At 39.6% G+C, this 144,179-nt stretch overlaps 4 protein-coding genes and 4 long non-coding RNA genes across 13 annotated transcripts; 5 read left to right on the forward strand and 3 right to left on the reverse strand.

The window, feature by feature from the left end:
- Nucleotides 1-6,357: 6,357 nt before the first annotated feature.
- On the reverse strand, nucleotides 6,358-11,534 carry nudc (nudC nuclear distribution protein). Its single transcript, XM_003443751.5, has 9 exons — nucleotides 11,317-11,534; nucleotides 10,557-10,634; nucleotides 10,238-10,447; nucleotides 10,052-10,123; nucleotides 9,818-9,931; nucleotides 8,696-8,890; nucleotides 8,522-8,605; nucleotides 8,294-8,412; nucleotides 6,358-6,589 (listed from the first exon to the last, which is right to left on the reverse strand). The coding sequence occupies exons 1-9, from the start codon at nucleotides 11,389-11,391 to the stop codon at nucleotides 6,538-6,540; spliced, it is 999 nt and encodes a 332-aa protein (XP_003443799.1). The 5' UTR covers nucleotides 11,392-11,534; the 3' UTR covers nucleotides 6,358-6,537.
- Nucleotides 8,330-8,878, forward strand: LOC112843484 (uncharacterized). Its single transcript, XR_003215845.1, has 2 exons — nucleotides 8,330-8,464; nucleotides 8,648-8,878. It is a non-coding gene; the product is annotated as an uncharacterized LOC112843484 (long non-coding RNA).
- Nucleotides 11,535-15,255: 3,721 nt separating the features above from the next.
- Nucleotides 15,256-26,856, reverse strand: kdf1b (keratinocyte differentiation factor 1b). Of its 4 annotated transcripts, none has more exons than XM_025902216.1 (4): nucleotides 26,612-26,842; nucleotides 24,571-25,522; nucleotides 24,383-24,469; nucleotides 15,256-16,622 (listed from the first exon to the last, which is right to left on the reverse strand). In XM_025902216.1, the coding sequence occupies exons 2-4, from the start codon at nucleotides 25,514-25,516 to the stop codon at nucleotides 16,528-16,530; spliced, it is 1,128 nt and encodes a 375-aa protein (XP_025758001.1). In that variant the 5' UTR covers nucleotides 25,517-25,522; nucleotides 26,612-26,842; the 3' UTR covers nucleotides 15,256-16,527. The 4 variants fall into 4 exon arrangements, with proteins under 4 accessions (XP_025758001.1, XP_025758000.1, XP_025757999.1 ...); XM_025902215.1 differs by having other exon boundaries at nucleotides 26,440-26,842; XM_025902214.1 differs by having other exon boundaries at nucleotides 26,454-26,832.
- A 279-nt stretch (nucleotides 26,857-27,135) lies between these two features.
- Nucleotides 27,136-43,310, forward strand: zdhhc18b (zinc finger DHHC-type palmitoyltransferase 18b). Of its 3 annotated transcripts, none has more exons than XR_003215846.1 (10): nucleotides 27,136-27,981; nucleotides 28,595-28,755; nucleotides 29,891-29,920; nucleotides 32,378-32,527; nucleotides 32,686-32,823; nucleotides 33,048-33,099; nucleotides 33,535-33,637; nucleotides 33,999-34,108; nucleotides 34,638-34,890; nucleotides 36,833-37,278. XR_003215846.1 is itself a non-coding variant. In XM_025902213.1 (10 exons), exons 1-10 carry the CDS (start codon nucleotides 27,731-27,733, stop codon nucleotides 41,073-41,075), a joined length of 1,455 nt encoding a protein of 484 aa, XP_025757998.1. In that variant the 5' UTR covers nucleotides 27,138-27,730; the 3' UTR covers nucleotides 41,076-43,310. The 3 variants fall into 3 exon arrangements, 2 of the variants coding, with proteins under 2 accessions (XP_025757998.1, XP_003443837.1); XM_025902213.1 differs by lacking the exon at nucleotides 36,833-37,278 and adding an exon at nucleotides 40,719-43,310 and having other exon boundaries at nucleotides 27,138-27,981; nucleotides 34,638-34,740; XM_003443789.5 differs by lacking the exons at nucleotides 29,891-29,920; nucleotides 36,833-37,278 and adding an exon at nucleotides 40,719-43,310 and having other exon boundaries at nucleotides 27,138-27,981; nucleotides 34,638-34,740.
- Nucleotides 43,311-62,717: 19,407 nt separating this feature from the next.
- Nucleotides 62,718-63,895, reverse strand: LOC109196459 (uncharacterized). The gene is made up of 2 exons (XR_002057908.2): nucleotides 63,237-63,895; nucleotides 62,718-62,968 (listed from the first exon to the last, which is right to left on the reverse strand). It is a non-coding gene; the product is annotated as an uncharacterized LOC109196459 (long non-coding RNA).
- On the forward strand, nucleotides 62,849-69,266 carry LOC112843611 (uncharacterized). The gene is made up of 2 exons (XR_003216076.1): nucleotides 62,849-62,974; nucleotides 66,960-69,266. It is a non-coding gene; the product is annotated as an uncharacterized LOC112843611 (long non-coding RNA).
- Nucleotides 69,267-77,174: 7,908 nt separating this feature from the next.
- Nucleotides 77,175-88,795, forward strand: tent5bb (terminal nucleotidyltransferase 5Bb). Its single transcript, XM_025902504.1, has 2 exons — nucleotides 77,175-77,894; nucleotides 85,790-88,795. The coding sequence occupies exons 1-2, from the start codon at nucleotides 77,739-77,741 to the stop codon at nucleotides 86,813-86,815; spliced, it is 1,182 nt and encodes a 393-aa protein (XP_025758289.1). The 5' UTR covers nucleotides 77,175-77,738; the 3' UTR covers nucleotides 86,816-88,795.
- A 34,130-nt stretch (nucleotides 88,796-122,925) lies between these two features.
- On the forward strand, nucleotides 122,926-129,663 carry LOC102081527 (uncharacterized). Its single transcript, XR_266014.4, has 5 exons — nucleotides 122,926-123,674; nucleotides 124,934-125,084; nucleotides 125,209-125,357; nucleotides 129,397-129,499; nucleotides 129,585-129,663. It is a non-coding gene; the product is annotated as an uncharacterized LOC102081527 (long non-coding RNA).
- The last annotated feature ends 14,516 nt before the right edge of the window (nucleotides 129,664-144,179 follow it).

The raw sequence follows: 144,179 nt of genomic DNA on the forward strand, positions 1-144,179 counted from the left end.
GAGTAAATACTCATAAATGAGTAAATACTCATTTAACAGTATTAATTTATGTATTAATTTATGTATTAAATTATATACAGAGAAATCTCAAGATTTACAATAGCTGGAAAAGTGGGTCTGAATAACAGCTGGGACCACAGCTAATATCAAAGTGTAAATTAAAAAAAAAAAGAAGAAACAATTACAGCTCCAGTGAACTCACACAAAAAAGCCAAATTAGCTTTATGATTCAGGTTTCTGGTTGAATCAACCCAATTCCAGGTTTGAGGGGCTTGCACACACATGATGTCAGTGGTGTAGTGTGTGTGTGCGTGCGTGTGTGTGTCAGGCCCATGGAGGTTTTGGCCACAGTACAGTGATGGAGTGGTCCTCACCGAGGTGCAAATGAAGGCTGGCGGGTCACGGGGCCACAGGCAAACAGCAATGAAGCAGCAATGTGACCCACAGCTGGTGGGGCAGATCGCGGCAGCAAAGGTCCCATCATAAAATGTTGATGTCTCCCAACCCTCCACTTTACTGCTGTTCCAAATCCAGGACCATACGGGCTTACTGCATGCAACAAATGGACACAGATGGACTTTTTCCAATTTTATTATTTATACTTGAGAGTATTGAGAATAATCAGGTTAATGATATTTCCATTTTCTTGATTTCATTGTGCACCCTGGCCCTTACAGTGTATCACTGGGTTAGATGAGCTGTCGGGTAAATGGTTTTATGAAGAACTAAGCACACAGTAGCACAGGTGTTCCACAGAGGTCCTTTCTTGGACTTCTGTTATTCACCTCATACATAAATAAGACCCAATAATGTATAGCTGGTTTTTGGTACATACCACAAATATCACCTTTGTTTTTTTTAAAGACAAGATAGATAATTTTTTTGTTTGTAGATAAAGTCAATATCATTTAGATGTAACGGCATGAATGCTATTTAGAAATGATCCAGCTTTCTGTCCATATTCAAATGCTTCAAGGTCACAGAACTAAAGTTGTGTATCTGAAATACCTGATGCCAGACTCACTTGTCAGAATCAGAATCAGAGACTTTATTCATCCCAGAGGGAAACTGAGTTGTCATAGCAGCAGCTCTCATATATGAAGTGTGGAAATAAATCCAGATAAAATTTGACTTGTGTGTACACACGTGTAAAAGTGTTACAAAGTTTACTGTCTGCAGTAGATTATTTACATTCATGCATCTTCATCTCTAGGCTATATTTCATAAATGCCCACTTAATCCTGCTCTCACACACTCTCACATTAGCTGTTCCTCTCATTCACACTTAACTTAAAGGGAACTGAGTTCAGTGATTCTGCTGCCTACAAATTTAACAAGCTACAAACATATAAAGCTGCTTTCTCTTATTTCATTATAGCATTTAAAGGGTTATGTTTACTGAAAATCTATTGTGTATTTATTGTATTATCTATTTTAAAGTTGTATTCGTTGTACACAGAGCTCTCTTGAAAAAAATCCAGATTTCATTTCATTGACTGCTTTTTAAATGAAGGATTTAATACTACTACTAATACTAATTTTACTACTACTACAACTACTACTAATAAAATTAATAATAATAATAACAGTGCACAAAACCTTTGCATATCCTCCTACTCTGTGTCCATGAACACACAATATCTGTGTTTCTGTGTGTTTGTTTGTTTGTTTGTTTCTTTGACCGCTAACTTTTGTACACGATCAGGAACTGAGCAACCAAACTTAGCACATCTTAGGTCTCTGAAGGTTCTCATCTGTATCAAATCTCATTATGTTGCCTAGCAATTACCTAGCAACATGCTAAAATTAGATGTTTCATACCTTTATGCACCTATAACATCTAAGAAATTATACTGTTCAGTATAATTTTTATTTGACAGTTTATAGTCATGCACAATATATTATGACATCATCAAGTTGCCTATCAACCACCTTGGAATGGGCTAAAAGTGTAAAGTGAGCTCCTAGAATGGTAAATGGACTGATTCTTATATAGCGCTTTTCTACTCTCCCGGAGTACTCAAAGCACTCTATACAACATGCCTCATTCACCCATTCACACCCACTTCTAAACTCAAGTGCAACCTAAACTACATTCATACTCCAATGAACGCATCAGAGGGCAACTCGGGGTTAGTATCTTGCCCAAGGATATTTGGCATGCAGACTGGGGAAGCCAAGGATCGAACCACCAACCTTCTGATCAGTAGCTGATCTGCTCTACCACCTGAGCCACAGCCAGAGACAAGAACATTACTGTTCTTATAAATATGTTATATTCCAGCAGCAGGTGATCAGACATCTGACACATCAGCAGTGTCTGAGGAGAAGCTGAGCTGGTAGGATCGGAAAACTAAAGAAAGAAGGTAAAAGACATTAAAAGACTGCAGAGCTATAGGATCAGGATCAGGTGATAATTCTCTTCAGGTGAGACACAATGAGCCACTTCTTGGACTGAATGCATACATGTTTGAGCCAACTTTGGTATATGCAACAGATCATATTGATTTATAAAGCTGTAAATTAGCTTTGTCAAAATGTCATTTGACACATCATGTTTTTAGACATTTTTCTCACTGGACCAGTGAAAAACAGACATTTTGCGAGGATTTATGGTTATATTTGGCAACACTAGCATGAAACACACTCTGACTCTAATCTGTGTACAGTATTTATATATTTTCAAACAAAACAAATTAAACAAACAAATTTAAAAAATAGCAAAAATTCACTGGACCCTTATTTTCATCTTCAGTGTGAGTGTGTGTGTGTTTATGAGCAGTTGTCCAGACCTGATGGGGAGGATGTTTGCTGTTGGGCTTTGCTCAGTCTGGAGTGGTAAACATGTCCTGCTGGGCTGAGTGGCCCTCTCTGCCCTCTCAGTTAAGGTGTGTGTGTTTGTGTGTGTGTGTTGGCCAGAGGACCCTCTGCTGACTGAAGCCTTTGTCCTCCACGATGGCTGATCTGCTCTGTACGCCCGAGCCTGCAGCCTGTGTTGGCCTTTGCTAATTGACAATTGGAGTTTGACTTTGCACATCAGCCTCCTCTCCGCCCCTGGAAGTGTGTGCTCCAAATACGCTTTACAGAGTGTGCTCAGCACCCAGGTGTGGAGGATGGAGGACTCTAAGTAACACATCCACATGCTGGATTGGCTCTGAGAGGTCTAATTATAAAGTTTTATACGTGTAGAGTCTGAATCAACTAAAATTTATCAGAAGGAACCTGGATGCAGACAAGAGGCAATGTCAAACTTGTTTTTATCGTCTATGAATGCACCATGAACATCAAAATCTGACAGCCTCTCCTAATCCCATCCCATCTTTGTCCTGGTGTACCCTCACGTATCCATCCTCCACTTCCAGGAATAATTCCACCAATTAGCCTTACGGAAGAAGGCGAAACAGTGCTCACAAACACCATGACTGCAACGGTGAGTCACATTGTGCTACGGGCCTCGTGGCTGATTTACGAGAGGCTGCTGCCAAAAAAACAAGTCGCCAAGTCTGGAACAGCGAGTCAGTGCAGCGGTGAGGAGGTGTGTTTGCAGAACGCCCGCCTCGCCCACCCCAGAACCCCAACCCCGTCCCTCTGATGTCTGTGTGTCTTTGTTAATGAAGAAATTCTGGTACCTTGGTGAGACATTGCTGTCAGCTGAGCAGATTCTGGCTCCTCCGTGCCCTCAGCCCCTGCACAGTCATACCACCGCTCCACCCAACCACAGTCCCATCAGTCTTCAGGGTGACTTTCTTTGACCAGGATGGAGCAACTTCAAAAACTAAACTGCTGATATTTAATATATATTTACAAAAATATTGAACATGAAAAGACAACCAGAGGCAATAAGATGTAAATGAATTAGGATAATAGTAATTTTCATAGAATTATGAGCTCTGGCAGCTGATTAATAGACCACACTGTATTATATAGGCTCCATTTTTTAAAATTTGATTGGTGAATGCAATGCAAATATGTGTAATACAAATTTCCAGTGGCATAAAAACTGGGACATGGCCAGCGACCAAAGTGACCTGAAGCTTTGTGTATCCCACACTTCACTGGTCACTGACAGAGAGCTTTCCAGATTAATTATGTTTCTTCTTCTTCGTCTATAGTTTGACTGAGCTCAGACGTCACATGGCTTAGATAGAAAGAGGAAGAGAGACATTTCTCACTAAAATATATGGCACCAATTGAATTCAACCTGCTACTATGTCAGGGTGTAAACTCACAATGGAGAGAGTGGAGACATAAAGCTGGGAACAGAATAAAAATGGCATTTAAAGCACTAATGAATATTTGACTGTTAATAATGAGGAGGGTCTAGTTACCAAAAACTATTTCGCTTGTCTAAAGTTCTCTTCAATCAGCCTCAAAGCTGAAAAGGTTATCACAGTTGGTATAAGTGTTAAACAAGCTCGGTGCTTTCTAATTCAAGCTGGCCACTTTGTGATTTTGTGATTGCTACTTTAACACCATCCAGTCAACCACTGGACAGCCATGACAGTATAAATGAAAGCCCAGTGCCCCGTAGTTTTCCTACAGGGCACTGAGCTTGCAGGAAAACTACTGAGAAAAATGTAAGCTCCGACATAGTTACCTGTGGTCCGCAGACAGCAGGCCTGATAGCCTGATGAGGCTGCTGACTGCACAGTGTTTTTGAACTACATGAGCTATTTCACACATTAGGAGGAGCTGGTAACCAGCATAAGCTAATGTATGTTCCCTCTGGTAGCTGTAGTGATATTGACAGCCTCTCACCATCCTGACAGCCCAGTCCAGTTAGCTGTGGACAGTCACACAAGCTGAAAAGACTTGTAAGCAAACTGGTCCTGAGGGAAGGAACATTTAGCAGAGGTGCATGATATCCAGCGTGGTCTCAGTAAGACAGCCTGCCTTTGACTTGTTGGTTATAGCCTGGCTGATAGTCCTCAGAGAGCAATGTGGTTTAATGGATGCATTTAATATGTTTAATTATTTCTCACTGCTATCAGCAGCACCGTTTGCATCCCAGCACCAACAACTTCAAGAGTAGAACTTGGCAGATTGGTTAGATGATGGATGGCTGCAGTCCAGAGACAGTACAGAGTGGAAACACCTTTGGCTGCTCTGTAACATCTGTACAATATATAACTGGTCAGAACTTGCAAACACAACCACTCGGAATATAATTAGGGTGGCTGTAGCTCAGGAGATAGAGCAGGTCATCTAATAGTCAGGGAGTTTAGTTAGAATAATTATATGTATATATGGCTGCTCCAGTCTGCATGCCGAATACCCGTGGGTGAGATACTGAGCCCAAGTTGCTCTCCGATCCATCCATCCAAGTGTGAACGTGAGAATGTTAGACAGCACGTCAGCACAGAAAAAAGTTCCTTGTGTGAGTGAGGCATCGTGAATAAAATGCGATATAAGAGCCAGTCCAGTTACTTTATCTTACAAGATGAAAGAGTTGATTTTTAAACATTTTATTTTAGCTCAAGAACACACAGATGCTTATTTTTGCTCTGGCTGCAAACAACAAACAAATCTGAGCATTGACTGAATAACAATTTATTTAAAGGATTTTCTTTTTCATCACAGTGCGATTTCCCGTTTCATTAATCCATATGTGGTCACAGATATAGTCGATATTTATGTGTCATTTACTACAAAGTATAATGAGGTAAAATAAAGCTAACTTCAAAAAATGTTCTTTTATTATTAAAAAAAACAAAAACCTATGTAATTGGCTACACCCTTATTCACTGTTACCTCAGAATTAAGATTTTAACTATTTAGTGACTCTTTCGTAATAGTTAAAGTTAAAATATAAAATGCCATCTTCTACTGTTTCCTATCAGATTGATAGGATGTGTCCTCCTTTATTCAAAAACTACCTAACACTCAGCCTTTGATACGCTCTCCTGATCTTTCACGAGGACACTGCCCTCTTGTGGCTGAAAATGAAACATCTTATTCAACCTTTCTATGTTATCGTTGCATTTCACTAGCTGGGACCACATCCTCATTTAGGTCCATTTTAGAGAAGTGAATGAATTGAAAGAGGGGGTGAGGGTGGGGCACGAAGCAAAACGAACGGCTTGTAACGCTTGGGGTTCCAAGATGTGGTCCAGCCCCTGAAATTCAGATAAATTAGCTCCAATTATTCATGCACTGGAACTGCAGTGTTGTGAGCATCCAAATTCTACACAGCAGGAGCAGGAAAAGGCTTCTTGGTTTTATGATCGCACTCCTTCAGGCTGATGGTTCAGAAACAGAACTCAATTACATTTTAAATCCATTTATTAAAAAAAAAAAAAAAAAAAAAAAAAAAATCCAGACACATCTTTAAATATGGAAACAACATGCAAAGGAAGAACACTGTTGTTACAGTTATCAAACTCTTAGATTTAAACATGAATCTATGCACTTCAGACATGCACGTCAACACAAGCATGTCCAAGTAGAGAGATGAAGGGGGAGTTGGTTGGTGCCTGATGTCAGCTCCGGTGTCATTTACATGAACCGTGAATCTAAAGCCTCTGACAACAGAAAGCCTCAGCTGAATTTGGCTTTAGAGAAATCCATCTCTGGGTGCTGAGCCATGAACCTGCAGAGACAGAAGGTGTCAGAGTCAGAAACAAAAGGAAGGTGAGAAGGCGAGGTGCAGTCAGCCTGTGAAGTCAGTGAATGGGAGATTCGTTCATTTATGGATCATGACAGTTGGTTCAAGTTTTTTGGAAGGAACAGAGCACGTTACATCTGTTTTCTCACATTTCTACGAAGTGAAATTATTCTAAAAACTTTCTGTATTCCAGGCTGGTCAGAGGAAAAGCCCTTGTTTTTTGCTGTTTGCAGCTGCAAAGCGAATGTTTATTTTAATTCTACTAAGAATATAAAGCTGTACGCTTCGTCTGAAATGACACCTTCACACAACATGTTTGATTGGACAGACACAATTTGACCTTTGTGTCACTAAAGAAACTCTGAGACCAATTACCTCCACAGCGCTCCCTATGGTAGTATTGTTTAACCTTTATAAAATTAAACAAGATCCTCAGAGGCAGTTTTAACAAGCTAGAAGAGGAAGTGGGCTTCAGCAGACAGCAGAGGAGGGAAAGGGGTCATTCCCAACAAACAGTAATAAGCTGCATAGGAACCATTGACTCATACATTCATTGAAACATCAGTCTGAGGTTTGTTTGTTTTATTTTCCCCCCACTCAGGAAAATTCCTACATGGACGAATTTTTATAAGAGGAAAATTAGCAGTACACAATCTATTTCGTTTAAGTTAATTTTTAAACAAAGAAACAGGAAATTGTGTCATGTTAATTGTTACCATCTATTGTTTGCCTAAAACAAAGTTTCCATTTATTAAACCGATTGCTGTGAAATTGAAAGCTTCATATATCATTATTATTTGTGTACAAAAACAAAACTGGGTTCATGTGCTCATAAATCAATGAGCTCTTCGTGGTTAATCATCATGACACACTGACAAAAATCAACACAACTGAATTCATTTTATATTCAAAATGACCCAGAACGTGTGACTGAGCACACAAAAATCAAGCCTGAGGCTGATGTTTCCATAGACAAGTATCGCCCCCTGGTGGTCATTAAAAAGATTGCAGCTTTAAGGCTTAATTTTTAAGATCCAGAAGCTAAGTCTATCTTTTAGATAGAAGTAAGGCTGTGCCATTAAATTCTTGGATAAAGCTCCAAGTGCATGTTAACTTTCCTTTGAAGAACCCTAATGTACGGATTCAAACATGATAGACTCGTCATCTTTACCGTACCGCACACACAGACCCAGTTTGACATGGATACTGGGATACATACTGTTTAAATATTACTGCCTCAACAAACACACCATGTTACTGCAGCTCTATTTGTAACATTGTTTCTTGGCAATTTCACTGACTGGGATATACTTACTTATATTTTATTACTAATTTCCAAAGTATACTACAAACTTTTTTCCTCAGTGGTATCAGTTCATTTCACTACACTATCAAAACATGCCTGCAGGAGAAACATCTTTGCAATTTCACGTGAAGGCAACTGATTCTTTTCCCATCTTTTTTCCCCATTTTTTTTGCCGTCTTTAAAATGTGATAAACTTAGTTTCATGACATTTCATTTTTTATCATCTCTCCTGCAGCTTTGTTTGGATCCTTCTTTAATTTTTAAAAACTGGTGCCTACTTTACCCACAGTGTGGGTCAAAAGTAGACGGCTCCATTATTCAGATGTTTATTAGCGTCTACTGTAGCCTTCAGACACAAAATTTGCACCAACACTGGAACCTACTTTTTAAGGATATCTTGTTTCTTCTGCTCTTCAGATGTAGGGAGGCCCATTGATTTTTGCCTTTGGTCGTACATCATCTTCTCCACCATACCACGCGTCTCTCCATCCAGATCTGACAGCTGTTGAACAGGAAGCACGCACAGTGAGGAAGGAGCAGAAAGATCCACACCTGTCAGTAATCTTTTAGTTTCTTTTACAACAAACAGTTCGTGTGAATGTTGCATTTACCTTTGAGTTCTCGGGACAGACTTTCTTGGTGTTAATTTCAGGATCTGTAGTGACGATCTTGCTCCACCACTCCATTTTGTTAATCTGAAATCAAAATACGATTTGACACACTCTCTCTCTCTCCAGTTGACTGAATAATTCCACAGTGTGCCACACATCTACACGTCTTCTTACCTTTTCCAAGTGGACAGTAACCACCTTGCCATCATCGATGAGCCAGGAGCTCTCCTCTACCTTCACCTCGTTGTAGAGTTGGCCATCAATAACTGGAGGATGTCCTTTCAGGCCCACTTTGATGGAGCGCCGCTGGATGTCCACAACTACATCTTTGCCCTTAATGCGAAAGTTCACACTAAAGGGCACTGCCACCTGTGGGAGGAGTTTAATCATTAATATTTTAATTACACATGTGCACTAAATCGCAAGTAGAGGCGCACATGTGTTCTTATAAGCTTATAAAACTCTCGTCTGCACAGAAAAAAAAGAAAAGAAATTCCACTGCTCTCGGTGATCTCGGTAGATCTGATAATGTGATTCCAACAGACTGCATGCCACTGATTGTGTGGTACCACTGACTAGCCAATCACTTACGACAGTGTCGCCTTACGAAAATTAAAACTGCCCTTGAAACCTGGCAACGAGGAATATGGCCACACAAGAAACAACACTGTGGTCTCTGAGTCATGCACCGAGCAGGAGGTATAAGATTAGGTCGACACCCTCCATTTTTGCGCTTGTGTCGCGTACAAATGATGTCACGGAACTTTCTTGCATGTTGCTATAACAACCCCAAACACATTAGGTGGTACTCAAATGTAATGGCAGATGTTAAAAGACATTTAAGACAACTTCCAGCACCTTTTATTTATCCAGTATTCTGTATGCATTCTGACTCTTTCCACAACAGTCTTGGCATATCTGAATAAAACTGGAAGGAATAATAATGTAGAATTCACATAAAAAGAGCAGTGTCATTTTTCCCTTCTGCAGAGTCCAATGGAAAACAAATACAAATGTGTTCTGGCACATGCTGTTTAAGGAAACACATCACTTGAAAGAAAGAGGCACAGGGCAATGCACAGGAAACATTAAGATGGTTTTAATATTGTGCTATCCATCTGGCAAACTCAGGCAAAGGTGACATTACTGAGCTGTAATAACAACATTATGATGGAGCTGTACGTATGGTGAGAAGCTGAGGGGTAAGAGATGCTCAAAGAACCATTCAGATGTTCAGTAAACACAAGCTGAGAAGAGGTAAAGTCCAGCATGATGCTGAAACCAGAAAAAACTCACATCAACTTCAGACAGGGTCTGTGTCCACTTGTAGTTGGGCAGGTCAGCTCCATTTCCCGAATTAGGCTTCAGTTTATCTTTGTCTTTCTCATCCTCCTCTCCTTCAGAGTCCGACTGAAGGAAAAGAAAATGAACATGAATAAGCGTTAATTAAAAAAAAAAACATTAAGTGCACTTCATTTTACTGCTTAGTCAACACTAAGTAATAAGGTACATGTCAAACTCCTCACTCACGCCTTTCTCTTTCTCAGCTTTGTCAGATGACATCTCTGCTGCCGCCGCTGTATTCTCCTCTTCCTTCTTTTTCTAGCATAAAAAAAGCCAGACATAAAGTTAAGTAACAGACATAACAGTTCAGAGTTTAATTTAACCATTTCAGAGACACACTGGTGACAGAAAATGAGAAAATCCGTATTTCACCTTATCAAGTTCAGTCTGAAGCTTCTCTGCTTCCTCGTCTGTCAGCTCCTGGATTCTTGGACCGTCGTCATTCTTCTTTTTCTTCTCCTCCTCTGCAAGCTTGGCCGCTCTTTCAGCTTTTTCTCTTTTTTCTTTCTCTTGTTTCATCTGCTTCTCTTTCTGGGCCTTCAGCGCCAACTTGCTGTGGTGAGCAAAGGCATCCTTGACGAGCTGAAGAACATAGGGGATTTCAATTAAAACTGAGGGATGGGTGGAGTTCTGTGTTTATCACTGAAATCTTGAATGTGACACGAGGTATAAATGGAACAGCAATGCTCACCTTCTCTGCTGCACCTGAATCACCACCAGTGAAGAAATCAGTTTTGCGGCGGAGGAAGCTGAAAAATGTGTTTACTAACTGTTGATAGAAAATAGGTCAAGAATAAGTTACAAAATCCATATAACAGATTACAGCTTTATTATGGACTTATGACTGTGTTGACGAGACTGGACTGAAATAAATTACTGCTTGGATTGGAGAGCCTTCCTTTTCTGTGCTGGGTGTCTCTGTGATCACCACTCGTAAAAAACATCATTGTAACCAAACATTCATTTCGCTTCATCAGTTTCCAGATCACATCTTTCACCTTTTCCTCATAACAGCAGGTCTCTTTTTAGCAAATATATTTTCTTCCAGAACCTTCACCCGTCCAGGGCACAGCGTCACATTACTACAGTACAAAACTTACTTGTAGAACTAACATTACTTTTAACAGTTTCTATCAGGAACATGGACCATCTAATAGACATGCTCAAACAGAACTAAGTTCATTTTTTGCTAAGTTGTGCTGCCTTCTTAGTCACATGTATGCCAAATTCACCAGAACACTCCGCAGCTTGCAGCTAAGCTAGTCCACGAAAGCCATGGTTATTAATAACAAAATCATTTTCTAAACTTTGCAAAACAGTTAAAAACATTCATTTTTTTGTGCGTGTTTGTGACTGCTCATAGGCACGGTGTACATACTAGCTTACAGGCTAACCACGTTAGCGTTAGTACAGTAGCTTTAGCATGTTAGCACGGCGATGCACTGCTTTACCTCTTGTACCCCTCCTTCGTGTTGCTGCGCCATAACAAGCAACATGCCGTCATATTTTTCTTCATCTTCACCCATGCTGACTGACTGAGAAACGGAATCGGAACACCGGCGCAAAAATCAAGCAAAGCAGGTTCTGTTAGAAAGAAAGCAAAGCTGTTCTGTGAGAGTCACGCTGAACACTTCCTGGAAACAACCCCCTTCTTGCTCTAGTTTCGACCAATTGGAGCAACACACTATTATTGATAGCTAAGGCACCCAATAAATGGAAGGCGCTGTTTTAGGGCGGGACTCGGGCTTATTTGAAGAGTAAGAATATTCTAGAGAAGAGAACGGATCTATGATTGAAACTTTAAATTTATTCAGTTGAATGCTAATCGTTTAACATATTGGAATAAAATAATAATAAAATCTAGCCTGCTGCCATGTTATCGCGGATAGGTAGAAATAATAGGTGCAATTTGCTGGAAAATGGAGGTTTAAGCAGCTACTTGTTCTTCTTTTTTTTAAACACAATCACAGACATAAACAAGTATAAAATATGCCATAAAAAGTAAGATGAAAATATAAAAAGTCAAATTTCCAACCTTAGTTAAACTCCACCTTATCCAGGGGCATTTCCAGGCGAGCTGAAAAAAATAATCTCTCTAGTGCGTCTTGGGTCTACCTGGGGCCTGCTCCTGGTAGGATATGCATGCCTGTAACACCTCGGAGGCACTCTAGGCACATTGGAGTAGCAGCTCTACTGTGAAACCTGCTTGAATAACCAAACTCCTTATCCTATCTCTAAGGAAGAGGTCAGACAACTTTTTGAGAAAGCTTACTGGTGTCACTTGTATCTGCGATCTCATTGTTTCAGTCACTACCCAAAGCTTGTAATCTTAGGTAAGAGTAGGGATGTAGATCCCCTGTTAATCAACAGCTTTGCCTTTACACTTAGCTCTCGCTTCATCACAACAGACAGTTTACATCACTGCACCTGCACTACCCATCTTACTCATGAACAAGATCCTGATATACTTAAATTCCTCCACTTGGGGCAGAATCTTTTCCCTGACCTGGAGTGGGCACTCCACCCTTTTCCAGCTGAGGACAATGGCCTCAAACTGTTGTCCATCCTGAATCCGAGGTTCGACTAGTAGATGAACTCTCCTTTCCAGTAGCCTGGCATAGTTCTTCTCACTGAGGCTGAGGAGTATGATCCTCATGTAGTTGGAGCACACCCTCTGGTCCTTCTTCCTAAAGATAGGAATCACCACCCTAGTCTGCCAGTTCAGACGCACCACCCCAGATCTCCACACAACATTCCAGAGGCGTGTCAACCAAGACAGCCCTACAACAGCCAAGGTTTTAAAGAACTCATCCACCCCACAGACCCTGCTACCAAGGAGCTGTTGAACTACCTCAGTGAACTTGCCCCCAGTGATGGATCAATCATCCCACTCGACTTTACTTCCTCTACAGAAAATGTGTAAATGGGATTAAGGAGGTCCTTAAAGTATTTCTTCCACTGCTTGCCTATATCAGTTGAAGTCAGCACCACTCCACTTGCATTATTCACATGTGAGCAGAGCACTAATTTCCCCTCCTGAATCACCAGATGGTTTGTCAGAATCACTTCTCTACAGACTGAAAGTCTTTTTCCATGGCCTCACTCAACTCCTTCCACACGACGTCAACGTGTTAGCGCGGTTAGCTCACTAACGTGTTGACGCCATGCAGCCCCACGCATGGGCCGATCCGCGTTAACTCACAAACGGAGATTTGCCACATTAATGCGGTTATGGCGTTAACATCATTTTAACGAGATTAACGCTGACAGCACTAGTGTAGACACAACAGTGGTTCCCAATAGTGGTTCATCTCTTAAATGCTTTTTTCTATGCTTAAATGATTCATAGGTTAGCCTTAAGTAACTTAACAAAAACAAAACAAACAAACAACAAAACAAAAAAACCCACTGAATGAAACAATGAAAAACTAGAACTATTGCTCAAGACCACTTTAAAAGTTTACAGCAAAGGCTGGCATAGCAAAAACAGCATCAGCAGTGCTAAGATAGGACAATATAATATAATATAATATAATATAATATAAGACTGTGTTGTCTCAAAGGCTCATGTGATTATTGGTTGAATAATTTTATTAATTTCCCTCTTGTATATTCAGTAGCTTTTCAATACATATAGGAGAACATAGCACATAGCAGACAGTGCATACTGTAATTTTGTCTTGTTTCAGTGTTTTCCATAGGTTTTCTTTTTTCTGTAGGTAAGCACCATACAGCACACCTCATCTTCAAAGTATAGTAGGTAACTAAAATGCGGTGCATAGACTACATAACGGTGTCTCGGCAGCGATAATTTCGCCTTAATGGAGACATAAGTCCAGACATACTTGACAGCTAATGAGGTTGATCCCCAGTTGTTTGCTTCATATTGCTAGGTGACTGTGGTCTCAAGAGCAATCCATTATTTGACGACAACAGAGGGGGAAATGTGATAGAGCTGGAAAGGATGGGGAGTACGACCACAACACATTAGATGCGAAACATAGCAGAGTGCTCATTCCCGTTAATCATAGCTTTTAGCATAGTCAGATGTCAAATTCAACGTTAAATGTTAAATGCACAAACATATCCTATTAGACACTATTTGTTTTGTTTTCTGTCTTTTCAGTACCTGAGCAATTACCTGTGTACTCACCTTCCCCTAGCTGTGCTTACATCATTCCTTTCGTAAGTTAGCTGTTTTCCTGTCAATTTCTTGTATGAAATTTCATTATTTTTAGTTTGTCTCTACTTTGATTTTCTTGTGTCTGATATCTGTCGGATCTGTTTTATGTCGCTCCCTTTTGGATTTGTTTGATATGATTAGTGAACATCTGTGCATGAGCTTAGGGCTTAAAGATACAGTGTGTAAAATACCACTGCTAGATATCAGTAGGTTGCAGATTGCAGTGAACTGAATTATAACTTCTTATCCTTCGCAATTTAAGTGCAAGAGAGCAGTGGTGGAGAGGGAGAAAGACCTAAAGAGAAAGAGATGATGAAAATATCTCTTTGTTAAAGGGTAATACAGAGTTTTAAAGGGTTATTTGTGATCTTTAAATGAAAAGTAACTTATGGCATAGTACTTATGTGGCCGGTGTCTAGTTACATAAAACGCAATTAAATGGAAATGCAAAGTCCATCTCCTCCACTGTTTTTAAGATGGCTGTGAACAATTTGTTTGAAGACATAATTATACACTAATCATTGTATATTTGTGAGTACAACATTTTTTTAATAAGCTAACCTTGTAAGCAATACAAAAATGTTACATTTATTAAGAGAGATGCTTTTTGTCCACAAAGACTTAATGTAGTGTTCATACAAGTGTCAGGAAAATCACAACCCCCCCCCAATGGCTGCTTATGTCAATATTATACTTAAATAAATAAACAACAAATCTGAAAACACATGATCTTATTCTTAGCTAGGATTATGCAGGAACTCCAGCAGAGAAAGAAAGAGAGAAAAGACTGTCAAAAATAATGCACGCTCTGACTCCCTCATGTGGCCATCATACTCTATGTGACAAACAAAACATCCTGTTTTTGTTCCACTTCATAATCTTTATTGGTTTATTAAAAAAGACACATCTGATATCAGAAATTAGTTCCTGATACAACATATTTCTGCTGAAAAACAAAAAAACAAAACAAAGAGAAACACCCAAACATTCGATCTGCTACAGCTATAATGTGTCATTAGCAACAAAATGCAAAAGGCTTCACCAGACAATTCAACCCTTTCAGTAAAGTAAGAAGTATAGTTCGATAGATATAGTCAGCAATTCATTACTTCTTCTAAATTTTGGCCTTCATGGTCCAAACCAGAACAAGTTTCCCGTCATTCCATTCTAACCATGCTGGGGTTGGGCTCTACAAAAACCTCAAGTATTCTGGTAGATTTTACAGAAAGACTACAAAAAATTGTTATTCTTTACACATGCAAGTAAAACAGATCGTGGGTGACACATTGTGTGGAATACGTGAACTAGTTTACCATTTGTATTAAATTACTACAGTTATGTTCCTTAACAACTGTAACCATAAACTGATAATGCTAAAGGGAAAAAAAAAAAAATGGACTCAGTGACTCAGCTGGGAAAATCCCCGTCAGGACCCGGGGGTAAATACAGCCATTACATTTGTTGTCATGAAAACACACCTTCACTTCATGAGTCAGCTTGGGATAAACATCGCTAATAAGTTACGGCACACGATACAACCTAAAGTGTAGCTGCAGATCACGCTGGCTCATATAATATTTGATAATTGAAAGCAAACGGTAAAACAGTCACAATCAAAATGTATCCAACACACAGTTAAGATATGAGCTTCTGAGTTATCAGCTTGGTATAAACTTCATGTTTTGAAACAAATAATAAACTGATCTGAAAAAAACAAAACAAAAAACACATTCCATGTTGTCTGAATATTAACTAATGATATGAAATATTAAAAAAAAGACAGGTGAAGGCTTTTTTTTTTTGCAGCCTTCAACTTGTATTTCCAATTGGACTTAACGAAACACAATACAGTTACAATGAAAACTCTACTTTTCCTCTACACAGAAAGTATGCAGTGACACCATCCAGGTGCTTCCCTTAGCCAATCTGAAATTATTCAAATTCTGGAAACTATCAGAACATTATGTAGACTCATTAACTATATATTTGCGACATAACCACAAAACTGAAAGCAAAAATATACTCATCAAATCAAATCAATGATAATGAAGGCATGTGAAATGTGCAAAACAACAGAAACACCAACGACAAACTTTAAATCTAAGAGTAAAATGAGAGCGAGCTCTTAGGATCCTAACTCCTTCAAGGACGAGGGGACGGTTATACAACATGTATGATACAACACCTAAGAGCTGCTGATGACGTCTGCCTGCAGGGCAAGCTCCCCATTAAGCAATCCTTCAAACACAAACATAACATTTATGAATCAGAAATATCTACACACAGAGCCCTGAGTTCACTGAAGTCCTTCCGACAATGTGAAACTTCACATTTTCCTTTTTTGCCACAGCAAAGCCACGGTCTCTGCAAACAGCTTGGCTCAGCCAGGCACTTGTGTGCAAGTAGGGTCTCCTTTCGACGTCCCGTATGTCACCTTTTGGACACAGTTTGACAAATAAAGAAAAATGTGGTGAGTGAATCATGTTCTCACATAGGTGCGGATCAGCGGGACACCTGAAGAATTTGTCTCTGTGTGTGAAGTGGAGTATGATGTCGGGGAACTAGAAGTGTGACCTGCAAGAACACAGAACAGAAAGAAAGGTCATCATGAGCATGAACATGAAAACATGGCAGACTGATTTTGCTTCCTTGCATATCATAAATCAGACAATACACATAATGTTTGTGTGGCAGTAAGAGTAAAGTCACCAAAACTGATACTTTCAGTACCATTGCAAGCAAAAATGGCAACAACACAACAGTACTTGTTTTTTAGGTACCTTTGGCACACAAGAGTAAAGTTTGCTGTGTGGTTTCCTGTTGTGTTTGTTTCTCTGCACATACAAATGGAAGAGGATGCACTTAAACCAGCATACGGGTTATGCAAAACACAATCCTGACTATGGTTTCACACTGTTCCACTCATCGACAGGCAGCACTCACACTGCAGGGAAGGACACAATCAAATAACAATACTGGCAACCACCAGTGCTACCCTTCAGCCTCCTAGTAGACATACCAATTTCAAAATCCTACGTCACCTTGTTTGTGAGTTATTGCATTCGCAAGGTTTTCAGAAAATTGGACCTCCGACCTTGAGCTCAAGGTCGCTGAGATTCAAACTCGTCCTAGATTTTTAGTATATGGTATCAATTTTAAAAGCCTAGGTAACTTGCTTTGTGAGGTATTGCATTCACAAGTTTTTCAGAATATTTTATCTTTGTCCTTGAGGTTGAGGTCACCAAGATTTTTAGTAGATGCACCTATCGTATAAATTTGAAGATCCTACATTGCTTGTTCTCAGGTTATTGCATTCACAAAATTAGGTGTCCACGCCACCTGCTCACCCAGAGCGGTGCCTTTCACACCTAAACACCACTTGCTGTTAAAGGTCCTAATAATTGCTTAGTTTTGTTGATTATTGTTAGTTCCTTTTCTCATTTCTCAGCTCATGTGTGAATCACCATCTACTTAGAAACATGAGTACTTGGTGTCAAAAGGCCTGTATTCATTTTATGGCTATAGAAATGTCTAAAACTTGACAGAAGTCATATTTTCAATAAACCACTGTGCTACTCTTGGTGTAGTGGTGTAAGCTTTCTACACAGGAGTGGAAATATATGTTTGTAAATGTTTCCAGATCTCAGCAAGTGCTACTACTGCTTAGTTCCACATGTGACGGTGTCGTACCTTTCCATGGTTCTGTCACCTGTACATTGTAATGCAAAATTTTGTTGAAATTTTTAGATGGATGGTCCATTAAATGTGGACAATTTTAAAAATGTTCTTGAATTGTATTTCTTACCTACTTAATACTTGTATGTATATTTCTTTATATAAAAGATGAAAATTGCTTGCTAATGTTATACAGATAAGCACATAACTGCATGATATGTTTTGTAGTTTTGCTTCTGGCTCAAACAACCAAGATATGATTGAAGTGCAAACTTTCAGTTTTAATTCAAAAGGTTCAACATAAGTGCTGAATTAACAGTTAAGAAATTACAGCTATTTTTTTAGGACCTCATTTTTAGAAGCTTGAAAATAACAATTGACTGATAATCAGTTTCATCATCATGTGAAGTTTGTTTTCTTGTTGTTTCACTGGATCTGTCAATATGAGATCCAAAGAGATCCGGAAGACCACAGAATATAAGAAAATGTGATTTCAGAACAAGTAACCAAGTCAAAAACCCTCAAGGTCTTACAAATGAGAGAGGTCTTCATGAATGGAAATGCAGATAATTTACAATAAGGTGCAAACCACTGGTTACATTCAAGAACAGAAGTGCTAATTAGACATCTAAAAACCTAATAAAAATAAAATTGGACAGATGAAACCAAGATTAACTTGCACCAGAATGATGAGGAAAGTATTAAAAAGGAGAGAAATGACTCATGATCTAGTGATCCAAGGCATACCACATTATCTAACATTGTGGAGGCAACATTATGCCATTGGGATGAATGGCTGCCAGTGGAACCAGTGTTTATTGATGATGTGAATACTGATAGAAATAACAGGACAAATTCTTAATTGTACAGAGCTATACTCTCTGCTCAGATTCAAATTCTGCAAAACATACACACACACTCTGTGTTGCTTAATAAAATTTATTTAAACATTTCAGATGAAGCTGGCTAAAAGATCTAAAAAACCAAAAACAAAACAACAGATCATGCCACGATCTGAAGTTACTTAAGAACTGATAAGAAACAGTCATGGACATCTATCAGGTATCAGTCTGGAAAGGGCGACAAAGGCATTCCTAAGACTTTGATACTCCAATGATTTCCACAAATGGAGAAAACTTGCAAAAGCGGTGATCCTTCCCAGGAGTGGCCAGCCAATCAAAAATACTCCAAGACTGCACCGATGACTCACAAAAGAACACAAAAGAACCCAGAACAACTTTTCAAAAACTGAAAGTCAGTGTTCATGATTCCACAATATGACAAAGAGAAAGAACATCCATTGTTGGTCTGCAGACTGAAAAGAACACAAAGGCTTGTTTCACATTTACTAAAAAAAAAAACATCTTGACGATCCCTAAGACTTTTGAGAAAATATTCTGTGGACTGACAAGACAAAAGTTGGAATACCAACTACCAAAGGGCAAGAGGCAGGTCGCCAGTCTGTCGCAGGGCTAACGCATAGAGACAGACAACCATCCACACTCACATTCACACCTACGGGCAATTTAGTATGACCAATTAACCTAACCCCTGTGGGAGGGAGCCGGAGAGAACCCACATAAACACAGGGAGAACATGCATCTCCACACAGAAAGGCCCTGGCCAGGTGGTGGAATCGAACTCAGGCCCTTCTTGCTGTGAGGCAACAGTGCTAACCACCATGTTAAATCTTTTAAACCAAAAATCAAAATCTGCTGAAACCAGTGCCACTCAACAAAAAGTAGACCATGACTACAGAAGAGCTGTACAACATATCATGATCATACCCTTATTTAAAGTCAAAATATATTTTTGTGCAATTTTTCCAACATTACTATATGGGAGTGCATTTAAGCCTGTGGTGTTAAGAATTTTAATTATGAATTATGAACACTGAAAAGTATCTAAGATACTGCAATGTAAAACCATCTGAAAATCATCTAACAGGCAATGACTTCATTTTTTTTTTTTTTTTTTAAGCACACTAACGACCACAAACCCACTGCTAATGCAGTAAAAGCATTAATGGAGTCACTGTCAGGCATGGATTGGCCTCCCCAGAATTCAACATTATTAAAGCAGTGTGAGATCAAGTTGATTAAAAAAAAAAAAAAAGGAATAAAAGGCAGCAAACATCCAAACATGAGCTTTGGAATGTTTTTCAAGAATCCTGTAGATTAAAAAATGACAAGAAAGCTTCCCTAACATGGTTTAGGCTTTTTTAAAGAATAAAGGTAGTCATTCCAAACTTGTTAGACGTGTACACTCTGCTTTTGCTTTGCACATGGTATTTCCATATATGTTTACCCATGTTTCAATAAATCGCTGCACCTATTTTCCTCAAAAATATAAAGAAATATGAGAAAAGCTAAAACAGTGCTACACAGTACTGCAGTTCAGTTCATATTTTAATAACTTTTAATGGTGTTTTATTTGTTTTAAAATAGTCTTTTGTAAGTATCAGTGACATGACACACCATAAACCACTTTTCTGGGCATTCATACGGTAATTTAAATCCCATACATCAAACAGGAACTTTTGGCTGCAACGAACCAAGTTGTTTGAAATGTTTGTTGTGACTTTACCATGATTATAAGTTAGTTATTTGTTATTAGTTATTAACTAGTTATTTGAATTAAGGGAAATTAAGTGAAATGCTTCTATCACAATATGCTGCAAATCTCATTCCACCCAATCTATGTACAGCACAATGCTACAGTATTATGTGCAATTTTATCTTCCTTGTTAGAAAAAAACAAGACTGTTAAAATACTGAAATAAGTTCAGTCCAGAACCACTTTTGCAATTTATCTCCATTCACTCCATTCTTCAGTTCATAGTGGATAGTCTGAGCCAATAGTATCAGCCCCTTGTTGGCAAACTGTGGTCATTTTGGGCAAAAGATTAATTTAACTCTGTGGGATCCATATTAATATCCATTTTATGTTCTCATCACTGTGTCATTGCTGATGCCAACAAATTTGCCACTCTGGCTAGAGCTACAAAAAACAAACAAGCATAGGTGGAGTAATGTTTATAAATGGCAGCCATCTGAAAATGTTTCCAACAGCCCAGCACCAAACACAAACAGTTCCACAATATGTAGTACAGCGGCCATTATTTCTAAGGACAAAAATATGCAAGAAGTTCACTCTCAAAGATGGAAAGAATGGTAAGAACGAGAGGACAGGAGAGGAATATAAGGGAATATTTTCAAAGTGCTCAGTTGCATCTAATAAATCTGAAATTTAATGTTTAGGTACGGTTCTGAAGTATGCTGGAGTTTTAAAATTAGATATTGGATCAAACATCATGTATAGCTATAATGTATATTTTTATTATAAGGCTGGACGAAAATATAGAGGGTTCAGTACAGTTCAGTGCAGGCTAAAGTGGCTAGTTTGCAGTGTTGTGGTAAAGTTCACAGCAATGCATGTTGTACTGGTGCAGGGCAAGCTATGGTTTTGATGGTCAAAGTTACACCAAGCCAAGTGAAACTGTGCTTATCTCTTTAAGCTTATCTGTGCGATTACTGTTACTGAATTCAGTTAACACTACGAAGAGCAATAAAGCTTAGAGCTTACAGCACAGCTCAGGTGATCACAGCCTGTATGCAAAAAAACAAATCTACTGCAGCTTACAAAACAAATTTTTACAGGTCTTCTTTCTAGTGAATTCCCCCCATGCTTCATTGTTACACTGTACCCCACATGTAGAATCTCACATTAGCCCATGAATAAAGCAATTAGTACACCTTTGATACAATTTAGCATGTGTTATTTAGCTATTGTAACTCCCAGTGATTCCCTTTTATTTGATTTGTGATAATAAACTTAATTACATATGAATTGGGCCATGAAAAAAGAGAATGAAAGGTGAAACAAAGGTGTGAGGTGTGAGAAAATCTTATTTTTGCCAATTGCTAAATGCTTTTAGAAAAAAAACGTATTCCTTAGTCTTTGTAAATATTTAATTTAGTGCTAACCTATTTGTAAACAAATCTTTTCTATTGCCTGAACTCAGTTACCAGTTAATGACAAAAACACATAATTGGTAAAGCCAGATCATGACAAACATTGATTAGTCAAAAATCACAAATGTTAGCTTTCTTTTTTTTGGTTATCTAAATAATCCAAACACCCTGCCAGTGTAATTTATGTTTGGTAGCAAGATTTTTAACAATTTTGTTCAGTCATAAAGTGCACGGATGAACTATCAGTGTAAAGCAGTGGTTCTCAAACCTGTTCGGGCATGGCCCGCTTCTGAAGGCACAAAACGTTCATGCCCCAATAATATTTTTTTATGAATCACTAACAATAAAAAGGGTTCAAAATAATTTGGAAAATTACTTAAATACTGACCTAATTTCACTTCATACTGTTTACCTAGTTGTCAGTGCCCCACCTGCAAGGGCTCCACGCTCACTGAAATTTAGTGAAGCAACTCAATAGAAATGACGCAACTGCTCCAAAAGCTACTTTTTGACTGGTGTAAAACAGCAGATGTCTGTTCCTGACTGACTGATAGATTAAACTGCACAAATGTGACAAAGTGTGACTGTAACATTCACTGACGCACATTATTTTTTAATCCATAAAGGCTCTAAAACAGAAAAGGTACAGAAAGTATAAATGAAAAGAAAACAAAAGCTTGAATGATTGAATTGAATCCTGTGCTCCTCCTAGAGCTGGGCGATATAAGATTTTTTCATATCACGATATGTTTTTTTCATTTCAGGCGATAACGATATATATCACGATATAAGCCAAATAACTATATTTGTAAGATTTAAATGTGCCGTTGCTCACAAGTAAAATGTGAAATAATTAGCAGCTTGTTTTAATTAAAATATTTATTTCCCATAATAAGTTCAACAGGGTAGATGTACTTAAGGAACATGAGACTTCAGTTTCAGATAAAGGCAAATATTGTAAACTACACAAAAGGCAGCCGCTAAAGCGTTTAAGTTTCAAAATAGAACAAACAAAACAGACCACTAAATTGTCAATTCCACTTAGAAACAAAATTTTAATTCTAAAAATAAATCTTAGGTCGTTTTACAGAAGAACAGACAAAATTGACTAACTTTTGTCAATATCAAATAAACTGAGAACTAAAAGGAAATTCTCAGGCTACGTCCACACGTACACGGGTATTTTTGAAAACGGAGATTTTCCGTTTTCGTTTAAAAAAATAATCCCGTCCACACGTAAATGCAGAAATGAAGGAAAACGCTGCTAGGAACATGCCAAAGCAACAGGTGGCGATATATTCCTAACCGTGTAGAAATGTTGGCCAATCAGAAGTCTAGAAGCCTCGGTAGGAAATAGTAAACAAAGATGGGGCATAGAAACAGAACCGAGTCGTATGTGTGGAGGGACAGTAACTGTGTGTGTATATGTAAGCATTTAAACACTGCAGAGAGTACAATTAACAGTAACAGTATTGTAGAAATTCATTTCACCGAAACAATAACGTGGCGCACAGTGTGACGTCAAAAAAGGCGCACACCTTTGACGCTGCGTTTTCTCCGTTTTTCTTGTCCACACGTAAATGCAAAAACGGAGTTTTCGAAAATATCCACCCTGGCAGGCGTTTTTAGAAATCTCCGTTTTCAGTGACTGAAAACGCCGTTTACGTGTGGACGAAAGGTGCAAACGCATAGAAAAATCTGCGTTTTCAAAAATACCCGGGTACGTGTGGACGTAGCATCAATCTCTCCTTGTTGTATAGCTTAGCTTTTCAAACAGTTTTAACAGTGACTTTAGTCTGACAAAAGCCGAATGACGAATTAGCGCTTTCAGTCAGAGATTGAGCATGCACCGCTTTATTGTATATCCAGACTTGCTTTCGGCACAATTTACAGTGCGCGCTACTCTGTTTTTTGTCAGACTTGAAATAGCCGAAATACCTTCACACTACGGAACTTCTGTGGCCCTTCCGTTTGACAATCTCTCCAGCATTGGAACCATCATCTGTTTTTTCTTCGGTAACCTTCGCTCACGCTCTCGGTTGATTTTTCTCTAGTCGGCAAACTCATTTCCTTCATTACCTGGGCGGCCCGGCTGCAAAAACAAATACACATGTGCGCCTTGGCGCTTGTGCTGTACGTAACAAGTCATGTGACGTGACGCTGCGGCTGTGATTGGTTCGGCTCTGCGCTACTTAATTTGGATTGGCTGTTCTTTTTTTTTTTTTTTTAGAGGACAAGAGAGATGAGGTCTATCGCAATAGTTTAATTTTTCTATCGAGAAAAAGTTATTTCGCAATACATATCGTTATCGTTTTATCGCCCAGCTCTAGCTCCTCCCACATCCTACTTCTAGTATATAGTAAGTAGTACATAGAAGAGCCTTAGCAGGCCTCATCTATGTCACCACATGGTGACTGAAGCATCTATAATCAGTCTTGATAATGAATAAACCACTCAGAATGTTATGTAACCCCATGACTGCAATATCTCTCAGCAGTGTTGCGGATTTTACTTGCAGTTTCTATTTACTAGCACTCTTATTTAAGTAAAGCCTCTGACTACTTTGTAACACTGAATGGCTTATATCGTCTATTGTATAGTGGAGCTAGTCTAATAAATTGACTTTATCAGAATAGCTCGTTTAGAAGAAACTTTCAACAAAGCTGAATAGTGCAGATTTCTTACCTCCATTGTTCCGCCAAATCTCCCTGGCACACTGATCAGAGGAGGTCAAATCTGATATTTGGATATTGGGATTTGATTTGTAGTCATCTTAGGTAGACAGAGAAAAATGAGATTGTTACTTGAAGCATTTCCTAGATGCCGGCAGGAACACTGATATTTCTGTAGTAAAGGAGTCGGTCAGGACTTACTGTTGTTGCTCACTGAAAAGGACTCGCTCTCCCTCATCGTCTCGTTTCCGCTGTCCGACAGTGTCCTCTCATTCCTGGAGATGTGTGGCCTCTTCTTCGTACTCTTCCGAGTGCTAATGCGGATGATTCCACGCACCAGCCGACACTCGGCCTCCTGCTCATCCATTTTATGCTCCTCAGCCAGTGAGTTGATGAGCTGGTTGATGGTCTTGCTCTTTTTAAGGAACACCGAGTCAGAGGTGCACCGGGCCAGTTCTTCAATTTGATATTCAGAGTAGAGCTCCAGCAGCTTCTTAGTAATCAGGGAGTCCACATCCTCCTCCCCATCCTCCCAGTCATCAATCCTTATAGACTCATGCAGGGACTGGTGGCTCGGTAGTGTCTGAACACCAGGAGGTGGCACGTATGGCAAAGTGGAAAGATTGCTTTTAGCACCTAAATACTCTATCGCGCTGTCCACTTTGACTCCAGCAATGTGGAGATCCTCCAGCCAGGGTTCTTCTGCAGTGTACTCTTCTTTGTTGTCTCTTGAGTTCATAGCTTGGAGACTCAACCTCTCTGGTTCATCTGGTGAACTCTCCTTCGGTGCCAGGCATGGAGCGAGGATGGAGTTCTGGCAGACCCTGTACAGGCCGCAAGTAAGTATGCTACATATAAAAGTCCTACAGCTTCTTGGAGAAGCGCATGGATTGCAGGTTTGGGTTGCAGTGGATGGCTCAGCTGAGCCAGGAATGAAGCCAATGGTCTCATACTGTCTGCCATTAGCATCCTTCAGGTCAGCTTTGTGGACTCCTTTTGTCTCTGGGTTTCGTGCTCTGTCTTCAACTGGGTCCACACAACGCTCTCCATAGGACGACCCCTGGCTGTTGCTCCGGCTGGGTCCAAGCCTGTGGCCTGCGCCACGTCCTGAACCATGCGTAAGGCTGCTGGAGGTGCCAGCAGACATGATTGACTGCATCAGAAAATCCAAGAACAAAAATGAGAAAAACTGGTCATCTGAGGTTCAATTAAATGATGAGACAAGGTTGAAATAGCACTCCTAAACAAAATGCTTCTTATAAATCCACGTTGTCAAGCAGGAAATAAGTGTGCTCCTAAGCACCTGAGGGCATTTCTCTTCAAAACAAACGTGAAACTAATATCCGCAGGTGGCAGGTAATGCAGCCCAACAGGTTTTACGGAGTATGTGTACACACAGTCAGACACAATTACCCGTTCTTATATCAAATATACTGCATGATGTCATGGAGATCACAAAATACTAATTGAAACTCCAGTGAGTACACTTTCCCGGTGATTCACACCTATATTCATTTCAGAATTATAGAGTTATTTCCTTTTACTCATTACGAACACATAATGATGAAGGCTACTCGACGGATATGTTATAAATTTGAATCCCACATCTACTAAAATAGAAGCCTTCATTAAAATTAATTTAACAACAAGTGTGACTATTTCGCCAGTCATTAAAACAACCTGAGTAAAGACGAATGAATGCCGAATTTAAAAAAAGGTATAATTATAAATTCTAAATATTTACATTTGTATTTATTTATTTATTTAGTACATTAATCTTATTAGAAAACGACAATGAACTCCCAATGAAGCAATTCTTCAGTAGTGTTTGGCAACCTGTGTTGTGACGATATACGCCTGGACATTTATCAACAGTATGACTTAGCTTTTAGAAAAACAAGTCAAACGGAACTATAGTTTTGCGGTTTTGTCTTTATCCAACCACAAACTCGATTTCACGGTAACTTTAGGAACATATGGGGTCGAATTTCCTCTCAAATACAAACATTATTTTCACTTTCATGGCGACTTGTCATTGCGGCTGTTTCCTCCATTAGAGGACTTTCTCACCTAACATTACTCACAGTTTACACGGTGCGTCCACCAGCCGTCTCCCGAATTACTGCTAGATTCTCCACTTTATGGTACACATTTATTTATTGTAATCCATTTCGAACGTTTCGTGTATGAATTTCGCCCAAAAACGCCAGTTTCAACAAAGTTTTCGACCAAATCTGTGTACCTGAGCGTCAAGGTAGAAGACGCGCACCAGGTAGCTACAGCTAGAGGTTGGTCTTCCGGTTGCAAGTGACTTACAAAATAAAATGTGCGTCAAATTGTCAATGTAATTTAGTATCTTTTGTACGATAATAGCGCATCACGGGCGTCTTAAATTTTCTCAGGAAGGCAATGATAAAAAAAAAAAATCAACAGTTAAAGCACAGTTATACCCAACCTACCATTATAAAATGTAATTCTTACACTTTTATTTTTTGACACATTTCCGGTGCTTATTGTCTTTAACTGTATATATATTATGAATTAGCGTCAAGTCACCTACACTGGTCATTTAATTACCGGATGTTCCAGTTGAAAGTATACTGATATATTTTTTTTTTTACATATATTTGACAGAACAATTTAGTAACAACAGTGCGAGTAAACAAAGTACATCTTTAACCAATAATTTCGTATGACTTTTATTATTATGGTACATAAAATATGATATTTATTGTTCTGGTTTATTTAGAAAGAAAACCAACCGGAAATACTACATTTCTTTGCGTTGACTTTGACAACAAGGCTCGTTTTATGGCAACGTAGCTAAACAGCAGGTAGTCACGAATGTGTCAGGACAGCGATATGCATTAAAAATAACAAAGTTTTTGTTTTACATGTAATTTACTCATAAAGGACCGCCGGAGCTTAGCATAAAGGCCGGCAATAATCTATAAGTCGAGGAAGCTAACAAGCTAGCAGTGGTAACAGCACTTTGGATTTACTGTTGTTAAATAACTCCGCAGCTGGATGAGCTTGCTAGGATGAATGGGAAAGCTAAGAAGCTAACGATGGTCACTGGGTTATAGGTTGGATTTGTGCTGTCTTTTTGGTGATAAACTTTTAGAAATAATAAATTAGGAGTTATGAGAATAAACATATATGTAATTTCGAACACGGGGTATCGTGGTTATTTACAGCTCGATATCCTCGGTGTGGGATTAGCTTATTTTCTCCTTGGAAAGACGACATTCGCTCCTTTCGGCTACCTCAAAATACACGGGAGTCGGTGATGCTGTCGGTCGCTGGACAAATGCACCGGGTGTCGGAACTAAGACAGCGCGGTCAGACTCCGTTATAAACAATGAAAAACTGCGAGTATCAACAAATAGATCCGCAAGCACTTCCGACGCCCACCCCGACCCCTCCGCCTCATCATGGGAAGGACACGGAGAAGAAGAAGGAGCCGAGAAGACCCAGGAGAAAGTGGGAAGTTTTCCCCGGAAAAAATCGCTTCTACTGCGATGGACGGATCATAGTGGCCCGACAGAGTGGGGTCCTTCCCCTTACCCTGGGTCTCATCCTCGTCACAAGTGGTTTATTTTTTATATTTGAGTGAGTTCATCTTATATGATTCTGTAATACTAATATTGCGAGTTCCGTCCAAACGTTGTCCACAGATGATACAAAGCTGTTTTTTAAGCTGATATTTTAATGAACTGAGCCCTGTCTGGCGCATTAAATCTACTTTATTTATTTATATTGTTTGTCTATTTGTTTGTTTGTTTTTTCCACAAGCAAGAGACTCGCTAACATACAACAGGATGCTATTTAATGATGCAGATTGCTCAAAACCCCCCAATACAAAACAAAACAAAAAAGTACTGACATTTTTGACCCTGCACTGTATGGATATTTGTTTTAACCTGTGTGTTGCAATTATGTTTATTCTTAATGTTTTTTTCTTAATATTTGAAGCTAAGTGCACATTATTAAGAAGTAGTGCTTGATAATAGAAACAGTATTCTTTCTGCCACAGTAGAGTGAAAATGTGTTCAGTCTCCTGGGATTTTTATGGCAATTAAAAGAGTTGAATGTTAATTAAAATTAGATCCATCAGTGAGTTAAAGTAAAGAAGAAGGTAGGCTCAGTTATATGTAACAGAACATTGTCTGCATCTTTTCCCAGTGTGCCTTGGTAATTCCCCCTGCCTGTGTTTGTTTCTCAGTTGTCCGTTCCTGGTCAAACACTTGACCAGCTGCATACCTGTTATTGGAGGAGTCCTCTTTGTGTTTGTGCTCATCACCCTGCTCCAGACCAGCTTCACTGACCCCGGCATCCTGCCCAGAGCAACACCAGATGAGGCTGCAGACATTGAGAAACAGATTGGTAATCTCTAATAGCTGCACTAGTAACTATGAGGTTGTCTGCAAGGCCTTTGAATTTGATGTCCAGAATTGTTTCCTACAGACTGAGATTCTGTTGGAAACACTGCTGGATAATAGGAGGAGTGGGGCTATATGCACTTGAGTGTACTGTGTGCTAAACATCATTCTCTGGGACTGAAAAGGCTTAAATGCCCAATATCTGCAGTTCCTCAAATAGCCACTGGAGGCAGACTCCAAAAACAAGCCAACCCAATGGTGGCACTGGGAAGTCAAATGCACTGCAACTCAAGAAAATGCTTGCAAATAGAAAAATGCTGTAAAGGCACTCAAAACAAAACACAAGTGTTTTTGAGGAGGTGATAATGTGACAGCTGTGGATGTAACGAAAACCAAAACATGCGATTTATATACATGAATCATGTGATTAAGATGGCAGGATACATGTTTGCTATTAGCCATTTACTGTTAGCTTGTCACTTCCACAGATGGTCCGTCACATCGTCCCCCCCCCCCCCCCCCCCCCAAAACCCCCAAATCCCCATTTAAAATTGCCTCTATAGCTTCCCCCCTCATAATAACTCCATGGTGGATGGATTTTTGTATACAGTGCTTAACAAATGTATTAGACCACCTGTCATAAAAACAGAAAACACTAATATTTTAGAAATGTGTCAAAAACTTGTTAAAAAAAGTAAAAACATAATATTATTTATTATCCATATTTTTATATCCAAATCAGAGAAGAAGTCAGAAGTGAATCAAACATTAGATTCAACGACTAAAACAATTTATTTATTTTTTGTTCAGGAATTCAACTAAATAACTAATTTGGCATCTTAATAAAAAAATAAAGGTGGATTAACATGACAGAAATACAAAAAGTGATTTTGGTAAGCAGCTGTGAGGCATCTGTAGCATAAACCTTACACTGGGTGGTGTAAGGTTTTCTAATAAAGTTTTTCAGCACTGTACGTTATTATCAGCATACTGGTGGTAGGGGAATAACCCTCTTGATTGATATGTCTTCTGATACAGAGAACTGTAGTTGATACATCTCGCCTTCACTACCTTTGGTGTGTTTTCTAGTTGTTTCATATGATTGTTTGACAAATAATGTGCCTTCTTGTAAAGTACAGCCCGTCTAAGAAGTTTGTGCTTCGGATCTGGTGAGTGAAATTTTAGTAATTTTTTAGCCTGTGCTGTACTAGCAGATATAAGTGTGTGTTTGTTGTACGAGTACAGTTTATGTAAGTAGCCCACTAATCAAGCATGCTAGCATTAGTTGGTAACCTAGCACCCTGTTATACAGATTTTGTCAAACAAGAATGATAAGAATTGTTCTTAATAAATCAGCCATCTTGGTAATGATGGTGCTCACTGAGACACATATGGAAAAGGAAAAATTGGTCACCAAATATACTTGGTTGGCCTAAAATCTGTGTGCAGGAAATGCTGTCCGGTGTTGTCACATTTTTTCTCTTTTGGGATATTTCTGCACTGTGTTTTGGCTCTAAAGCTTCGTATAGGGCAGGGAATCTTACCTATAAACCAGTACTGCTTAAACACAGGTTATTTTATTCTAAGTTACTGAAGAGTCAGTGGCCTTGACTTTGTTTTGATTAAAACACCATTCATAGTTTCAAGAGAATGAAAGCGCTGTTCTGGTGTCGCTAATTATTTATTCTGGAATCACACATGCGCGTAAATTTTAATGGCTCAGTCACAATTAAAATTCTTCAGGTCATTTTAATGATGCGGAAGTCATCAAGACATAAAAGAACTTAAGTGGAATTTGCTGTGACTCAGTGTAATAAATGTCACGTTGGCACGTTGAAAAGTGTTTGCTGCCTTCTAATTTTGGACTAAAGTTTTCACTCGATTTTATACAGATTTATTTTCCCCAATCTGTCCTTTTCACACCTCAGACCTGTTCAAAGCCTCCATCAGTTATGCTCACTGTCAGTTTTATGCCATGCCAATATCATTTTTACTTTCCATATGACTTGCATCATTATAATGACCTGCATGTCTAAAGCTGGCTTTCTGTGCACTTTGGAAACTCCTACTCATGACCAGAGTTTAGGCAGTGGTGATGTAAGATCCACATGTTATCCAACTGAACTGTACAACAGCTATTTTTGAAATGAAGATTCTGGCATAAGTGTTGAGCATTTATTTGGGCTCCAATCTTTCAGGAAAGATTCTGGAAAGCTCTGTCATGTAGCTTCTTAGTTTGAATTAGCGCACAGTTTAGTATGGTATGGAATGGATGACACTGACTATCGTAAAAGAATAAAGAAAAAACCCTATAAGGAACCATCTGTAGGCTGCACAAAAAGAATAGTGGGTATTTCTTTTCTTTTTTTGTATTATTTTTCTCATGTTGGTCAACTTCTCAGGCACATTGTCCAAGTTACTGGGAAAGAGAACTTTAAAAAACAGTTTTTGCAGGTTAGTCATTTTGTGAAGGATGACACATCATTTTCCATCTGCTGTTACGAGCTGTACACCTGACACCAGATGTCTTTCCGCTCAGGCTATTATTGGACTATAATCCACCCCTCGCCCTGAGTAAGAGTGGATAAAGGCGCAAGTCGTTACAACCCAGTGAAGTGGTCAGACCTGATTTTACAAGGATGTGAAGTGTGACAGAAAATTATTATAGGCTGGAGTTGTGTACATTAAAACAGGATTCATATCTACACTATGCTTCATTGATTGACAGTGGGAGTGCCTGACATCTGGGGTGTCTTTGCTGGTGGGATAGTCAAAGCAATAACAGCCAGCCATTAACAAGGCAAGCTAACTGAGCTTTAATGATCACTTAGCATGAGTCACACGAACTGCCTGTTGCTAATGTTCTCCATTTTGATGCTGAATTTCACAAGCAACAACTTCCTTGATATTTTCATAACATGACGTGATGGATGGATTTGATTGGCTGCCATAGCACTGGGAATGGAGAAGTTTCTCACCTTTTAAGTGCAAGCACTGAAAGCAAAACAAAGGTACAGATTCACAGTTTAGTTGTGCACTGCATTTAAAGTCAATGAGAGGTGTGAGGATTGAAGTTTGAAATGCAAATGTGTAAATCCTTCCTTGTTTTGTGTGCATGGAGACTCTCCAGGCACTCCAGGTTCTTCAAACTGTCCGTAGACACAGGCAGGGGTAAGGTTTATTTGTGATTCAAAATTGGCCGTAGGTTTGAATATGAGTGTGAATGTTTGGCTGTGTTCTAGCCCTGCGACACACTGGCCACCCGTCCAGGGTGCACTCCCCCCTCCCCCTGTGGGTTTGGCTCCAAGTCTGTAGCACTGATTGAGGGAAAACTTTTTGAAATGATCTTTTAGAGCAATCTTCAAAAGGTTTTTAATGAGAAGCTCAAAGTACTCACCAGAGATGTGTGCAGCCCTAATGATGTGCACGCATTGCTGATAATGTGATGGTATCCATTCAGACTTTCATCGTTCTTCAAAGTGGTTTGTGATTGTGACACTTGTAAGTTTGCTGCCAGGACTTTGATGGAAGTGGGAACCCGGATGCTTACTGCAGCAATAACTGCACACCTACCTTAGATTTAAAGCACAACACTGTGTCCCTATTTTCAATGTTCTTCTTTGTAGACAACACTGGAAACACCAGCTATCGACCTCCGCCGCGCACCAAGGAAGTGCTAATCAATCAGCAGGTGGTGAAGCTCAAGTACTGCTTCACCTGCAAGATGTTCCGCCCTCCGCGCACCTCCCACTGCAGCCTGTGTGACAACTGTGTGGGTGAGCTGTGAACACACAGCGACACTGACATTTACAACCCATAAATAATAAAAAGAGGCTTCACAGAGCTGCAGAGAGCGCACTTTTATACAGCTCAGTGCTCTAGAGTTTGTTTGTTTTTTAACATTCTTAAATGTGAGTCGGTCACTGTCTTTCAGAGAGATTCGACCATCACTGCCCCTGGGTTGGGAACTGCGTAGGGAAACGTAACTACCGTTTTTTCTACACCTTCATCGTGTCGCTCTCCTTCCTGACTGCGTTCATCTTCGGCTGTGTGACCACACACCTAGCACTGAGTATGTGGTTTTGCTCTGATCTGCAGGTGTTTCATGCTTGGGAAGTAGCCAGCTTCAAATAGCACCTGCTTGTTTGTTTTGTTTCATTTGGACTGCCAGGCGTGGTTCACAAAGGCAGAGCATTTTAATGTCTGATAAGAGCCATATACTTGGATCAGCTCGGTCATTTGCCACACATTAAATTTTATGTCATTCTGAAATCCTGCTCATTTCCTCTCTTTCAGGAGCTCAGGGCGGAAAGGGCCTGGTGTTTGCGCTTCAGGAGAGTCCAGGGAGATATCCTGTACCGAATAAGATTTTTTTACTCAAAAAATACAGTCAGTGACAGAAGTTGGATGAAAATCAGTCAGCTTGCATATGTATATATAACATATACATAGACACCATCGCCATCTGTGATCATTTTTCTTATTTGTACATGTTTTTCTTCACTTTATATTAGGAGACAAAAATTACTGTAATCCGTAGGGAAGTACAGACTGAGGCTTTCTGGGCTTATATCAGGTTCTAAATAACAATTTGGCAAATATCCAGTGCCCAAATGGGGATATGTTTTAGTTGATTAGCTGTTGTTGTGTTTTTTCTTGAGATATATGTCTTGTATTGTGCAAGTGACACAAAAAACACTAGCTGGACAATTTTCAAGTGTTTTGTTTGTGTCTTTGTAGCCAGTGTTTTGATAACTTTGCTTTCCTTGACTCAGTCTTTCACTGCAGTGGAGCTGGTGATATGTTTCTTTTCAGTTTGGTCCATTTTGGGCCTCTCAGGCTTCCATACATACTTGGTTGCTTCCAATCTTACCACTAACGAAGATGTGAGTACCCAAAGCTGCTTTTGTGACTCAGTTTGTTAGAAGACATCCTGTTATTTTTTTATGTTAAAGAAAATATACTCTGTATGTAATTTGAGAGTTCAAAGAAATGTGTGTAAATATAATTAATATTTTGTGTTTTGTGTTAGTGTGGAAGCATATTTAACATTAGAATACTTTTAATTAACAATAACAAAAGTAACAACAACACAAATATTAATACTAATATTTTGTTAATAGTAAGGGAAATCTTGCAGATATTTTTGTATTCACAAAGTGAACAAACTCTACCTCCAAAATAATGTTTGGGGAAAAACATGTCATATGTTTTATATGTGATTTGTTTTTATTTTTTATATTTTAGATTAAAGGCTCCTGGTCAGGGAAGAGTGGAGAAGATGTTACAAACCCATACAGTCAAAAAAACATCTTTATCAACTGTTGTTCGGTGCTTTGTGTGCCCATGCCTCCGAGGTTGGTCCTCTTTATGAATTACTCCTTCCATCATTAAATCTTTAATACTGAGTCCAAGTAACAAAGAGAAATGCCTGTGAGGATCTTTGTATATTAGTTTTAGCTATTTTATTACTAATGGGCTGTTTAAGATGGTGCATATTTCATTTGCAAGCATGCATACTTTATGAAAGAAGCAATCACTGATAATTTTAAATAAGCTTGTATGAGTTGATAAAGAGAGCGCAGTACTAATAAACCTGTAGCAATACATCAGCTGGATTGTGGCTCTGTTTGAATTACAGAGCTTCAGTTCATTGTTTAATTGCAATTTAGTTTTATGTGTGTAAGTAACACCAGTTTAGTTGTCTCAACCACTTACTATTACAAGATAAAGACTCTCAGATGGAAAACCAGACAGCCGAGAGAGTAAGGAGATGGTGGGGATGTGCGTTCTGCATTCATGACAAAGCTGAGAAGGTATCGGTATTAATGGAGGAACATCCTCACCTCGTAACCTGAACATTGGTATCTTTCTGTGCCATTTCAGCTTGATTGACAGACGGGGTTTCCTGCCGACAGATGAGTCTGCCCAGACTGGCAGTGCGGACATCGAGCTGCCCACCCTGGCCGCTAAAAGCGAGATAAATGTGGTAGGATCCCCTTTTGCATTGCAGAAATCCCCCTCTCCCGTGCCTGCACCCTCTGACTCCCACCAAAACTCTTTCTTTGCCTGAGAGAAACCTCGTTGCCTGCTGTAGTCCCAACCCAGCATCTGTCTGCTGCCTGTTGTTGACTGTCATGTAAGTTTGCTGTTTTAACAAACTAGTCAGAGGTTTATAATTGCTATTATAACGCACAGTATCATGCCTCTTTTTGGAAGTTAAAGGGATAGTTGAACATTTTGGCGCATTTGTTTGGTTTGGTTGGTGGAGTTTTAAAAAAAATCGTTTTTCAAAAGCTACATTCTTATTCTAGTAAAGAACCCCAAGTTTTTTTGGCTCAGTTTAACTTATTAATTTATTATAATTATGAAAGCCAGATAGGGTACTAGTTAGGAGTACTTGCTTGCCACTCAACACCTGTTTTGGTTTTAAACTGAAAGCAGAAGGACCTAGAACAGGGGTGTCGAACTCCAGGCCTCAAGGGCCGGTGTCCTGCAGGTTTTAGATATCAGCAGTAAAATCACAGTTTGAAGAATGCTTAAACTGGGTTACTTTTTACATTTTTAATATTTTATGACAACATTATTTTGAAACTGAGTTATCCTATCTTTAAGAACTCCTAAATAACTACATATAAAAAAAATATAGTTTATAGTTTGTGTGTTTGAAAGATGAGAGCAGTAGTGGTAGATAAGTATTTTGGATTTTTAAATTGCCAAGTGTCAGTGTTGGTGTCAAAACCCTGTACTGGTTAGACTCTACAAAGGACAAATCTGGGCATTAACAGTAACTTTATTTTATCAAATACAATTATCTCATGGTTTACCTGCAGTTCCTTCAGCGTCCACCGAGGCATTTAGTAATCACTACTCTAACTCTTTACCCCCTGAAAGCCTACTAGCAGTAACCCTTGAACTTAGCACCTTCTGTTATATTTCAGGCCTGCTTATAGAACAAAACGACTGGGTTTGCAACAGTAGCTTGTGAGGGTGGGCTCTGCCTATGGAAAAACTATGCTATTTATTATATTCTACTAATTGTAATGGTTGCCAAACCATGTTTTTATTGTTATATACTGAGGTGTCAAAACTCATCATCATCAAACACATAGACAACCATTCACACCTATGGGAAATTTAGAGTTTCCAGTTAACCTATCCCCACTAACTGCATGTCTTTTACTGTGGGAGAAAGCCGGAGTACCCAGACAGAACCCGCGCAAACACAGGGAGAAAATGCAAACTCTGATGGTGGAATTAAACTCAGGACCTTCTTGCTGTGAGGCATCAGTGCTAACCACTCTTCCATTGTGCTGCCCACACACAAAGTGTTGGGCTAATTACCATATGTGATTTATGACTTCATAGAGTGACCACTAGAGGTATGTTAATTGTTACGAAGTCCCTGCCCTGATGTTATTGAGGTCTGCTGCTAGCAGCACTCTTTGAATCGCACATTACTGAATAATTATTAAGTTGAATTGTCAAAGATGCAGAGACTTAAATCAGAAAAAAGAAAAACTAAAAAAGAAGCCAGTCACCCAGTAACACCTCTTAATCTTGTTTCTGTTTCTTAAAAAAACCAAATGTTAACGTATTGATTTATAATTTTGTTGGGGGCGTATCTAGAAATATAGATGACAAACATGAAAAAGTAGCTCTAATGCCCAGGTTTAAATAAGAGAACTAATGATGCTTTGGTAGGTGCATATTTTAATTCATTTAATTCAGTCAACTGAGGTCCTGTTTCATGACTTCTTACTGCATTAAGCTAAGGTGAGAAAGTGGCATTAATCTTCTCATCTGACTCTGGGTGATAAAATGAACTGCTGTTAAAGTGTCATTTAATATGGTGTCTTTAGCTGTTGTTCAGCCATGTCTACCTCATGGAAATGCACACATAAAATTCTTCTTATGCTATTTTTAATAGAGAGTACTACTCTCTGTATGCACATTTTTTCCTCAGTGTTTAATTCTATGCAGTATCGTTTGCCAGCTCCGGGTGTTTAGAGAGCAGAAGCTGTACGAAGTGTTTCCAGCTCCTCCTCACAGAGCGTCTCTGTTGTTGTTCTTTCTGACAGGGATATAAAAAGATACCTGGAGTGTTTTACAGCCAGTTTTGTTTACAAGACTTGCCCAGAGTTCAGATAGAGTTGCAATCTGAGCCACAATATATTCTCGTATCACATAGTACAGTGAAAGTCAGTTGAAGCTGGAGTCTTGTGTTTTTGAGTGTGTATAAGCCTTTTGAAGTCAGTTGATAAGCTGGTGATGCTGTAAAGAAAGCTATTTCTGTAACAGCGGTTTGTAAATTTGAGTGTGTGCTGTTTGTTGTCTCCTGTCATGTCTGTCTGCATATAAAAAGTTAAAATGCCAAAAGATTTGTGAAGAGGGAAGCTCCTCATGTCCTTCATCTCCTGCTTCCCGTCATGCCTTTGTTTCATTTTTACTTGTTTGTTTTGTTTTTTTACGTTTCTGTTTTTAGTATCTGTAATGTATAACATTAAATTTTTGTCCGTGCAGTTCATCACGTGTGTTGTCATTTTTCATTTTGTTTCCATCCATCATCACCGTTTTCATATCACAGTACATGGAGATATACTTTTCTATATTTTTCCTACGAGACAAAACCAGAATCAGTCCCTCCCTGTGTGTCTGATCACCCAGTGCTGACTCACTGTTCTCTGTGTGGTGTGTCTCTGTGCCTGCGTCCCTCCACCAACACTAGGAGGAGAAGTGTCTGGACTTTGCTCTGTCCTGCACTGGCTGATTAGCCGCTGTTAGAGCAAAGAAAAGCGAGCCTTGAGCTTGGTAAGCCTGTTTAGAGAAAGGGAGAGTGAGTGCAGACAGTCTGTGGCCCCCGCTGTCATTGCATGCCCCTTTACTTGGCTGCTTTACTCCCGCATGGCTTTAACCATGGCCAATGTTAAATGCATTGCAGTGTATAATTGATCACAGTAAAGGGATCAAACAACTCTCCTGTGCTAACCATCAGACCATTCAAAGACTGACAAAAACAACTGTAAGAAAATGTTCATTCAGAGGTCAGTGAAACATAATGACAACCATTAAACCACCTTCTTAAGGAATGAATTGCAGGGTTTTAACAGTGCTTCGAGACTTCCCATGTATGTATAATTTTTAGGTTTAGGGCTGGAAATGGTGTTGAAATATACCCACATGGTGACAGCACATTTTCTTGACCCTCAATTATACGCAGTGTATAAACTTTGAATACAAACTAGCATGTGGAGAAAAAACGGTTTAGCATTTAAATGAAAAATTTTCCAGAGCTTATGCTGTTAAAATTCATTCATTTGTCAGACTAATTTAGATTCAAGGCTAAAGACATTTTGAAGTGAATTTGGGTGAATAGTTGCATTTCAAAGGTGCCCAAAGCAGCATTTTATACTAAGAAATGATCACTTCATGTAAAACAGGTTGCTCATAGTATCAAATATTATCACTGAACTGAACATCCAGTCAGTTCTGTGCAGTTTAACGGCTCTTTTCAGCTCACTGTTTTGGTTTTACTGGTCTTAGTTTGGCCGAGCTAACTGCTACTTTCTATTTTCATTGTGTGTTAAATTGCTTTAGCAATAAAATGTACTTTTTAAAAGTACATTTGCTTGCTTATAAAGATCCCAGCCAATCTCTGTTTAATTCAGTGTTTTTTATTTGGCGTCAGTTTAAAGCAAAGCATCTCAAGGCAGGTATGTTTATAAGGTAAAGACTGTAATGTTACAGAGTGGAATAAAAACATCTGCCAACAAGCAGAAAGAAGTCAGGTTCAGGGTCTGCTGCTGTACTTGTAAACATTTACTGTTTTGAGCTACTGAACCTTTAATCTCAGTTCAGATCAACTTGGATTTGTCAGCTTGAAAATGTAAACTGTTAAATTGCAAAGAACCCACCACACAAATGCAAGCTTGATAATGGATGCATTAACAGAGCTAATGCATCCAATCACTTCCTTTTAGCCAGCTTGTCCCAGTGGTCACTCATTGTATTACAGACAAGAATTTTTCACATAAACCACAATTATAAAAGTTTATAAAGCATTTACTGAAGACCACTGACTGTAAACAATGCTAGGTTTTATTGTTTTGGTCGGGACTTCTTCGTCTGCAGACGGTTTAACAAGCATGGAAGATGTTTGTTAAACTTCAACATCTCCCAGAAGAATCTTACAGTTTGTGATCTCAGTGTGAAGCCTGACCTGAGACTGATCCTTTGGGCAAGTCTGCAGGGATAGTGATATGGAGTTCTCTTTAATGGATCCAGCATGACATGTAAGAAGCATCCACACTGGAAGAACTAGCAGTGATACTGTAAAAGATGGACTTATCTTCCCGATCTGAGAAATGAAGCCTTTAAGAGGACATGAAACACTACACGCAAAAAGGCTAATTTACATCACGGAGCCCTGCTCTCGAAAACTGATAGATTTAACACTGTCTGTGAAGCTAGTCACGTTCGTGAAATGCTTTACAAACCTGAACATTAAAGCTAACAGCTGGATTTTCCCATTTCAGTGCAGGTAGCCAAATAATGAAGAGCCAATTACTGCGAAAGAGACAGACAGTGAAAGTGGACCGTATATCCTCGGTTTCCTAACGTAAAACTCGTTGCAGCCAGGGACAGCACAAAAGTGAACCCCTTAAACCACAGCTGTCAAACACCAGTCCTCAAGGGCCGGTGTCCTGAAACCTTTCTGTGTACCTGCTGCAACACACCTGAATAACATTAGGTCATTAGCAAGACTATAGAACTTGACTGCATGCTGAGGTGGCAATTCAGCCATTTGATTCATGTTACAGCAGATCATGAGTGAATGAAAATGGTGCAATAACAGTACTTTTAAAAGTACAATCTTTCAAACACTTACACTTATTTAAAATTACTTGAGTAGGGTTAGGGGGTTGCCACCTCAGCATGCACTCAAGTTCTATAGAGTCTTGCTAATGACCTAATGTTATTCAGTTGTGTTGCAGCAGGGACACATTCAAAAGTTTCAGGACACCGGCCGTCGAGGACTGGAGTTTGACACACCTGCCGCAAACTCATTTTTAGTTTTAGTGTTGTTATTTTTCTCGGAGTTATCGATTCTATGGGCTCAGTCACTCATTTTGGGAATTTGTCAATTCTGGTCATAAGGGTCAAAAAGCAGGATTATCCAGAGTGTGCTCATTGGCTAAGGACGTGTGTGTTGTTTGAACATGTTCTCCTCAAGGCTTCATAAAGGAATCTCACAAAACAGTCAGTGATGTCACAGTCACTATGTCCATCTTTTATAATATTTATGACAATAATGTGGGAACCAGAGGTAACAGAATATCAATTACATTCAGCAACTTTAACAGCGACAGGCAAAATAACTGCTGATGACATAAAGTGGGCAGGTTCTGAGTTAGAGTTCTCACATTCTACTTGAATGATGGAAACGACTACCAATGAGAGTGAAGGATACAGTTGACTGACACATGATGGAACGCTTTTAATGTTCACTAGTGACCAGCTCGTCAGTGATAAAGCCACAGGCACCAAGCAAACTGCTTCCTGTGTGGACGCCCAGTTAAAGTCTGAATATTCTGGCACCTGTTACTTAAACTTCATCGATGATTTTTTTAAAACCAGCTCTTTGAAGCTACCAAACTTTTTTTAGTGCCATTCTAAAAGTTTGGTGTAATAAATAAACAGGCTTCTTGGGCTAAATCAGATATGAAATGCGACTGACCAGGTTTAATGTGCATGCCTATGCATGTCTGTGGCATGAAATATTTTGGATATCCTGCTTCAGATCACATGTGGATCCTGCTTGCACACCTAGTTGGCCTTTGACTCATGTTACATTTCCTAAAGTAATTTTAGAGCCTGAGGTGTTCCCTGTCAACATCACTAGCTTGTTTTATCACTTCTTTTATCACTTTCTTTTAATACTTCCTCTTTCTTGCACTGCCCTTGCAGTGCACACAGGGAACTAAAGGTCTGCTAGAATCGGCTGCGCTCTCTCCGCTCCTGTCCACCTCGTGTCCTCAGGGGAAACCTCAGAATGCTCATTCCTGCCCAGAAACCAGCCCAGCGTTGAACTCTGACCCCACATCAGAGTTCTCTAAAGGCTGCAGGGGAAACCATACGTCCAGCTCCCATGGCGATACTTCTCATCCACGTCACACCAAAGCTCGCTCAAAGAAATGCAAACGAGAGGCTCTGCATATTCCCAACCCTGCATTTGATGTCCCTGTTTCCCCTACCTCTCCGGACGCTGCCCCTGACTCCAAAGCCGGGAGCCACAAAGGAGGCAGCCTCACCCCGTTGCACTGACTGTCTTGAATGATGTTTTTCACAAGTCAAACACTGTTTGAGGCTTGCATGCTGTAACACAGTCAGATCCAAGTTATATGATTTGTTTTGTTTGGTCATTCCTGTTGGTTCTCTAAAACTCCAGGAGCATTGAAGATGTTTGGTCATTGAGTAAGACAATCACAGTGGAAACAGGACAGATTGGATGAAGATTATTCTAGATGCAACATAGCACTGGTGTAGGGAAAAGTTCTAAGAAGGGCTGTGAGCCGTAGGTTTTCTGATGATTCTTGTGTGAAAAAACAAATTTACCAGCATGTCAGATTTCACCAAATTTGTGAAACAGCGGCTTTAATGTATCAGCTCGAAAGACTTTGTTTGGAGGATGAAAGCTCTGAATTGTGTATATCTATAAAGAGAAGAGCCTTGAAGGGAAAATCCACCCAAAAATGTTCACATCGATAGCATCATCTCAAGCTGCACAGGCAGTGATTAATGGAACAAGTTGCAGGACTCGTAGACAAAAGCACTTTCTTGTGGAATCACCTGTTTAGCTCACTGGGTTAAGCAGGCAACCCATATGCCGTAAGACATGTCTTCCCCCTGGTCTTCCCCCAGGCTTCCTGTCTTCTCTTTGCTCTCCTATTGCAATATAATCCATATAATTTGGTACAGAATTTATATTGAGTAAATATTTAGTCACCACAGGGTAAGGTTCGGCCACCCCTTCTGCCCAGTAAGTGTCAAATGGCAATGTCTGAGCCTGTACTGTACAGTGGATGAAATATCTTGTAATTTATTCATTTGGATTGTTGTAGGGCTTTAGGGGTATGTCTGCTCTGGTTAACAGGTGTACCACCACCTGTCATTTTCTGTTCTGCTCATTTAAATCTCTGAACTGGATCTCTGGGCTGTGTTTGAGGAGGTGGTTCTTTTTGGAACATTTTTAATTAAATATTAATACTCTTAATAAGCTTTTGTTTCAGTTTTACTGTAGGGAATTTATTCTTCTGTTACTTGACACTTTTAAAAACTATTTTTTTTTAAAGTTTTACATAAAATGCTTGTTATGCATGAGTCCTCATGTCGTACCTTTATATGGCAGTCATGCCTAAATGAGCAAATGATTAGGAATGATTTGGTACATCTGGTAAGCAATCATTTGGTACTACAACAATCTGTAAAGTGGGGAAACAAGAACTAAAAATAAGTTCTGAGCTCAACCTGGCCACCTCTTTAAAAACTATCTGGCTCTGTGGCTGCTTCCACTGGGTTTCAGTCTAACAGAACCTGAGGGTACCAAATGTAGAGATAGGGATATGACTGAACTATGCACTTGTTTTTTTCCCCCACATCTATAATAATGCAGACAAAGATTTGGTCCACTGACTTTAGTGACATTAAATATTGGATTAATGATTCAAATCTATATGTAAAACACCTCATTTTTCACTGAAGGTGCTGACTTTGTGTTCTAAAATAAGCAAAATGTGAATTTTTGTTGTGTGGATTTTTCCATTGACCTTGCACGAACAGCACAGTGGATAAGATGTAAATCAGTTTAGTGGTGTGTACTGTTGTTCAGATCTACGTGCTATAAAATGGAATTGAGTGCAACTGCATGGTCATGACTAAAAGGTGTATTTTATGATATGTTTCTTTAAATACATTCAGACATTACACCATCTCAACACACCTTTTTGTAGGAAACCAGTGTTGTGTTTCAAAACTGAAACAGTATTACTGATTCCCGCTTGTATTCTTATCACCATCACACAATGATTTAAAGCTCCTTTCCACATGTCCACCTCCTGCTCACACACCTTGTGTCAGTAATAGCAATACCTTCTCTCTTCTCCTTTCCCTAAAATTGTTTTTCTTTGTGCACTTTGACAAATCTGAGACTTGTGTGAATGGAGGATGTACTGGTTTGTTCTCAGGTGAAAGCTTTAGGTTAGGTATTCAATATGCAAGTTCAATGTGACATGTGTTCACACACATTGTGACCCGATGGCAATAGCTGCACAAAAGTGCAAAGACCCCAACTATCATGTACACACTGTCCGTCTATAGTTCACCTAAAGAGTGTCTGTGCAGCATCTGCTGTGTCAAAAGTCACCCCAACACCCTCAGTGACATCACTAAGTGAATGCGAGTGATGCATTTATTAGGAGAAACATATTGTACTGTATTTGTACCAACTGTAAGGTAAATTAAGCCAATGCTCCTGTCAAAATAAAGGAAAGAAAAATACAACTCAGTGAACAATCTGTGTATTTTTTAAGCTGACCACAAGGTGGCACTGGTGGTCCATGAGCATGAACTGGAGTCAGTAAATCAGTCAGTGAGACACTGTTTGGACAACTTGGTGTTTGTCCTCTTCTCAGATGTTTAAACCTGAAAATAATTAAAAGATTTTTCGCTTGTCCTCTTTGCAATGACAGTACCACATCTGTCCAGTTAGTAAAAACATAAATATAGTGTGGAGAATTTGGTGTAGAAAACATTAAGTCTGAGTTTCAGGTTCATGTGGAGCTATGTGCTACATAAAAGTTTATTCAATACAGAGTATGAAACTTTTTTGTATTGAATGATTAAATTCTGTTTTGCAGAATCGTGAAACAAGCATCAGAAGCAAACGAGCTTCTTTTATTTACTGTTAATGATACATCCTGTGCAGTCCTGAGCCTGGTTCTGTCAGGTTAAAAGGGAGTTTTTCCTTCCCACTGTCGCCAAAGTGCTTGCTCATAGGGAGTCATATGATTGTTGGGTTTTTCTCTGTATGTATTATTGTAGACTCTACCTTACCGCTACAAAAGCACTTTGAAGCAACTATTGTTGTAATTTGGCACTATATAAATAAAACATGAAATGAATTGAATATGCTAATGGGTAATTTTCTATACTTATAAATGTACTAATATCCTGTGATGTGATGCTGTGTATTTTAAAATCTGTAAAACAATTAAAGAAAAAACTATGCTGTGTACCAAGTAGAATATTTTTCATTTAGTATAGTAGAAGTAGATAGTAGAATGAGACAAAAATGTGTAAGTAATTCAGTTTCACTTCTATTCAATTTCTGGTTTATTCATATAGCAATAAATCACAAAAACAATCACCTCAAAGTGCTTTTGCATGGTAACCCTACAGTATTCTGAAGTAAATCCCAACCATTAAATCAGCACTTTGCAATGGTGGGAAGAAAAAACTCCCTTTTAACAGGAAGAAACCTTCGGCAGTCCTAGGCTTGGGGAGGGGAAGTCATCTGCCACTAGCAGTTCTAGGGTGAGGAGAAAAGAGCAGAGAAATAGAGAAACAAAAAGTGAGGATAGGGATCCAGAACAAAACACAGACTACTGTAAGAGAGAGTGAAGACAAAAGTTCAATGATGCACCTAATAGCAGAAGGCTCTGCCTCCCGTTCTACTTTTAGAAAATCTAGGAACCATGAGTCAGCCAGTAAGTCAGCCGAAGTGGTCTGTTGGGATAATATAGTACAATGAGGTCTTTCAAGACTACATATGTGAAGAGAAGGATTTTAAATTTCAATTCTGGATTTAATGGGAAGCCAGCATAGATAAAGTAATTACAGGGGAAATTTGATCTCTCTTTCTAGTCCCTGTTAGGACTCTTGTTGCAGCATTTTGGATTGACCAAAGATTGACTGAGAGTAATGAAAACATGAACTAGTTTTTCAGCATCACTCTGTGGCAGGATTAAAGAGATTGGACAGATGCAAGAAAGCAACCTTATATATGTGTAATGTGTGTGTTGGAGAACATATCTTGATCAAAAATGACACCAAGATTCCTCCAGTGTTACTGGAGACCAAGGTAACACCATGTAGAGTAAGAATCTGGAGAGATACCATGTTTCCAAGATCTTTAAGACATGCCTGTTTATCTAACTGATTTGTGTCATTTGGCTTCATAGATAAAGCTGGGGATCATCTGCATAGTGATGACAATGTATGTTGCATTTTCTAAGGTTAGTGAAGTAGAACTGGTCCCAGCATAGAACCCAGTAAAACTGTCATGTGTCTAGAAGACTCTTCGTCTTCATGCGCAAATTAAAAATTATGAGCTGGATGCAATTTAAACTATTGCAGTGCATTTCCTTTAATACCTGGAATGTGTTTTAATCTCTAGGTCTAACAGCATAAGCACAGATACTCCACTGTCAGTTGTTTCTGTGCATTCCTATGCAAATGATCAGTTAATTGTTTTTTGATATACAGTCTGTCTGGAAAGCATTCACAGTGTTTGAATTATACCTGGGAGTCAAAGCTCGCTGATTTGTTGCTTTCTTACATAATAAGTCCTACATAATAAGGATGTAAAACTATTAACAAGATCATCTATCTCTGTTGGAGTAAAGTTGGATAGTCGCTCTGCTTCACTGTGTTAATAGACGTCTCTGCACTGAATCATACTTGTTTTTAATCTCTGGCTCTCTTCCACAGCATGTCTTTTATAATGTCTTCCTTCTCTCTCCCCAACCGGTTGCGGCAGATGCCCGCCCCCCCAGCTGAGCCTGGTTCTGCTGGATTTTTCTTCCTGTTAAAAGTTTTTCCTTCCCACTGTTGCCAAAGTGCTTGCTCATAGGGGTTCATATGATTGTTGGGTTTTTCTCTGTATGTATTTTTGTAGGGTCTACCTTACAATGTAAAGCACCTTGAGGCGACTGTTGTTGTGATTTGGCGCTATATAAATAAAATTGAATTGAACTGAATTGAAATGAAATGAATTGATTGATGAATTTTGGTTTTCCAGTACAGTGTAATCCATTATTATAAAATGTAATTTTTTGTTGATCACTGTTGTTATAGATATTCTTTGTGAATGTGTATAATAATTTTTTTTTGGGGGTAGTAGTTAAGTTTTTAGGCTGACTGGGAGCAGATAGTCTCTAGGAGGCTAGGGTTTTGGGGATGATGGTCATTATTCTGTTTAAATTAATTTGTCTCTATTAAAATGAATTGTTCAGTGTTTAAGTCCATGCTTATTGTAAGCGGTAACTGACTGAGGAAACAAACCAAGATTAACTAACTAATTAAGAAATCAGGTACAAGTAGTAAAGGCATATTAAGATTACATTGCAGTACTCTAATCTGCTCTCATGTGATGGCGTTATGCATTGTAAAATTAACACTGTAACAGACATTAGTGTTGGGACACCAGAGAAGGCTGGACACACCTCTGAGCAAAATACAATGTAACAATGGCTAAAAGCCAGATTATCCACACAGACAGGTGTGTCAGAAAAGGACTGGAGTTGAGTCTAGAGACAGAGAGAGAGATGAATTTGATTGTTGCTGTGTCTTCCTCTTTGTCACCAGCTTCCTCTGATCAGCCCTAGATTTTAATCACTGATCACTAAGACGATCATTAATGATAAAGGAATGTAACACTAATTATAAATGACAGAAAATATTTAATAAAAGAACAGCAGGTTGAAGCTGTGCTATGAAAGGAACCCAATCCAGATTAGTCAAATGTGACATGCCTGGAGCAGATACCAACTGACCACTTTAGCCAGGGCCATGCTTGCAGGTACCTGATTGTCAGCACCTGGAGTACCAGAAGGTCAATAGCAGGATAAGCTGTTCATGGGCAAAACACACAAACTCAGCTTTGCTGTTCAAGCCATAAATCTATTTTCCTTTCAAATGTGGCACCATTTATGGGGAAATAAGTAGGCTTTCTAACAGAATAAGATTTATTGTAAAGAAGCATTAAGTTTGTATTATATTCCAGTCAGTGTCAGGTATTTCTCACTTTCATCTAGCCATTTACCATTGCCTGAAATCACCCACACTGTTGTGCTGATTCATGGTCAAATTATTTTATATATTATGTCTGAATGAACATACAAAATCTTTAAGCATGGAAAAGAGTTTTTGAAACAGAATATTTCTATTTACCATTTATAACCCATTTGTATTCCAAGTTATTTTTCACCGATTACTTTAAAACACAGAGAGTATAAAAAATGTGATGTTGACTAATGGAGCTCTCAAGTCCTTTTGAAACCTTAAGATAAGCATTGCGGCCGTCACCACCTTGGTTACTAAAAGCATGAGAAGGAGCGATTCTAACTATGTAACTGCAGGTTATTAGCTAACAGCTTTTGACTGACAAGCCATTAGTCAAAGACTGTGCAGCTACATACCTCCAAAAACCAGTGACTGAGCCCATAACCTTAGCAGGCAAGTGTTTATAGAGGTCAAAATAAAAAGCTGTTTTTGCAGACTTTTTGGAAACTTGACATGTTTTTGTCAAAAATTTCCAAAGTGCTTGTTTTTAAAACAAAACAAAACAAAGGAAATCTGATCAGAATAGAGAAAAAGAACTTCTGATTCTCACAAAAGCAGAAGATGGATATACAAAGTTCTCACAACGTTTCCAAATGTCAAGAACTGGAGTGAGAAGTATCATCAAGAAACTCAAAGAGAGCCAAACAATACACAACAAGCCTGGCAGAGGTAGGAAGCAAAATATTTGAAAGAATCTGGAAAGAAACTTAGTTATAGATGTGAACAACTGCTGAGACACGAGATAACGACTGAGGCAAGTTTGTCTCAAAGATGACAATCAAAAGAACCCTGCACAAAATGGACTATGAGGTTGCAGAACAAGAAAAACTTAACATCTGCAGATGAACCACCTTCAGGCCCAACTGAAGTATGTTAAAGACAACCTGGAGAAAGATTATGCATACTGGAAGCACGCCTTTGGGTCAGGTGAGACAGAACTATAACTCTTTTGTCACAGAGATGCTGCTTATGTTTGAAAGCAGCATCTCTTTCAAACATAAGCAGTCAGCTGACAGAAAAGTACAAATGGACATGACAGGACTTTCAGAACGATCTAAAAATAAATGAATGAGTAACAGCCACACTGAAAAAGATCCTTGGTGCTTTACGAGATGAACTGCACCGAACTGTAAAATCATTGTCCCTGATCTTTGTAAGAGCTCCCAGTCACTGTGATTTCAGCTTGAACGAAAATGCTAGCAAAAGACTAATTACTGTTTCTGAATTTTCTAAACTGCAGACATGACCAGACAAACAATATCATCTCTTTAAGCCCTAGGGCAGTTTTAAAAATAGACTTTAACCTGATAAAAAGATCCCTGAACTCATTCAGTAACAGATGCAAGAGTTACATCTAAGGATATTGTTGATGAAAACTATAAATTGGAAATTCAAGAGTTTGATGTAGATTGATGTAATGGAAACAGCAACTCCTCAATTTAGGAATGGTAAAAAATCTTTTAAAAAATTCTGGGATCCAAAAGTTCCAGACTCAAATGTTAATGATAAATAGACTGGTACTGGTACCACAGGCTGGTGGAAACATGGTATACATTATAGACCCTTATGGTCTTAGGCAAACAGAGACTGGGTTAACAAGAGGTTTGATTTCGAGTATTTCTAGGTGACAGTTTCTTTGAATAAGTATTCTCAAAGGAATGTTTTTAGAAGAGAGCAAAACAGATTGGCCTGGGTGGAAAACTAAAGTTGGAGTGCATCTTGGATCTGTTAGCCATTTATTCTGTTTGGCTTTTGTTAACGTTATGTTGAACAGAGGGGACTGTTATTTCACTCTCCAAGGCACAAAACAATGGAGGTTGGTAGCCTTGAGATACTTCCAAAGGAGAAAAACTTGTTCCAGAGAATATCCATGGAATGCCCATACTCCATCCAAAACAACTGGGCGCTCCAGGAGGAAGGGTTGGATGAGACAACACGCTGAAGGGCAACTTCCAGGTCCTGATTCAAGTGTTCAGTCTGGCCATTGGTCTAAAGTTGGAAACCAGAAGATACGCATATTTGTGCCCCCAAAGCTGTACAGAACACAATAAGTTAGCTGTCAAGAAGGCTAGTCAAAATACAATCCTAACAGTGATCAAGGTAGTGTGAGCATAGGAAAAAGTGTGAATGAACTAGAGGCTGAGCTAATGATTCAGGGATGCATTTCTCCATAGCTTCCCTTTTAGGATGTCACAGCCTGTAAAGGCAACTAGCGGAGAATGATACAAGATAGGTCGTCTATGGCACAGTCACATGCCTGCCAAGAGGCATGTGACTGTGCCATAGACATGATACAAGATAGGAGGTCTATGGCACAGTCACATGCCTGCCAGGAGGGAAAGCATAGTATTTAAGGAAAACTTCTGCTAAGTCATGATCTTCAGGGACAGTGGTGAAATCTATAGTAGAGCCCTGTGCGGGCCTATTTTTAAATCCTACTTCTGTCAATCCCAATTCTGCCTACACCCACTGATATTCAGAACATTCACATGACATTAAAGCTACTGGGGGTCAACCAACCTTTCACAGGTTCAAGTCCAGCTACCACAGGGTGGTATGACAGGTAAGTGTTCACTGTTCTCAATGCATGCAAGGCAGCAAATAATAACTCCAGTTAAATGTCTTAAAACCAAAGTAATGAGGCTGTTCTTAAATAGAAAGCATCTGTGTACAAATGTAAGGAGTAATAGTAAAAAGTTGGTGAAAACATAAATACTGAAATAAAAGATGAAAATACTGGACATCAGCCGTTTAATATCTACATGATAATGTCTCTGCACTCCAACTCATAGGTAACCTGTTTGTCCTACATGTGTTCAACTTGTGAAGAATGTCAAGACAAATTAGGTTACCCTCGGATAAAAGAAGCTGCCTTGTTTAATGAGTTCCTCGGAAGAACAAATAAATGTTTGTGGAGAATCTCCCCCTCCTGTGTCGTATATGGCAACATCATGAAAACACTGAACTGTTGCCAAGGAGATCCCCTCACTTTTCCTAATGAGTGGGGCCTTTGTCTGTTGCGGGTTAAAACTTTTCATCACCCTTTACTATGAATTCACTTCTTGGCTCTGAAAACATCTAATCACCCTCTTTGGCTAACTCACTTAGGCGTGCAGGCCTCCTGCACCACTTTTCTTCAACTGCCAGAGTCAACATCAAGATCAAGGGCAGGAATGGGAACATTACCAGCTATTTCATCATGTCGTCATTACTGGTTTTACCTAAGGTTTAGCTTATATATATTTAAAGACTGTTGTTTTTTTTAACAATTTATTTTTGCAATAATTAAAAACTGCATTCTTTTTGGGATGTAAAAGTGTAACTTCAAGCTGGTATAACTAATAATAAAAATTTTTAATGTGCCATTTGAAAACAATGTTACAGCGTTCTTCTTAAAGACTTTGATATACAGTGGTCCCTCATTTATGGCAGTAGTTACGTTCTACAAATAACCCGCGATAGGTGAAATCCGCGAAGTAGCCAATTATTATAGATGTTTTAAGGCTGTAAAACCCCTCACTGCAAACTTTATACACTTTTCTCAGACAGGCATGAACATTTTCACACTTCTCTCTCGTTTAAACACTCTCAAAGTTCAAACCTTCGTAGAAAAATAAGTCAAGTACTACAGAATGAAACCAAATGCACCTGCAGATGCCTTTGACGGTGCAAAACGTTAGTTGACATTGACAAAACAAATTTCCCACGTGTGGGACTAATAAAGGTTATCTTATCTTATCTTATCTTATCTTGTGTTTGTTGGGGAGAAAACTTGCAAACACATAGTACAGCACTTCAGAGTAACACTGCTAGCGATCGAAGATTTATGTAAATTTGATAAGATGAACGTGTTCTGTACTGTACAGGACCACGGCACGAGATTGACTGACAATGGTCTACAGCCAATCAGGATGCAGAACACAATGCGCTGTAAAAAACAAAACAAAAAAACCCATAAAAAAGCATGCAAAGCTGCACAAAAGAAACCAGCAAGGCCGCGAAAGGTGAACCGCGTTACAGCAAGGGACCACTGTATCATGTAAATCTGCCACTCCTCTCAGCTAGCTAGGATTAGTTTACTGTTTAGCCTGTTTAGCCTGCTGTTGTACAGCTTTCCTGATTTGCTTCAGTCTCACAACATATTTTGGTCTAAAGTGTACTATACTGGCTCACAGTACAGTACAGTTAGCAGTTAGCTGATAATCATAATGTAGCATGGCATTTATTAGCTAGAAAGCCATATTTCCTCTAGTAGTAGATGATACCAGAGCTACAAGTGGGATGGGAATGGATAAGAATTTAGGGATTCTGATTCCATTATCGATGTAATTTATCGATTTAATTTCTTATCAGTTCTCTTATCAACTCTCATTAGGTTTTCTTTGGCTCTGCTTTGAGGGTCACCAGCATCTCTTAGCAGCATATCAAAGACACATTGGTGTAAATTAATTGCATAGTGTGGTCAAATATTAATGCTTGTTTGAGGTATTTCCTCTCTGTGTTGTGATCAGTGTTGGGATTGTCATAAAAAAAGCCCAAAAGAAACCCCATTTTTCTTAAAAGTAATGCACTACATTGCTTAATTATTCCCAGAAAAAAGTAATACATTACACGACTCGTTACATTACCTTCCCGTTTCTCCGTAAAATGATCTGAAACACACAACAACAACAACAACAACAATATAAACATGTAGGTTGTAGTTACACACAACAACACAAATCCTGAGGATACACGTATGATATTTCTCTATTAATATTTAGGTATGAGTACAAATGTGACAGCAAAAAGTAAAGAAGAAAACCAGCACAAAGACACATCAAAGTGATCGGCACGGTGATTTTACTTTAGAAACATGAACAGTAGAACATCGAGGGTGCAGGCAGACTGCTCATCCGCTTCGCTCACTTTTAACATCACTCTGGGATCTTTGCTAGCTTAGCGTTAGCATGCTATCTGTGCAAAGTTGCGTTAGCAGCATAATGCAGCTTGCACTGTACCATTGCACTCTTGTCCTTTTGTGCAATAAAAATAAAAGTAATGTTTAATCTACACTGTAGACTGCACCACTATCTGGTACATGAACTGAAAACAGCTGAGTGTAATGGAAGTGCAAGTGGAACCAATGAACAGAATCGACAAACAATTCCAAGGAACTGAACTACTGGGAACTGGTTATCTGCAAGAACCAGTTCTTGATTCCCATCCCTAGCCTCAGGAGAGTAAAATAACTGGTAACTCATATTCACCAAGTTCTCAGAAACACACGTTTGAGATTTCAGGTTAAGGTTTATCTGTAGGCCTGTATTTAGTCCCATATAGCTATAACCTGTGTCAGGGAAGTCTTGTTTGCATTCATACTGTTGCACTGATGTGTCTACGTTGCAGTGCCATTACAAGTAAAGTTAGGCTCATCATTTTGGATTTGGAGGTGATAAATATTGACTTTCCTATAATAAATACAGCACAGAAAGATAACTTTAGAAAACATTTAGTTCACTCTTGATGAGTGTTTCTTCTTGATTGGCACACTGACAGGAGGCAAATGGAAACTGTGAACCTTGAGAATACGAGCTAAATAAAAACTAAAAAAAAAACTTGAAGCATTTGTGACCATGTAGAAGAGAACAGAAGCGATGTGTTTTATTTCTCAATTCGAACTCATGGTTTACTTCCCTCTGAATAACCCCCACCCCCAAACATTTCTCTCCCTCTCAAGTTTTCCCCTCGCTGAAACAGAATTACTGTGTCAGGTTTTTTCGTGATGCAATTAGTATAAAGTGTGGGCATTTTTACAGCATCGGTTAGCATTGCCTCACCCACCTCACCACCAACCTTTCAGCCTCTAACACTGTGTGGGGTCCACCAGCATGAAATCCTGGTGAAAGGGTTGGACTGTGTGTGTGTGTATTTTTTCAGGGAAATGTTCTTTCTTATCTGCTGTAAGGCTTCAGCTTATACATACATAGATGCAAGCAAATATATGTATATATACAAATACATACACACTAATTAAATCTGTAGAGAGAAATATTTAAAGTTAAATTAACATTTTATATAAAAAAATAAAATCATTAATCTAGCTAGTAATGCAGCAATTATGACAGTAGAATACCCCTCTATATAAAGTATGCAATCATCATTATGTCATATCAACTGAGAAAAAAATTAAAGATATGTTTTTGCGTGCACAGTCATGAAAGAAATCATTCTGATGAGCCTGTTTTTGAACTCGGAAGGTTGTTGGGACGGTTCCTGCCAATGGAAGCTCTAAATGGACCTGAGCTTGGGTCAGGCCTTTCGTGCAAGCTCAGCCAAGAAGCAGAAAATAAGAGCCTTAAAATAGAGAAAGCACTGCAATTCTGTCAATGGGCCGTGTTGTGCAAGTAAAAATAATTCAGTGGGAAAATATAATCAAAGGGCTCGCCACTCTTTATTCATTTTTGACTCCATGCAAGTCAAAATAAAGCAACAGTGAGAGTGAATTGTTGGATTTCTCACAGTGTTCACATTGCTATTAGGAGACTGAGCCTCTAAACACCCAGCTGACTTGCTGAAAGAAGAGCTTGTTAAAGCCAAGCTGAAAACTGAGAAAAAGTAGGAGGACATAATAATGACCAGTTATAGAAGTTACCAAATTAACACTTACTCTTTATTTAACTTCATTAAAATGACCAAAGTTGCTAACAAACGTACAATCTAATAGAAATCTAATCTTTCTGTTAGACTGACTCCAGTCTAAAAATGTCTCCTTGCTTTTAATAAAGTGAGAAAAATCTAAATTAAGGACGATGTCTATAAGTCACTGTTGGCCATCTGCCATGGAAATTGCAGGTTGGAAAGTACACCATGTGTTGTGGTGAAGGTGGCAAATGAACAAAGGCATTGGGCTTTAAATCATTCATTACACGCTGTGAGTCACATTTTAATTTGAGTAAACGTTTTGTTGTTTCACCATAACCAAAGCCTCTCCCTAACCTTACCCAACATTGTCTTAGTTGTCTAAGCATAACCCTAACCTCGCCCAAGCTGCAAATATAGTTGCTTTAGTTGCTCAACTTGAACCCAAGACTGACTCTGATGTGTTTTACTCAAACTAGCATTATACTTGCTTGCAGTCATCAAACAGCAAATATCATGGAGATAAATCTGTTCACATGAATTAAACCTAAGCTTTGAGGCAGATTACTGACTACTCTCATGGTACACATTGGCAAGCACTATGTAACCACTAAAATGTCACAACTTAATGCAATAGTGTTGGGAAGATTAAAAATCACTCCACTTTTAAATTAAATTTTGATCTACTGTGGAGCAGTGCATTGTTCTCAACTGTAACAAAGACATGTACTGAACTCTCTGCCACTGTGATCTCACCTTACTCTTATGGGACTTTAAGCTATTGCAATATTCTTACCATTAAGCCACACCAGGATCTAAGGATCAGGTTTGTGTACAACTGGAAGTCCTTTTGCAGCCAAAGGAATAATGCTTTGTCTTTACAAAGAATAGAGGTTTAAGACAATACAGACATAGGCTTCACTTTTCAGGCTAGTCTTTCTTTTACACACAACCTAAAATTCATGCAATATTCACTTTATTCAAGAACATTAATTTACCTTCCACATATGACATAATATAAAATAAAGAATTTGCACTTAGAGATCTAACTTTTTTCTAAGCTCCATAAGGAGGTCCTCTGAGTTACTGCTACTTGGGGAGGTCTTTATCTGACATTATTCTCCACGTTACTGTTCACACAGTTGGGTGCCATGTGTTCTGCCCACAAGGTTTGTGAGAGTGTACCTATGGAGCATAACTATGGAGCTCTAACGATAGAGGACCACCCCTGAAAGATGCTGCTGTGCCATTAAGTCATGTTCCATATATAAAACAGCATAATGGTATATTGTCGTAAGGAACATTTATTAAATTCTCTTTCAAATTAAACACTCTTATTGCATTTACTGTGTTTCCTTGGCTTATAAAATCTCCAAGGTTGGTTACATTAATTGCTCGTTAAAGTGCTCACAGGGGCACATTTTAGTGTCGTTGAAGGAAATAACTGTAGTATGCAATTGTAAAGTTTCATCATTTCCTATTTGGAAAGATAATTCAAAAAAGTTTGTTAAAAATGATAAACTTCTGATCTTAACTGACTGGCACAATCTAGGCTTTGTAGCTCTGATTTCATCCAGTAACCCTTCGAAATATCTGGATTACCAGTGCAAGACTTCAAAGATCCACAGTTTGTCAATCCTGTGACGTATATGGCTCGCCTGCAAGCCAAGTCTAACATCAAACGAACGGACTCCAATGAATTTATGTGCCTGTAAAAGAGGTTTTTGGGTTGAGCGTAAACGGCCTGACATCTGTGTTAAATCTTCAGTGTGGCATGTAATGAGTATCACGGTGCCTTTGTTCTCTTCTAGAGGAGAAAGGGAGCCAGGTTGGGGGGCTGAAGCTCAGGTAAGCCTGCGTATGTGCCTCAAAGCTAATGGAAAACATTAGTTAAGGGGTGTGGAGAATTGAGGCTTTGCGCCTGAACCGGGGACCTTACCAGAGGCCTTTAAAGCCATGTGGCTAAATCATCAGGACTTGGTTCTGAAGGAAGGTTTGGACACAGACCACATATAAAAACAATATATACTGAAAGTTTGACCTGTTAGCAGCCGAAACTGTAATGTGCTACAAGTTCAAGGTCAATAGGTCAATCTCAATTAGTACACCTTGTGTACAGGAATGAGCCAAAGTAGGAGCTAAAGAAATGTCAAGAGTGTTTATTTCTCCTCACAAATCTTATTTAAAAGGCCTTCCTTCATGCTCTGTCCAATTTTCTCTCACATGCATGAGCCCGGTCTAAAAACCAAATATGAAATGGTCATGAAAAACCGCTATGTTTGTTTTCATGGACATGAATTATTGCTTTTCTTGTGGTAAGTAATGTATTCAGTAGGTAGTACATTTTACATCTACAGGTTTTCTCCAAACAAAGTGGCGATGCCAATAGTTACCATGGTAACTAAGAAAAAAGAGCTAAAAAAAAGTAAGCATTGTGTTTTAACTCAAACTTTTAACTTTTTCTAAACTCAATGCAGTAGTTTTAATGCCTAAGTAACATTTTCAGTGTGTTTTTTTTTTTTTAAATAATACATACGAGCTGTGAAGTAATTTACTCCATCATTACCCTCTGCAATCTCTAAATTCAGGTTTGTCACCCTTTAAAAATGGAAAATATTATTTTTTTCATAAATAATTATGAATCAGAATGTATGACACACAACAGATACCCAGATACCAATGCGCTGTTTCAGATAGTTTTCTCCCACCTGCTGATGAGAACTTTTGTTTGCAAGCAACTGATCCCAGCTGGCATTGAGGTGCCAGTCTATCACAGACAGGAAAGAAACCATTCGCACTCACATTTACATCTACTGCACGTGTGATTCTGTCAGTTTGAACTGTGCGAGGAAATCAAAACACACGGTGGGATTATATATAATCTATGCCACTCAGCATGTTCAATTCAAAAAGCTTCTTGCTGTGAGCTGACAATACTAACCTCTGCACTGCTGTGCTGCCTCTAAGCCTTAGCTACAGAAAGTTTGCACATGAAAGCTGAGAGAGCGACTTTCATGTGCAAAGTAAAATCAATTCCAAAAAGAGTAAAACTCGTGCATGTAAAATCTAGTGGGAGAAGCCTTTTGACAGATACAACAACTTTCTTTGGGGATATATGAGACACACTAAATGTCGAAATTATTGAGTTTTAGGGGGATGGTTTGGGGATTTTGTTACAGGCTGCTGAAAATACCAGCAAATATAAGAATTTGACATTTGTCAAAGTGTGCTAAGATTCACTGATTCACTGAGGTGTACGCTCAGCTTTTACCACTAACATCCACTGGATCTTAATTTGTCAGATTGCTCTTTTTTTTGTGACTTTAGTAGTTTTAGAATCCTTTTCATGTGGTAGCTCTGCTATTTTGTCCAGACCACATATAATTTCATATGCAAGTGCAGTCTTCAATTGCAGCTGCATAAATAAAACTGAGATGCTCTGGATCACCTTTTCACTAAAGGGAAATCGGCACTTGGGTGGCTGTCGGTCAGCGGTTCTATATGCTGACCAACAGCCAGGACTCTGAATTGGCACTGTGTCCTTATAAAAAGAACCACTTATGGCCTATGGCTCCAAGAAACATTGAAAGGCTGTCTTTTTTCAATTGAGGACAGAAGGCACTTAACATAGCAAGACCTTCATATTCATTTAGAAAAGTGCATATATTAAAAATAAAGCAAGAGGATATCTAAAAGGATGCTTGGCATTTTCTTACAATGAGTTGCTTTTAACTAATACACTGTGAAAGTATATGTATAGTTTTATCTAGAGGCTGACCAAATATTAAAAAAGATACCAATATTCAATGATTCCAAAATCACATCATCTGATACATCAGCCAATATGCTTCATATATTTATTTCTTTATTTGTTTACACTCTGTCCAACTCTGCTCAAATCATTAAAACGTATTTGAAAACATATTTGAAGGTTTCTTCTTCTTCCCGTTTTAGGTTTTGATTTATCAGTCACCATAATTACCAGTACTGTTACTGTACTTGTTAATAATCTCTGTCTCTCTTCCACAGCACGTCTTTTATCCTGTCTTCCTTCTCTCACCCCAACCGGTCGCAGCAGATGGCCCCGCCCCTCCCTGAGCCTGGTTCTGCTGGAGGTTTCTTCCTGTTAAAAGGGAGTTTTTCCTTCCCACTGTCGCCAAAGTGCTTGCTCATTGGGGGTCATATGATTGCTGTATTTTTCTCTGTATGTACTGAGCAAATTTGTACGTGAAATATGAACTGGTTCAGCTAACTCATAACAAACAAAATAGTTACTTACTTATAAACGTAATCTGATTCTCTTTAATATAAGGTCATCAGGTCAGGTCAAGTCAGATATAGAATACAGTGAATGACAAGCTTGTAGTGTTGTGATTTGTTGAATTATGTTCTCTTGCAAGCCAACTGTCTAATAAAGCTTGCTGTCAAGCTCCAGGTAATTTTTGTTTTCAAGCTCCTTGGGTTAAATCTATTCAGTTCAATTCAGTTTTATTTATACAGCGCCAAATCACACACTTTGACGACAGTGGGAAGGAAAAACTCTCTTTTAACAGGAAGAAACCTCCAATAGAACCAGGCTCACCTGGAGGGGCGGGGCCATCTGCTGCGACTGGTTGGGGTGAGAGAAGGAAAACAGGATAAAGACATGCTGTGGAAGAGAGACAGAGATTAATAACAGGTATGATTCATTGCAGAGAGGTCTATTAACACATAGTGAGTGAGAAAGGTGACTGAAGAAGAAACACTCAAAGCCTCATGTGAATCCTGCAGCAACCTATGCCTATTGCTGCATAACTAAGAGAGAATTGACAGTCACCTGATCCAGCCCTAACTATATGCTTTAGCAAAAAGGAAAGTTTTAAGTCTAATCTTAAAAGTAGAGATAGTGTCTGTCTCCTGAATCCAAACTCGAAGCTGGTTCCACAAAAGAGGGGCCTGAAAACTGAAGGCTCTGCCTCCCATTTTACTTTTAAATACTATAGGAACAACAAGTAAGCCTGCAGTGCGAGAGTGAATCGCTCTAATGGGGTGATATGGTACTATAGGGTTATTAAAACTGAGTCTTTTGTCTCTCCCTCTCTCTCTCTCTCTAATGTCACCTTTGCCTAGCTTTTACTTTTTGCTGAAGCATTTTAGCAACGTCCACAAAGTTATTGTGGTCAAGACAGTGGAGTGCTGGCAACTAACTTGTTTAGCAAACCCTGTCCAAAAATGAGTGCATCTTACAGAAACAGATGTGTACTAGTCCTAAATATAATTTCTACAGCTAAACTGGAAAACAAATTTCTTGGAAAGATGATTACAATAAAATTGATCCCAAAAGTACTAATACCAGAAACACAGTTGAGATGTGACGTCCAATTCAGAATTAGAAGAGCTGAAGCCTAGCATAGTTTCCTGTCGAGGCATTGTCCAGATGAAAACTTCTCAGAACTAAGGAATGAGTGAGGAGTGAGTAAACTCCTGTTCAATTGTTATGAAATGACAATTAGACCAGTAACCAAAACTTTTTTGTACTGGGTTTAAATATAGGAACTGGCTCGCTGTGGAGCTAGCACCCAGTGATTCTTTTGTATTGGCTTGTTTTTTCAGTCTCAGAGTTTGCTATTCAGTGAGTACCCACCTTTTTTCCATGAAAAAATAGATATGGTTATCATAAAGAGAATCAATTAAGAATTAGGCGTGTAACCTGAATTGTTAATGTCAATGGTGTCAATAAATCCTTATTAGTAAGTCAATAAGGAATTTGTCCTTATTGACTTACCAACAAATATAATTTTTGTTACAGATCATAACAAAGTTTTCTCAAACTATAGTTAGAGAAATGTGAGCATAATAGAGTATCACAGAGTGTAGTTTGTCCTCTTTGGCAGCAGCAGTAAGAAGGGGTGTATTTTTTCAAATCCAGTGAAGTTTTTTTCTGTACCCCAGCAACAATGTTGATGATGATGAACTTTGAACAGACACCAGGGTTGACTGACATTGGTGTAGAAACAACAAGGTATTGTTTTCAAAGGTCAGCCAGTTGTGGATTAGTGGCAAGTGTTGTTGAGTAACACCGATGAAATGATGACCCTTTTGGATTTTAGGTACAAAGCGTTCTTGAGTTTACTATGTGGCTCAGGTCTGGGAAATAATGAACATACTGATCAAAGTTGACAGCAATGTGAAACAAGGGAAGTGCTTAAGAAACTGTGTCCTTTTGGTTCACTTGTGTCAACACTGCCTGGCAAGTCTTTATCTGGCTTTACGAAAACTTCTCGGAGCTTAAAGAATAATGTAAAATGACAGGGAACTAACAGAGGCGCTCATTGTTCATAACAGAGATGAACAATGTACTTTTTATATAAGAAATGGCCAGGAAACGTCACTTGGGTTTTCAAAGCAGTTGGGCAAAGAAAAGCTGCTGAGATACTGGTTTGCTGGTATTAAATGTAGCTTATGTAACTGGGAAATCCACAGCATGTGTTACATAACAGTGTTTATGTCACTAATTCATAGACCATACTGGGTTGGTCGTATTAGTCACGATGTGGAAATGTACCCAGTTTACATTCAGTATCTCTGTGTTTGTGTCTGACTGACGAAAGCAGTTGTTTTTGCTTTGTCACAAGCAAGAATCACAGACTCATTTTGAAACAATGCAAGAGTGGACAATATACTGGCTGGATGCAGTAATACTTCTGGCATGTTTAAATGCTTATAAAATCATATGATTTAACATGGTAACGAGAATGAGTTTTATTTGGTTTGTCTAAAGTTTTACCACATTCAGTGAGGAATAAAACAATTTATTTAATGCCATTTGCAAGCTAAAGTAATAGTTTAGCTTCACAGTCCTTTTCTGACATAAGAACAAACCTCAAATCCTTCCGGGGATTTATAACAAGACAGATTTTGTGTAAGAAACCTCCTATGATGTATTTTTATCGATTAAAACAAAACAAAATTAACAAAAAAGAAAAAAAAAGTGTTTAACAGTAGATGTGTCTGTTTTAATGAGCTAACTGCTATTTTTGTCTGCTGCACCAAACACAAAACCATCAAACCAGCGCGAGTATCAATCAAAACAGTGATCTGGGACAAACTATAAAGCTTTGTCAAGTGGAACTGCAGAGTTGCGTGTGAGTTCAGCAGCTGCTTGTCCTATTTGTACCTTTCACTGATAATAATTCCTCATGATGGTCCTGGAAATTCAAATAAGTTAACCGAATTTTTAAAAAATGCAGCTGGTTGCCTTCATTGTTTTAAGCTGATAAACAGTCAAAATTTGTCACAGTCATACATGTATCTTTAGTTAGTAGATAAATAAAAATGTACATAAAGTGACATTTCAGTTCATTTTCCAAAAGTTGATTCTGTTCGATGTTTCGTCACTCATCCAAGTGACTTCTTCTTCAGTGACTAAACGTTTCTCCCACTGAAAACGCTGCGTCCAGATGAACAGAATCAACCTTTGGAGATTTACTTACCTGGATGATTGAGAATGCGTCAAGACATTTCAGTTCATTCATCTTTCCCATATAATTAAGCTAGAACTTAAGTCAGAACTTAGTTGAGTAAACAAACACCGGTGATTTTTGCCAGGCCAAACACAAAGGCAGAACTTCACATGGCATTCACAAAGGGATGATGTATGTGTAACAGTTAACGCAGCTAAGACGATGATAAAGACTGGAAAGATGATTGGTCCAGCTGACATGATGGCAGATGAGAAGAAGTGTACTGATACAGAATTTCAAGAACAAGGTTGATGTGCAGAACTGTTGTAGTGAAGATATGGGAAAGAGTTGATGAAGCTAGGCTGAGAATGATCAGTGAGCAGCAGTATGGCTTAATGCAGAGAAAGCATACTATAGATGTGATGTTTGGTTTGAGAGTGTTGATGGAGAAGTATGGAGAAGGTCAGAGGGAGTTGCACTGTGACTAGAAATTGAAGCATATGACTGGATGCCAAGACAGTGGTAAGGTTGCCAGTAGGAGTTACAGATGGATTCAAAATCAGGGTGGGTTTATATCAGGGATCAGCTCAGAGAGAAGGTAGATTACTCTAAATAACTGGGGTCAGTCATCCAATGGACAGTGGACAAGAGAGGTGAAGAAGAGAGTGGCTGGAGACGTGACGACCCCTAAATCTTTAATAGATTAATCTATTTATTAAAATATTACATTATCGATATTAAAATACTTTGAGAGTTAATCTATTAAATTACTTATATCTCTACCAAATTTTCTTTAAATGTCCTGAATTTCCTAAAAATTAGTTAAGATGTAGATCTAAATCCTTTATTAAATGGAGTTGAAAGTGTATGTCAAGATCCAGTAAATAGCAGTTTAAAGGTTATTTTTTAAAAACAATATAGCATCAAACCAGATGTGTACAGGGATATTAATGTTATTAAGTCACCAAAATACATTCAGGGGTAACAGGCTAGAAATCCAGTCCACACATTCCTAAATCAAATCCTGCAGTCAGTGGTATTTTCACCATCAATGGGACTGCCCTATAGTTTCCATGCTGACATTACACAAACACACAGGCTGTTAGGTAACCAAGGTACCAAATGCAAATACCAGAAGGCTAGTTGAGCAACATAGCTCATCACAGATGAATGCCTGAGAAATGGCCGTGATGTAACACAGAGACCCTTGTAGCTGAGCTTAAAGTAGAACATATTATTATATAATTTTCATACCACAAATATGTTTACCCCCTGATGAAACATTTGAATTTGTTATAAAATCCTAGCACAAATGTTTCTTGTCAATAGAAAATTGTATGTTTTAGTCAGTATAAGCTTTTAATGATATAAGTTTGCTTGTGATAGAATGCTGCATGATGATCATTTCCTTGCTTAGAGCTGGTTGTTCTTTTCATTGTTCAGGACTGATTGTTCTTTATAAAACATGTTCTGATATTTGTATCTGAGTCTTCTCACAGCGATAGGAAGAAGTCAAACAAGCAGTTCTGACCTCCCACACACACACACACACACACACACACACACACACACACACACACACACACACACATACGCACATGCTCACGTCAAATGTATTCATTTTTCTTATGTATAAATAAAGACACGTGCAAGAACAGAGCGCGCATCACAGGGCCCCCACTCTGGTGTGAGCGTTCTGTGATCGCCCTTGTATACAAGTAAATGCTGCAGCGTCTGTGTGTGTTTCTCCTCTTAGACTCTTAGCTGAAGAAGTGTCTTTAGAATAAATCTCTTGACATTTATTTTGGTCCTTCGAAGCCGGGGCAGAAATATCAGAACTGTTATCTGTGACTCTGTTCCAGGATCCAGCACTGATTCCTGACGCCGTGGGAAGCCAGCACCGAAGTCTATGCACAGCCCTCTTAGACGAGGCCGAAAGACCTGGGACGCTAAAATTCGGGTCCAGGCCGGTGTTTTTAGTCTGGTCCACGGCGGTGGGATTCAGTCTGGCGATCCGAACCACCAGTGAGACGTCTGAGGGTGAGAGAAACACTATTTTGGTTAGGAATCGCCGTAATGAACCGAATAACAAACAAAATAGAAAAATAAAATAGGTTAGGATTCGCCAAAATGAACCGAATTAGACTTAGGTTTTAGAAGTAGCCGTAATTACTTCATAACGAATTGTAAAGGCGCGCAAATGTCTATGTGTGTATGTGTCTAGAAGTAAGTTGATTTTACAGCACAATACGCTGCTGAACTACTTCTATTTTATTTTGTTGTTTGCTTGAGGCTCACGTACTGGTGACAGAGGAGAACGGTTGAGCTTCGTCTCATAAAACTGATACCGCTTGACCTTTAGGGTCAAGTCGAAGGCCGTATCAGTAAACCACTCTGAAGTCAAGCGTGTCAGTGAAGGCCCAGCAAAATCTTTAAAAATGGGGAATAAACAAGCAAAATTAACACCTGATGAGGGATGGTTAGAAAAACAACAAACCGGAGCAGGAATAATCCAAAAGAAGGGGAGAGGAATGGAGAGGACAACAGGCAAAAAAGAGTAAAAGCATTAACAAACAAAGAAGACAGTGACTCAGAACAGGATAGCAGCTCAGGTGAAGAGAATAGTTCAGATCAGGAAGAACATAATAATCCCTCACCAAGTGAAAAATTCAAGATCAAAGTAGAAGTTTAAAAGGGCTGGAAACAGACCCGACTGAATACATATAGATACAAGAGGAATAAAGTAAAATAAACAAAAGGCTAAATTGATTTAGAACTTAACTGTAATGTATTCAAGTTGATGATAGCAAGGATAACAACCTGTAAACTGGTATTAACAATGACACATAGTTGGGATGAAGACCATGCCCTGAATGAACAGAATGATTCACACAAACACATATTAAATAAATTAGAGAAATGCATAAGGTATATTAAGGTTTTGTCATTGTTCAGCCAAGGAAAGTGAGTGAAAAGGTAAATGTCTCCAGCTTGGGAAAGGGTGAAACTGCAGATCACCACCCTTGGTGGATACAAATAAAATATAAATAAATATTGTAATATACTATTGCTGTTATATAAAGAGATAATAGCGTTAATAATGAAATAATATTAATATGAAGAGGCACCTCAGTCAGTTATGATGTGAGGTGGATAATTGCTAAAAGTAGTCTGCATCAAGCTTAAGGTTTGCTCAACTTCAGTACAATGACATATGAGATGAAGAAAATAATTAGTTTAGATATTTTCTTTAAGTGCATAGAAGCACTTGACCTGCTTGAAAACCTGTCATCCTAGATAAGACATTGCTGAAATATAGAGCACACCTATAGTAACAACTAATAAGCTAAACCCTGTCTATAACAGCTAAAGCTACAAGAGTGAGAAGCTGAATTAAATATGTGGTCACTGTAAGCTGATGAGCAGGTTACACATTTTTTAGAGCAGGAGCTGCAACATGCAGCTGTCTGTGAGCTCAGTTTTTTTCCCCTCATACTTCTGATTTGTTTTTGGCAGCAGCCTTTTTGTTTTGTTTTGTTTTGTTGAATTGGAAAAAAATAAATAAATCTGTGATCACACTAGTGACACATAATGATTAGGCATATGATTTACTAATGCAGGTGAAGTTTATTCTAAAATTCAAGGAGAACGAAGAAGAACAGCATTTTCAGTTGTGTCTTTACTGCTGTTCTCTGTGTAGTGTGTGTAGAGTTTTTTTGCTTTTTGTTTTTGTTTTTTTGACGTGTTGCTTGAGTGAGGAGTACTTTGACTTCTGAAGTAGCTCTCATCATGCGACCTTGATGATGATAAGTTCAGAGCCAGCTGAGAGCTGGGTTGTCTGCTTTGTTTTAGGTGATAAGGCAGAAAAGTTAAAACTTAGTTTCTTGTCTTGGGAAAAAAAAAGAAAAAAAAAAAGAAAGAAGGGGTTTTGTGTTTCTCAGCCAAGAACAACTACAATTTCATTTTCTGTTTTTGAGAAAGGAGAATTTAAAATAATAATAACAATAATAATAATAATAATAATGATAATAATGATAATAATAATAAAACAAACAAAGAGTGATGTTTTGTTTAAGTGGTGAAGAAAGCTAATACTGCAAAATACCGTCTAGTGCATGATCTGCGAGCAATAAATGAAATCACTGAAATGATGCCACCAGTAGTAGCAAATCCCCACACTATACTGAATCAAGTCACTCCAAAATAAAACAATGGTTCTCAGTGACAGACTTATCAAACGTTTTCTCAGTGTTTGGCTTCACTTTTGAGGGGCAGAGACAGTTTCTACTCTACGTAGATGACATTTTAGTGACTGGCCACACAGAGGGAGGGTGTAAGCAAAATACTATGGCTGTGTTACGTCGCTGAATTAAGGCCACAAGGTATCTTTAAATAAACTCTAATTATAAAGTCACATACTTAGGGCACACCCTCTCAGGTGAAGGCAGAAAGCTACTAAACAAAAGAAAAGAAGCCATACAAAATGCACCACAGCCACAAAACTAAGCATTTACATTCTTTCTAACTCCCAGTGAGCCTGAGTTATGACCTTGGCTCCCTGTTTATCTGCTCCCGTGCAATGTGTTCTGTTGTCTCTACAATGAGAGGAAAAAAAAAAAAAAAAGGCCCTGACTCTCTGAACACAATATTCTCTTTATAACTCAGCAGTATGAAATGACATGAAATAGTGTAACTCACTCACAGCAAATCAGCAGTATAGGATAATACCAACCTATCTAATTAATCTAATGATTTTCACATTCTTTTAACTCAGAAGTATGATGCAAACTAAAACTACATATTGATTACACAAGAAGTATGATGTGGCCTACAGCAGTATCATGATTCACTCATTTTGATTACAGGTATAATGTAATATATAACAGCATAATAATCTCACAACTGCTACAAGCACATTTGCCTTTCTGAACACATGCAAGAGAAAGGCAGCTGTTAAGAAAATGCCCTTTTTGGGTGAGAGAGGCCCACAGGCCCTACATGCAAGTGTACTAACACACATACATGCAATGAAGGACAGCTTATACTATAGCACACACTACACATGCGCCTATATTTCTCATTGGTGTTAAAGCAGGAAAAACTTAACAGAGTTTTGTTATCAAATGCTGAATTTATCCACTGCTGACATTTAACTCTCCAGCTTGCAAGACAATAGGTGAAACGTTTGTGAAAACAGAGAAGAAAAAATAAAGACACAGAGAGAGTCTGGTATGACCAAGCAGTAATCAGACAATAAATTTAGTTGGTAATACAATAAATTGTGGAATGCTTTCTGTTTGATTGATGCAAAACAAGTAATTTACTGTATGAAGGAAATTCTTTTTGAACGTGCATTTCTGTTGACCTATCAACTTAGCGCATTATGAGCTGATATGCAAATTAGTTGATTGATACTAGATTTGAAAAATGACTGGATTATAAAATAAGTATATAAGTATAAGTATAAAATAATAATAATAAAACGTAACAGAGGGTTGAAATTAGTTTCTTGTTTCTAGTGTGTGGAGGAAGATTTTATCATAGCACACATCTGTTTACATGGGAGAAAACTCGTCATGTGATACGACATTTAGCAATATGCTTCTGATGTTCAGCACATCAGAAGGATGACTCTGAAATTAGAAAGGGAAACAATTTTGCTGACAAAGCTGAAAAAACAGCAGCAGCCATAAAAACCACAGTCTTATTAACAACTCATGAAAATCACACCATTCGACTGTCTGTACTGCAGGACGAACAAAAAGCACCACCTAAAGAATAAACAATGGCTAAAACACGGAGCAGTACTAGACACTGATGACATATTGAAAATAGCAGGAAAGCCCATTCTTCCCAAATCATTACACAAAACAGCCGCTCTAGTGAGCCATGGTTTTAAGCCATGGCTCATCAGGAGGGGTAATCCAAGGAATGGTCTTTATAATAAACCGACAATTTTGACAAACAGAGAAGTTGTTTTGGACAATAAACTGCCGCAAGACTGTTCTTCACCTATTTTTTGCAGGTTGAAGCCAGGTGATTGGATCCTCGTCCGAGTACTCCAAAGAAAAAATTGGAGCTCGCCACGGTGGGAGGGTCCATACCAAGTGCCTGCAAAATAGCGGAGAGACCCTCCTGGATACATCAGAGCCACTGCAAAAAAGTTGAGGTCCCCGAGGATTCCACTTCCTCCACAGAAATCAACTAGTAAAGGAAAGTCTCACTCGCGCTTGGTTGCTTCGGGGGTGAGGGGGGGCAGTGCTGATTGGGCCCCCGTAGGGTAAGCCCGCACTCCAATCTCCATCCGATCAACTTTAGGGCAGCCAGGTGCAGGTGTGTACAACCATGGGAAGGTGGACCCTCTTGGTTACCTTGACTACGACGCTCACCCTTACAGGACCCCAGCTGACGCCAACAACAGCTGAACCACGAGGCAGACAGAAAAGATGGACGCACGACAACTCGCACCTAAGAGATATGATGCAAGACCACATCCACCCTTGGATGAACAATGCCTGGTACCGTTATATCCACGACAGGACCAAGGTGGAATCGGCAAATACAGACTGTTATGTCTGTTCTCATATGCCCAGCACATCAACACACCCCACACTATATGGTGAATATATGAACAACACTCAAGCAAAGTGTGCAGCCAGCTTAGCTGGCATTGGATTCCAACACAGCTGAATCATCACCAACGACACAATCCCACATGCTGTTGGACTTAGTAATGGAACATGTGATCAACTCTTCTGGATCGATTTCAACGTGACAAACCGGAATACATCCATCCACTTCCCAGTGTTTCTGGACTAACTCCCAGGGAAGAACCACTCCATGTGTTATCAACAAGAGAAAGGTAACACACCCGTTGGAAACACGACAAACTGCGTCCAAACTGCAGGCCTCGGAAAGGGCGCCCCTGTGAATATGAGTGGATCTTCTAACGGCACGTACTGGGTGCAAGGAATGGCCTAGCTATGTGGACAACGGGCATATTTCATACTGCCCCCAGGCTGGACAGGAACATGTGCTCCTATATTCCTGTCAGACCACACTTTCAGGATGACCGCAGTAAACATCACTTCTACAGCACGCCGGAAAAGAAGATCTACGTTCCCTAAACTTCAACCACATGACCCGAAGCAACGTACCTGAGGAATTCAAACTGTGGACTACCGGACAGAAAGTACTCCACACATTGTTCCCCTGGGTGGGAACCGGAAAAAAACATGCTGAGGATCGAAACTCTGGACTACCGCTTTGGACTCTTCTTGAACGCTTCATGCAAGATCAACGAACAGCAAGATCAGGAAATCAATGCATTACGGATCGCAGTGATGCAACATCAAGTAGCTTTGGACATGATACTGGCAGAGAAAGGGGGACTTTGCGTCCTCTTCAAAAACACCTGCTGCACTTACATACCAGACAATGTACACTCATCAAACATGACTGACGCCCCAAACGCCTTGAGACAGATCCAGCAGGCCCAAAATCAGGACTATGTGAGTAATACAAGTGACTGGTTTTCTTGGCTTTACACTGGCTCCTGGCTACAGGTGCTAAAAAGACTACTACTGCCTTTTCACTGTGCAATACTTTTTGTTAATAACCAACGGTGCAGTAGACTTCAATACTTGAAATACTTGCAATTCCCTTGTATTTGTATTTATTCTGTTTCTACCTTTTGTATACTCTTATTTATATGTATGTCTCTGTATTTATATATGTGTATATATAGTATTCTGCTCACATTCTGTAGCTTCTGTCGGTGCTGTGCTATTTGGAAACCGAATTTTACAGTTAATAGGATTAATACAGTTTTATCTTATCTTATCTTACTCATCGGAGCTGGAGTATTTTTTACTTTTATTTTGTGTTTTGTAACATGTATCCTGCCATGTCTAAAACTCATGATTAACTGCATAATCGTTTCCACTGTAGCTGCATACATTGCCGTGACAAATGATGATGGTGATGACCCCGACCTGTTGGAATGTGAAGACTTTGTGTGATTAATGATGATGTGACAGAAAATGTACAACAAGATGTTACATACTGATATCTCACTTAAAGGTTATACTGACAACAGGAGGGAATGTCAATAGAAAATTGTATGTTTTAGTCAGTATAAGCTTTTAATGATATAAGTTTGCTTGTGATAGAATGCTGCATGATGATCATTTCCTTGCTTAGAACTGGTTGTTCTTTTCATTGTTCAGGACTGATTGTTCTTTATAAAACATGTTCTGATATTTGTATCTGAGTCTTCTCACAGCGATAGGAAGAAGTCAAACAAGCAGTTCTGACCTCCCACACACACACACACACACACACACACACACACACACACACACACACGCACGCACTCACACACACACACACACACACACGCACGCACGCACGCACTCACACATACACACACACACACACACACACACACACACGCACACACACACATACGCACACACACACACACACACACACACACATACACACATGCTCACGTCAAATGTATTCATTTTTCTTATGTATAAATAAAGACACGTGCAAGAACAGAACGCGCATCACAGGGCCCCCACTCTGGTGTGAGCGTTCTGTGATCGCCCTTGTATACAAGTAAATGCTGCAGCATCTGTGTGTGTTTCTCCTCTTAGACTCTTAGCTGAAGAAGTGTCTTTAGAATAAATCTCTTGACGTTTCTGTAATATTATTTTAATGAACTTTACATAAGGATAGCTGATTTTTGAAGGATACATTATGATTGATAGGGCAGTGATAATGATATTTGCTAATATAAATGTTAATCAAAGTGGTCTAACAAGATAAGCAAATCTGCATTTGTCACATTTAACAAAAGGCTAGTTTGAAATGCCACCATCTAATCTGTTAACACAGTGTTCTGCTGCATTTCTTTGTGGCTTTTTCAAACACACAGACACACATTCCTTCCTTTCAGGGAGGAAAAGTCAGCGCAATTGAAAAACATGGACGACAGACCCTATGGTGACCTTATGTGGAAAAATAACAAGTGTGCTAATTTGGGAAGGCAGAGGCTTTTCTCACTAGCAAATTCCATGGAATGAAGGAATAGATGCAAATGAATTGTAAGATGACACTTAAGACACATGTGTTCTCACAGCACTGAGCTGTGGCTTCATATTCTATAGAAACTCACATATATCTTACCCTGTATTAAAAAGTGACACTCCAGTTAAATTTAATAGCACTACCCATATAACATAAGTTAAGGTTTGTAATATTGAATTGCAAAATATATATTGTTGATCAATAAAATAACATACGATCAACAGAAGTAAAATAATGAACTTAGTAAAAACAGCAGCAATCTTGGCAAAATGGGGTGGTAGTCCCTCTTCAGTACCGATAGTCCATCCCTTTGTTTGAACCTCAGATTCAGGAGGTTTTTTACCTGGTAGTGGAATGCTGGAGCAGCTCATTAGCCTCTCGAACACTTTTGAGCTTGCGTGGGAGTTTGACCAACCAGTCTACATATGTTTTGTGGACTTGAAGGAGGGATTTCACAGTGTCCCTTGGGGGGAACCCCCTTCCTGTGGGAGATGTGCCGGTCCCTGTATGACCGCAGCTACACCTTGGTCTGCACAGGCAGCAATAAGTTGGACTCCTTCTCCGTTTTTGACTCTGCTGGGCTCCCCTCTGTTAATAATTCTATTCATGAGTTTTTGGACAGAATTTCTAGGTGGAACCAAGTAGCCCAAGTTTTTCTAGGGATGGTCTAGGGCAGGGGTCAGCAACCTTTTACACCCAAAGAGCCATTTGGACCCGGTTTCCACGCAAGAGAAAACACTGGGAGCCACAAATACTTTTTCACATCTAAAATGAAGATAACACTGTATATATTGTTTTTTACCTTTATGCTTTGTGTGAACAACTAAGGTGTGTTGGTTATGAAAACCATGTAGTGCTACAGAGAAAATTACATTTTATTTATGTAATTAACACATTTTGAACTCTTAAAGAAAGATAACAAAAGGAAAAACACCCAGCTGAACTAAAATGATCCATGTAGCAAACAAAAACTGTTATATCTCCTTTGGGCTTTTGGAGCCTTGACCTGACTTTTACTAAATAATTGGAAAAAAGCTCTATGCTGCTAAAAAATAAAAAATAGATATTTGCAAAATTCTGCCTAAATATGTATTTTACCTGGTTAATGTGTGTGTTGGGGTGTGGTTTGCAGCGCCGCTGCAGGGGAGGCAGACGCACCTGAGCGGCACCCGCAATCAGGCCTCGCCGCCTTAACGTCTGTGCTATCTATGCTGTTGTGTTGGTATGTGTCGGGCTGTGTAAAGAGATGCTGAAAAGCATGTTCATGGAAACATCGTCGGGTCTGCCGTGGTATGTTTACAATGGGACTTTTGCTGCTGAACCTCTGTGCACAGCGTCTGCAAATCGGGGCTTTACGAAGTGACTTTCATCTTTACGCAGGACTGTAAGCTGTCATCTGTGAGGTGTGAGCGGTGTTTTTAACATAGTTCATGGTGGAGAACAGGTGCCGACATAATGTGGATCCGAAGATCCATAATTGACCTACCTGGGGTTGAAAGTCTCGATAAATGCACGGCGTTTCGGCGGGTATACCGGCTTCTGCGAGTTTGATGCTTATTTTGAGCGATGAAAAAAAAAAAATAGAATATAATTGTATTTTTATATTTCAATATCACAATAATCTTCCAATTTAGAAATACAAGTTAAAAAAAAAGAACTAACATAAATAAAATACACTTCAGCTAAATACTTCCCAAACCACGCGGAGCCGCACTATAAGGACTAAAGAGCCGCATACGGCTCTGGAGCCGCAGGTTGCCGACCCCTGGTCTACGGATTTCATCTATGCTTTTGTAGATGATGTGGTTTTGTTGCCTTTATCATTTGATGACCTCCAGCTTGCACTGACATGCTTCACATCGGTATGTGAAGAATTAGGAATGATAATTAGCACCTCCAAGCTTGAGTCTATGGTTTTCAACAAGAAAATGATGGAGTGTCCACTCCAGGTCAGGGACAAGTTATTGCCCCAAGGTAAGGAGTTCAAGTATCTTTGGGTCTTGTTCACGAGGAAGGGGAGAGGGGAGCTGGAGATTGACAGACTGGGTCTGTATTGGCTTTTATTCAGTACTCTAATGTACTGGTCTGTTGTGGTAAAGAAAGAGCTGAGTGTAAAAGCAAAGGCATTGATTTACCGGTCGATCTATATTCCTAACCTCTCCTATGGTCAGAGTCTCTGGGTGGTGACTGAAAGAATGAGATTGCAGGTACAATTGGCAGAAGTTATTTTTCCCAAGTTGTGGCTGGCATCTCCAGTAGAGATAGAGCAAGGAGATGAATGATTTTAAAGGACCTCAGAGTTGAGCTGCAAAAGGTGGTTGAGGTATTCAAGGAATCTAACTAGAGAGCCTCTGGGACATTCGTGGTTGAGGTATTCCAGTCATCTCCTACTGGGGCAGACCCATGACACCATGGAGAGATTACATCTCTCGGCTGGTCTGGGAACACATTAGCTCATCTGGAGGAACATTAAAGGAAGTCACTAGGAACAGTAAGGTCTGGGCTTCTCTGCTTAGGTTGCTGCTTCAAAAAACAAATTTTTCACCTATTTTCAGTTCAGCCCCTGTACCTACCCATTTTGATGTTCTTTTTAAGTCACTTAACACAGACCTATTAATCATTCAAGCAGAAAAAAGGCACTTAACTCAAGGGATGACCCAGTGATGAGTATAGGAAGAGATGATTACAGGTTCCCCACTCAAACACATCAGCCACTATTAGCCACTATTTTTTTTCTCTGTATTATTGTATGGTCTTTATCTTACAATATAAAGTTTCGTGAGGCAACTGCAGGGATTTGGTGCCATATAAATTGAACTGAACATTTAAGGACCTGTTCGAGCCATCAAACTTTGCCAGATTGTCTGCTTCCTACTACTACTGATAAATCGGCTCTGTTCTTTTCTCTGTGTTTTGCTTCCCTGCATTAACCTTGTTGTCTCCCTCTTTTCAGTCCACCTTGACCTTGGCTAAGAGTCCACTATTAACCTCTTTCACTTACCTGGTTCCCCAATGCTGGCTTTTTCCATGTTGTGGCTCCTATGCGAACACCCCTGTGATGTATGCGCCCCTTGATTACCTGCTGCTCAAAACCACTGTGTTCATGATCAGAATCAGAATCAGAATACTTTAATAATCCCTAAGGAAATTATGTGGGTTACAGTTGCTCCAAGACAGTAACAGTAACAGACTAAACTAATTAAATAATATAATATATTACAAAGTTTACAAACTTAAGAAATAGCACTAATATATACAAATCAATCAATTATAAATATCAAGAATATTACAGAGGTGATATATATATGATTGACATTTAACTCTAACCTATGAACTTCATTATTTTGTCATTTGTTTTTTTTTTTACTGTAGCGCATGTGCAAAAGGATGTAACTATTGCAGTGTTTACAGTGTGTTAGATGGAGGAGCTGTACAGGGAGATGGCCACTGGCAGGAATGATTTCCTGTGTCGTTCAGTGGTGCTTTTTGGTAATCACAGTCTCACACTGAACGTGCTCCTGTGACTGGTCAGCATGCCATGGACTGGATGGGAGGTATTATCCAGCATTGTCCTTGTCTTGGACAACATCCGCCTCTCAGACACCACCCTAAGGGAGTCCAGCTCCGTCCCAACAACATTACTGGCCTTGCGGGTCAGTTTATTGAGTCCTTTGGCATATGCGACCCTCAACCTGCTACCGCGGCATGCAACAGCATAGAGGATGGCACTGGCCACAACAGACTAGAAAATCCTGAGCATTGTCTGATAGATGTTGAAAGACCTCAGCTGCCTCAGAAAATAGAGATGACTCTGGCCCTTCCTGTAGGTCAGGGGTGTCGAACTCCAGGGCTCGAGGGCCGGTGTCCAGCAGGTTTTAGATATCACCCTGGGTCAACACACCTGAATCAAATGATTAGTTCATTACCAGGCTTCTGAGAACTTCAAGACATGTTGAGGGGGTAATTTAGCCATTTAAATCAGCTGTGTTGGATCAAGGACACATCTAAAACCTGCAGGACACCGGCCCTCGAGGCCTGGAGTTCGACACCCCTGCTGTAGAGGGCAGTAGTGTTTTTAACCCAGTCCAGTTTATTGTCTATGCCAGGGGTAGGGAACGTTAGTCCTCGAGGGCCGGTGTCCTGCAGGTTTTAGATATCACCCTGGGTCAACACACCTGAATCAAATGATTTGTTCATTACCAGGCCTCTGGAGAACTTCAAGACATGTTGCGGAGCTAATTTAGCCATTTAAATTAGCTGTGTTGGATCAAGGACACATCTAAAACCTGCAGGACACCGGCCCTCGAGGCCTGGAGTTCCCTACCCCTGGCCTATGCGTACTCCAAGGTATTTATAGTCCTGGACTGAAACAGCAATTAACTGAAAATGTGGCATATCTTTGTATGATTTGGACTGATAAGTGCATTTTCTCATTTTTCCTTTTCTAGAATTGAAAGATGACCAAATGAGGGTGGAAAGGCCAACAACAAGAAGCACTCATTTTTGATATGGTCCTTCAAAATAATGCCATTCGACTTGATGAAATCCAGCAGAGACGGACTGAAGACAGTGTCAGCTGTGAGTGAATCAACAGTGTGTCTCTGTCAATGATAGGCCGTGTCCTCCAATGCAACATACCTAGCATTTAACAAGTTTACAGAGTACCCTTTGAGCTCAACTCTGCACAATCTACAATATCAGTATGTGAAAGTAAGTGTAACCTACACACACTATCAGCAGTGATGCATCCAGTATGTATATATATATATATATACACACATACACACATACAGTTTGATTTTGACCACACAATAGCTGATTTTGAGGTGATAGTTTGATTTTGAAAGAAAAGTCTGGCCTTTTCTGAATGTAGTTTGAATTTTTGGATTTGTGTTTAAGATTTTAAGAAACTTTGTGCAGTTTTCAAGTAATATATGTACTAGCAGTTCAGAAAAACTGTAACTGAAGCCTCATTACAAGTCATTGTTAAGGAAGGGAAAAAAGCAGAAAAGGCTGAGGTGACCCAAATTACACAAGAGTAAAAATCAGTAGCAACAGGTCTTATAGGGTGATGAATCCAAATTTGAACTTTCTTTTTCAACTCCTTAAGCATACAGTTTAGGCGAGAAGTACAACAGTGTCTACGCAATGGAGGCTCTGTCATGGTTCGGGGCTACATTTCAGCCAGTGGTATTGAGGATATTGTCAAAATTGATAGAATTATGAACACAGAAAAGTGCTGTCATATTTTGATCAATCATGCAGTACAAGCTGGGAAGTGTCTGATTGGTAAGGGCTTCATTTCACAACATGAAAATGATTCCTGGCACGCTGCCAATGCAGTAAAAACATACCCGGATATAAAAACACACAATGGAAGACTTCAGTCATGGATTGGCATCCCCAGAGCCTGAACCTCAAAACTTATTGAAGACAAGTGTGATTATTTTGATATAGAGTGGAACAAAAGATGGCCAACATCCAAAAAAGTAGTCAAACCAAATATTGACTTGAAAATAAAGCATGTATGTTTGTGCGTATCAGCAGCTGGTGTTTAAATATAAATAAATAAATAGGGACTATATTCATGTACACGTGTACTGTCAACTCATAAAAACCAATAGTTTTTGTAGAGCTTGTGCTAACAGTACAGTGTGTAGTATTTACTATTGCCAGTTGACTCAATGCAGACTGACGTACAGTATTTACATTATGCACATGATATGCAAACCATGGCAATGTTTTGCATGTTGTCATACTGCTTTAAAATGACACTGGGGCTTCCCCATGTTTTTTCTGTCATGGGAGGAAACACACAAATTACTCCTATGAAAATGAAACAACGACAAGGCAAATATAGTTCAGCTCGAGAAATCCTTTTGTGTCATTCCACAGGGGTCAAAAATGAATAATGTCTCTAACACGGGTATGTTGGTCAACCACAACATCCAGAAATGCGTGAGTCTTCATCATGACCTTGTGTTGTACAAAATGGTATCACCAAAATGAATTAGGTCATTTTCCTTTGAGCGTGGGCTGAGCAAAACTCTTTCCACATTTCCTCTGCTTTTGTATTCTAATGTATTGGTTTCAGATGAAAACAACACCTTGTGGCCCATTTTGTTTTTACTCTAAGTGAGCGTTCATAATTCTGTAGATTGTGGTTAGAATCATACTCCACTTTAAAGTCTTTTTAAACTTTACCAATTACAGGAAATAAAAACAAAGCAGATGACAAGTTTCTGTCCAGGAACAAAGGAGGGCTGGTGAAGGGGCGCTGATCTCTTCTTTGACAAGGATGACTTGGGAGAGCAGTTTAGGATGAAATGCTGTTAGCTTAACTTTTAGACAGATTGCCATGAAAATTTGTGCATAGACTTGGAATCAATACAGAATACGTGTTCTAGGATTTTTGAGTTTCAATTTTTCTTTGTTATCTAGATGTCTGAAAGAAAAGAAGGACGGCAATTATACAAAGAAAATAGTTTGGGGTAGATGCATGGGCCTCCAAAAGAGATCACTGCCATTGCTATTCAACGCATAACAATGTCTTTATAACTGTGTAACATTGTAACTGTGTAATGTTTCTCTTAATTTAACAAAGTAGTTACTTTAACAAGAAAGTAATTATATTTCCTGAAATGCAATTCTGTCATTTTTTTGTATCTAAACCTATCTAAACTTTAATCCCACTGTTTACCATATAGTCGCTTGAGAGGTAAATGATGCTAGCCTGCTAACAGCGGGATATCCAGAAAATTGTCCTAGAGGAAATGGCCAGACTAAAGTTGTGATGTGAAGCATTTGTTCATCTTTTAACACCGGCTCAAGAAGTTTTCTTTTTTTTTTCTTCTGAAAATAACTCAGGACTTTGGCGTTATAGAAGCATGTTATATTTGCTAATGTTACTGCTATTAATTGTTTAAGCTTCACAGTATCAAATCAAAAAAGAAATCTGTTTTAAAAAAAAATTAACTTCCAGTTTATTCCATTAAAAACACTGAATTTGAATATGATAATATTGTCATTTGTTTCTATGCGTTTTAGTTGTGCATATATTTATTTTTGCTTTTTATTTTTGTAAAATGCATTTGAAGTAAACTTCCTTTGTCTTTTCTCCTTCCTATAAAACAGACTGGTGTGAGGTGAGGTCCTGTATGCAGCTTGGGCAAAGTCTTGCAGCCTGACGTGAGCAGTTCAAGATAGGTTGCGTTTTTTTTACTTGTACACAGTAATTACCATACTTCCTACAGTCATTGAACATGCCATCTGACGCAAGGGAAGTAGGTGTGTGTGGGTCTGTGTGCAAACGGACTGCATTCTGTATGCTGAAGCATTATTAAGGCTCTGGCCAGCCAATGGGGTGGCGCCCGTTAATCCCTGCTCGGTTAAAACCCCGGGCGAGTCCAGAGGAGGCTCTAATGTGCACAGACAGTCAGTGGAGACAGAGATCGACGCAGGCACAGGAAGGCTGGAAGTTTTGTTCTGGAAATGTGCGATGTTCTAAAAGAGTTAACACATTTTGGAGCTTTCTGAAAGTTTTTCCACAAGAACAGATAGAGAGTGAGAGAGGGAGACGCACTGGGAGCTTTTCACACCCACTGTCGCCCTAACATCACCGGCTCTTCCTCGTGCGGGGAGAATTGCTTTAAGTTGTTCTAACAGTGTAACGACACTCTCTCTGGACGTCCAGTTGCCTCCGGTCGTCATGTCCTCCGGTGATGTCTCGGAGCAGAGTCGGCGGGTGAGCGTGCTGTCTTGGGATCAGGTGCGGCGTTTGGACTCCATCCTTGGTGAGAGCGTACCGATCCACGGCCGAGGAAACTTCCCCACGCTGTCCGTGCAGCCCCGGCAGATCGTTCAGGTGAGACCCCTCTCTCTAGCTCTCTCATAGTCGTTCTGCTATCAAATAAAACGCACTGAAGCCGAAGTGATAGAGAGGAGGGAAAAGTACATCTTCTCTTAGTTTCGTGTATCCCTATATCGCCCTATTCTCAACAAACAAAGAAACAAACTGAGAAAAAAAAGAAAGAAATTAATGAAAAACTGTCATTTTAATTAATTTGACACAAGGTGTGTTACCTTTTGTGGGTGAAAGACAATTTTAATGCAATGCATTTATAAGGATATTCCGCCACTGTAGCTCACAACTGTGTCATATGCCATGTTGGTAATAAAGTTTTTAGTAATGAGAAAATAGCAGCTTACAGTAGTCTGCTGACACCGGATGAGTGCAATATATTTATTTTGCATTGACTGTGGAGTCGATGACATTTCACTTGTTGCTCCGAAGGTACACAGTAACATAACTTCTAAACAAGCCCGGCTAAACAAAATCAGGCCTGCATAGTCAAATATTCTGTTTGTTCCATATTGCGCTGTTTTTCTGCAGTAATGAGGATTTGTGGCAGAGCTGATAAGACTTTAAAAGATACTTGATCACTTATACTGAGACACATTAGTGGAGATGATCTAACACTGTGACTGCATATTTCCACTAGCTCACCAGTGCTTCTCCTCCGCAAGTCCTTTTTTCACAGTTTCTGTGAGATAATGACCACACCGCAGTATATTTACTAGAAGTGAAACGTGGGGATTTGCGTGGGCTGCAGTTTTTCCGGACATTAATAGCCTGTAATCCTGGTTCATATGTTGCTTGAATGATTCATATTTTCTACAGTGATCATATGGGGGAGGGAAGACCCTTGGACACACACATACACACACACACACACACACACACACACACACACACACATATTTCAAAGGCCCCTATAATCAAAGAGGCCTACCAGTGTAATCTCTCCCCTGTAATGCCTTTCTTCCATTATATAGTCCTCTAGGCATAGGGGACCTTAACCATTTTTTCTTTCAATGAGCCAGCATTCTTTTTGTGGAACTTTCTGAGAAAATGTTTAAGAAAATTTCTTATCCAGAATATCCTTCATTTATTGTGTTTGAGTGCTAAGACACTGGCATATTTAATACTACTTAACTCAAAACACCAGTAAAGCTTTTTCTTAACTTACTAAAACTATACACTGTATATAAAAGATGGTTGTAGCAATTGTGACATCACTCATTGGTTTATTTATGTATTTATTTATTTTATGTGTGTGTGTGTGTGTGTGTGTGTGTGTGGGGGGGGGGGGGGGGTGTAAATGTTTTACTGTGTTCTTCCATTTATTTTTTTACACATGAAGCTCATCTACAAACAACGTGCCTCTGTTCTGCTAAGTTCTAAGCATTATTCCACCGTTTTCACTCAGATATAATTCTGCGTCAGTTTTGAAAATCTCTGAATGCAGAATTAACTGAATGCAGTGCAGTTGTACTTGTTCAGTCTCAAAGAACAATTCAATCATGTATCATTGTGGCTTCAAGTGGCATATACAAGCGGTATATAGAGGAAGAGGTAGAGCGAGAGGTGGAGGAGGCAGCAGAAGGCAATTCTAAAAATTTTCTTGTTAGTTCAGTTGACATAAATATGTGTTTTGATAAGATGGTTTTGAGTGGTGTGTTTCATTTTACACTAGATGTGTAGTTTGTGTTTAGAGTTTTGAGAAGCGGACCCACGGTTTCTGGAAATGTGTTTAACCAAATCTGGGAAAGAACTTTGTTCCATGTATAATGTACCAGTGGCAGGTGGCATCATAACACCTTTGAACCAACACATAGCTGCATTGTTGCTGTTAATAAAATAAAAACTAATTGAGCAGATTAGGATTTCAAGTAAGAACAACAATGTTTAAATGTGTAGTTAAGAAGTCACACACATCCAGCTCAAATCTCTACGAAGGAGTTCAAAAAGTATGGAAGAACCTGGCAAATGCTATAGCACCTTAGCTGATATTATACACTGTGAGTGTGGGGTCTGTCATTTTTTTGGCCAAATGTGAAATGTTAAGGTGCCTGCTGGTAGAAGCTATAAAGTGGGCTAACAGCTTCACTGTTTGATCTGTTACTCACAGATGAAACAGCTCATTGACAGAAATATATTAATTGAGTGCAACAGTAAATCCACCTTCTCTGTAGCAGCTGAACGTGTCAGGATGAACCTTTCTGGTGGAAACCATGAAGGCACTGCATCTGTAAGTGTAGACTGATTTGTGTTCTGTATGCCCATGCAGATTTTACGACAAAAAAATGAAGCCAGGCACAATGTTTCCTGTTGAAAGACTCAATTCGAATGTCCGCAAGTTGATTTTTATACCATGTGGCTATGAATGGAAACCAGTGGCAGTGTGGTTGGAGGGGGAAAAAGAAATTTAAGCCACTATCGAATGGTTGACAGTAATGCGGGGTGTTTCACAGTAAATAGGCTGCAACATTCAAAACCGCTAGTTTGCTAGTTTTTCAACCTTAAACCAATCCCCCTAAGTGATTTTGTAGCCATATATATTTTGTGCTGTCATACTGGGCGAAGTAACTGATGGATCACAGTCCCAAAGGGTCACAGGACAATCCCTTACCAGTGTATTTGTCTAATATCCACATTAAAATAACATCTGTTTGAGGTCTGGTTGTGAGTGAACCATGGGAGCAGTAAAGGTAAACTTTTGTCGTTACTCAAACTTCTGTGAATGTTGACAGCTCAAAGCCAGATCCTGTGATATCCCTCTCAGCAGACTAAACCTACACACACCCAGTGTACTACATACCGAGGAGCATCATATCACATGATGAAAAACACAGATTACATGACGAACGCATCATAGTTACGTAAATTGTTGAATGGGTTCATATGTGGAGGCAGAGGTATGGGTTCTTATTTTTCATGAAACCTTGAAACATTACTCCACTGTCCAGACAGTAGCGAATGGCCTGGGTTTGAGGCAGAATATGAGGATGGGATTAGTGCCTGTAATAACAGTGGGCTTGAGGGCTGGGCATGACAAAGTGTTACTGTGGTAAATGGAGAGCAGTCGCCTGAGCCGCTGTTGCCCTTGCCAGACTGTAAACCAACTCCTCAGTAGGTTATTGTTGGGGCCGAGCAACATGAAGACACCACATGCTCCCAGTTCTCGTAGAGGAGGTAACCTGGGAACATTCATTTCTAGGCTGAATGGTTTTTTTTTTTTAGTGTTGATGGTATCTCTTTGGCTGGGTTTTCCATTCATGAGTTGGAGTTTCTGTCTGCTCGTTTTAATTTCAAATTCAAAGTTTGAAAACTAAAACTTCTCGTCATTTCTTTTGTGGACAGGGCAATAGCTATATCTGTATCACACGAGGTGTAGATTTTATTTTTACATTTTAAAACCCATACATTAAAAAATGTTTAAGGGTACTCTCTGTCATTACTCACTACAAACTTTATAATAAATTGTTCATCACCCAATGCCTTTTCCCAGGTTGTATTTGTAAATATGATACGTTCTTAATGAATTACCTGGTGCAGTAAAGGTTACATGAAACCATCTTGTGGTACAAATTAATATTTTACAAAGTGAATCAGCTGTGTTTGTAAACTTGTAGCTTTTTCCTGTAGTTTGGCTTCTTTTGACACGAGAAAACTACAAGTTACCCAAAAATTGTGGGAGTACAAACCACGGGAAGTCAGTTCTGGATTAGCTGATAACAAGGTTATGGTTCCATTCATCGCCAACATGGTTAGTTGCTACAGCTAGTGTACTCTACTGCATCCCAGAAAATGAACTCAGGTGTATGCTGCTCAGACTTGGTAGCTAGGTTAGATCGAGGCTGGATAACAATATCACATTATCTAAAAAACAAAACAAAAAACACTCAGGAGTTCAAAGACCAAAGTTTCTTGGTATTATTGTTTTGGTTTGCTTTGGTTTGGGGTTTGATTTAAACTGAATAAACAGCTCACGTCTGAAACCACTTTTCAATACAACCCATAGTAGTTTATTTTTTAGATTCTGTAGCCTTTTTTTAAATGCACAAATACACAGACTACTTTTAAGTATAACTACATTTGAAGCAGCAAAAATAAGCATAGCTTGTTTTAAGATACAGCTAGGAAAAAACAAACAAACTAAGTGTTAAAAGTAATGAAATTTGAAAAATGTAAGTAATTACAAAAATACAGAGTTGTGGGTGAATACGTTTTAATTACTAGTTTTTCCACCTCAACAGTTTACAGTTTACATGCTTACACCTAAACTATAACGATTCTGTTCCAGTGCTGTATCTGAGGCTTTAATTTGTGATTTTATATGAGATAACTGAGATGGTTGTGTGGTTAGTAAGACCGTTTTTACTAATAAATCCACATACACTAGAGTGGTTCTCACCAGTTTAATCTTACATGGCTGGCACAGACATCTAATACAGCAAAAGTCCCCCCAAATGGGTCCCTTGGATATAATCCTATCAAATAAAGTTTGAGTGGACTGAGACATTAAAACTTAAGTGAATCCTTCCAAGCAGAATCCTTCTTTGAAAACTTTTATCACAAGAGCATCATGTTTCAGCCCCAAACCCATTCTCTTCTAAGAGCACAGGTGAAATGAGCAACCGTGCATAAGAAATTTGAGGAAGCATTTCAAGTCAGAAGTAAAACCATCATCAGCATCCCCCGCTGTCTGCCAAGCTACTGTACTACTGACTGGCTGGGTTAGTCTTGGAGTGGATTTGAAGGTCAGGGACTCATAACTCCTCATTTGATGTCGCCATTTACTTGGCACAGAGATAATCTGACTCACTGCCCAGAGCTGTCATTGGCGTCCAGGGGACTATGTGCTGGCAACTGGCTGGGTCATTTCAAACGGCTATAATAAAAACACACTTTGTCCACAGCTTAAATGAAATAGTCAAGGAAACTATTAAGATGCCAGAAGGAAAGTGGAAAGACTGTCGCCAAGGCGTTGTCAACACCAGACAGTCTGGTGTGTTTGCAATTCTTTTTGTAATGTGTTTTTACTCTAACATCACTGGAAGTGTTAGGCTCTCGCACTGTTCATCAGGTGCTGGTGAGTCATTTGGGAAATGTACCAGTCTGTTTTATGAGTGGTAAAGGATGCATTCTGTGGGGCTGGCACAGCTGGACTTCCCCATACACTACTTTTGGGACTCCCAAACAAACGCATTATAGTGTGCTGTTAACTCAAACCAACTGTTTAAGTGTGAGGTCAGTGAAAATACTTTCTGTGGGTTTCCCTTGGATAGGTTAAAAAAATCTCTGCAGTCTTGTCCATTGGACTGAAATCCTGCATAATTTCTCTCTGCAAAAATATCTTACCTTTTCTCATTAGATTTTGGAGTAATGGGGTTTCTTTAGTTCATTTAATAGCACAATATACTATATATATCTTGCTGTTCTTGAAGTGTTTTCGCTTGTTGTTTCATTTAGGTTTAGGTGACAGAAAACTAGAAAGTAACTGGATTTGTGGTCAAACTGATTGAATTATTAGAAATATGTTACTTTTGTTTCAGATTCTGTAGTTTAAAGGTTTTAAGAAACTACCATTCAGTTGTCAGGACATGCAGCATTTCATTGTCTGTGTATTAAGCACAGTGCATGATACTGTATGTTAGATTGCCTTGGTATAATCATTACATTTAGTGCCTCCATAGTATAGTGGTTTACACATTCAAGTAATAATCAAAAGATTCCTGGTTTGATTCTGGGAGGAGACACAAATCCCTCGAGTGTTGGGTTAGAAAGGGCCTCTGGTGTAAAATCAAGCATCCAAAACTACTGGCTGTGGTAACTGCTTGTGAATGAGGCAGTAACTGAAATTAGCTTTCTTTTTTAATAATTTTATTTAATTTGTTTAATATAAATAAACAAGTTTATGAAAAACACCAATTTGGGGTTTTAGGTGGAGTAGTAACAAGTTTACTGATCCAGTTCGTCTTATGTGATCTCTCTCTAGCTAATGTGCTGGTTACCAGATGTGGTCATGGCTTCAGGACACAACTTAACCTAATTCAGTTGGAATTAGGTGGAATAAACAACAAAATGCATATAGAAATATGAGTTTTAGAAATCTTTGAGGATTATTAAATTCACTCTGGGTTGGATAAGACTGTGTGTGTAGCTAGTTAGAGTTTTTAAAGTGTTTTGTCTCTCTGATCGACTAATTTATGGTTCTAGTGAAAATAGTAGCTAGGAATAAAAAACAAAACCAAAGATTTTTGGATGTGTCAGAATGATTTTTTTTTCACTTTGTTCCTTGAATGACCAAATATGGGAGAAAAGTTTAATAAAACCAAAAATGACATATTCTGATATATTCTAATATTCTTGCCCAGGGTTAGAGTTCAGCTCAAGGCTTAGAGTAATATTTTAGCATTCAGTATGTGTGCCCTGTATTTTTTTGCAGGTTAAACCTAGCATACATCAGATTCCCATAACACAGTCAGAACATTTTAATGAATTGTGAACAGCTGTGCTTTGGATTTCTTCAGACTTGGCCTAGTTAGTTGCCCCCCACCCCCTGAGTGTGATTTGAGTGATGTAACAGACAGGAAACACAAAGATCTTAACTGTCTGTAGTTCTGTAGTTTTCCCAAGAACCACAGCAGTGCATCTGTACAGTGTGTTCCAATAACCTTATAAACGCCTTTCTCAATTTGGTCCACATTCATAAGTTTAAAAGTTCACAGCTCAACAGTTCCTTTTATGAGTCACTTACACCAGTCAAGCACAGACATGCCGCATCTTTTCCACATCTTATCTCTGTGGAGCAGCTTTTTGAGATTAAAAAAAGCTACACTCAGCTGCTCCCTGAGGCGTAATTTATGGTCCCGCAAATGTGTCTGTCCGCGTACACGTTTCTAGCTGCACAGTGAGCAGAGAAGGGTTTTTAGATGTGCTCCTATGTTGTTCTCCAAAATCCTAACAGTGCGTCGCTGGACGCTCATGACCTATGTGCCTGTTAAAGATACATTGGTTGACAGCTGGGTTGGAATAGGGTTAGGGGTCACAGCAGAGTTCAGAGTTGGGAAAACAATGAAAAAAACTTTGGTTTTACTCGGTTTCACTTCTTGTTACTTGTATATTGTAACTTTGCTTGTGTCTGCAGCTGGCTGATGGACTAACAACACCCCAAGCAAGAGTAGCCCACACACCGGTTGTAGCATATATTTTGTACACTGCCTCCATCACCAAAAAAGCTCCCTATGGGTAGACGGACCGTCCTCAGACTGCCTGAGGACTGTAAATGCGTTACCCCCACTGAACCATAAATCCCGCTTTATTCACTAGAGGTCAGCACAGTGAGTAGCACCACGTATTTGATTTGGCAGATTTTTACACCAGATACGCTTTGTAACACAGCCCCTCAGGGGACTGGTATCTTGTCCTGGGACTGAATCTGGGATCTTTCACTTATTAAGTGGAATTTATGGTGCAGTGGGGGAAACACATTCACAGTCATTTGGCAGTCTGGCTTTGGCCCGTCTTCTTATAGAGAGCTCTGTTGCCAGAGGGAGGTTTGTGGGTGCTCTTGCTTATGCTGTTGCTGGTCTGTCACTTTATAATGTAAATGGAGATCATCTTTTTGAGTGAGAGACTACACCAATAAGTAGTCACTTAAGTGCCAGTTGCTCTTTAAAAAAGCTGTAGCATTTTGTTCACTCCAGAGATGTGTTTTTTTTCATGTAAGCCCAAAACAATAATAAAACATAGAAACTACTTAATTATGCAATTACGGATTAAAAAATATATAATCAAACTTAATCAAACTCAATTACAAATTTATGCTTTATTGTTCGTTCTACTTCCACAATAAACCTAATAAAGTGTTTAGTCTCTCATTTAATGTCTTTTTTCTGTGTCTTTACTTTCAGGTGGTCAGGGCTCGACTGGAGGAGCATGGCGTAATGGTACGTGATGTTAAGCTGAATGGTTCAGCAGCCAGCCACGTACTTCATGAGGACAACGGCCTTGGCTACAAAGACCTGGACCTGATCTTTGGCTTGAGTTTGACTGATGACAAAACCTTCCGGCTGGTGAAGGACGTGGTGCTGGACTGCCTGGTGGACTTCTTGCCCGAAGGGGTGTGCAGAGACCGAATCACAGCCCTTGCCCTAAAGGAGGCATATGTGCAGAAGCTGGTGAAAGTTTGCAACGAGACAGATCGCTGGAGCCTCATCTCACTTTCCAACAACACTGGCAAAAACGTGGAATTGAAGTTTGTGGACACCCTGAGAAGGCAGTTCGAGTTCAGCGTCGACTCCTTCCAGATTACTCTGGACTCATTGCTGCTGTTTGACCGCTGCTCGGAAACAGCCATGTCCGAGACCTTCCACCCTACAGTCCAGGGAGAGAGTATGTATGGAGACTTTGAGGAAGCTCTGGACCACCTCCGCTCCAAGACCATCGCCACCCGCAGTCCAGAAGAGATCCGGGGCGGCGGCCTGCTCAAGTACTGCCACCTGCTGGTGCGCGGTTTCCGTCCATCTTCCGCAACTCAGATGAAACAGATGCAGCGCTACATGTGCTCGCGCTTCTTCATCGACTTCCCCGACATAAGCGAGCAGCAGAGAAAGCTGGAGGGATATCTGCAGAACCACTTTGCGGGCATGGAGGACAAGCGCTACGAGTATCTGGTGACTCTGAGACAAGTGGTGGATGAAAGCACTGTGTGTCTGATGGGACACGAGCGCCGGCAAACGCTGGCTCTTATTTCTGCCCTGGCACTGCGTGTAATGGCTGAACAGAATGCCATCCCCGCTCTGTCCAACATCACCTGCTACTACCAGCCTGCTCCCTATGTCAGAGACGTCAACTTCAGCAATTACTACGTGGCACAAGTTCAGTCACCCATGGCTACGTGCAGTAACTCTTATCAAACATGGCTGCCTTGCAGCTGAGCTGTCTTTTATCAGTGTGTGGAAAGTTTATGTTTCTTTTTCTTTTTTGGACCTTTACTTTGATGTAAGCAGAACATTCATTAACCGAAATGTTCACCGTAATGGGTCAGTGTTGTGTCGAGCAGCCTTGGCTGTAGAAGACAATCCATTCTTCTCAGCGTGAAGCTATTTACAGGGTCTGCGAGCTGTACATCTTAAGCTTCTGGCTCTGCTGCCTTCACGGAATAGGTCTTTGTTTTGCTAGATGAACTTGCGTTTCTAAAACATGAAATTATATTCTCAATGTGTGCCTGTGATTTGTTTTGAATTTTTAAAGGATAATTTGGTAGGGAAAGTGAAGATCGTAAGGAAAGGAGGGAGGCAAATGACATGTACTGAGGTTTGGCCAGACAGGAAGGAATCTAACTGCCAACTCATTGCTCAGGGCATTTTCATCCAAAAAACCTTTGTGCCCTAAACATTCAATTAAAAGGTCACACAGTTATTAGCATAGCAACTACACAAAGTTTAATATGTTATTGACCCAACTCATAAAAGAATCTTTCCCGTCTTGCTGTCTGATCATCTGCATATTTACAGTACAGCTGAATTCACTACCTTTTTGTTCTGTTTACATATTTTTCCTGTTGTGTTGAATGATTCTCACTAATGTCATTTTATTAAAAGATTTTTTTAAACAAGTGATGATAAGAAAGCCAGTTGCACAAATTTACATATGCTCAAGCATCTAAACCTGCTGCAAGTGGAAAATGTTAGCAAATCGACTGAATTGTGTTAGAAATGTGACAGCTGAAGAAAGAAAACAAGTTTCAGTAGTATATAGTTTAACAGCGATGGAGCTCTTGAAGGTAGAACATGATGGATTCTGATACATTGGGATTTTAGGGTGTCAAGCGCTTGGTATCCCTGTAACAATGTGGCCATGTTATTTTGTCCCCCAACTTTGTTGTTTTGCCAACTCTTGTATCAAAAATATTCCACTAAGTTATATCGATTAACACTGCTGTAAAAAAAAAGAAAAAAGAAATCTAATATGAGCCATTATAATTATACCTTTTTGTTCTGATATTTCATAACCAATGTGGATGTATATGGAAAAATATGAAGGCTTTATATATGAACTTTTTCAGTTTGTGTCTGACGTAGGCTCGGGTCTTAATGAAATGTAAATACTGGTTACGAAACCAAACTTTTTTTTGTCATTTTTTGTTCTGACTGTGGTTTCAGCTGACCTGACTGGGAGGGAAAAGGACCAAAGAAATTCTTTGTGTAGCATGACAAACAAAGACTGTATATGGTTTCAAGTGCCTGAATATGACCTTTGTAGTAGTTGTTATGTATGAACTGTTTTTGAATCTTTTTCATTCAGGTTACTGTAAGTTTCTATATCTAGGGTCAGGGTACTTGTTTCATTAAAAAAATATCAAAAGTTTAACGATCGTGATACTTTGGTCTTTCTTTTCACATTCTTGGAAGAGAAGTAAGATGTGGATGATAAGATGTTGACTCAAATTTGTCTAGAGATGTGCCGAAGAAATGCATACTTTATCTTCGGTCGGTGTATCGCACTTTCCCAGTTTCAGTCGCTGTAGATCTCCCTCTGTCTATGTTTCACTATCTTTCTCAATCACACGCAAACCGGCTTGTGTGTTGTCTGTCTTCCATCAGCTAGACAAAAACACTTATTTGTTCAAGCTCTGTGCCTCCCTTTTTTTGCCTCCCTGAGCAGTGTTTTCCCCTGAGCCTGCACCTGTGCATTAGTCACGTCTAGCTAGCTGTGAATCTGACAAAGGTTTGCCTTTGCCTTATAGTCTCAAAAATGGAGATCTTTATTACCTTGGATGAGTTGAGCTCTAATAGGTGCTGCTGAGGGCCAGGTGGTAAAATGGAAATGCTGCCTTTTACGTAATGTCACGATATACATGATATACTGATGATGAGCATGCTTTTTATTTATCACCAATAAAAAGCAATCACCAATGTTTCTCCCCTATGATATTTTGTCATTACTTTTGCATGACTAGGGACGAGGTATTTACTTGAGCATGAAATGGCACATAGCTTGACACACCTGCTAAATATTTGTGGGTAAACAAGACATAGGACTTGGTCATTAAGGAAGTGCTGGAACAAATGAGTGAAGTCCTTGGTTATATCCTGATTAAAAGTTAAATTGGAAGAAATGCATCTGTCAGAGTGATTAAAGAGGCGAGGTATAAATGCAGCTAGGGAAATAGCCAGTGAGGACAGCTAATCCTCAGTGGATTAGCTGTCAGAATTTTCTCCAAACTGCTACACAAACAGTCAAGGAAACATGTAGTAGGACTCCCACAGAGAGCTCCATGGGATAAGCATGCGTGAACACGGCAACTGAGACGGAGCTTGCCTTACCTTTAACAGCCCAACGATTTCTGCATCTGGTGGCCAGACCTCAAGAGTGTTTTAGAGAGCTGGGAGGAAGTGTGTAAATAATGATAATAAACAAACTACAGCAAGCTTAAGATGTGTTAAAGTTTAATTTGCTCAAGATTAAGGCTGAACTTGTAGCCTTGTGAGCATGCCTCTGTTTATGAAAATGGATGCTAGTCAAGTCTACTGCAGATGGATTGCTCTGAAATTTCACACATAAATTCATATATAAACACATGCATCAGCATTATAGAGTTTGATGATCTGAATTTGGCTGTAGGCTGTTGACTTCAAACTTATGAAATTTAATGCTGTTTTGCTTGATTCTTTGGTTGCCTTTGATCTACTTAGTGACAAACATAGAGACTTATTTTAGAATCTCAAAGATTCTTGTTCTTGTTTTTATCTGATTATACCAAAACTTTGGCCCAGACTTGAAATTTAGGTAAATTTAGATAAGGCGTATCTGTATTGGTGAACATGTAGGCACCAGTCACAAGCTCTCTGTAATAACAACTAGTCCTAACAATTCTTAAACTTTGCCAATAGGTTGCAAACTATTAGCTGGTGTACTGATGAAAACCATCATTGTAGCATTGTATTATTCAGAAAATATTTAAAGGTATAAAGAAGTTCTAGACAGGTTTACCTACAGTGTGAACATGAATATGCTAGCAGTATTGCATATAATTTAGCATGCTAATGTTAGCAATGGAGTCCGGTGCTTTTTAGCCTTGTAAGTATTTGCGGATAACATGATGTTGTCTGTACAAAACACTGTCAAAGATTGTTACGTAGTGACCAAAGCAGCATGAAGTTTTTAGTATGTACCTCTCTGCAGCTAACTTAATGACTGCCAGCAACCTCTGGTAACCACTCGGGTTGCCAACTGTCCCGTTTTAGCCGGGAACTCCCATATAAAGAGCAAAATTATTTTGTCCCTTATTCTGCCTTAAATGTCCAGTATATTGACTGTTACCTGCAATGCTACTTTCTGACCAATAAAACTTCACGCTTACAAATACCAAATCTGATTTGACCGCACTCGTATCAGACAAGTGCTTCTGTCCAGTCACGGCCCGTTTCGCACACCAGATGTGAGGAGTAATACGTGAAAATTAGTGTGCCATTTGGTCTCCCTAGTATAATAAACTAATAATAATAAACTGGATAACTGATATAACTGTATTTGCAGTAATTTATTTGAATATTTTTTATTTTTTGCTAATTTTTTTAAAGGAAATGCCCATGTGATTCCTGTCATCATTTACTGTATTTTTCTTTATTGTTTTAGATGATGTATTGATTAAACTGAATACGAACATTTTACTGGACTTTTATTATAAGAACTTGAATACAGCACATATTTACACAATGCCCAGCTGGTTGTGCATTGTGCTTCTGGCATGCCAGAGTGTGTCTTATTTGATAGTTAAATACACACTTTTTCCTAGTGATAGGTGGTTACTAGGGGGTCACTGACACTGACAACGGTTTCACAATGACCGCCAGCAACCACTTGCAACCAGTCAGGAATTAGACATTTTTTCCTCATGGAATTTGATTGCCAGATGATCACAGACAGCTCCCCAGCAGTGCATGACTGTGTTAATGCTGTAAGTCAGTTCAAACGTGAGTTAAATGTTGTTAGGATTTGCACTGAGAATAAATGTTACGGAAACATCAATCTTATCAAATATGCAGCCTCTGATTGGAGAGCCTTAGTGGCAGGGAAATGAAGTTGAAGTGTTCTGTCTTTAGTTTTGTGCAAACAACACCAGGATATTCAAAGTTTTCACTCCTTCACCTACTGAACATCAATCAAATTAGCAGGTAGCCTTCAGAGACTGCAATCTGTGTGCCAAGACCCACTGCTTGGTATTTGTTGGTACACACAGTTAAAATATACTCCTTTTATTTTCACATAAAATTCTACAAATGATTAATTTCATGTGAAATTTTTTTTAGATGGTTTTAAAACTCGTAGTTATACAACATTAAAGCAAACCACAGTCAATACTTCAAGGAGACTTTAAGTTAATTTATTCAGCATCAACGGCCAGCAACTTTCTTCAAGAGGAGCAGAAAAATCATGCACCTGAGATTTAAGGCAGTGTAACCACAGCTGTGTTTTTCCTGGACAAAGACCACAGATAAATATGACACTGTGGAAAGCACTGTGGTTCATAGTGTTCCACAGCGCCCACCAGCTCTAAGCAGCTTGGCCTTCTCAGCTCTGTTTTCTCCGGTCTATGTGGGTGGGCCTCCTGGGATGAACTCTCACCACAGACATTGGAACTTAAAAGTTCTTGTTATCATTTTCTCCTCCCCTCATGTGTCAGTCTTCTGCAGACAGTAATCTCTGTCTGACAACTGCAATGTGAATGTTGCTCAGAAGTGCAGAAGGTTTGCCGAACAGATTACGGAAATGTCTACTTTAGCGGTGATAGACACCACCTGCGGGTGGATGGGAAGGGTCAAGCCAAGCATAATACCAAGAGTGGTCTCCACTGTACGAAACATCACTGTTATCAAATCTCAGCTCCCTATCTCCACATATTGGCTGTCAGAGGGGAAGAAGAAAAACAAATTTGTCCTCAGTTGAGATGATACATGGGCGGCTGAATCCTCTAAAAGAATGAATGCAGTGAACTTGAAGGAGGAAGTTAAAGGAATATTTATCTTGGGAGGTGGGGTTTAGGGAAAACTAGAGAGGAAGTCAACAAATCCAAAGTGCTTTCCCTGTTTCAATGGTTGCATTGCAAATTAAATTCCAAAAAAGTACAGGATGTACAATCACCCACAACTGCAACATAATAAAACAAATTAAATCCTTTTATTCTGGAATGATTGAACTGGACTGATACTAATTTCAGTCTTTTACAGCTGAAGAATGAAGGAAGTGGTGCTGAAGTTTTTCTCATAAAGTGGTTTACTGGACTGGGTGGCATTGCTCCATCCATCATCATGTCGTTAGCAAGCGATTCCCAGGAGCTCACAAGATTTCTATTTGTAGCATTTGTGGATATTCAGAGCGGCTTCACCATGGTGATGTTTATTTGTTGTCCTGAAATGCAAAAGAGTTGCCAGTTTCATATAGTGGGCTGTAAAAACTATGCATCCAACTCAGGTTCTTGGTACATTTTTTGTACCACCGATTGAGTTAAAAACACATTTATTGGGAAATTTCTGTCAAAGAGAGTGTAACTGTTTGACATTTAAGTGACAATATAAAAATCCAGCAATTTAAAAAAAATCTGTTGTACATATGTTTTCACTCCCTTTTTGGACAGTTTTTTTTAAAGATGCTAGAAAGTATAGCACTTCTCTTTTACTTATTTAATTTTTAATAGAGAAAACGTCAATTTCTTTATTAATCAAGTCTACGTGACCCATAAAGGCAAAGGGAAAAGGACACTTTTAAAAGTTTCACTGAATGTATTAATAGTTACATCCCCTGTACAGCACTCTTAATTTAACTTCTTAACATGGACAATGTTGCCAGTGACCTATTTAAGACAAGGGTTAGAAAACCTTTTCATCTGTTTTTGGAATTTCCCCATATGTGAAATGTCCAATAAACATGAGACTTGAAAAGTAATCTTCCAGTATCTTCTAGTGAGCCTAGTATCTAAAACTAAGCTTGTTTAGCATGTAGCTAAAATTCAAGCCCCTTTGACAGCAGTTAACAGCTTTTAGTGACGGCAAACTTACTACAACTTTGAAAACCTGGATTTCATTTTGGCTGTTTGGTCCCTACACAGATCTTATCTTGGGTTTAAGTCTGGCCTTTGCTTGAGTGACTTAACACAGATACCTTTTATGAAACCACTCCTTTGTTATGTAACTAGGCTTCTTTTATGTAGGCAAAGGTTTAAGTATAAAGGGTGCATTCTATACCATGGGACCAAAAATGTGCTCTGGCCTTCTGCAGTAGTAATTATCCTTACAATGTACAAACATTGTACATTGTTATGTACTGTTATGTAACAGCTTGAGTCCACACATCTGTGGTTCTAGAAGTTAAGAAAAAATGCTAAGTGCACCTCAGTTAATCAATACAAGTATTTATTTCCTTTATGGCAAAATTAAACTTTTCACCCTACACCCTCTAACTTCCAGAAAAGAGTGTACTCCTTTTCAGTTATCTTCAGGCCTTCCAAATTAAACATTTTAAGTCTGATTTTATTCATATTTCCTATTTAAAATGTCCTTTTCTGATATTAACGATCTATCTACACTCCCATATGATGTCAGTAAAACAGAAGCAGATGCCCTAAATGCGACCACAAGTCATCCAGGTAACTTGAAACTTTACAATGCATTTCCTCGAGTCCCCAGTAAGACATCTGCCAAGGCTGAAGCAGATCAGATGAACCGGTATCGAGATAAGAGCTGAGCAGATGCAGTTATATACACAATACACAGCTTCCTTTTATTTATTATTAGGAGCATCTTAAATCATTCTGTTTTGTAGAAGCATTTCCATGTTGTCTTCTTCTTACACTATAAACCAGTCATATAAAGGAAAAGAACACCCCCGCACATCTTCCTCTAAACCAAATGAAAATGGAGTAAAGGTGACTTTACAATTACTTTTACTCCTATGAAACTACACAGAAGTAAAGATAAAATAATATAATAATAGTGCCAAACTCCCCATGAAGACCACTTTAGTGATGAATCAGTCACCAGAGTCAAAGCAAGTCATAATTTTCCTGTAGCCACATGCTCTGTAATTCCTTCAGTAGCCAGATTTATTTTTCCAAAATAAGCAGAACACAATTCTCCTCATGTGAGTGCTCTCCTTTCACCACTTTATTTGTACAAATTAGTGAGTAAGCTATAATTTACAACAACATCACAGACGGTGAGCAGACGCCGCTTTCTGTGTTTTCATGACAAAAAAAGAGCTGGAACACAGACGGGCCGAATGCTGAATTCTGTTGAGTCACTCCCAGACTGCAAATAATGAACTGTATTTTTAAGAGAGTCCCAGACCATCGAGGGTGTAGACTATAAACAAAATGAGCCTCCGTGTGAGTGAACGGCACAATTTTGGGAAAGATGTGCCGAATGGAAATGACACGTCTCGGAATGGCGCAGTGTTTTCTTTTAATACGACATGGTTGCTTTCAGCTCACAGGCATTCACAAGAGCGCTCATGTGAAAGTAACAGTGTGATACCAACATCTGCTCAGACCAAACACCAGCCTGCTTTCATTTGGTTCGGAGAAAGATGGGCGGGGGTGTTCTCCTCCCTTATCCGACCGGTTTCCTGATGGCCACTGTAAACACTGGCTCTCTCAAAGGTCACACTGTTTGTCACTCTTGGGCCCCCGTGAGGAGCTCTGCTCTCATAAATATTAATGGCCACTGTACCGAATGGGGCCTCTGACTGTTAATATGGGGTGTAGAGGATGGGAGGTAGGGCTGTTCCTTTTAACGCTGCAAGATTCTCCTCCACTGTGGGGCCATGAGAAAACAGAGGGGAGGGACCTGGGAAAGTCTGGCCCTGATCCTGCATTTGGATCTTCTAAGTTGAAAGTGGCCTGTTTTGATTGTCAGGTGCTCACTTTGGCTCTGAAGATGAAACCAGTGGTAATACACAGTTTCGCTTCAGACTATATCAGCACTCCTTTTGAATAACCAGTGTTTGTAAATTCTCCCCCAAGTGATTGATTACCCTCCAGCCACTGCAACTATTCAGCACACTAAGCTGGGCTAGTACTGTATAATAAGCCTTATTTATCAGTTGGCCTCAGACAGCTTACGTAACTGTTATGTAACAGCTTGAGTCCACACAGACAAGGTATACCATGCTTCCCCATTAGGCTTGAGCCATATAACACACCCACCCTTCAAATAAAGAAAACCTCAGCACATCTGGTTGTCTTTTAAATTTAACCGCAACCAAATGATACGTAGACAACAGCCAGGATGGGCACAAAAGAAGCTTTGTTTGGATGAAAAATGACTTGAGTCTGTGAAGTGGGGATAAAAATTAGGTAAACTTTGAAGGAATGATGGCTTGATTCATAATCAAACAAAATAATAATTAAAAAAAAACTATTTTTACAGCTTTCTGAATATAAAATATGCTCTCTCTGAAATTCAAAAAGAAACCATCCAAACCTGATGGAATTTGTAAGGTATAATATGTGTGAATCAATTCACATAAAACATCAAACATAAAAATATTTTTTTAGGGATATTGCACATGCCTCCTGCTTGCTAGCACTGGGGCTCATTTTTCTCTCGACTGGATATCCACACACTCTGTATCAAGAGTCATAAAAAGAAGCAATATTTCACCAGCAGTGTTTTTGTTTCCTTATGAAATATGGCTCAGCAAGCAATGGCACCAGGCCTCTGTGCTGACAAGAAGCCAGTGAGGGTTGATGGATGGACGTTTGACTCATTGCAAGTGAGAGAGAATGACATGTGACCTGATGAGGTGGAAAATGACAGGATTGCTTCTGTTTCCATCAACCACCAACCTCTGCTGGGTTTGGATCAGGAGAGGTAAATCACATCCTAACCCTTGTGTTTTTGTGTTACACAAACTTCAAACTTACCTCTGTTTAGTTGTACCTGATAGAAAATGATGATTGTCCTCACATAAAGGCTATTTCATAGGTCATTTGTGCAAAATGCAGCAAAAATGATGCAAATACGGAGCCATAAAGTCTGTATAGTGAGGATATTGGGGTGGATGGATGGCTCAACAAAGCATTGAATGTTAACATGAAAGACATCTACATAATTATCATTAGAATATGATTTAACATACAGTTACTGTTCAATAACTTGTGTGATCACCTTCAAGCTATCACACTTTCACGAGTATCAAATATTGAAGAGTAATTACTTACTCATGACACTAATACAAAACTAACTAGTGGACTGTTGCAATCCTTCATTGCCAGTAATAATTTAAAGGGTGGAAACTGTAAAAGCCAGCAAGCGATCATAAGGTAAACGTCCTTTTTTTGCAATCAGTTGAACTACAGTTGAAGTAGTAACCATGACATTTCCATATATATAATAATCTGTTTCTTCGCTCTCTAAGAATAGATGAACTATGACAACACAAAATTTATACTGACAGTTCATGAAAGTGTTTCCTCTGCTCTGCACATGTGTGTGAAACATTTAGGGCTGAACAGATGAACAGTGCAGACTTTCACTCTATGTAAATGGGAAACAAAGAATCTTAGTGTTCGTCACACTTGACTTGATTGACAAATGAACTCTGGGAACTGTAACGTCTACCACTCAAATATTTAAAGTTCTTCCTGTTTTTCACGTTATTCATTTATATGCTCATATTTAAACACAGCCAAAGTTGTAAATAATGAGATCAGCATATGCGCAGGTCATCCATGCAAGGAAAAAAATCACTTATATGACCTACTCATACTTCCCATTTAGGTTGGAACATTTCGCTCACTTCACACTGCTCCCAAAGCTTGACTTGAAACAGTTTTTTGAAAAAAAAAGATTCTTGACACTGTATTATGTGACTGGGAACATATGTCCCTAATATGGTCCTCTAAAATCCCACAACTCTGGCTGTGTGCACAGCAAAAAAGCTCAACCAAACAAGACACCACCTATCCAGTCAGCTATAGCAGGACAACCAGGAAGTACTCTGTGCTGTCCAAGCGTTAGCTGCAAAGTTTGAACTGAGATGCTGCACCAACGTCCCAAACCAGAGCAAAATCTAATTGATTAATATGTATATATATATATATATATATTATTGCATTTTGTCTTTTGTAACTTGTTGCACTTTGACCCCCACCAAAATTATGTGAAAGTGTGATTTGTACAATAGCGGCTCCTTTCATCTTCAGCCATCTTCCTCTTCCTTTTCCAGTTCCCCTCCTCTCCCTTTGCACATTAATCCTCTCTCTCTTTTTCCTTTCTTGCCTTTTCTCAGATTGATCAAATATTTGGTCTTCATGGGGCCTGAGTCTGTTTATTTTCTGGAGTGCATTTTCAGCAGCGGTCTGGCCTGTGCGGTGGCTCAACAGTGCTGTCTCAGACGTCCCAGTGTTTGGCTTAGCGGCTGGGGACGGAGGGAGAGCTGGTGTCCGAGACTCCCAATGTGTGCCGGCAATGCAGGCTGTTCTCCTTTTGCAGGGCAAACTGGGACCTGCAAGCCTCACACACACTGTGGCCATTCACTCTCCCAGCACACAGGATAGAGTATGGATTGTTCTAAGGCCAGTGGCAATGCCAGGAATGCTGAGCACTAGTTCCTCTCTGGGAAAAAAAAATGCCATTTGGTTCTCTGTCACTCTCCCTCCCTTTCTCACTCTCTCTGTCTTTGAAAAGGGTTGCCTTTGAAAAGCTGCAGCAGTCTGATGAGAGAGATCACTAGTGCATAAGCTGACCTGTTTCCTCTTTCCTACAGATTCCAGCCTGGCCAGTCAGAAAGGGCCTCCCAGCCAAAGGAATTCTAAGGAGAGTCACTGCCTTCCACACTGGTATTTCCTGACCCAGTACCACATCCCAAGTGGCTCATTCATAGTTGTAGCAATGAAAAAACTGAGTACTATATAGAGATTCACACAAAATACTAAATACATCGTTAATCCAACACTTGTAATAAACATCCATTTTGAGCTAAACCACGACTTTCCTGCTTGAGGTGAATTCCCATCATTTCTATTTTTAACAACTTTTTTGGTATTTTGTATTAGTGAGATATCCAGATGTTTATTGGCTCACACTTTTGCTCTTAATCATGTCTGTGATGATCCTTCGTAAGTGTGTAATCGTTTTGATTAGCCGCAGTCAATGTAGGACGGGGATGACCTTTTGCGGCTTAAATACTTTCTCCATATGCGGAACCACGATCATCGAGGCGTGTGGACACCTCCGTCCCTGCAGATCTAATTTGTCCAGTTTCAAACCCCCGGAGCTGTGCGTGACTGTGTGTCCGCTCAACAACTCAAGCCACTGTGAGTGTAATAACAGCTGATGGGTCATAGAGGATATGAAGCGTACTCCAAAAGTCATCAGTGGAGGGACAATAAATCGTAACATGTTGAAAAGCTGAAATGGATGAGTACTTATTTATGAAACACAATGGAGACGTTCTGAGGTACAACCGCTATTAGGTATCAGGGATTTTCCTTCAGTTGTGGGACTTGGAGGATTTTGCAGTGATATTCCTTCCAGAGTGGTGAAAGTTAGCCATGGAAGGAAGCCACAGAAGGTTAAAAGAAGATTTCCTTAATATTCAAGAAATGGAGGCATCAAGGGCCCAAGTGGAGAAGTCAGGAGTGTCCAGCCCATCGTTAATCAGAATCATTTTAAGCTGATAAAAGATTATACTATCCCAGATAGCTTTGGTGAACTCTCAAGGAGCCAAGTATATCTCAGAAGAAAGAGCTTAACCATCCCTTTTCGGGCTGTTGTCAGCCTCTTGTGAAATTCAGCTCTCTGTGTGTCTACACATGCCAGAGGGCATCCCCAGGGTGAAATCCCATCCTTTCCTCTCCATGGAGCTCTTGCAATGACTTCTCGGAATATTCTCAGTGAGTTTTAATGAACAGATAATTTCTGTGTCTCTGTGATCTCAGTAAAAGAAGCCTTCCTCATCTTTTTCTTCTCTCTTGGTATTTTAGCCAAACCATAATGTGAGAAAAAGTTTTCTTTAGTCTCATTTTCACATATGTTTTAATTGGAGTCAGAAGGGCAAAGTTTTTTTTCCCTCAAAGCAAGACAGAACTGGTTAGAATTGTCCAATGTTTCCTTGGGAAACAAACAGCAGTGAACATACTAAAGGGGGAAAAAATCTAAAAATCTTTTTAGGTTGGAGAAAGGCCACCTGGATGACTTACATACATTTACATATGGTATGAGAGACAAGAGCCCACTTCTTTCTCTAGTGGTAGAGAAGGAAGTGGGCTCTTCCGGTTGTGGAAAGGAAACATGATTAGCTTCAGTTCTTTGTGAGTTTCTTCTGTTTAGGCGAAGCTGGTTTTACTTATTTCAATATTCTTATCAACATTGTTTCCAGTTTCCAGGCTCTTGCTGTTTTTGAGCATACTTTAAATTGTCAGGGGATCATAAAGGTCTGTATTATAATGATTGTAGCTCAGAGTAAAAGAATAATAATAATAAAAAAACTGCTTATTTTTAAAAACAAACAAACAAACAAGGAAAAACTTTTATTGCTGAACTAATCTAAATATGTCTGTAAAAACAGTTTTTTTCCCCCATTTATTCTGAATGTTATCCAATATGGCAACACTGACATGACTATTCGCTGTTGTTCACAGCCAATGGACAGCATTTTGCAAAAAATGAAAAACTTGAAACTGAATAAATCAGTCTGCACAATAATCATGAAGTAGCTAAATGCAGGAAGTGTGACCCTAAATTTTCTGTGCATGGTCACAGACAGGGGACTGCAGCATCTGATCTATCCCAACAACGGTCAATTTCACAGTATGCAGTCTTTCCACTGTGATATAATATGCATGCAGTTTGTGCAGAAACACTATCATTATATTCAAAAGTGGTACTTTGCAAAGTTAGATGAGATGTTCCCATAACCAGCAACGGCAAAGAGGAGAACATTTCTCCTTTGTTTGGGTTTAAGAAGTAACAGATTATCATTGTAGGTAATGTTTTGATAGTGTTGCACAGTTCTTAAAGACATTGTAAGACATACAAATATATGTCAGTAAGTGAGATGGGAGGCTTTCTTTGCCTCACATGGATGTTTAGAAAATATTTCAGAATTAGTGTGATTATGGCCAACTTTGTATTATTCTACCTAGATTGGTCTGTACCTATTCTTTAGTTATGGCTAACCAATAGCCCAAATGAAAGGAAAGGGAGCATAAACACTCTTACTCAGACCTTTGGTTCTCTGCTCCATTAAACGACCTCCACGCCCTCTGCCACCACCATGCAATTCATCTTCCTAGCTGTTTAAAGCTTGACCTTCTAGCAGGCTTCCCACATCACAGACCAAGTCCTTTCCCCCCACAGTGACATGAAAGTAACAATTATTTTCTCTTAGTGCACTTTAATTACTTGCCGTCTTTTAACCTAAACCTCACCGCACATCCCACCTAAAGGGAAAATCGGGCAGCTACAGAGCAGAAACATCCTCACTTTTTTCAAGTCCAAGAACACTGGCCAACAACAACGCTCCTCCTGCCGTCAAGAATATTAAAGAAAGTGCCAACTCTTGCACTGTTTCTTATATCGCTGCCGAATTCCAGGAGTTATTTGGTGATGAAGTCTGTTTTACTTTTCTGGTTTCTCCACTGTGCCTTGTTATGTCTTTTTTCTACTTTGCCACTTAATTTCCTACATTTGTTTTCAAAGATTTGCTCTAAACACAGCCACTTGTGTTATTTCTGCAATACAGCCCGCTTAGTTGATGCAGCTGTACATGAAAAGTAGTTACACAGTTCTTACTTGAAATCCATGAGATGACTAAAAAAAAGTTGACTTGATCAAATGCATTTAGCACTGTGCTTTGTGTTCTGCGAAGATCAGTAATAAAATGCTGCTTATGTAGTAACAGAAGTCTGAAACATTTGAGGTATGTTCCACTTTCTTGGTCTTAGATGAAAAAAAATGATACCACTCAAAACAGCTGGTTGACTCTTACTTAATAACACATCACTGCTGAATCTCATTAATTAACATCTCTACTGCAAATGGTAAATGGCCTGTATTTGTATAGCGCTTTTACTAGTCCCTAAGGACCCCAAAGCGCTTTACACATCCAGTCATCCACCCATTCACGCACCCATTCACGCACTGGTGATGGCAAGCTACATGTAGCCGCACTGACAGAGGCGAGGCTGCCGAACACTGGCGCCGGGTGAAGTGTCTTGCCCAAGGACACAACGACCGAGACTGTCCAAGCCGGGGCTCGAACCGGCAACCTTCCGATTACAAGGCGAACTCCCAACTTTTTGAGCCACGATCAAGGCGACATTTATCAGAGCCAAGCTAATGTCATTAAGCAGTGATTATACTCTGTTGTGGATAGTAACACAGACAGGTTGGTCATTCCAATTATACACCTGAAATGGTGCATGTGTAATGCAAAGTCTCTGCAGATTAGTCCGTGTGGCCAAAAAGAAGCTCCTCAGAGCCTCTCGCTCACCGTCTGATAATGAAATCTATGTCACTTGGATCCAAGCAGACTTGCAGACAAGGTAACAAATAACATGTTCGTTGGTTAAACATTTTACTGCGTATTAATGCAACAACATGTGAGTTCATTTCCAAAATTGCCAAACTAGATAATTAAAGCACCTCTTATAATAGTCAAGCATTTTAAAAGGCCATTTATTTATGTCCTGTTAGGGACCTATCTTCACTGCTCCCTGACTGAAAACAAAGTTGATACAGCAGCACTGAGGATTCTTTTTTTTTGTAAATAAACACTTTTATAATAGAATAGAAATAATAGAGAAAATAAAACAAGTCTGTTTCTACTATTGTTTCTACTATCTATTTTATATATCTGCTTTCAGGGTAAAATCAAAGTCCTGCATACAAAAGAGAAGTAACAAAAGATGAGCAGTGTTGAAGGAAAAGTGCGGCTTGAGTTTTTGTGACAATAAAATAAAATAAAACAATTACATAAACTTTGCATAACTGCGCACCCTCAGCTAATAAAAATGCAAACAGAATCAAAATAAACTTGCATGAAATGATATGCAAAGTTTCACAACTCTTTACACTCCTCAGACCTCACAGAGTGCTACATTTTTTAGATCCTTGGAAGGAAGTACACTAGAGGGTTAAGTAAGGGAGGTGGCTGGCGCTGCCACTGATTTCCATTGGTTTGGATGAAAACTGACTGGCTTTTTATAGCACGGTGTCCAGGCGGGGTCACAGAGTATGTGTGGCTCAGAGCATTCACTGTGTGGGAGTGCGGCACTTGTTCAGACAGAACTGAAAGAGACACAGCGAGAGAGAAAAATAGACAGAACGGTGGTGGTGATGGAAGGAAAGACAGACACTGAGATCCAACAAAGAAGAGAAATGCTAATGCATAAGGCATTTTAGTTCAATCTCCCCAGACGCCCTCTGTCATTTTGGAAAGGTGACAGCCACAGAGAGGAGAAGTGCTGATGGGAGTTAAACAAATGGAATGAAACAAATGGACAGAAGGCTGCCAAGCAGTGACAAGCCAAGCCACTCCTCCATCAGAGCCTCAGGAAATATCCCTGTCTCAGTCCCAAATCTTAACTCAGCCAGCTTCTCTGAGAGCTTTTCATGCACGAATGTGCATGTCTACATGTGCATGTGTGCATGTTTGTTATCTTCAGACAAGTCAAACGGTTAGAGTGATTTACACTGGAGGAAAGTCTGGTTTGCAGCACTCTGTTTTTTCCCATGCCAATATCAGCAGCATCACAGATGACAGAGAGCTCTGAGGGATAGACGGCTGCTCGGCCAAACGCAAGTTAACACACGAGCTCTTCTGTGTCATACCAGGGATTCCTCTGCTCGGCAGCTGGATGTTGAAGACCTGAGCACCAGGGAGGCCCTGTCATCCAAGGCAATAGAAATAGAAATAGAAAAAAGGCTCAGTTGGCAACTTTTATACATTAAAAGAGAATAAATGCGAACCTTATTAATAAAGGCCAAGTAATAATTCTACTAAAAAGAAAGACTGGACTTATATGCTATATATACCAATTTGTGCCCTAGTTCCATAGTTTCAGAAATTCAACAACACTAGGCACATCTAGGTACAATAGGTACCTACAACTCAAGCTACATTTGTGCATCAAAGCACTGGCACTTATTTTCTCACACCAAACACACCAGAATTGGGCAAGTCATCTCAATTGGACTGTATACTTTTTAAAGATGATCTGATCCATATTGATCCAAATCATGTTTTCTTTAAGAAGACATATTGATGCATGATCAGCTCAGACACTGAACTGTTCCTCCAGAACATACTTTGGGTCGACTAGAGGCTGTGCCAGTTTATTTTGACATATCAGCTGTAGGGGTTTATTTCTTGGAAATGCCGTCAATGAGGTGAGATCCATATAAGTGAATGCATATGGAAACAGGCATTCTTGAGTTGAAATGCTTTTGAACTGGTGACTGACAAAATGCTGTCTGTAAATGCTGCTAAAATACAAGCGTGTTTTATTGTCTTTTTGGCAAAAGAATAAAGATTTTTTCACGTCTAAACTCTGGCTAACTTCTTCGTAAGACTACATGCTGTCAGTCATCAGCCGTGTCCATGCAAAGCACTGACAAAAAAGACATGCCCTGCTTTTTACCTTCCCCAGGCACAGCTGGATCATACAGTACTCTTAGTGGGAAGGCTCGCCTACATTATAGGTTACGGTAATGACAAAAAGACCTCTTAATTGTCTCTTTCAGTCAGAGTACTACCATGAATCCATCTGCTTTATGACACTGCGGCTCACAGGACACGGAAAATATAATGGCGGCCACCAAGAAGATACAGTTGCAAAACAAGGTGTGAGTCCACCTGAGTTTAGTGAGGGAAGCAACAGGATTCCAGCACGCTGCTGCATTAGCTCTTAGGGAGGAGAGCTCACATCAGGCCATTGGAAATTGAGTTTGTTTGTGAATGAGCCATTTAGCTGGAATTTTTAGTGGAATTTAAACATGTTGATACTGGCACATTCCTTGACATTCCATAGAGTACAGGCTACAAATATAGACAAGAGAAATCCAGTTTGAGTGGCATAAATATTCAGTGTTTTACATCTAAATGCCCATGCTCAAAAAGGAAACGTTTTATGGTGGCAGGAAAAAAGTTATATTTCTGTATATGCCACTGAATTTGCCACGCAAGTACAAATGACCAAACAATAAATAATAATAATGTCACGGCCCGTGGCTCGGCATCCAGGGAGCCGTGGGAGGCTGCGGTGGCCACACCCTCGGGCTGGGCCACCTCCAAACCACCTGCGTCCCATTTGAGGCAATCACCGGAGGACTACTTCAGCCAGCTCTGACGGCTTCACCTCGCCAGTCCGTAAGTCTCCTCTCAGTGTGACCAGCGTTCGGCGTGGAAGCCTGCCCGCCTGCCCGCCTGCCCGCCTGCCCGCCTCCCTGCCTCCCTGCCTCCCTGCCTCCCTGCCTCCCTGCCTCCCTGCCTGCCTGCCTGCCTGCCTGCCTGCCTGCCTCCCTCCCTCGGATTCCCTTCACGGACACTTCTCCCCTCTAAGCTCCACGGTCCTGCTCTACCTGTAAGCCTCGGCAATTTATGAAGTCTAGCTGTCTCGCTCCTGGCAACCTGCGTGCTGTTAACTGTGTCTCCCCTTTCTGTTGCAGTTTCCCCACGGTCCCGATTACGGCGCTCCTGGGCTCCACGCTCCTCGCCCCCATGCGGCATGAGCCTTAGTTTTTCGTTTCCTTAGCTTTGGTAAAAGATTCCTCAGTTAAATAAAACTTGTACATAGTTCTGAGCTTTGGTGTGCTGAGTCTGCTTTTGGGGTCAAGTTACCTGTACACTCCGTGTTTTGTGACAAATAATAATAAATAAGCTGGCCCTGTGTGAAAACACACAGAATTACCTCCAAGAGCACATGAATGACTCATCCAGGAGGTCACAGAAAAATGTAGATCAACCTCTAAACAACTTCAGGCCTTGCTTGTCTCAGTTAAGGTCAGTGTTCATGATTCAGCAACAGGAAAGAAACTGAGGAAAAATGACATCCATCAAAGAGTTCCACTGATGAACAAAAAGGACACAGAGTATTTATCAGAATCATTATTTAACAATTATTTAGCCAAGATTGTGCACACAATGTTTTATATAGGCAATATATATACAGAAAGGGAGAAGATAAAAAGTAAAGAAACTATACAAACTACACACAAAGAAACTACAACTAGGCATGAATGTTAGAACATGGTGCAACACTGGATGAACCTTAGATATTCATTTTAATAGTGTAAAAAAGTGCATATGACCTGAATGATAGAACAGTGGTTATTTCACATCACAGTGACCGCTTGGGAAACGGTTGTTTTTAATAATATTAATACTAGTTGGGGGAAACTATCTCCGCTGTATCAGGTGCATAAGAAAACTTGCTTATTTTCTGACCTTTAATTGAGTGCAATTTGAAGACAACTGCATGGCCATAAACCTTGGTGAATCATGTTTTATTGATGGAATGTGCCACAAATATATGTTTAATAAGGCCAGCTGCAAAAATACCTGTGTCCATGCCATCAGTCGCAGAACTCACACTGTGTCTTTTTACCAAATATCAGCAGTAGCTTTTTAACCCCCAAAGATGGTTTTACACTGGTGGAAAACGTTAGCAAAGCTGGAATTTTAACCTGTTTAGGTTCACTGGATTTTTGACAATATTTTTAGGGTTGGGTGAAATGCCAAGTACACTGAAAAATCCTGACTGAAAAAGTAGGATCTTCTAATATCTGAAACTGCGCTCTGTTGCATTTGGCTGAAAACCAAACCAACATAACTCTACAGCTACAGCCACTTTAGGGTTAGGGGTAGAGTTAGGGATAGGTTAACCCTCTGAATACCCAGTCATCGTTGGTGACAACCGCAACCCTAACCCTAAGCAATCAACATATGAATTTTCCTGAGCCTTGGCAAAGAAAATGACTATTATAACTGTCATACATCAATGACTATTTAGGTTTTTTACCCAAAAAAAGCATCAATTTAGTCTTTCTCTATATTTTTCTAATATACAGTTAAAGTTAGGATTGTCCATACTTATGACTTACACCTCAGAGAATTAATATTTACTGGAATTTTCAACTATTAAGCATACTATAATTGAGACCTCATAACACAAGAACTGCAAGGCCAATGCATCTTACAGAAGACTTGACCTGAAAGTTGTTGTTGAACTGCTGAAGCTGGTTTACCATGTGTCAGAAATGTAACTCACCCCATAAGAGATATGCTAAAAGTAAAATCACTCAGTAGAAATGAGGGATTCCATCAAATAGTTGCAGAAATATGGCAGTTCCTTTATCCCAGCTGAATGAAAGACTGAAGTTCCTACCTGCATCCTTGTTGCCAAGCTTCTAGCAGTGTTAAAAAAATGTTTGTGGTCACTGTGAACAGGAAATTATTTGTTTATTCCAGACTACTGAAGTACTTTTAAACAGTATCAGTATATCAGGATTCGTATACTAAATGTCTTTAATGTCAATAAATAAAATAAAATTCTGTGACTACTTCACAAATTGCCGTGGGACTTGGTTGGAAGACAACATTCAGAGCTTTGAAATGGAGCATTGTGGAAGAGTCTGCAAACTAAGTGACCCTCCTGTATTTTCTGTTTCCATGCCCTCCTCCCACTGAAAGGAGGTGCTGTGGATGCGGTCTGTTGGAGAAGATCCAAAAAGACAGCTCCAATGGAAAGAACAGGTGAGCCATCCATCTGTGAGATTCACCATGGAAATACTTGAAAAGACAATTAGACTGCTTGAACAATGACACCTTTGTGACTCTGCCACAGTTTCTTCCTGGCTCTGTTTTGGTCTCCAAATAACAGCAGACGTCAGAGTGAAGAAGGTGTTTCCGTATGGCATCAGAAGGCAGGCTGGCATAAAAGGAAGGCAGACAGGTGCTGACAGAAAGGCTAAGAATAACACATGTCTGAGTGCACTGAAAGACTTATCACAATGAGGGTATTCATCACTTTAATTGACTGAACACACTTCTAAACTGCCTGTGTGAATGTGTGCTATCGAGTTATTATACACATTTTTGAGACTAAAGTTGGATTCAAACTATTCAAAATAGTGAGAAAGATGGAAAAATAGTTACACAATCTGCAGAAATGTAGAGAGGAAGTGATGTTAAAAATCCAGCTCTTTGCAGGGAACTTGCTTCTGTGTAAAGGCGAAGAAATTTTGATAACTTTAGACCCTCTTTTAGCTTTTACGTTTCAAAGGATTTCATTTGATCATGGAGGAAAGTACCAGGTATTTATGTAGGTGGATAGCTTAATATTTAAGCATCACCCTTCCCCTTGTATTGCACAAGCTAGAGTTGTATCGCATACCCCCTCGCCCACCCCATTTGTTGTTAATATAAGCCCAAGATACAGCTTCCAGTGTGAGGAATCATTAGGAGCTATTGTGGAGGAGAGAATTTTGTCAACATGCACTTTTTTGAGGCCTCCCTGCCAGGCTGACAGCTCTCCTGATTTCCCAGCACTCGCCAGGGGGGAGTTCTTATTATGGCCATGTGGGACATTTTTATTTGAAACACCTCTTTGCCTTCCATGTCCATGGCTGTTAAATCCAGAGTCCTACCAGCAGTACTCTAGCACCCCACTGGGATCAGGGGCTGGAGGGTCAGAGGACTTGGAGAGAAACTGAGGTCTGTAGCCTGGCTATAGAAAACCAGTGAGGATATACAGCTGTAGATCCAGCACTATATCTGTTTTCTTGCCTCTTCAAAGTGTTTACAGAGCAAGGGGACACAAGTAGAACAATGTGTAGGAGCAAAGAGGGAGCGAGTGAAAGCAGTAATTGCCCAGTGCCTTTAGGTAATGATGTTTAATAGTCACTTTATCTGAGGTTTAATTTTAAAATGTTGAGTGAGCATGCTCTGCATGCTGTGATGGGCTTTTAAAGTATGCATTAGAGGTATATTTACCCTCATTTTGTACCCCAAAGCTGCGACTGGCTGAATATGAAACAATAACCATTTGTTCAAACTTTCATTAACTCTATGAGAGCTTTTTTCTTTGAGCTTAATAAGCTGCCTTTAGAGTGATAATATCAGATTAATACGCCATCTATATATCGTGGCTAAGACTGCCAAAGGAGTCGAATAGCCTTTTTTTCTAATTAAAAACAAACCTTCTGCAAATTCCACGTTGTGACCTGGGCACTTGGATTCCCAGCAGGAGCAAAGAGTGTTAGACCATTTTAGCATTACTGCTGCTTATCATTTTGCCTTGCACCCAGGCTTTTGGGAGGCAGTGTTTACGTTGGAAAATAGTTTCTGCCCTGAGTGCTTAACCTAACAAGAGGATTTAAGCTGACTGTTATCAGTCCTTAAAAGAAACATAGATACAGTGAAAAGAAACTTCTTTTTTTTTTTCACAGAGCTGCTAATCAAACCACAACTGATGTTTAAAATCAAGGAAAATGTGCCAGCGTGTCATTAGTGTTAATGGAGCACACAATTTCAAAAATAGAAATAAGGGACTGAAAGGCCTACTGTGGCCGACAAGGTGTGCTTTGTTAATTTAGGATTTAGGATCTCAACTGAAGTAAGTGAAGCAGACTGATGCCACTTTTATATTGTGATAAAAATTCAGCTTTCTATGAAAATATGACTATTTTCACACCACCCAGTTGTTATTCAAGTTATGATCTCTTGAGTTGAATCCTCTTGGTGTTTAGGAACAGGGTAGTAAAAAAGAATAAATAATATAAAAAAAATGACACTTGAATATGCGCAATAGAATAGAATAGAAATATGGTTTTTTATCCCTCCCTGCAAATCAGTTTAAGTTTTATGTAATATGTTTTTTCTCAATTTTTACTTGATATGCTGACTGTTGGCCCTTTTGCCTTCACTCTGGGGTCCATCTCATCTCAAACCATCTCAACTGGTTTAGGTCAGGTGAGTGTGGAGGCCATCTGGTGCAGTGCTTCATCACTCTCATTCTTGGTCAAATACCCCTTACACATTATCTGACTAAATGCAAACCGGATGGGATGACATGTCACTGCAGTATAGCCGTGAGACCAGTTTTCCTGTGCTTGACTCGTGTACGTGAGTTTGAAGAGGAAAAAGAAAAACTCCGATGTGAAAAGATACAACAAAAATTTATTCCACAGCTTGCAAATCTTCTTTCAGGAGTAATTAGGTTTAACTTCTCCTCAACAAAGAAAACGTACTTGGGTAGGAAAACTGTGTGGCTCTGTTCTCCCCGGCTGCAACGTCTTGCCTACGCCATACTAACCCCTTTTTCTCTCTCTCCCCCCTCCCGCTCCGCATGCACTCATTTGCATAAATCCATGATGCCGGGATTTTAACTATAAACCAAACCTTCAAGGCAAACATATTCACGGTTTTACTTAACCAAGGGAACACAGCAATAAAATAATCTTAGTTCAATTATAACCATGCATTTACTTGTTAACTTATTAATTACACAAACAAGTTTAACAACAACAAATGTAAATACTAAAATATATGAACTATATTAACTTGGCTCCCACACCATGGTAGCCATGCCCCACACCATCACACCTCCTCCTCCGTGCTTTATGGTGGGAACTGTGCATGTAGAGACCATCCATTCATCTTTTCTGCATCACACAAAGACACGGCAGGTAGAACCAAAGGTCAGTGCACGGGAGTAATGAAATGTCAGGTTAATTGGTGAGTGGGAATGGTTGTCTGTCTCCCTCTGTTAGCCCTGCGACAGACTGGCCACCTGTCCAGGGTATATCCTGCCCCTTGTCCTATCCCTCCAGCACTCCCACAACCCCGAATTGGATAAATGGATAGCTTATTTATTTAGTTTATTTATTTAAAGTTAAAGTTGCCACAGTGATTCTACACTGGGTAAACATGAAGAGGCAGAAACTGAAGGTGAAAGCCTGACTGCTCATCACTGCCTTTGTTACCTGCTGAAAATCAGGCCCTGGCTGCTGGGCTGGGATTGGCATGCACTCAGCTTTATTTATGTGTCTGAAATAAGCTGACTGTAATGCAAGTGTGCAGGAAGTAAAGTTCTAAAAAAAATCCTTTTTTATCCGCTCGGAGTGCAGATAACTGAAGAATCTTTCTAAGTAAGTAATGTCAGTAATTACTGAATCTGGTACACTAATGTGTGCAATGTGTTTACAATGAGGCATTACTTTGTAACACATTACACCCAAAACTGTTTTATCAGATTTGAATGTATTCGCATGATAAATCCCTTATTAAGGATCTTTTACCTTTTATTTTTTAACTTTTCTTCAACATCCTCAGGGGCAAAATTCACATTGTACTTACCTTCATTCTGTGAGTAATTAGACATAATATTTGATTAAGAATGGGTTTACAGTTACGCTGGTAAAATTTATGTAGATGTTTCATGAAACTGACTTGAAAAAAGAATCCGAACAGAAGCTCTGGCTCTATTTCCTGTGTAAATCTGTTGACACTTCATCACCTCCACACAGCTGTCTGTTCTACGGCTTGCTGCTGATTCCTAATTCATACTGTAATACTTTAAGAGGACTGCCGTTTCCCAGCAACAGCTCGCTCTAGCTCTCAAACTGAGCCTAGAGCCTGTTAACCAGTGGTTAGTAGGACAGGAAGATGGTGCTGGCTAATGGGAGTAGATGCATGAGCGAGCATCACCTGAGGCCAGCCAAGTTAATGATTTCCATTGAGGGGAGTAAGACCTTGTACACATGTGATGGTTAATATGCCCTCAGTTGGGGGCATTTTCAGTTTATCAGGGATTTTCCAAACATATCTTAACTTAGAGGGAGTGTTTGTTGGTATAACACACACTTTATTATTTAATGTCTTTTGCCTTTTGTTGGGGACAAAACAACTCACAATGGCAGTTATATCTTGGCTGGAACTCTGCCGTCTGTGGCCATCTTCTAAATGTCCCTTATATTGAACTGGCATGTTGCCCCTTAAGAAAACAAGACAGAGCTGTGTCACAGTTACTCATTCAGGTTTACACAACCACACTACGGATCAACGATTTGAAAGAAAATGTTAGGTTTTTATTTTGTTTTCCTCCTGTGGTGCACTGTCTGCTCTGGATATGTGGATGGGCCTGCACTTTCCCACAGACATTTCCCCATCACACCCAAATTAGGCAGAAACTTTCCATCCTTTTAAATGCCAATGCAACCATCAAAAAGAGGAATGCTCGGAAACAGAGGTGAAAGCTCCAGGAATCACAATCTTCAGGCTAAAGATTCAGGCCTCACCAATTGCCATTTACAGTGTTACAGGCAAGCTGGGCAAGAGTGGAAAAATGAAAGGACTTTGGAGTGACGGAATATTTTGTAGAATCTCTGGCCAGACAACCAATGGGTGGTGACATATAGCAGCTACCCTGCTATATGTCTGCTATATTATAAGTTACAACAGCCCCCAGGCAGCTTTACATTTCAACAAATGGGCTTTTTGGATCTCTGAGCAAAGGAATGAGAACCACAAAGAAGGATATGGGAAAGGTTTTATCCAGAGATGACATATTGACATAAAAGTATCTCTACCTGGAGATTCCTTCTTATTGGAATGATCATGATCTGTCACTGTTACCAAAGACCCATTCTGTAAATAATGAACATGAAGTGTAGCGGCACTGTTTTCCTTTTAAAAGTAGTTAATGACTAATTTGAAATGTATATAGGATTAGAAGGGCTGTTTTTCCTTGTAATTCGGATATAACACATTAAACCCAAAGGCACACAAATCTCAAGAAACATAATGTTTTATTTCACATGTATTAACAAGTTATAGTTATCACTTTTTTTCAATCCAGGATCCAAGATATAGATATATGCATGAAAACTTGATGTTTTTTAAGTTTTGTTTTTTTCTCTTGTTATTTCAGTTATATTTGCATGTTTGAATTAAAAAGCTATCTATCTATCTATCTATCTATCTATCTATCTATCTATCTATCTATCTATCTATCTATCTATCTATCTATCTATCATCACTTTTACCTCACACCTGTGTTTGAATCCAGTCTGTGGCCTTTTTTATGTGGAGCTCCCATATTCTCTGTACTTTGGCATCTTCCTACAGTCCAAAGACTAACGCTGGTTAGGTGAGGATAACATTTGATAGGAAAAACATGCACTGATGTAAAGCAAAAGGCTGAGGCTGGAATCAAACCTGATTAGAGGAGATGGACTCACTGTATAAACTCACTGATTTTATTCTTTTTTTTGTTAGGTCTTATACAGTAATATACATAAGATAAGATAAGATAAGACTTTATTGATCCCACGACGGGGAAATTTTTGCGTCACCTCAGCTCAGGTACAGATATCAGAAAGAAATACAAAAAAAACCCCAAACAAACAAAAAAAACCCCAAAAAAAACATTTGATATAATATAACAAAGACTGGTGATTAGTGTTTGTGTTATTCATCAAAAGTATTTATCTGTAATCAGCTTTGCTAAAATTATTCCAATGAAGTGCAAACAGTAGCTACAAAGAGAAAGGTGCATGCATTTCTTTTTACCATCTACATTTTTAAAGCTGGGCCAGGAATGTAACCCAGACCTCCTTCAAATACTGATTTATTTAAAACGGCACAGAGCACTGCATATCTTTCACAGTAAGACAATAAGCTCTCAGGTCTTAAACAGAGTCTAATGGTCGCGATTGCTCCGGCTTTTCAAGAAGTATGATGAATATGCTTTTGGAAATTGAGAAACACAGAATCCATTGTAAGTGGGAGCAAAATGGTTCTCTGCAGCCAGAGTAGGACAAAACAAATATAGTGAAGAATGGATGCAGCTTCCAGCTTAAATGTCAAGAGTAGGGATTAGCAAAAGCCCAAAATACAGCATAGTCAGTACAAAATGACAGAATGGATGGCTTGTAATTCTTTCCCTCACATATAACATGTATCTAACGCCATCCTTTTTCCTTTTCCTTTTTCTAAAAACTGGGGATTTAAAAGGCTAAAGCTGCTAGGCAACAATGTCTGCACATATAAACTCTACAAAGTAAAAGTTTAAACACACCTGTTCACTCTTTTAGACTGACCAGTCTCATGTGCTGTGATTCTCAAACTGTATGGTAGACGACAATGGTGCGCACCTTAGGTGGGGCAGGGACGTCCAATAGACAAAAATGGGGGGGAAATTAGTTAACTAAAGAAAATAAAAGTTTAAAGATGTTGCCATGCTGATCTGTAGTTCACTGATCACACAGTCTTTAATGTGCAATTATGTAAGCTTGATGAAAGTGTTATCTGTGTTGTGAAGTATTTGTTGGTTTAAGAATACGTTAAAATCACCGCATTAAAGTAAGTAAAGAACAAGAACAAAGGATTTATCCAAGCAGCTTGTATTCATTAAATTCTTCCATTATCTAAGTTTAATATCTTTTCTAGCTAATAGTGACACAAAACATAAACTATAACTGATGGAAATGTCATTAATTTTGCATTTTACTTGACAAATACACATGACAAACGATAACACCATTATGTTATGGCCAATCCCCGTCTGACCCCAAGCAGCACATCACACAACGAGTACAATTTTGATGGTGATTTATTCACAGTGAGTGAATTTTAACAAAGGACAGGAGTGCACTATAACTTCATGGTGGACCTAACGCCAAAAAAACAAACAAAAGGGAGCCTATGGAAAGGATGTGCCAAACTTACCTATGAAAAGAATCAAACCAAATGACAATGACTTATCTCCCTAACTAACAAAAACATGAGAAAAGGGTAATCAAATAAAAAAGCAGTCCACCCCTACATGGTCCTGTATGAACAAACAGTGCTGGACAGGCAACACAAAGTCTGCTGGTTGAGGTGAACAGAGGATGAATGCCTGGTCGTCCATGGCGGTGTCATCATCTAAGCCGTCTCCAGGTCGTTAGCCAATCTGTATGGTCCATCCCCTGGATCTACCAATCACAGAGGGGAACCTGCACACTCAAATCTGCATATCAGACAACATTACGACAACAGTCGTAACACCCCTTTTCCCAAGAATTAACATTAGCCCAAATGTTTAATTCAAGGAGAAAATTCCACCGATCTAGATTAGACATCAGCCATCATGTTATCTCTCCCCTTTTTCTAATTGATCTCCAAGTTAAAATCTTGCAGTAACAAAGACCAGCGCATAAGTCTTTGGTTGGAGTTGCGCATTTGGGAAAGAAACACTTGTGGGTTGTGATCAGTAAACACCTGCACAGGCAGCACACTCAACCTGACGTAAACTTCAAAGTGCTGTAAAGCAAGCAGTAAGGCAAGAGCCTCTTTTTCAATGGTGCTCTAAACCTTAAGTAACACAGTCACTCTGGTTCGTTAAAGCCATACAAATATAAAGTAACAGTTTGAGATTGTGTTTGCTTTCAGTAACTTTCAGTAACTCTGTGCAATGTCTCTATTGGCATGAGTCTTACTATCAATAATTCATGTGGTTTAATTGATAGATTGAAGACAAAAATCACCAGGTGTCATAGAACATCTTCATTTTCAGTCAGTGTATCACCAAAAAACTGCACAAAACTTTTTACATTAAACCAGTGCCCAGTGAAGTTGTTCAAGTATGTAGGCAGTCACAAAACCCCTGAGAAAACCTTCTGACTATCACTGATTTTGTCTGTTTTTTATGTGCTTTTAAATGGCAGAAAGAAATCTTTTATGCTGTGTGTGTATATACAGTCCAATGAGTGAAGTAATCATTTGATCCGCTGCTGAATTTATAAGTTTGCTTACAAATAAATGAACAGTTTGGCATTTTATGATAATTTCATATTAATGGAGAGAGAATATTAAACAAAGAGCCAGAATAAACCACAATACATCAAAGTTATACATTTATTTCCATCTCATTGAGTGAAGTGTTAAATATTTAACCCCCAAGCAAAAAAAAACAAAACTTAGCATTTGGTGCGCTCGCTAACTCTCTCTTGTCAACATCTGCTCCCTCCACAGATTTTCTACACGACTGAGGTCTAGAAACTGGCTATGCTACTCCATGACCTTAGTGGGCTTTTTCTTTAGCACCTCCTTTGTTGCCTTGATGATATGCTTTGGGTCACTGTCATCCTGGAAGACCTTTGCACGACCCATCTTCAGTGCTGAATTTTATGGTAAATGGCCACGTCCATTGGCCCCAGTGTGTGGAGACGTCCTGTAACCTTAGCAGGAGAACAGTCCCAAGGTTTCCACCTCTATGTTGGTGTTCTTTCAAATCATGACGTGGTGTGCTACCTGTGGCGTTCTAGGTGACTGTGCCTGCCTTCAGATCATTGACAAGCCGAGTAAGAGCACTCACGATTGTCAACGGGATTTTGAATGAGGCGTTCTTATTTCTGAAAACAAAAAAATAAACAAATAAAACAAACCAAAGAGCCTAATTACATTTACAGCGATAATTGTCTTAAATAATTTGTCTTGTCAACAAGCTAACTGGCCATTAGCCTGTGGGTCATCTTGCTGCGAGTTTCTACAATTCTCCTCTCTTAAATGCTCTTATGTGTATTAATAGTGCATTAGTAGTAGGTCATGGTACAGAACGGATTAGCCTTGTATCCATGTAACTACATTGCTTCACTAACCCTACCTATATAATCCCTGTTAACGTCATTAGGGGTGTGGGGGTCAGTCCTCGAATTGATTAGTAGATAATGTGCAATGCTTTTGTGAGCTTGTACACATCATATAAAATATAGAAAATGAAATTGTACACTTGTTCAGTGCACAAAATTTAGTTTGGAAACAGCAAAAAAAAAAAAAAAAAAAAAAAAAAAAATCTATAAAGCCTTATTAACAAAAGTAATATAAATGTTAGTTTTTAGTTTACATTAGGTATTTGCAGTTCCCCAAATGCATTTTTAATACTTTACTACTTTACTACTTTTAATACTTATTACCATGACTTCACAGGTGAAAGAAAAGGAAAATACTAATTGCTGAAATAAGCACAAAGCTTAAGTAATAGCAAGCACGTCAGGCCAGAACTTGGACAACATTTAGCGGCAGCATGAGGGAATAGCTTAATCTGTTTAAATGTTAAATGATCCTTAACTGTTTTAGCTGTTAACCAAAAAACACAAGAAGCTCATAGTTCATGGCACAGGTTGTCAGTGTGACTTCTAAAATATGCACTTGACTTTAATGTATCACCATTTCCGCCGTTTGCACAATTCCCCATTTGCCTCCGTTCAGCAGCCCTTTCATTAAAATTCTTCTGATTTTTTTGACATGATCTAAACTTGGGAGCGTTTGCTGAGGCAAAAAGGAACCCACTCATACGGCTTACATAAGGAGACTATAGCAGGCATGATTTCCTAAATGGGGTGCACCACTCTCACCACTTAATGCTGTTTTATTTCCATATGCGCGGTTCATCTGTATATCACATACATCTGTGCATAGAAATTCACTGTGAAGGACTTGCAGGTGGGAAAAAGACAACAGGGATGATTGTATCATGGCACCAGAAAGAGGGGCATCAGTGGCAGCTTCATGCTCCATGTCCATGAAGAGGAAAATAAGTAAGGCTGAGCCACAGACCTGGAGAGGCTCTTAAATCTGTCTCCTCTCACAGCTGTAGAGGTCGGTTGATGATTTATAACTAGCTCTGGCAGATGATGAGTGCGCTGGTCACGTTGAAAGAATATTCACCGTATGTTAGTATTTATTGCTCCCTTTCTACCGTCTGCTAACTACTGCAGGGTGATATGAGTGACAGACATTAAAGGTTCAGTTCACCTAAATCAGAAAAACACATATTTTTCCAAACTTTCTCATAATGGTATGCACTTTTTTGCCAGGTTTTAAGGTATCAGCCACATTGATTTCTGGCAGCACCCTGATAATAGAGGTGAATGGAATTCTATTTGACTCAAAGCTTTGGAAACACCAGATGATGCTTTGAGAAGAAGATACAGCAGTTATCCTGAGAGCACACGTTCAACACACTTCATTATATTTTCCTGGGAAACTTTTGTTGATATTGGAAAATTCACGAATGTTTTTTAAATATATTTTTAATCTGCACGAAGTCCTTCTCTCTTGATAAGGGGAAGGCATCTGTCTTCTGTAACCGGGATGGTATCTGCTGTTCAGTTGTAATTCAATTTGTTCATCATTATGATAAAGTTACCACTTACAGGCAATGTGTTTAAAAAAAAAAATCCACAAACTTTAACATAAATGACACAACATTTAACACTCCAATAACATATTAAAGAAACAGTGTGGTGCACATTCATCCATCCAGCCATTCATCCGAGAAGCCCAGACTTCACGCCCACTATAATGGACATTGACATAATGTATAGACTCTCAGCTTCATTTGAGGGTATCTCTAGTCAATTTGGATGAAGGGTTGAGGAGTTTCAGCTCAACATGTGCCACTGTCTTTTCAAGGGGGCCAAAAGTAATTGGACAATTCATCTTTCTTTGAAAGGTGTGGGCAATTCCTTTGTTATTTCATTATCATTTAAGCAGATAAAAGGGCCTGTGAACAGGCAACATGCAGTCAAAGTAGCTCTCCATGCAGGTGAAACAAGCACTCCTTAAGCTGCGAAAAGTGAAAAGACCCATCTGACAAATTGCTATAATATTAGGAGTGGCAAAATCTACAGTTTGGGACATTCTAAGAAACAAAGAAAGCACTGGTGAACTCAGCAATGCAAAAAGACCTGGACGTCTACGGATGACAACAGTGGTGGATGATCACAGAATAATTTCAATGGTGAAGAGAAAACACATCACAACAGTCAACCAAGTCAACAACACTGTCTAGGAGGTAGGTGTATCGATATCCAAGTCTACTGTAAGGAGATGACTGCAATAAAGTAAATACAGAGGGTTCACTGCAAGGTGCAAGCCTCAAGAATAGAAAGGGTAAATAGGATGATTGTGAAAGGTAATTTGATTTAAAAAAAAAAATTAAAAAGCTAGCACAGTTCTGGAAAAACATTCTTTGGACAGATGAAACCAAGATCAACGTCTACCAGAATGATGGCAAGAAAAAAGTATGGAGAAAGCGTCAAAGCATACCACATCATTTGTAAATCATGGCGAAGGCAGTGTGATGGCTTGGGTGTGCATGCTGCCAGTGACACTGGGACACTAGTGTTTATTGATGATGTGACAGGACAGAATTAGCCGAATGAATTCTGAGGTGCTCAGAGACATACTGTCTGCCTATTTCAGCTAAATGCAGTCAAACTGATTGGGCTGAATTTCACAATAAAAATGGACAATGACCCAAAACATACAGCCAAAGCAATCCAGGAGTTGCTTTAGCAAGAAGTGGAATATTTTTGAATGGCCAAGTCAGTCACCTGATCTTAACCCAATTGAGGATGCATTTCACTTGTTGAAGACTAAACTTCAGACAGAAAGGCCCACAAACAAACAGCAACTGAAAGCTGAAGAAATAAAGGCCTGGCAGAGCATTAAAAAGGAGAAAGTCCAACATTTGGCGATGTGCACGAGTTCAAGACTTCAGGCTCTCATTGCCAGCAAAGGGTTTCCAACCAAGCATTAGAAATGAACATTTTATTTTCAGTTATTTAATTACTTTCCTCCAATTGCTTTTGAGCCCCTGAAATCAAGGCATTGTGTAAAAAATACTTTAGTTCCTCACATTTTTATGTTCAACCGACTGAATTAAACTTAAACTTTTGCCGTACAATGTACAGAACCAAAATTAGAAAAAAGTTGTCTCTGTCCAAATATTTATAGACCTAACTGTATTAACATCTCATAATGTCAATGTGAAGAGAAACACTGGTAGTCATTCTTGTTCTCCAGAAGAATCTGTTCAATCTGTTCAATACTTAATCTCTTTTTGTGTTTTGGTCTCTGCTATCGCCAAAGAAAAACATCAGCCTTTATTTGCTAAATTGTTCCACCTTGTTCAGTAGCTCACTTGGTTTAATAAATTTTGTCCATATTTCTAGAAATGAGAGCTGCTCCATCCAAAGTGGGATGGATGCCGTCTCTCCTAACAAGACCAGGTTTCCTCCAGAAGGTTTGCCAATTATCTATGAAGCCCACATTGTTTTTTGGACACCACTCAGACAGCCAGCAATTTAAGGAGAACATGCGGCTAAACATGCCACTCCTGGTCTGATTGGGGAGGGGACCAGAGAAAACTACAGAGTCCGACATTGTTTTGGCAAAGTTACACACCGATTCAATATTGATTTTAGTGACCTCCGATTGGCGTAACCGGGTGTCATTACTGCCGACGTGAATTATGATTTTACTGAATTTACGTTTACCCTTAGCCAGCAGTTTTAAATTTCCCTCAATGTCGCCTGCTCTGGCCCCAGGAAGACAATTGAATCACCAATTACCAGAGTTTGACCCCCGGCGGGTGTGTCGCCGAGTGGGGAAAAATGGTTAGACACATGAACAGGTTGGTGGTGTACCTGGGGCTTCTGTTTAAAACTATGCTTCCTCCTCACCGTCACCCAGTCGCCCTCTTTCCCCAGCTGCTTGGGGTCTGCCGGGGAACAGCTAGTGGGGCCTACGCTATCTTCAGCTGCACCAGCTACAGGGGCCTGGCTAGCTACGGGTGAATGAAGGGTGCAAAGCCGAGTCTCCAATTCAGTAATCCTGGCCTCCAGAGCTGCAAATATGCTACATTTGTTACAAGTATCATTACTGCTAAAGGAGGCCGAGGAGTAACAAAACATCTGACACAATGAGCAGGAAAGTGCAGGAGGGACAGGTGAAGAGGCCATGCTGCTAGCGAGTTGGCTACGAGCTAAGCTAAGCTAGCGGAACAGTAAAGACACTGAGTGAATACTTTGGCTATAAATTAGGTAGTTAGTACACAGAGAGTGTGCTTCGGATGAAGCACGTGAAGAATATACTATGAAAAAAAGAATATATCTAACAGTTTTTAATTAAATTGCTAAGCAGATAAGCTACTCAAAAACACCACTGTGTTTGAGCAGGAACAGGAAGTGATACTCTACCGCAGAGAGAGCGAACACCAAGTGACCGATGATTTGGTGATTTGGTGAGTAAGCCAAGTAACAGGTAGCATTCAGTTTTTTTTTCTTTTTAAAAACAGCCACGTTGAGACCAGACAATGAGCTAAAGATGTCAAAATTCTTACTAAAGTTGAAGAAAACTACAGTAGGAAGACTTTAGAAAATATGAAAATGCTCCTAATGTTTAACATGTGACTAATATATAGGTGGAGCTGAAATGAACAGCAAGAAGTCTCCAGTCAGATGCCATCAAATATTTGGAGAGTACGAGAACACAATAAAGTGACATCATTGAAAGAATGTGGAAAAACATGTCATTTCATTTTTCTCTCTTAGGAAGCTTAAAGTTTCCTTTTGTTCCACACAGACCTGATGTTTTCATTTAGTTTCCGTCTCTCCAGTGGAATGGAAGCCGGACATTGTCACAAGTCTTGCACGTCACATTTAATAAATGTATTCATCAGGCCCTTTCCACGTTACTGCATTACGCATTTAGCAAAGGCTTTTCTTTGATATTTCCATGCAGGCTTGTTCTGCACATAAAAAGGTGCATGACTATACTCCTAATGAGATAATTCTCTGGGTTTATCGCTAGAAACGGCCCTGTTTGACCAATATGGTAATTTGATTCATTGCTAATGCAAAACAGTGATTAGCAGCTTGTCTTTTTTTTAATCATCTTCATATTACTAGTGTCCTTATATTAATTATAGTGTATTCCTTGGATTAAAAACAATGACAGACATATTTGCCTTTTGTTATGAGAAACAATTACAGAGTACTACTCAAACTCTGGAACACTTTCAGCTACAGTACACTTAGGAAACTCACAGATTACTATTTTGCTCATGTTACACTGTGTCAAGAAAAGCTTGGGGAATGTTTTTCCCACACTGAATATGAGTCAGGTTATTGGTGGTTTACTCGATTAGTCGGCTCAATGAAAATAGCCTAAGCATGAAGACGGTCATTTTAACAAATGACTATGAAGATACCTCGATAGCTACAATATATCTCCTTTTTGAATATCACTAAACCTAAAAATGTAGCAAGTAAGGACAGACCGAGCTAAAGATATTTATTTCTATAAATCTGTATTTTTTAAGCCAAGGACACTTTCAGCCATATTTTACACACCAGCCTGAAATTACCAAGCTTACATACACCAAAGACATGCAGTCTGAAGCTCTTATTTATGGCTTTGGCACTACACAACAGGAGCACGGGGTATATTATGGTGGAAAAACTCTATTCCTGGTTTCCTGGATTAATATGGAGCAAATATAAAGTGTCAGCTTCAATTTGAGTGTTTATGCTAAAAGTGGTTGATGCTTAGTTAAAGTACAGAACAGCATGATACACTCATGAAAGGGAGTTTTGCCTTTACTGGCTGTACCGGTGGTTGTGACTACTGGCAGTGTGTCACGCCTGCCAACACAAGACTATGATTAAGTTGGTTTGTGTGGCAATCTGCAACAATATAACATTTCAAAACATCACAATTGACAAAACAGTGATTCTATAGGTTCTGGATGACATGGTTGTATGATAGTGAGGGAAAAAACAAATGAATCATTCATTTTCACAACTTAACATTAAAATAAAGTTATTAGAATTTAATTTTTTAAATGTATGAGTCAAGAAAATGTTCAATAATGAACTTGATTTTTTACACAGGTGGATCCTATCCTTTATATTTTTACTTGTGTACAACCAGTATTAAGAAAACTTACTAAAGTGCGATTGTAATCATCTTTGAATCAACTAGACAGCCCTCCATTTTTAACCACTTATCCAATTCTGATTCATGCAGGTGTGAAGCTTATCCCAGTGGTCGTGGGGTGGAAAATGGGATACACCCTGGATAAGCCATGAGGCGTTCTCAGTGCTCACCTGACAAGAGTGTCTTTGGACAGTGGGAGGAACCAGGAGAACCCTGAGACAACCCCCACATACAGGGAGAAACTCTAACAGAAAAGCCCCAGACAACAGATTTGAACTCAAGCAAGACCTTCTTGGTTTGAGGCAACAGTGCTAAACACTGCCACTCTAAAGAAGTCATGTGACCCATCATTAATTAAAACATAATTGAAATAAACTGAATATTCTGTCTCTAAAACACTGTGATGGATCATCCTTAGCATATTCACAGCCCTTTTGCTGGTTATGTAACAGCTGTCACAGACCTTTAACTCTATTTTGTGGAAATTAGTCACGAGTGACTTCGCAATCTACTCCCTATGACGTCAACACTGGTACACATGTGCGATGCCTCATAGACAGACTTGGCTCTGTAGTGATGTTGATGCAGGAAGGTTATCTGCCTCTAAACTCGATCACATTCATACCGCAGCCAAAGGAAGAAGCATAGTCTTTCAGTCTGCTCAACTAAGTCACAATGATCTTTAGTCTAATTTGTATCTCTTTTCATTGTCTGTGAAGGTTCTCAGTCATGCAGGTCATCGTAGTCAAAGGAGTTTGCAAAGAAAAGCGTCTGGACTTCTTTAAGTTGCTTGAAGACGTTTCACCTCTCATCCGAGAAGCTTCTTCAGTTCTAAGGTCAAATGGCCGAGAGTCCCAGATTTAAACCCAGTGGGAGTATCCCCCCAATGAGGGACAAAGGACCCCCTGGTGATCCTCTAATCACATGCGCCAAGGTGTGAAAGCGGGTGTGGGACCTAATCAGCCAGGGTTTCGGGTGAGCCCATTGTGAAACCAGGTTTGACAAGGTGGGGCCAGGTTTCACAATGGGCTCACCCGAAACCCTGGCTGATTAGGTCCCACACCCGCTTTCACACCTTGGCGCATGTGATTAGAGGATCACCAGGGGGTCCTTTGTCCCTCATTGGGGGGATACTCCCACTGGGTTTAAATCTGGGACTCTCGGCCATTTGACCTTAGAACTGAAGAAGCTTCTCGGATGAGAGGTGAAAAATCTTCAAGCAACTTAAAGAAGTCCAGACGCTTTTCTTTGCAAACTCCTTTGACTATCTCTTTTCATTGCGTTGTTGTTGACTGAATTCTGTCTTTTATTCTTGTCTAGAAACAGAACAATAGAAGCAGATGGTTGAAACTGGAACCACTTTTATGCCACATTCAAACTCTATGTTATTATTGTTATAATATCCTACAGCACTTAGGGCATTGGGACTGAAAATAATTGAATATGAATGTTTAAGGCTCTGCACTGTATTAGTGAAGAGAAAATATGAATGATCTTGAATGCCTCATGACAACCTACAGCAAAAAAGATTGGCATTTATATAGCACAATGCTTTTACATTCGATATAGGTAATTCTAAAACCCACCACCTGATATTTAAATGTCACTGAACTCAGTCAGAACCAGTATAATTATTCCTCACACTCCTGTTTATTACCGTTAGTGATTGCAACCAATATGGTAAACCTGCACTGTGAACCATGTTGTGGATTTCAAGCAACTCACTGCCAATCATGCTAGAAACTGATTTTGGGTTCTCTATGCAATTACGTAAGATTATTTCCCCAGAAATATGGGGTCCTCATTGTATTCATTTTTTATGCGATCAATCTTGATGTGCAGTTGCTTCAATTGAAATTCTTTGTATTTTTGTATGAATGACCATGTGGGCTCTGTTTTGTAACCCTGGAGCTGGCAGAAGAAAGTGGAGGCAAGACAAAACAGTGCTCCTAACAAGCAGCTAAATGGATCAGTGTCCGTTTCCCCCTGGGAAAGATAAGTCGCCTTGGGAAATGAGCACAAGTAGGTATTAGCACAGTGACACAGCTCCTGTCCTCTCCCCTGGCTGACACACAACTCTGTGCGGAGCTTCTTGGCCGCTGGGTGGCTTTGGTTAGAAAATGCTAGCTGTTATAGGCTTAGACTTTTTGACAGTTTGTTTAAACCTTTGCACATGCTTAATAACTAGTAGGCTGATTATGAATGAAACCTGGACATTAAGTTCGTGCTAAGTATGTCTGTTATTTGCAACTGACACAAGCAATGCTGTTAATGTTGCCCTCTCCAGTGCATCTGTCGGGCTATGACTATGTGTGAATGTTAATGACAGAGCCAAGGTGAAAACCACCGCTGACCAAAAGGCCTCGTCAACATCTTGTTCATCCCCAGCACTTTTGGGAACATGTTCTTTAGACTGATGAGACAAAGGGTAGATTTTTCAGAAGGTTTGAGTTCCACGATATCTGGCACAAAACTAAGACAGCATTTCATAAAAATAGTGACATGCCGGCAGTCAAACATGGTGGTGGTAGCGTGATGGTCATTTAGCTAAAGCTTTGGTGCTTCAGGATCTGGACCATTTGCTGTAATTGATGGAAGTATGAATTCTGCAGAAGAATATAATAAATCAATATATGCAAATAAGTAAATAAAATAAAGGTTTTGGTGTGGCCTAGGTAAAGTCTTTACTTATGCTTTGGTATGACCTTGAACTGGCCATTTTGCCAATTATAAAACTTTAAAAGGTACACGAAAAACTGAAAGATCAAACATCAAAGCACGACACACAATGTCACAGGACGTAGAGCAGGTCACCTACCAATTGGAAGGTTAGTGGTTTGATCCCTGGTTCCTCCAGTCTGCATGCCAAGTATTCTTGGGCAAGATACTAACCCCAAGTTTCTCTCCGATGCATCCATCGGAGTGTCAGTGTTAGTTAGGAAGCATTAAAAGCTTAGAAGATAGTGAATGTCGGATGTTGTATAGAGTGCTTTGAGTACTCCAGGAGAGTAGAAAAGCGCTATATAAGAATCAGTCCATTTACCCTTCAGCACTTTCGATTCTTTATGTGCGTTTCCGGGTAGATTTTTGACACAGTTTTTGAATTTATCAGTGAGAGAATTGCATCACCTTGGCCATTTAGGTAGATTACATCGTAGGCTCTACTAAGAAGTCTGAATCAGACCTTGGACACTACAAGTGTGAGTGCTCTGTTGTGAATATAATGAAGAAATCTTTTGTTGTCACAAACTGAAAGGTCCTTGCCCCCTTTTCGTCTACAGCTTGCAGCACGTGTCAATGCAGCTCAACCAGTGTGAGGGAAATCCATGGAGGAGATTAAATAGGCAGCTTGCAAAGAACCGCAGAGTTTGTTCACAGACAGCCTACAAAAACAATTCCAGATCAGTGACCATATGTAATTAACTGTTTTAGGTAGGTAGCAATGAAACTGTATTTGTCCGTTTTCTTAAATTCTTTCCTCCAGCCACTGCGACGGTCTGTATCATGAGGGCTTGACCCAGAGGTTGCCACTTTATGTTTGTGTCTTTGTCTGCAGCTCTAGTACAGGCTTGAGGTTTGGCAAGAATAAAGAGAGCAGGAGAGTGTTGTGGTGGAGCGGGAGGATGGAGATGGATGTGGAGGGGAGACAGGACAAAGAAGAGGAGGAGTGGACAGTCAGCCTAAAGAGTCATAAACAGAACTGAGGTAAAGAGTTCATGCCAAAGGAAGGAAGCCTATATAATTTCAAAGTCAAAAGTATAGAAATATACTACAATAGATCTCTCACCACAACTATAACCCAAACGTCTCTCTTTTACTTTCATATCACAATTGGTTTTTTTTCATGCCCATGAAAAAGGATTCTGTAATACAGTAATTTACATTTTTTATCCTGTCATTTCATGCACTCCGGCCCTTTTGCCCTCTGTTCTCTTTCAAATTATATCTGCTCTCACCAGCCTCTTCTCTGAGGCCAATTTACCCTGGTACCGCTTTCATGCCACAGTCTGTTATTGTGCCTCAGACCAGGCTTTTCTCACTGCTATCCCAGCGGAACCCCCACAAAAAAGTTGGTTACTGATGTCATCTCCACTATTTCAGTGAATGCCCTATAATCAGAACAGCTCTGCTTTGTGATTGGAGCTGCCCATCTGAAAGGGACTCTGTGACTACGGTGGGACCCAAGAAAGAACATATGGCATCCTTTAAAGTCACTTAAAAAACTGTGTGGAACCAATGACTTCCATTGTTCATCAAATCAAATTTAAGCTGGTAATGTTGGTAATGTTTTAGTGTAAGTGGATACAAATTTGAGCTTTTCTGGTCTTGTTGGTGTTTCAGGAAATAACAGGTTAAAAACCTGTTTTACTGGCATTCCATACTAACTCAGCTAGATTTCCCAGTTCATGTCAATGATTTTCTGGCAACAAAAGGTTAAATTACTTTTTTCTACTTTTTTTTATCTCTCAGAATTATCAAAACATCTATGATTTTACAAATAATGTCTTTAATAGGGATATTGGATGTTCCCTAGCTAGTTGTGCAAATTCCAAAAAAGGGTGAAGGACTGCACCTTCAATCACATTTTGACTTTCATAGTTGCAAAAGGGTAATTATGGCTATCTAGGTGCTCCTTTCCCCCCTCTGTGGAAAAGAAAATAGACTCAGATCATAAAGCAGAAAACACCAGAATGCAGAAGCTACTGGCATATAAAAGTGGGTCTGTGTTTTATTTACAAAATATGAGTTATGAATCATACAAGCACCGAATTTTTTTCCATAAATGTAATTATCCTGCAACAGACAAATTGACATTTTCACCTTCACACACTGTTCCAATCAGAAGCTGCACATCTGGTACAGTGTGCTGTGTGCAGGCAGAGAGACTGATTATCATGGAGGAGCCAGAATCAAAAACAAAGAAGAGACACAATTTCAGGGGCATTTTTCTTCAAAACGTCTGAAACCCGAGTGTGTTCTGAGACTCTATTATTCTAGTTTACAAGCGCTAATGTTTGCCAAATAACATTAGCGTAGTGATGAGCATGATTTCTCAAAACTTACCTGAACACAGATATACTTGAGATTTCTGAATGTGCAGAAATGTGTAAACAAAGTTAATGTGCACAGTTACCACATGTTTAGCAGGTGAACAAGAGTAGTGTGAACTCATTACACTCTGACTTGTGTAATCAAAAAACACCAGTTGGAGCACTTTGTAAAACATTTTGATTCCTTCAACAATTGCTGAATTAGCTAAAATTGGACAAGCTTTGTATTAAATAGCACATTGTGCTTTTGTATTTTCATTACCTACAATTATCCCTCATAAATATATCCACAGGGGGCCCAAATAAAATTTGCCACGTTTTACAACCTGTCATTAGGAGCCACGGCTCCTTCTGGTTAACATCATCTAGCTGTCTAAATTAAAACAACAGCTCATGGCTAAGAAGAGAAACAGGTTTCTAGTTAAGAAATGGATGACATGTTAGACAAAGAGAGACCCCAGAGTTCAGGAGTCTTACAGACCCAGATGACTGTCCTGCTGCTGACCCTGCACCAGACCTGTCACTTAAGTGCACATCAGCTGTCAGCCAGCAACAGAAAAAAGCATGGAAACCTATCCTGGCTGACAATAAGAGGAGCCGTGCATCCGAGACAGAGTGCTAGGGAGATGCTCACATTTACATTCATACCTGTCTCATTTAAAGTCACCACTGACCCCGTAGTGCATGTCTTTGGTCTGTGGACCAAGCTCTCAGATGAAATTTTTTCTGCCATGAAAAATTTTAAGGCTGGCATATACGAACATGCCTGCTGGCACTTGAGACATCATGCTACGAATATTCTTCAAACTTAAGAGCTCCTAAGAGATTCCAGGGAACAGCTTGGTGAGCTGCTCCAAGAGTTTGATTTAAAATGTCAAAAAGACTAATGTCAGGAGAATTAAGGTAAGAAATGGGCACGCTCATGAAAAACTGTGATTAGACAGGGAGAGTGGATCAACACCTGGGGCACAGAGGGAACCACAACAAACTAGCAGAGTAAAAACTGCAAAAAAATGAGAGCAAAAATAACACCAAAAATGCACTTAATGAAGGCTGATTACCACCAAGGATCTGCAGATGACTGTTGTTGTTGTTGCTATACTATTTTAACATGTTCAAAATAAAGATACAGGCAATACAATAAAGGCAGAAAGTATCAGAGAAGAAGAACAATAAACAAGCAAAGACTTCATACTCAGAGTTACAAAGGCCTGGATAGCTCGGTTAGAGGTTTTTTTTTTAGTGGAGTCACAGGAACAAAACAAGTATTTTAGCGTATCAGCACTAAGTCTGGTGTAAAAAATGTGACATGTAATCGTAAAACCTGTGTTAAGAACTTGATGGTCTTTAAGAAATGGCAAACTGGACCGTGTGGCTGGTTTCATGCATTCTTATAAGTCAGTTTTATAGAATAAAATTTAAATGGTCATTTAAATGATAAACCCCCCCCCCAAAAGAATCTGCAGTAGGTTTTAAAGATTATGATCTCAGAAATCACTTAAACATCCATATTAAATGTCCTTTAGGCCTTAAGCCTTTGACATTGTATTGTACTCTCATATAAACTTCTCACACAAAGTTAAGATTCCTCTGTAAATTGTGTCTCATGCAGTATTTCACCAAACACAGAGATCATGTGTTAATTCAATCCAACTCCCACTCCTATGAAAGTTTGGAAATATTCCAGATACAAATTAACTTTCTTGTACAATAAACAAGCTCAAAAAGATCAGAAGAACAAAATCTTAAAGGATGATGAAATCTAAACCGCAGAAGAGGAACATTCTGTTTTTATATGTCAACTGGCTGAACAGTGACCTGGCAGACTATTAATAGTTACTGGGAGCCAGATATTTTAGTAAGTTCAAGTAATGCTATTGTAGGAGATTAGTATTATGTGTGTCTTTTGCAGCACATTCACAGAAGGTGTTAGCTATAGGTGGTTTGGTTATTTTTGATGTATAAATGTAATCAAAAGTGTTTGCAGCACAGTCACAGATTAATGCATTAATATGAAAGAGAATGCATAAAATAGAAACGTGTGATCCTCAAACTGGCAAAATAACTCCCATTTTCTACAAAGGAAGAAGCATGCCCTGCGGAAGCTTTAATGTTTTGAGCCACAACCTCAACATATAAATTCCTTTGGTTGGGTACCTGTATCATGTAAGGCACAACCCCATAACAGCCCTCATTTTTAAAAAAGTTGGGGTGATGTAGAAAATGTTAAAACAGAATGCATGTTTTACAGATTGGTAAACAGACTGTTTTTTATATAGCGATTTTCTATTCTACCTAAAAGTGCTTTATACAACTTTTCATGGACCATGGGAGTGTCTGGTTTTCCACCTGGAGCCGATGCTAGCCCCTTTGTCCGCTCTCATAGGTGGAGTTTCGCCTGTGTTGGATCCACGGCTAATCAGCAGAAGGGTTCTTTAGACCAACATTGTCCTCCACTCTCTGCCAGTTCATCGGTGTTAACTAGGCCTTCCTTGTGTCTCGCTTATATGGGTATTTCGTCATGTGTAATCTTGTTTCCCTGTGGTTCAGTTCCCGGCCATGACTTCCAAGATCCATTCAGTGCCACAGTTTCTGTCAAGCACTGGTTCCACCTGCAATGCTCAGCAGTGACTCAAAACTCAACTGCTCACTTCACTAACTTACCTGCCCTCCTGCCTGCCGTGCACTTCCAGGACTTCCTCTGGAATTTCATGACGGACCGCCATGATCCTTCGTGCTCCTCTCCCAGACACTCCTTCAGCTACCTTCCCCGAAGTCCCTGCTCTCCATTTGCAAGTAAGCAAACATCCAGCAGCAATACCCACCTATAACTCCATTCTCCTACCACTCAGTCAGTCACTACCCTTTCCGTTTGTTTCAGAGCTCCTATCAGAGGTCCCATTCCATTCCCAATGCTACACCAGTGTTTTCCATGTGCATATATGTACTGTATATGGACCAATCTTGTTCCTTTGTGTGTAAATAAAATCGATTGAGAACTAAGTCAGCTTCTGAGTCTGCTTCTTGGTCTGCATCTTGCGCTAACCTTTGGTTCACGACACAACTTGCTTCATTCACCCATTCACACAGGCAGTTTTTTCTATGCTTTTTCTACGCAAGTGCTTTCTATCTAATATTCACACACCAATGGATTCATCGGAGAGCAACTTGGGGTTAATATTTTGCCCAAAGAGTTTTGAGATGCAGATTGAAGCAATCAAAGATCAAGCCAGCAGAAAATATGTCAAACACACAGCACATTCAGAAAGTATTCATAGCACTTCACTTGTGCCATGTTCCAGTCTTATTCCTTGGTAGATTAAATTCACTTTTCATCTCAAATGTCACACCATAATGACAAAGTGAACAACGTTTGCTTGAAATTCTTTCAAATGTATAAATAAAATACAACATGTACATTAGTATTCACAGCCTTTGCCAGGACACTCAAAATTAAGCTCAGCTGGATCCTGTTTCCACTGATCATCTGTCACACATCTCTACAGTTTGACTGGAGGTAAAATAAGTTGACTGGACATGATTTAGACAGATCTGTAGGTCCCATAGTTAGGAGTGCATGTCAGAGCACAAACCAAGCCATGAATTCTAAAGAAATGTCTGCAGACCTAAGATAAAGGAACGGTACAGAACAGTTTCCTCCATCATCTGTAAATGGTAGAAGTTTGGAACCACCAGGATTGTGGTGAGATTAACACCTGTACTACTAATCTGTGTCAGACATACTTTAAGGATGCATTTCTTACCTTTTTGTTTTCAAAATCAAGGCATGAAAATTATTTTTTTAGTACTCAATAATCGAATGTGTCAAGAAACAATAAATAAGTTAATTTCACTGACCTGTGAAACAGTTCCTGTAAATAATACTTTAAAAAGCTTTAAATGTTGTGAAGTTTAAAGCTTGTGAGTTGTTTTCTGCTTATATAGATGAACCACATGACCAATAGATTGTTCTGCCAGTGTCAGCTGTAATGTAATGGCTGGTTGCTGTATTAGAGGCTCAACAAATTTATGCCCCGAGGTCCCCAATTTGGCCATTTGGGATGAGTCATTCACCAGGATTTCTGGTCTTTTATTCTTTAGCCATAAATTTATTTCCAATTAGACCTCATAAAAAAACATCAGCCTGAATAAAAATAATGTGTTCTTGAAGTGAATAAGAAGAAATTCTTGTTCTGATGCATGATAGAATGAGTTATAGAAACCATCTGTGACTGAGGCCTGTTAAATAAAGGCCAGGAAAGTGATGGAATCTTTTGTGTCCAGGATTTATCTCCAAGGGGTGGTAAGTATCGTACACTCACTTTTTCCATGGTATAAAATTCCTCTTCTCTGAAAGGCATTAAAATGAAGGCACACCAACTAATGCAAAATAGAAGAAATGTGGCTTGTTTGAGAAGCCACCACCACCTGTCTCGTCCAACCATGTTCTCCATCATGTGGCATCACCGCCCCCTGCTGGTGTTGTTGGGCATTAGCCCCCCCATGTTTTTGTGCATCATTTCTTTTTATTTCATACCCTCAGTTTTATTTTGTGGCCTGCAAATGACTCAGTTCCAATAAAAGAAAAACAATAAAGTGTCTTACTGCCTGCTAACATAACAGCTGTGCATGCAGCTGGGTATCTGCAGGTCCTAGACTGAGAAAAAACACAAAACCCAGTGGAGAGTATTAATGTTTTAATCACTTTTTTTCGGCTTGTGGAAGATAGGAGTGGGGATAGGGCAGTCTAATACATTACATTTGTTTTAATAGTTCATGAAAAATAACACATTTTGGAGTCAGCTTGAAAGAACGGCAGGTGTGAAATGTAAAAGTAAGATCAGAGGTGAAATGTGACTGTAATGGTCAGGGTGAGTCTCGGTGTTTTTCCGTAGGCTGTCACCACACCTCTCTGGGGCGGAGTCAGGGTCTCTCCAGGAGGCCACACCTGACATTAATCAAGCTGCAGCATTTAGATCCAGCGCTGACATCAATTCTCTGCTAGAACGTCTACAAACCACAGTTAGGGTTGGCTGCTTTTCTTATCTAGTTTAAGGATTTTTGCCTTGACTTACCTTGTGTCTCATGTGCTTAGTTATGATCCACGGAAACTGCTAACTCACCTGACTGTTGCTCTCCACCCAGTCGCTGGATTCCGCTGCAGCTTTTCCATTCGGATTACCCCGCTCGCTTCACCTGTCTGCCTCCCTGCATTTCATAGAATCTGTCGGCTCAAAATTACCTCCACTCACCTGGACTTCCTTGGAAAATTCCTCCTCCTCCTGTAACCCTCCACCTGCAACCAAGTAAGCTTTTAGCCATTTACCTGTGCTGGATAATCCTATGCAGTTGTTGGAAAAACTCCCCACTGATCTACTTCTCCTCTGTTGCAGTCTTGCAGAACAACTTTCCCTGTCTCCATTAGTTTGCCTCGCTCCTGGATTCTCCTCACCAAGCTCCCCGTCTTGGTGTTCTCTTGTTTATAGTGTCCTGCTTTGAATCAGTCCGTAGCTAAGGACTGCTTAGCTTCTTTAGAACCCCATCCTCTAATCATAGTCATGTCATAGGGATGCCATGTCCCCATATCACAGTATAAATATCCATAGTGTGTATTTGTAGTCATTGGATTCTGTCCCTGTATATAGTCCAGTATAGTCTCATATTATAGTGTGCTGTATTTCTCCCACTTGTTGTATATAGTCAGTGTCTCACAAGCACTGTACTGTAACTTTACATTCAGCATTAAATCACTTTCACGCATTCATTTGACTCTGTGCTGTGTCTGCTTACGAGTCTGGCCTCTGTCTGAAGGCACACGCCTTAACGTTCTGGCACGCATGATGGACTCGGCAGACCCGACCAGAACCACGATTGCTAAACAGGGCGCCTTACTGGGCAGCCGCGAGCAGGCCATTCAGTTTCAGCTCGCTCGGGTCAGTGTACTGGGTGAAAGCCAAGCTCAGCTCCAGGCTGCTGTTCAGGGGCCGTCACGGTGCACAGTCCCGCTTCCAGAGGGAGCTGATGCAGCTCCAGAATCCTCTCCCCTTCCCAAATTAGCTCCCGAGTGCGCCGCTGGTCCAGGTCGGTGTTCTGTTATACCCTGTTTTCGGAGTGCCACATCCCCGGAACCCGACCAGTTCTCCGGGGAACCGGGAATTTTGGGGGTGTTCAAATTACAGTGTGAAGTGGTTTTCAGTCGCTCGCCTCAGTTGTTTCTTAGTGATTCCGCTAAGGTGTCCTATTTAATTGGTAAATTGAGGGGGCGGGCACTGACCTGGGCTCATGCATATTTGTTGAATCATCCATTGCAGTCCTGTTCCTATGACGAGTTCATGGGGCAATTGAAGAAGACGTTTGTGCACCCAGTCTCTGAGGCCAGCATTGCTAGGAAACTTCTAAATCTCCGTCAGGGCAGACGCAGTATAGCTGACTACCTGATAGATTTTCGTACTGCAGCTGCTGCGGCGGGTTGGCCTGATTGCGCCCTTCAGGCGGTCTATTTGCAGTCTTTGAATGAAACTATGAAAGACCAGCTTGCCTACCGGGATGAACCAGCTACCTTTGAGGAGTTAGCCTCCCTCACCCTGCGAATCGATAACCGCTTGAGGGAGAGAGAGCGCGGGAGAGGTTCTGTCCGGCGCCCATTGCCACCCTTTGCTCCGGTTGCTGTAGTGCCAGTTGCTAGCAGCTCATTCACTAATGCTTTATCCCCCCCTAGAGAGGAGTCTGCCCCTGAGCCAATGCAAAGAGGGCGGTCGCGTTTATCTCCGGAGGAGAGAGAGCGGCGCATTTGCGCTCATGCTTGTTTTTACTGCGGTGAATCAGATCATTTAGTTGCCACTTGCCCTAAGAAGTTAAAAGGGGTCTCCCGCCAGTAGTCCTGGGGTTATGGGTGGGCGGTATCCAAGCTGATCTGAATCCCTGTCTTTTGCTCAAAGTTTCCTTAGTGGCAGACCAAGACACTCACACCATGCAAGCTCTCATTGATTCCAGAGCGGAACAGAACCTCATCAATTTGGGGTTAGCGTGACAGTTAAATTTTTGGCTATGCAAGTTAAAGCCGCCCATCCCTAAGCCTTAAATGACCAAGTATTCACTAACATTACACACCAAACAGAGCTTGTCACCTTAGTCCCTTCTGAAAATCATAGGGAAACCCTTGTGTTTTGTTTTTATTTTTACATTTCACTCACCTAACAATCCCCTGGTTCTAGGATTCCCTTGGTTAAGGCTTCATGATCCTCATTTAGATTGGGCAGGGCAGAGAGTGTCAATTTGGAGACCCTTTTGTCACGCAAATCGTTTAACTTAAGCTTGTCCCATTGATCCCACGGTGTCCTCCAACCCCCAAGAAGACCCTCCTGACCTCTCACTCGTACCCCAGGAATAACATGACCTCCAGGAAGTATTCAGTAAGGACAAAGCACTCACTCTGCCTCTGCCTCAGGCCCCTATGACTGTGCAAAAGAGTTGTTGCCAGGTTCCACACTTCTGTCTAGTCATCTGTATAATTTGTCTTGCCCCCAAAGGTCTTCCATGGTAAGGTACATTAAGGACTCACGGCCGGTATTATCCGCCCTTCTTCCTCCCCGGTGGGTGCAGCGCTGTCGACGTGCATGGAGATGGACATGACGGGCACTCCTCAGGTCGGTGAACTGTTAGTGTCATTATGCCAATCAGCACCGGTCAACTGCTCCCACTTTCACTCCTAGACAGAAGGTATGCTTTGCTGCCAAGGACATGCCACTCAGAACAGAGTCTCGCAAACTGGCTCCCCGGTACATTGGACCGTATGAGGTGGACAGGGTGATCAGCCCGACTCAAGCGACCAGCTTCCCTCACAATCCACCCAACGTTTAATGTCTCTAGTGAAACCTGTCATCACGAATCCACTGTGCCCTCTGTCCGTCCCCTCTCCACCCACCCGGCTCATTTATGGACACCCAGCGTACACTGTGCGGCGTATCCTCAATGTTCGCTGTCGGGGAGGGGCTGGCAGTTCCTTGTGGACTGGGAGGGGTACTGGCCGGAGGTGCCTCAATCACTGATTCTTGATCGCTCTCTTGTTTCGGACTTTTTCAGCTATCGTCGCAGGTCAGAGGCGAGTTAGCTGCCAGGAGGCGTCCCTTGACGAGGGGATACTGTCTTGGTCAGGGTGAATGTCAGTGTTTTCCATAGCCTATCACTCCACCTCTCCAGGGCTGAGTCAGGGTCGTCTCTCCAGGAAGCCACACCTGACTTTAATCAAGCTGCAGCATTTAGACCCAGCGCTGACAAAAATTTTCCACTAGAACATCTGCAAACCACAGTTGGTGTCGGCCACTTTTCATTCATATTAAGGATTCTTGCTTTGACTTTGTCTCCTGTGCTTAGTTATGAGCAGAAACTGCTGTGCTGCTGCTCACCTGACTGTTGCTCGTCATCCAGTCGCTGGATTTCGCTGCAGCTTTTCTATTCGGATAACACCGCTCGGCTCATCTGTCTGCCTCCCTGCATTTCATAGAATCTGTTGGATCAAAATTGCCTCCACCCACCCGGACCTCCTTGGAAAAATTCCTCCTCCTCCCGTAAGCCTCCACCTGCAACCAAGTAGGCTTTTAGCCATTGACCTGTACTGGATGATTGATAATACTTTAATCCTATGCAATTGTTGAAAAACTCCCTGCTGATATACTTCTCTTCTGTTGCAGTCTCACAGAACACCTTTCCCTGTCTCAGTCGGTTTGCCTCACTTCTGAATTCCCCCTCACAAAGCTCCCTGTCTTGGTGTTTACTTGTGTAGTGTCCTGCTTTGAATCACAGCGGTAGCTTCCTTAGAACAGATCAGAATCACGTCATAGAATGTATTTCAGTATAAATATCCATAGTATGTATTTGTAGTCACTGAATTGTCCCTGTAATATAGTCCAGTACTCATATTCTAGTGTGCTGTATTTCTTCCACTTATTGTATATAGTCACTGTCTCACAAGCACTGTACTATAACTTCACGTTCACCATTAAATCACTTTCACGCATTCATTTGAGTCTGTCTGCTTATTAGTCCGGCCTCTGTCTGAGGTGCACGCCTTAACAGTGACATGATATTTGAATGCAAACTCTATTTAAAATCCCTATGCACTAATATAATTTAAATGTTGCCAATACAAACAAGGTCAGCATAATTTTAAGCACAGTTTTAAAGATAAAAAGTTTGTATGACCTTATTTGATCTTGAAGAAGAGGTCAGAGATCCAAAATAACATTATTTAGAATTCCCATATATCATTCCCTATATGTTGTCAGTACAAACAATGACAAGAAGAAACTGTTTTAAATAGTATTATTAAGACTTTGACCTACAAATGACAATATGCACCATGTGTATAAGAGTTTTTAAGTTATGAGGCTTGTCAGTTTCCAACCAATAAATCATTAAGTTGACCTTGAAGACCTGGGTGGGTATAGGCCACATTTGAACATGACCCCACTCTACAGCTCTGCAAAGTTTGATCAGAATTCATGCAAAACTTTTTGAGCTATTGTGTTTACAGAATTACATGCATACAAACACTACCAAAAACATAACCACCTTGACAGAGTTAACAAATACCTGTTTGTTTGTTTTTTGTTTTTGTTTTTTCTAATATCAGGACCATTTATTTATTTTTTTTGTAACTTGTTTGGGGCAGTGAACCTGAATAAATGTTTAGTTTGAACCTGTTTGTATCATAAAGAATTATAATTGATTTAAAATCCCCATGCTTAAATAGCTCAGATTTGCTTTAGCTCATGTTTAAAACTCTTTACATTAAAACCCAAATCACACACTCACACATATTTTAAGATGTGTTTTTTTTTTTTTAGGAGTCCTGTGCATCTCAGTTTAGGTAACATTACCTAAGATTAGTGATCAAATCAACATTAAGTTAAGAAATAATAATAGCCTCACAATAATAATTCTTTGCATCACTTAAATGTTTGTAGGAAGGCATATTTCCACTTCACTGCTGAAGAGCGAACATTGTCCCCGTCAGAACGATGTATCCCTGAGTCATTTTGAAGTTATCAGAATAACTTATTTCTATATTATTGTGTAGGACAGATATGACATGTCACCTGCATCCTCATATAACCCTCCTGAATATGGTGAAGTCTGGAGCATTCACATATTTGCATTATGAAACACAAGATTTAGAAGAGTAATCACTTCAAGGTTTGACATATTAAGGTATGTAACCCAAGCTTTTCTTTCAGTAATAAATGTTTTTTTTTTTCTTGCTTCTGAAAAAAAAGCTTTACAGTCAACAGGTGGCAGTAGTGCAGTCATTCCAAAACCCAGAGAACTCAATTGTCCTGTAGTTTGTTTGTGTGGTGGAGAGAGAGACACGCAAACAGGGCTGACAAGTCCTGGATTTGAAAGTATGAAACTGTCGTGACGGGTACATTGATTTTTAGCTGGATTTGATGATGATGAAAAAGCAGCAGCCACACAGTCTGACCGACTCTAATAGACAATATTTATTCTTATGCATGATATAGACTATATGTAACCCTGTGCCTGTCCTCTAGACTGTTTATTATATGCCAAAAAGTCACATACTTTACCATTTTTCCAATAACTTATTAAGCATATATACAGTATGCATACTGATCACGTTTTCACAGTTCCCTGCACTTCACATGGGACCTCTCCTATATGATAAAATTTTCCATTTCCATCAGACAGCCATTTGCTCTAATGAAAAAAAAAAAAAGATTATAGATATGGGCAATGAAATTGGTCATGGACGGAGTGATGGGCCTGATAAGTGTGTTTGCCAAGTGAGTGGGAGATGAGCTCGGAGCCTGAGGCTTTCTCTTTCAGATTGATAAATTCAAATGGTGATGTAGCCTTTTGACCTTGTGTTTAAACAGCATATAGATGCCTGGGAGGGCTGTCTCTAAATTTACAAAGAGTCAAGCTAATTTGTTTTGTGATTCATGACCGACAGATTTGCTGGCAGACACGTGTTCAAATCCACTGTTTAGAGTGTAGAGCCTTTCACCTGTTTCACCTCATCTAGCAAGACTCTGTCAGATGTACAACATATAATTGAGCTCCTCGAGCCATTGCTCAATCCATACTAGGGCAAATGCCACAAAGAGAACAGAGTCTCTTCCATCTCAGCTTCAGAAGCCGTTTACGTCCTTGACATTCTGGTGAAAGAACACTGAAGGTAAAGGCATAAGGATGAGCTGTTCCTGCCACAAAATATGGGCGAGTTTGGTCAAAGCCAACCCCTCTTCAAAACTCTCATTTAGAACCTCTTTGGCTAAATAATTATGTTGAATTAATGTCATTATGTAACCATTTCAGTGCTCTTTTCATCACACAGCCACTGCTATTTAGCGTGTCCATGCCATCCTCACATGACATGTGCCACCTGCTTTTCTCTCAGTGCTGTTGAGAGAAAAGCACATGGCATGGACACATGAGTTATGAGCCAATTTTTTGGGGACGTAGTTTGGCAAACTGTGGAAACCTGTGATGAAAAAACCCCAAACAATTGCTAGCAAAAGCACTTGGTTTTCTGGACACACCAGCAACAGCTGGATTGTGCCAAGCAAGGATCGACTTAGAAACCTCTGGATGGGGAGACTGAATAAATGTTAAATAAAATGAGGAAATGCCAGTTCTAATTATCCTATTTGGTTATACACAGATTATGAGGCACAAGAATAAGACAGAAGCATAAAAGACAAAACAACTAAGCATTCATGTGTTTTCTTTGTAATTGTTTTTATCTATGTGTATACATTTTGTGTCTTTGTGAACACTTGTAGCATTTCTTGTTGCCATTTTGCTCTTTTTAGCTGTTTTACAAATCCTTACTTTGTAGCTTTTTGCAGTCATGCTTTCTTAGTCACCCTTTTTTATAGCTGTTTTTTCTTTGTATTTGTTTTGTGCCACTTTGTGTTTTTATCCGCTTTTTTTCATTATTTGCTTTTGCTGCATTTTTTGTTGTATCGCTCTTTAGAGAGATATCAGATCTCTTTGCAGTTGTTTTGTCTCTTTTTATTGTTTTCAGTTTCTTTGCTGTAATTTTACATTGTAGTTTTCCCCCTGCCTTTGCAGTCCTTTTGCATTCCCTTGTTGTTGTTTTGCATTCTTCGAGTCATTTTGCTTCTTTAAGTTAAGACATTTTATCCAGTTTTTTTTTTATAGCTACCTGGGATTTCCTTGTAGTTCTTTTGCTTCTCTTCATTGTAATTGTGCTTTTCTTTGTAGCCTTTTAAGGTCTATTTTGTAGTAGTTTCATCAGATGTGAGACATCCTGGGTCTGTTCTTCATACACCAATAATCCTCCTAGCTAATCATTTTAATCTGATAGGGACACTTGACATCCATCCCTACCATCACTCTAACTCTGATCTTGTAGGTTTGGCCAGCAAAGAAAAGGCAAAAGTCACCCTGGAGGTATCCAGAAACTGAGCTCTAACTCCTCAATTCCTCAAAGCTCCCAGGATTTGAATCACGGTTTCAACTTCCAGCTGACTAGCCCTTGTCATTCTCCTAATCTCTTTCCCAAATGTTGTTTCTGTCTTCAGTGCAACTATCCTCCTTTTCTGCAGACGTTCTTTTGGCTAAAAGCTTCTACTAGTAATTGGCTTCTCAATTACTGTTGTGCTTTCCCCACCTGTGGACCGCTTAAAACCACAAAGGTATGATTACAGGAAAATAGTTAGACCAGCACCATTTTAACATTCCATTTTCCTTAATAAGCCAATGGCTAATATCGCACAGCTTCTTGATGGCTCACAGTAAGGCCCTGTTTATGCATGGATGGATATTTTGATAAACACAGCATTTTCTATGCATTTTATCCTTTCATCCCCATGCAAACAGTGTTTTAGACCACTAAGGAGCTTCTGAAACTCTGTTTACAATTGGAAAAGGAAAACTGAGACTTATCTTGTCTTACACCATCAAAGAGGTGCGCTTTTCCTCTTTTGACAACAGGCTGTGTACTTTGTTGCTGTTTCACAGCAACCTTGGGGCCCTTTGTGGGGACAGCTCATGGTGGGCCCGGTATCAACATGAAATGTGGGCACCTGTGGTGGGCAACCCACTTTGGTCCCAGTACTGGCGTGAAATGTGGACCACATCTGGCCCCATACTTTGAGGCATATTGACCATGTGGTGCCCACACTCTAGTTGTGGGCTGCTTTACTGGGGCCCCAGCCAAGTCAATGTCAACATTTGGTGCAAACTATAGTGATGAGAGGAAATGCACACATCTTTTAGATGCTTAAAGTCTTCTTGATTTCTTATACAGACTGGGCAGTGGAAAGTGAGACAGATGCTAAAAGCATTTTCTGTCACTGTGACATCTTCTCTCACATGCATAGCAAAAGATTCACTTCCCACAATAAATATGGTACATTAGACTGACACACAGAAGCAGTTAAGCTGTTACACTGTGTGAAGCACTGCAGACTAGTGAAGAATCAAGGCTTAATTTCTCATATTGTAGTATTCTGCTGCTGCTCACTTATTTCCCCTCTTGTCTATTTTTACTTTATTAGCTAATACTGGTCTCTTTGTAAAACTGTGCTACTCACAGGTGTCTTTTCAAGCCTGACTGGTCTGATTAAGTCAGAACAGCATGGTGTTCTTTCTGATGGCAGGATATAGCGTGTACACACCGTGCACTGCATAAATCAGTGATAAGTGTTAATGCTAGTTTTATACTTGTTGTTTTGTATATATCAGCTTCACACCCTCTTCTCTCTCTCCTAGTTTTCCTGCTATTAGCTTCTATGAATCCCTCCACTGAGCTACAGAATGCTGAAATCCTGTATCCTACTATGTACACGCAGTCTTTTTTGCAGACCCCCACAGACCTCTGCTGCTGTCCATCATGGTATTTGTAATCAAAGCAAAATTATTACAAATCAGCAATCCTTTGATATTTAGGCAAAAGTTACAAAGTAACTATTTGAAAGGCTACACCCAATTAGCTCTTGGTCACTATGTTTAAAATTGCTCATTGAAGAAGATGATGAAGAAAGTGTTTCATCCACATACATGTAAAATTAAATGAGAACAGCAAGCACTGCATTTATCAGAAGGAAAAGTTGTAGAAGTAAGCAATGCAATGTCAGTTGATAAGGGAATAATGTTTTAACTGAAGTATGAAAAGTAGCAGTGTTTGTGCTTTTAATGACACAGAGAGAGGAAAAAGCAAGAGCTTTGGTCTCTTTCCTTGTCTGCTTTGGTTCCTGATTTTCATGCTTTTTCTCTGTACTCTTCAGCAGAAATAAGACTGACTGACCATTCATTGCTTTTCATGTCATCCACTGGATTAAAATTGAAGGATTGCAGCTGGCAGGCTTAAGAGCTGCAAAGATCTTTTGATATCACATGTTAAAACACAATCCGTCTTTGCAGGGTAGTGACACTGCAGTGGACACAGAATATTTCTCGGATGCAATGAAATAAATCCCCCTGAAGGAAAGAACTTTTAAACTAAGTTCATAGAAGCTGTTGGACTTTAAACACTGGAGAAGTCTCAGTGGAAGAACCAGAGAGAAAGCTATTTGTGAATAATTTTCTGATTTATATAAACAAATGATATTTCAATCCAAGATTTGGTGATGTGGAAATAAAGAGACTATAGCAGTGTGTTGCTTTTAATTTAGACTCTTTTCGCCACCCAAGAGACATCAATAGCAATTACTGGCAACAGTGCATTGTAGAGAATGAGCCAGGTTTAAATGATAAAAGCCAGTATGAAGATACAGAAATGGCAAATGATCTCTACTGGCATGCTATTCACAAATGGTCCCTGCAATCATGGTGTCAGAGCACAATACTTAGATGGCAATTACTAACCCTAACTAGATTTATGTTTATTACCACTTTGTTCTTGGCAGGTTGAATGAGCCATTGTGGGTAGATTGCTGTTACAAAGGGTCGAGCAGCAAGAATTTGTGGAGGTCTTCAGGCATCATTAAACATCAATATGTAGTGCACGCACGCCGTGTGTGTGTGTGTGTGAGAGAGAGAACTTTGACACACAAACTCGTGGGACTCTCCTAGTCAGTTTGACGGAGGAACTGGGGATGACATGTCATTTAAAAAATATTGATTATGCTTCAGTGATGTTACACCCTCCCTGCTGGATTGTCTAGCACTTCTGAAACCTTCTTTCTGACAGTAGAATCCTGGAATAGTAGGCCAAATGCTGAAATTTGAATTGTTTGAGCACACTTAATCAATTTTCTCGTCATTGAGTGTCACACTATGTCTTCTTCCACATTAACAGGTTATGACAAAGAAAAATCAAAGGAAAAATCAGTTAAGTGTATGCACGAGGCATAGAGTCAAATTTTGAATGTGAAAGCTGGATACACCCCTTTATTCAATTCAATTTCAATTCAATTTTATTTATATAGCGCCAAATCACAGCAGAAGTCACCTCAAGGCGCTTTATATTGTACAGTAGATAGCACAATAATACATACAGAGAAAAACCCAACAATCATATGACCCCCTATGAGCAAGCACTTTGGCGACAGTGGGAAGGAAAAACTCCCTTTTAACAGGAAGAAACCTCCGGCAGAACCAGGCTCAGGGAGGGGCGGGGCCGTCTGCTGCGACCGGTTGGGTTGAGAGAAGGAAGACAGGATAAAAGACATGATGTGGAAGAGAGACAGAGATTAATAACAGATATGATTCAATGCAGAGAGGTCTATTAACACATACTGAGTGAGAAAGGTGACTGGAAAGGAAAAACTCAATGCATCATGGGAATCCCCGGCAGCCTACGTCTATTGCAGCATAACTAAGGGAGGATTCAGGGTCACCTGGTCCAGCCCTAACTATATGCTTTAGCAAAAAGGAAAGTTTTAAGCCTAATCTTGAAAGTAGAGATAGTGTCTGTCTCCCGAATCCAAACTGGAAGCTGGTTACATAGAAGAGGGGCCTGAAAACTGAGCGAAGTGCTTTGATGGGGTGATATGGTAATACAGGGTCGCCTGATTATTTAAGACCTTGTATGTGAGGAGCAGGATTTAACAGGGAGCCAAAGAAGGGAAGCCAATATAGGAGACATATGCTCTCTCTTTCTAGTCCCCATCAGGACTCTTGCAGCATTTTGGATCGACTGAAGGCGTTTCAGGGTCTTTTTTAGGACATCCTGATAATAATGAATTACAGTAGTCCAGCCTAGAAGTAATAAATGCATGAACTAGTTTTTCAGCATCACTCTAAGACAGGATATTTCTAATTTTATTGCGCATTTGTCTCTATTTCTCAAAAAATGTAATAACTTACATTGACTGTTTATTTTTATATGAACAGAATATTGTACAGGGGATAAAACATGTCATGCTGCAGTGTACTTATAAATGTGGCCATTTGTCTTACTGATTTTGCTCTTCTTTGTCTTCCTCCTGTTTCCTTCTATTTTTGGATTTAACTATGAGCTCAAATTTGCTGACTGTGCACTCTGGACAAGCACATATTGCTTAATTATACTGAATGTTTTAGAGATTTTGTGTTTAAGAAATGCCACCTGTGATGTGTTTAACTTTTACATTAATTTTAATTTTTTTATCCCAAGTGCATCTCTGTGACAAATCTGGTTTATTGAATGACAGTGTGCTTCACCTAGCAAAACTGTGTCTATGTAGATGAAAAAGATATAAAGTTCTGTCAAAACAGACCCAAATGCACAGTGTCTGAATTGCATTTGATGAATCAGATGGGATCTTGTGAAAATCTGTAATCAACAGAAGAGAAGAGGAATAAGTTACTTGATTATTTTGGATAAACAAGATGACGTACAATACAGTCTTCTTTCCAGGAATTCAGCTCCAAAAGCAGAGAGAAGTAATATATAGATGAAGGATGGGAATGACACAGATGCCCTCAGGGAGTTGGTGTGATGCTTTCCAGTCTCTGGTGAGAAAGAGGGAAACCATGCAGAGGAATTTGGAAGGTTTGAAGCTCAGCATTTTTTGCTGCTGTTCAGCAGAGCTGATCTACCTGCTTTCAGGGAGATTCCTTGACCCATCGGGGAAACTCCAGTAGGGGGCATAGGCTGATATCCATTCTTCTTTAAAACATATTTATTTTTAAAGTATGGACCAATCTGGCATAAATAGTATTGACAGAGCTTCACGTGTCACTAATTCAACTGAACTGGTGACATTGTGCTTTTGTTTTAAATTGATTGGTTTTTGTAATTGGAGATTACACTTGTTCTTCAATTATGACTGATACTGGTGTTTTTCCCCCTAGTTACTGAGCAGGCACATTTCTGCCCCCTTAGTCATCCTATAGCACAAATAAAACTGTCAGGCAGCCGGGTGCCACCACTGACATCAGCCACAGTGGATGTGAATAACAGTCCACTAACAGGTGGTTCTCTGTGCTTTATTCCTGACATTCTGGATGTAATGGCAGATCTAAAGGTAACATAATGTCTGTTGATAAATGATGGAGAACC

This window comes from Oreochromis niloticus, linkage group LG22, assembly GCF_001858045.2.
Source record: "Oreochromis niloticus isolate F11D_XX linkage group LG22, O_niloticus_UMD_NMBU, whole genome shotgun sequence".
Classification (NCBI taxonomy): Eukaryota; Metazoa; Chordata; class Actinopteri; order Cichliformes; family Cichlidae; genus Oreochromis; species Oreochromis niloticus.

Excerpts from the sequence above, each read along its gene's own strand:
- zdhhc18b (XM_025902213.1), top strand. The coding sequence starts at position 27,731 with ATGAAAAACTGCGAGTATCAACAAATAGATCCGCAAGCACTTCCGACG. Across the intron at positions 28,756-29,890 it reads AGACATTGAGAAACAGATTG|CCCGTCTAAGAAGTTTGTGC; the intron begins GTAATCTCTAAT and ends TGTAAAGTACAG. Across the intron at positions 33,100-33,534 it reads CTTCAGGAGAGTCCAGGGAG|TGCAGTGGAGCTGGTGATAT; the intron begins ATATCCTGTACC and ends TCAGTCTTTCAC.
- kdf1b (XM_025902216.1), bottom strand. The coding sequence starts at position 25,516 with ATGTCTGCTGGCACCTCCAGCAGCCTTACGCATGGTTCAGGACGTGGC. Across the intron at positions 24,470-24,570 it reads CTTTTCAGTGAGCAACAACA|ATGACTACAAATCAAATCCC; the intron begins GTAAGTCCTGAC and ends TGTCTACCTAAG. Across the intron at positions 16,623-24,382 it reads GATTTGGCGGAACAATGGAG|GTCACACTTCTAGTTCCCCG; the intron begins GTAAGAAATCTG and ends GTGTTCTTGCAG.
- tent5bb (XM_025902504.1), top strand. The coding sequence starts at position 77,739 with ATGTCCTCCGGTGATGTCTCGGAGCAGAGTCGGCGGGTGAGCGTGCTG. Across the intron at positions 77,895-85,789 it reads AGCCCCGGCAGATCGTTCAG|GTGGTCAGGGCTCGACTGGA; the intron begins GTGAGACCCCTC and ends CTTTACTTTCAG.
- nudc (XM_003443751.5), bottom strand. The coding sequence starts at position 11,391 with ATGGGTGAAGATGAAGAAAAATATGACGGCATGTTGCTTGTTATGGCG. Across the intron at positions 8,606-8,695 it reads TTACTGTCCACTTGGAAAAG|ATTAACAAAATGGAGTGGTG; the intron begins GTAAGAAGACGT and ends TTTTGATTTCAG. Across the intron at positions 8,413-8,521 it reads TCTGTCCCGAGAACTCAAAG|CTGTCAGATCTGGATGGAGA; the intron begins GTAAATGCAACA and ends CCTGTTCAACAG.